At 37.7% G+C, this 127,623-nt stretch overlaps 18 protein-coding genes, 1 long non-coding RNA gene and 1 pseudogene across 25 annotated transcripts; 8 read left to right on the top strand and 12 right to left on the bottom strand.

The window, feature by feature from the left end:
• Window positions 1–10,761: 10,761 nt before the first annotated feature.
• Window positions 10,762–14,263, top strand: LOC117616278 (G-protein coupled receptor 1). 3 transcript variants are annotated; one of them, XM_034345538.1, is made up of 9 exons: window positions 10,764–11,139; window positions 11,560–11,591; window positions 11,695–11,864; window positions 12,116–12,210; window positions 12,770–12,871; window positions 12,970–13,026; window positions 13,286–13,429; window positions 13,535–13,596; window positions 13,747–14,263. In XM_034345538.1, exons 1-9 carry the CDS (start codon window positions 10,957–10,959, stop codon window positions 13,850–13,852), a joined length of 951 nt encoding a protein of 316 aa, XP_034201429.1. In that variant the 5' UTR covers window positions 10,764–10,956; the 3' UTR covers window positions 13,853–14,263. The 3 variants fall into 3 exon arrangements, with proteins under 3 accessions (XP_034201430.1, XP_034201429.1, XP_034201428.1); XM_034345537.1 differs by having other exon boundaries at window positions 10,766–11,139; window positions 13,535–13,605; XM_034345539.1 differs by lacking the exons at window positions 12,770–12,871; window positions 12,970–13,026 and having other exon boundaries at window positions 10,762–11,139; window positions 13,535–13,605.
• A 1,947-nt stretch (window positions 14,264–16,210) lies between these two features.
• LOC117619896 (copper transporter 5.1) lies at window positions 16,211–16,994 on the bottom strand. Its single transcript, XM_034349993.1, has one exon. It carries the CDS (start codon window positions 16,806–16,808, stop codon window positions 16,359–16,361), a length of 450 nt encoding a protein of 149 aa, XP_034205884.1. The 5' UTR covers window positions 16,809–16,994; the 3' UTR covers window positions 16,211–16,358.
• Window positions 16,995–19,517: 2,523 nt separating this feature from the next.
• On the bottom strand, window positions 19,518–19,934 carry LOC117618246. The gene has a single exon (XM_034347848.1). The coding sequence runs from the start codon at window positions 19,932–19,934 to the stop codon at window positions 19,518–19,520; it is 417 nt and encodes a 138-aa protein (XP_034203739.1).
• A 5,895-nt stretch (window positions 19,935–25,829) lies between these two features.
• Window positions 25,830–34,084, top strand: LOC117618239 (pentatricopeptide repeat-containing protein At4g33170-like). Its single transcript, XM_034347841.1, is given in 8 exon segments — window positions 25,830–26,166; window positions 27,022–27,869; window positions 27,965–28,412; window positions 28,512–28,582; window positions 29,054–29,178; window positions 29,772–30,070; window positions 30,430–30,500; window positions 30,869–34,084. Coding segments are annotated over 7 exon segments (4,986 nt in total). The 5' UTR covers window positions 25,830–26,166; window positions 27,022–27,098; the 3' UTR covers window positions 34,070–34,084.
• Window positions 34,085–34,695: 611 nt separating this feature from the next.
• On the top strand, window positions 34,696–45,683 carry LOC117613699 (endoribonuclease Dicer homolog 3a). Of its 3 annotated transcripts, XM_034342281.1 has the most exons (26): window positions 34,723–35,039; window positions 35,158–35,344; window positions 35,634–35,747; window positions 36,557–36,691; window positions 36,783–36,852; window positions 36,957–37,021; window positions 37,101–37,232; window positions 37,355–37,507; window positions 37,967–38,093; window positions 38,633–38,738; window positions 38,818–39,010; window positions 39,106–39,266; window positions 39,418–39,636; window positions 39,736–40,001; window positions 40,469–40,740; window positions 40,819–41,107; window positions 41,198–41,354; window positions 41,432–41,526; window positions 41,987–42,189; window positions 42,269–42,478; window positions 42,577–43,053; window positions 43,322–43,591; window positions 44,095–44,421; window positions 44,785–45,010; window positions 45,118–45,229; window positions 45,302–45,683. In XM_034342281.1, exons 1-26 carry the CDS (start codon window positions 34,960–34,962, stop codon window positions 45,498–45,500), a joined length of 4,845 nt encoding a protein of 1,614 aa, XP_034198172.1. In that variant the 5' UTR covers window positions 34,723–34,959; the 3' UTR covers window positions 45,501–45,683. The 3 variants fall into 3 exon arrangements, with proteins under 3 accessions (XP_034198177.1, XP_034198172.1, XP_034198167.1); XM_034342276.1 differs by having other exon boundaries at window positions 40,819–41,354; XM_034342286.1 differs by lacking the exons at window positions 45,118–45,229; window positions 45,302–45,683 and having other exon boundaries at window positions 34,696–35,039; window positions 40,819–41,354; window positions 44,095–44,440; window positions 44,785–44,894.
• Window positions 45,684–45,804: 121 nt separating this feature from the next.
• On the bottom strand, window positions 45,805–50,243 carry LOC117616475. Of its 2 annotated transcripts, XM_034345804.1 has the most exons (10): window positions 49,341–50,233; window positions 49,137–49,228; window positions 48,816–48,918; window positions 48,448–48,710; window positions 48,119–48,250; window positions 47,733–47,855; window positions 47,249–47,377; window positions 46,671–46,888; window positions 46,401–46,554; window positions 45,805–46,298 (listed from the first exon to the last, which is right to left on the bottom strand). In XM_034345804.1, the coding sequence occupies exons 1-10, from the start codon at window positions 49,549–49,551 to the stop codon at window positions 46,080–46,082; spliced, it is 1,644 nt and encodes a 547-aa protein (XP_034201695.1). In that variant the 5' UTR covers window positions 49,552–50,233; the 3' UTR covers window positions 45,805–46,079. The 2 variants fall into 2 exon arrangements, with proteins under 2 accessions (XP_034201695.1, XP_034201696.1); XM_034345805.1 differs by lacking the exon at window positions 48,119–48,250 and having other exon boundaries at window positions 49,341–50,243.
• Window positions 50,244–51,402: 1,159 nt separating this feature from the next.
• LOC117614519 (3beta-hydroxysteroid-dehydrogenase/decarboxylase) lies at window positions 51,403–55,879 on the bottom strand. Its single transcript, XM_034343358.1, has 12 exons — window positions 55,429–55,879; window positions 55,244–55,333; window positions 55,007–55,140; window positions 54,743–54,913; window positions 54,503–54,628; window positions 54,075–54,154; window positions 53,644–53,842; window positions 52,831–52,936; window positions 52,487–52,661; window positions 52,207–52,363; window positions 51,892–51,958; window positions 51,403–51,778 (listed from the first exon to the last, which is right to left on the bottom strand). Exons 1-12 carry the CDS (start codon window positions 55,658–55,660, stop codon window positions 51,633–51,635), a joined length of 1,683 nt encoding a protein of 560 aa, XP_034199249.1. The 5' UTR covers window positions 55,661–55,879; the 3' UTR covers window positions 51,403–51,632.
• A 73-nt stretch (window positions 55,880–55,952) lies between these two features.
• LOC117614518 (DNA cross-link repair 1A protein) lies at window positions 55,953–60,287 on the top strand. Its single transcript, XM_034343357.1, has 10 exons — window positions 55,953–56,845; window positions 56,935–57,081; window positions 57,213–57,599; window positions 57,777–57,840; window positions 58,003–58,220; window positions 58,323–58,436; window positions 58,696–58,801; window positions 58,960–59,171; window positions 59,481–59,584; window positions 59,880–60,287. The coding sequence occupies exons 1-10, from the start codon at window positions 56,159–56,161 to the stop codon at window positions 60,034–60,036; spliced, it is 2,196 nt and encodes a 731-aa protein (XP_034199248.1). The 5' UTR covers window positions 55,953–56,158; the 3' UTR covers window positions 60,037–60,287.
• A 618-nt stretch (window positions 60,288–60,905) lies between these two features.
• Window positions 60,906–64,430, top strand: LOC117614520 (3-ketoacyl-CoA synthase 10). The gene is made up of 3 exons (XM_034343359.1): window positions 60,906–61,595; window positions 61,703–62,331; window positions 63,583–64,430. The coding sequence occupies exons 1-3, from the start codon at window positions 61,164–61,166 to the stop codon at window positions 64,148–64,150; spliced, it is 1,629 nt and encodes a 542-aa protein (XP_034199250.1). The 5' UTR covers window positions 60,906–61,163; the 3' UTR covers window positions 64,151–64,430.
• A 2,864-nt stretch (window positions 64,431–67,294) lies between these two features.
• On the top strand, window positions 67,295–69,971 carry LOC117618231 (probable flavin-containing monooxygenase 1). The gene is made up of 5 exons (XM_034347834.1): window positions 67,295–67,771; window positions 68,151–68,391; window positions 68,876–69,054; window positions 69,149–69,498; window positions 69,620–69,971. Exons 1-5 carry the CDS (start codon window positions 67,295–67,297, stop codon window positions 69,969–69,971), a joined length of 1,599 nt encoding a protein of 532 aa, XP_034203725.1.
• A 374-nt stretch (window positions 69,972–70,345) lies between these two features.
• Window positions 70,346–76,371, bottom strand: LOC117613834 (transcription factor btd). The gene is made up of 2 exons (XM_034342424.1): window positions 71,700–76,371; window positions 70,346–70,911 (listed from the first exon to the last, which is right to left on the bottom strand). The coding sequence occupies exons 1-2, from the start codon at window positions 72,914–72,916 to the stop codon at window positions 70,863–70,865; spliced, it is 1,266 nt and encodes a 421-aa protein (XP_034198315.1). The 5' UTR covers window positions 72,917–76,371; the 3' UTR covers window positions 70,346–70,862.
• Window positions 76,372–80,695: 4,324 nt separating this feature from the next.
• On the bottom strand, window positions 80,696–83,934 carry LOC117631092. The gene is made up of 9 exons (XM_034364043.1): window positions 83,212–83,934; window positions 82,925–83,128; window positions 82,774–82,831; window positions 82,595–82,657; window positions 82,436–82,511; window positions 81,808–81,920; window positions 81,612–81,701; window positions 81,393–81,524; window positions 80,696–81,265 (listed from the first exon to the last, which is right to left on the bottom strand). Exons 1-9 carry the CDS (start codon window positions 83,580–83,582, stop codon window positions 81,131–81,133), a joined length of 1,242 nt encoding a protein of 413 aa, XP_034219934.1. The 5' UTR covers window positions 83,583–83,934; the 3' UTR covers window positions 80,696–81,130.
• A 192-nt stretch (window positions 83,935–84,126) lies between these two features.
• LOC117631101 (E3 ubiquitin-protein ligase AIP2) lies at window positions 84,127–85,555 on the bottom strand. Its single transcript, XM_034364054.1, has 3 exons — window positions 85,102–85,555; window positions 84,592–85,022; window positions 84,127–84,484 (listed from the first exon to the last, which is right to left on the bottom strand). Exons 1-3 carry the CDS (start codon window positions 85,472–85,474, stop codon window positions 84,335–84,337), a joined length of 954 nt encoding a protein of 317 aa, XP_034219945.1. The 5' UTR covers window positions 85,475–85,555; the 3' UTR covers window positions 84,127–84,334.
• Window positions 85,556–85,953: 398 nt separating this feature from the next.
• LOC117631081 (F-box only protein 13) lies at window positions 85,954–88,701 on the bottom strand. The gene is made up of 2 exons (XM_034364033.1): window positions 88,185–88,701; window positions 85,954–87,437 (listed from the first exon to the last, which is right to left on the bottom strand). The coding sequence occupies exon 2, from the start codon at window positions 87,407–87,409 to the stop codon at window positions 86,159–86,161; it is 1,251 nt and encodes a 416-aa protein (XP_034219924.1). The 5' UTR covers window positions 87,410–87,437; window positions 88,185–88,701; the 3' UTR covers window positions 85,954–86,158.
• A 789-nt stretch (window positions 88,702–89,490) lies between these two features.
• On the bottom strand, window positions 89,491–94,924 carry LOC117613173 (ubiquitin carboxyl-terminal hydrolase 18-like). Of its 2 annotated transcripts, none has more exons than XM_034341814.1 (11): window positions 94,148–94,924; window positions 93,562–93,730; window positions 93,373–93,461; window positions 93,116–93,201; window positions 92,859–93,021; window positions 92,594–92,717; window positions 92,217–92,374; window positions 92,003–92,087; window positions 91,162–91,374; window positions 90,664–90,725; window positions 89,491–90,516 (listed from the first exon to the last, which is right to left on the bottom strand). In XM_034341814.1, exons 1-11 carry the CDS (start codon window positions 94,402–94,404, stop codon window positions 89,775–89,777), a joined length of 2,148 nt encoding a protein of 715 aa, XP_034197705.1. In that variant the 5' UTR covers window positions 94,405–94,924; the 3' UTR covers window positions 89,491–89,774. The 2 variants fall into 2 exon arrangements, with proteins under 2 accessions (XP_034197705.1, XP_034197711.1); XM_034341820.1 differs by having other exon boundaries at window positions 89,491–90,474; window positions 94,148–94,915.
• A 7,452-nt stretch (window positions 94,925–102,376) lies between these two features.
• Window positions 102,377–106,348, top strand: LOC117616342 (histidine kinase 5). The gene is made up of 12 exons (XM_034345623.1): window positions 102,377–103,096; window positions 103,195–103,251; window positions 103,403–103,630; window positions 103,721–104,152; window positions 104,260–104,309; window positions 104,414–104,490; window positions 104,644–104,733; window positions 104,814–104,917; window positions 105,043–105,475; window positions 105,512–105,843; window positions 105,938–106,117; window positions 106,196–106,348. The coding sequence occupies exons 1-12, from the start codon at window positions 102,377–102,379 to the stop codon at window positions 106,319–106,321; spliced, it is 2,829 nt and encodes a 942-aa protein (XP_034201514.1). The 3' UTR covers window positions 106,322–106,348.
• Window positions 106,349–106,425: 77 nt separating this feature from the next.
• Window positions 106,426–107,208, bottom strand: LOC117616343 (splicing factor 3B subunit 6-like protein). Its single transcript, XM_034345624.1, has one exon. The coding sequence runs from the start codon at window positions 107,066–107,068 to the stop codon at window positions 106,694–106,696; it is 375 nt and encodes a 124-aa protein (XP_034201515.1). The 5' UTR covers window positions 107,069–107,208; the 3' UTR covers window positions 106,426–106,693.
• Window positions 107,209–107,492: 284 nt separating this feature from the next.
• Window positions 107,493–111,326, bottom strand: LOC117618222 (annotated as a pseudogene).
• Window positions 111,327–115,317: 3,991 nt separating this feature from the next.
• LOC117615139 lies at window positions 115,318–116,749 on the top strand. Its single transcript, XR_004583960.1, has 2 exons — window positions 115,318–115,555; window positions 115,858–116,749. It is a non-coding gene; the product is annotated as an uncharacterized LOC117615139 (long non-coding RNA).
• LOC117615138 (glutamate receptor 2.7-like) lies at window positions 115,705–119,562 on the bottom strand. The gene is made up of 5 exons (XM_034344150.1): window positions 119,183–119,562; window positions 117,525–118,867; window positions 117,115–117,427; window positions 116,561–116,967; window positions 115,705–116,458 (listed from the first exon to the last, which is right to left on the bottom strand). Exons 1-5 carry the CDS (start codon window positions 119,448–119,450, stop codon window positions 115,883–115,885), a joined length of 2,907 nt encoding a protein of 968 aa, XP_034200041.1. The 5' UTR covers window positions 119,451–119,562; the 3' UTR covers window positions 115,705–115,882.
• Between the last annotated feature and the right edge of the window lie 8,061 nt (window positions 119,563–127,623).

The following is a 127,623-nucleotide window of genomic DNA, read 5'->3' as shown; positions in this document are numbered from 1 at the left end:
ATGTCCATTTGAAAATGGCAAATAAATTATGAGTTTGGGTTTAACCCAGACCAAAAGTTCTGGGCTCACATGCATGGAAATATGAGAGATTTGATGTGGTTATTTGAACCTATAAGGCACAAGGTTCCAGACCGTCATTTTGAAAAGACGTAAAAACCACAGGTGCAAGTTTAAGAACGTGCGCAATTATTATAACAGGAAATGAGCATACAACAGATAGATTTTTACACCTGCAATGAAGGTGCAGGCCCTGTAAAATCTATAAAATTACATTATGTTCTGGAAGCCTCTGAAGGAAGAGGACGGCGCCTCTTAAGCTTAGCCATGAGCCTCTCATGGTCTCCCAAAATTCTTTCATTGGAGACCTGCAGCATGTCTAGCCTTCTCAGTGTATCAACAGAGTACGAACTCACCAGTTTCAACAAGGAATTATTCTCTCCTTTAAGTTTCTCAACCTCTTTTTGAGACTCATGAAGCATTCTTTGAAGAGACAAATTTTCAGTTGTTAGCTTCTGAACCTCGTTTGCTCTAGCACGCAAACGATCAGCCATGTTAGAAACAGAAGCAGCACTCTGAATGCTAAAAGCCATTGAGTCCTCAATAGCCTCTTCTTCAGACCTCCCTGTCAACAACATTTCATCCATTGGAATAATGAAATTCCTAGCTACTGTGACAGCAGTAGCATCATCCATCATCACAGAATCATTAACTGTGAGATGACGATTTTGGGATACAAAGGATGGACGCCAAACTTTGGCGTCACTAGTTGTTGCGGGAGCATCATTTAAATTGAAATTATTTGGGCAGGAAGAAGAGGAAGCCATTTTAAGAAGGTTTCAAAGAAAGTCTTACAAAACTAAAGTTTCAGAAAATGAAGGAAGTTGAGTTGAAACAAAGTTGAGTTGAAACGCAGTTGCTCAATCAAGTTTTGCAAAGGCAATATCTATAGACGAAAATGTGGCAACTTTTCAGGATTCCAATATCTTCTCGAATCCCCACATTATCTTTTTCTTTCGCAAGAGTCCAAAACTTCACGTGGCCTTTAATAATGCCTGTCGGCACTTTCGGCATTTTCAAGTATTATTTTCTTCAAAGCCGATCTTGCTTTACGGATTTCACGGAGCTACTTTTTCAAAAGTATCCCGAGAATCTAGCAATTTTCCTATGGTTAATTTGAAATTCACCGGTTCTACCTATTCATTGTATTTGTGTATAAATGTGTTACTAACGAAATTTTCTTTGCAGAAGACATCCAGTTTTCCCATACCAAATGATGCTATATCTACTTGTTTTTCTTATCATTAAGCACTTAATATGCCTGAGAAGCAAGACTATCTCTGATCATCCATTCAGGAAGCAAGACTATCCCTGATCATGTTTCTGCAAGATCAGGGAATTGTGAAGGCGGCCTTGTGCTCTAATCTCCTGAGGTCCTTCTAGACTAGGAGAATTGAGAGCTTGTTTTCTGCTCCCACCGGCTTCCTTCCTTGATTGATGAGCTGCTTGTCTGCTCCCACCAGCTTCCTTCCCTGATTGCTTACCTTATCTTGCAATCAATATCACAATTTTTTTTTGCATTTTTTCTCTTTTTGTAACTCTCTGTTCATAAGAGATTTTATTTCTTTAGAATGAACATCTGAAGAAAGAATCCATGAAGTGATCCTAACTCTGAGAGTTATTGACAGAGAAAAGAATTGTGATTTTGCTTTTGCAGGATATAACTAGATCATCAAGCACTACATTTACTGGGCCGATACAAGCTTGAATGATACTTGAGAAAAGTTTCTCCCACCTAAGGATGTAAGCAATACTTGTGTTATTTTATGCTTATATACTTATTTGATATTTTATCTTGAAAGGTAACCAAATGGGGAGATAAGTCGTTCCAAAAGAATGGCTTGTATGTATCCATGAATTATTAATGCAAATTTTACAAATTGCAAGTTGGATACATTGATAATACACTGCACAAATTAAAGTCCCATAAGAACAAAATATGGGTATAGCAGTGATCAATATGATGCACGTCTGTTGCGTAGCAAATGATGTGGATTGAAGTCCCGAAAGGACAATCCCTTGACATGTCAATATTGATATTGTGCACGCCTAATGCGTTGCAAATTGTATGGGTTAAAGTCCCAGAAATCAATTGACATGTATATATTAATCTGTGGCATGCCTGCAGCATGACAGATATATGGTTCTAAATGTTCCAACTCCCTAAATGGAGATTATCCACGCCCTACTATAACATAACGCTCCATTGGAGGTTATAATCCACATTCTCACATAATAAAAGCCCCCTGCAGTGGCTTGGGTACCCAAAAAGCAAAGAAATGCTTATAATTGATGCATGCGCATGCACATGAGAATGGTGGGATCATGAATTGATGAATGACAAATTTTGATTTTGGAGTAGCTACTCAAATCATCAATGGGCTGTGTTGATTGGAACCACGTTCAATTATTAAAATGTCGACAATATCATTGGCCAAAATGGACTGAGGCAATTCCATTATAGATGAGAATGAACGTGAAAGAACAAACCCACAGTACGAACCCCAAAAGATGTTAATATTGAAAGTTATACTTGGGTGTTCGGAATAAAAGGGAATATACCTACTTTGTATGACACAATGTTTCTGGCAGAAACAAGGAATGTTGGGTTTTCTCCATATCTACAAATTCAATTGTGCCCCCCCCTTATTGCACATTTACGGAGACCAACATGTTATCTTTAAGGGTTATTAAATGCACAGAGCATATCACCTGAAGTGATTCCCTAAAGATGTATAAATAGCTGGGTTAAAGCTATATAATGTGTCATAAAGTTTAATCCCTTTAAACAAAATCCTTGAAAGGATTGAAATTGCATGAAGCAAGTCCCTGAATGACATGTGCCTGAAGCACAAAATCCGTACTCAATACTAATATGCATAAATTGCCTCAGTGAGTACATTAATATGTTTGCAAACACATTAAAGCTTCTCAAGAGTTCCAGAAATATTTGTCTCGACTGAAAGATCGAGCATTATGCCAACGAGATTATTGCTTATACTAAGAAAGTATTGAAGCATTTTTATGCGGATTATTCGTTGGACACTTGAAGGATTTTCCGGAAGTATATTGGACCGGACATCGTATTTTCCAGATAGAGCTCAACTCCATCATTTTGGATGATGTGAGGCATATTTGATGCTATCTAAGCATAACACCATATACGGGCATATTTTTGAGTGAAATTATAAATAGCCCAAGTGTTATTAGATATGCGGACTCTGGAAATCTCTATGGTCGCTTACTGGAAACAGCTAGTCATGAAGTTTTCAGGGGGAGATATTCATCAGGGGGAGCATGGTATTCATAAAGACTTTCATACACTGTACTCTTTTTCCTTCATCAGGTTTTTATCCCACTGGGTTTTTCCTGGTAAGGTTTTAACGAGGCAGTGTCGCTCAAGATTGACTCACAGAAGCAGTGTCAACTATGATATTCAGACAGATGATCAACAGTATGGCTTCAAGATATTCTATCAAGCATCAGGGGGAGCGTGCCATCCATAAAGACCTTTCCACACTGTACTCTTTTTCCTTCGTCCAGGTTTTTATCCCACTGGGTTTTTCCTGGCAAGGTTTTAACGAGGCAGTGTCGCACGCATGTCAATATACACAGAATTTTATGTTACGCATGGTTATGTACTCTTTTTTCCTTCGACCAGTTTTTGTCCCACTGGGTTTTTACTGGCTAGGTTTTTAACGAGACATATTCCATATCATTTGTGGTCTCCAAGGGGGAGTGTTGTAAATTATTAGGTGTGGAGCCCACATGTTGGAAAGAGGCCCACATCATTGTAATATATATACATATGCAATCTGAAGAACAAAATAGATCAATTTGATTGCAGAGAGAAAAACCATTCTGCTTCTCTCTATTTCAATTCTCTCCAATTTCTCTTTCAATTTATAACAAAAAGAAGAATGTCCGAACATTTTAAACATATTTTTAAGTCTCACCAAGGTAAAAAAGGGTGATACGTATCCAAGTCCAAGGCAAGTCAATAATCTAGCTAGGGTTTCGTCAAATCTCAGACGGAGCCGCTGTCGAGGACACCACCAGGTAAGCACACTTGGTATGACATAATAGTTGATAAGAACATATTTGTTGTAAATTAAGGTATGAATGAATGGCTTAAGGAATTGAATGATTCTTTGTTATGGAAAGTAAAAGACATGGAAAGGTCATCGAGGAGGAACCAATATATATGATTTCTATATGTGCCTCAGATTGCAGACAAGGACGATGGATATAATTAATTACGACTTGCTACTTCAGATGATGATGTCGTTGCTCTCTCTCAGTGTTGTCTCCGTTCCAAGGATTTGTATGCAGGATAAGGATACAATAAGGAAGGAATTGGCTGAAGTTGCTGCAAGAATTTTGTTTGTTATATTTACATACAGTAGCCCGTGGTCCAAAGTCCCATAAGATATCATGCAATTGATTGTACAACGACTGCGCGTATCAGATATAGTTCAATGTGGTGCAGTGTGCCGTTCTTGGCAAGCAATGATTAAGAGCTTAGAATATTGTCATCCTGCTCCTGAACTTCCATGGCTTATGCTATGTTCTCATCCCTCCTCCAGCATAGATGATTGCTTTTTAAGTCTAAGTGATGGAAAAGTTCATAAATTGCTATTACCATCAAATCCAAATTCATTTTCTTATATAAGGGAGAGGGAGAGGGAGAGGGAGAGGGTGAGGGTGAGGGTGCAATGTTTTGGTTCAATTGAGGGATTGTTAATCATGGTTGACAATCAAAATGACTATTTCTTCTGGAATCCAATATCAGGTGACCGATTGATGCTTCCCTCGTTGAAATGCCAGTGCGGCACTGGAAACTGCTCAACTTTGAAATTCGCTGCCTCTTCAAAACCTACAAGAAGAGTAAGAAGAAGCCAACAACAACAACCACCCTGTTTTGTGGTCAGTCTTTGCTCATTGGGTCGTTTGGCTTTTTGCATGCCAACCGATAGATCATGGAACTCAATTGACGAGGAGGGAAAGCCCCATTTTGACGATATAGTTATAGTGCATGGGAAATTATATGCTGCGACAAGGTGGTGGCCAAGGTCATCCTCCGCTTTAACGGTGTTTGACATAATATTCCAAGAAGATGTCAATATTTGTACCAGCGATTTCATCCCTGGCCAGCCTAGGTACAGGGTTGAAAAGCAGGTTTTGCTTCATTCCTGGTGGCCACGTATTCCACTTGTTTTGCCGTGGAGAAATAATAATGACAGATACATTTCCCTAGCACAAGATTATGCATCAATGGAGTTGTTCATGATTCATCATCAGGTAACTTATGACTCTGATTCGGATTGGCAAATGTTGAGGCGTCACATCTATTCCGGTAATTGCATAAAACCACCTAAGACAAAAGGATTTCGAGTGTTGAAACTAAATAGTACGAATGAAGGAGGTCCTCCATGGGAAGAGGTTGCTGATCTTGGCGACCGAATATTGTTTGTGAGCAACGTTGGCAACAAATTCATCTCTACCAACAGTGCTAATAGTGCCCTTAACCATGGTGAGAGGCTTGAAAGAAACTGCATATATTTTGTTTTGATCATTCTTGTTTACAATCAACATCAAGTCAACATGATTTCGGGGTCTTCTCCTTGAAAAATAGGACCATTAGACTTTTGGATTTCCCCGTGAGTTTTTCTGGTGCCCGATTTCCTACTCGGCCTGTTTGGTTCACACCAAATCCTTGGTGGTAAGGTAGCTAGCTTATTTGATTGTTGAATCTATATGCTTTTGTTTTATTTGGTTTTTTAGGGATTTGATGCATTGAAAATGAATGCTAATTATAAGTCCTCTACTTTTTTCCTTGTTTGCTTACGTATTCATGTCAAACATGATGAGTTTTTAATTATTCAAGAAATTATAACGGGTTCAATTTCAATTATATATATTTATTGTTCTTAGAAATGTCTTCGACTCCCTTAATCCCTTGTACTTCTGATTTTATTATATATATGCAATGCAAGTTTCTTAAAACGCCTTGGACTCTAAGGCTGACATGAATTGTTTAAACGTGCTATATAACTTCTAGCCTAAGTTTTACTTAGACCAAAATTAAGGGTGACAGGAAAATTGATTTGCAGTGCTACTTCATATCAATTAAATTAAAACAAAGTTAGTAGTTGTACCGATTGCTTTCTCGGCCAAGCTAATGAGTTCATGATGGATGCAATCACTCTTGCTTGACCATTGATACATATTTTTACTTACATATGCATGTATATGGTTATTTTTATTTTTGTGTTCCTTGCTAGCATATCCAAAAGTGAAAAGATAATCCAAATACTCCCCAAAATTCATATATCGTTATATATCGTGGAAGATATCATGATTTACAAGTTATTTTATGACATAAAATATCACTCCTCTATGTTGATCGTCGATATTTACCTTCGACAAATGGTAAGCAAACTATTTTTGGCGGTTAATTTTATTGCTTGTAGTGTTTTAGGGGAAGGAAAATAAATGTCAAAGTAAGACAGAAGGAGAAACACTTCAATTAGTAGGCAACCTTACGAAATATGACGATTTTACATATTTTGCAATGGTTTGTGACAGTTTGTAGACCTATTGTGACGAAATTTTGGTCCCTAATCAGGTTAGTTGTATTAGCGACATTTTTTCCAAACCAACTAAGTACGATGGGATTGGATGTGAGTCATATGATATGAGTCGTTTCGAGGTGGACGGCTACTTGAGGACGCCATTGTCGCAAGTCAAGCTATTTGGGAACGATGAGAATTGAGTTTTGAGCCTCTCTCTGCATGTGTCAAACTCTTTTTTGTTATTTTCTTGTTTTGTTTTTGAGACTTGGTTGGAAGTTGAAAATAACAGTTGAGAGGATGTCGTTCAATTCTCTCTCAGTTGAAAATAACAGTTGGCAAAATTCTTAAATGACTTAGTCGACTCTACATGAGTAAACTTGAGACGAATAGCTAAGAAATTAGAGATCTGAATGTAAAATAAATAATGCCAAATTATTGCCAAAAGTCTGTAGGTTTACATGCACTTACCCTAATAAAATGGTGTATGCATGTTTCGCAAGTCAAAACTTGGTTTGAAATTGAACTTGTTGCCATTTTCGTACTCATAACCGACATGTGGAATATCGGCTACGGAACGAAATTTTCCATTGATTTCCTTGTACTTTTCAATTTTTGGTTGGTAGTTCTCATTTCCTGTCAAATTCCAAAGTTGAAATCTCAATTTATCTCATCCAGAATGCGTTATTGACCCAAAGAGAATGATGGAATGATACATCTGCGAGCCGAAGGTGTAGCCCAAAAAAGTTGTTGGGCTCATTGAATACAATTCCATTGATTCAAAACAAGCGTCGGCTAGGTATTGCCTCCACATCCACCAAATTTTCCCATTATAACAACAAGAATTTTGAGCAACCAAGATATTTCTGCAACTCTTGCCACCGGAGCTGGACCGTCGGCGGCAGAGTCCGTGACGTTCCAGCCCGTTGTGGCTATGTTAAGAAAAAGGCACGGAGTTCTGCCTCTCCCTATCCTTCTCCTTCTCCCCTCCCTCTCCCTTTCCCTTTCCCTTTCCCTCCCCCTCTCCCACTTTGAGCTCCTCTTCATCCTTGAGCTGTTCTTCATCCCAAGAATTTCCTCTTCCACAAACTCTTTTGGCAGATTTTGGCGACTTACCCTTTCCCCCAGCACCTGAGGCTCCATTTCTTAGAGCTCACCCAATCAGGAGCTTCATGAAAAATACACAGGGAAATAGTACTGGGCTTACCATACAATTAAAAGTGCAGGACTGTCACCCAAGAGCTTGTAACCCAACTTCTCCCAATCCTCAAGGTACGTAAGAAGAATCAAAATGAAAGATTTCCTTTGGGTAACTGTAAAATTGTGTGTGTTTGGATGCGGTAAAATAAGTCGGGATTTTAATACACAGCCAGCAATACCAATATCAAAGTCACTTCTTCAAAACACATTCAGTTATAATCATACCTCCACAGCCAATGGGGGCAATTGCCCCTAAAATGAATCCTCCATTAATGTAACTGTTACTGGGTAATCTTCTCAGGTTAATTTCATGATTCTAATAAACTTTTGAATCTATTTCACAAAAAGCATACCCAAATTACAGATGACAACAGAAAGGAAACGAACCCACAACGCAATTGTATATTAGGGAAAGACAAAAAAAAAAAATTGCAAACTTTGAATTTTTACAAAGTTCAATATGTGGAAAAAAGAAAAAGAGAGGAGCTGCAAATTTTCAACCAATTAGATATCTATTGTAAAAGCCAGTGCTTACCTCTTCTTTACTAACTCGACAGAGCTGTCATGGCGGCTACGGTAGTGCGAGCGATGACGTCTTCGGGGAATTTGGTTTAGGGATTGTTCTTTTGTGTCGAATAGAGTTGGGGATTTTGTCAGAGTAACCCGCACAGACGATAGCACTGTGTGATCAAAATTCAAGTTTGGGCGACAATCGCATGCCTATAATCGTCATTTTACTTTTGTTCAAGTTTTGTTGTGGTCCAAATATGTGGGTGTATTCCGTAATGAACCCATCTCTTTTTGGGCTTTCGAACTTTTGACTATTGGTTTATTTCCAAATAGACCAGAATGTTTTTTCTTTTGTTTTCCATTTTATTTTGTTGTTGTTATCTTTCAATGGTTTTTATTTAGGGAGATTCACTATTATACGCAATATATGGACCCAAATTATAAAAAGTTACTATATGAAATAGATTTTAGAAATACATCCAAAACTCATTTACAACATAACAAAAAGGCTTTTAATTTCTTATAAATTATAAAACTGTCATTGGTTTCATAAAACAAGCTCAATCTTAAAACCTCATTAAAAAAACCCCCAAAACACTCAATTGAGTATCAAAGTAATTTAACAATCAAAATTAAATTCAATAGGGACAGCTGTAATATTTTGAGTTTTTTTATAAAAATTAAATGATATATAATTTATCTATATTATTAGTGCTAAGAATGAATATATAACTAAATATCTCTTTCATTAATTATTATCTTTCAAAATTCTTTTATTGTGTTATACATGTACTCTTAAAATTTGGCTACGTAACCAAAACAACAACAACAAAAAGTCACTTGGTGTTTGTGTGAGCAGTGCCAAAAAGTTAGTATGCAAAATATTAACTGAATATATTGATGTTGTCATCAGCTTTCGCTGTTACTAAAATGCTTATGGTGTTTTTAGCCCCGAGGATTCCACATTTATCTAAATGATGCCAAATTTGGATATGTTGCGGTAGACTTACTAATAAACAATTTTAATGAAGACAATTCATTAGAGCATTAAGAGGCTTGCAACTGGTGAATCAAAAAAGAAAAATGATGGGAAGATGGGGGAAAAATGAGTACTCACTTATCTTCGGGAAAAAAAAAAAAAAAAAAAAGGCACGGGCCTAAACAAATTGCAACTGGTGAATCAAAAAAGAAAAGGGAATCACGAAGGATAAAAAAGGCGTACTCACTCAACTTCACCCAAAAAAAACAAAAAAACAAAAGATCAGGCCTATACAAGTAGTACAAATGGTGAATTGAAAAAGAAAAAGAAAGGAAAATGGGGAAAAACGGCGTATTCTCCCGTCTTCGTAAAAATAAAAAGAGGCCAGAGCCTCTAGGCCGTTCGACCATGGTGGAGGTGGAGGAAAAGCAACTTGGCTGTTAGAAAGAGGTTGTGGCAGGGACAGAAGAAAAAGAGGTGACGGATCTAAGCTTAAAGGAGGTGAAGGCAACAGACCCAGGCTCAAAGGAGGTAGAGGTGAAGGACCGAGGCTTAGATGAGGTGGAGGTGATAGAAAAAGGGCGGCTCCTCCTTCAGGGGAGGTTGTTCCTGCAGCCGCTAAAGTCGTTGCCCGTCTTTAGAAAAAAGGGAAAAGGGCGTACTGACCCGTCTTCGTGGAAAAAAAAAAAGGCTTGGGCCTATACAAAGTTCAATCGATGAATCATAAAAGAAAAAGGAAGGAAAAAAGGGCGTATTGACCCGTCTTCACGATAAATAAAAAAGGCTCGAGCCTAAACAAACTAGAACTAGTGATACAAACACCAAAATACACATGCACGGAAGTCCAATCTTTCCTATTTAGCCCAAAAAAGAAATAGTAAACAAATGACTTCTTGATACCTAAAGATTGTATATATTCTGCAAAGGATTTACCAGTGTAGTGGTTTTGAGTATTTACTCCCTCAGGCAAGGTTCTGGGTTCGAGTCCTAGCATCCGTGTTGTGTGTGTGAGTTTAATATGCTATCGCCCCTTTCAATAGGAAATGTCCTCAAAAAAAAAAAAAGATTGTATATATCCTCAACAACAAAGTAAATATTGTAATAACTTATTGATACGTAAATTGTATGACATGATTGTAAATGTGAGTTAGGCAAATTTATTAAGGTAGTAAGCTAGTTTCTTTATAACCGAATTTGAACTCTCTCTCTCTGTGTATATTAAAATAATTTAGTATATTGCCGTTGTAAATTATATGACATGATTTTAATAGTTTTCAGCCCTAAATAAATGATCATATTTATGGTAGCAAAATAAATAAATAAATTGAAAATTAAAAACGATGTATTTGCCCAAATGAATCATGTTTTGGAAAGAGAAAAAAAAATAAAATTGGTAAAAAATTGTTGTTAATCCTGCAACTCCTTCGCCTCTAAGATTCGAACCCACGCGGAAACACTTGAAAGTTAAAGCAGCAGAGAATTGCATTAATCACTCGACCAAAGTGACCACTGCCGTCACAACATAAATAAGAACGTTTTGAAATTCTAAATCCGCAGACTCGGGCCGAGTATCTGACTGTATTGGCGCGATCGAATCATAACAACTACAAGCAGAGAAAGAGAGACACAGAGAAGAAAATGGCGGCGACGGGGCAAGTTGCCGGAGGACTGACGGAGTACGATCGCCAAGTGTTGACCGCAGTCAACGCCGGAGCGGCGAGCCTCTCATTCGTCGGGTCGGGCTTCATAGTCCTCTGCTACGTTCTCTTCAAAGAGCTCCGCAAGTTCTCCTTCAAGCTCGTCTTCTACCTCGCCCTCTCTGTATGTCTTCTCTCTCATTCTGTGAATTTTGCTTAAAATGATAAAATTGCGCCTGTTAGATCTAATTGCTCGATTGCCGGTGACGTGGTGTTTTCTATTTCTGGAAACTTGAGCTTCGCTAAATACTCGGAAATTGAACTTAATCTGTAGCAAATTGCATTTGATTACTTTAAAATTGTTAGAAAATTGTGCAATTTCTTAGCTTTATGTAGTGGTTTTTACTTCGGTGACTTGAGCTTGAAAGATTCAACATAACTTTTCTAAACATTTAGGATTTAGGGCTTTGTTGTTCTTTAAGACTCGCTTCGTTCTAGTGATTAGCTTGAAGTTTGATTAAATTGGGAGCAGAAGAAAGCCATTTTATTGTTATTGTTACCGTCCACATGGTTAAGAATATTTATTGCTTATTTTGTTATGCAGGATATGCTTTGTAGCTTCTTCAGCATGGTTGGGTAAGCTCGCTTCCCAGACACAAGTGCAGTCAGATAATATAACAAATTTATCTGATTCTGGCTTTTAAGTGATATAAGGGGAGTAATTTGCTCTTTTGTGCAGGGATCCATCCAGAGGATTTTTCTGTTACTCGCATGGCTATAGCACTCATTTCTTCTGTGTAGCATCTTTCCTATGGACTACCACGATTGCTTTTACCCTCCACCGCACGGTTGTTAGACACAAAACGGATGTTGAAGATATGGAGGCAATGTTTCATTTGTATGTTTGGGGTATGACCTTTTTATGTTTTGCCAAAGATCTTTCATTTTGCTTCCAGTGTTTATAGAAAATTTAGCTTCTTTGTATGTTCCTGCTGAGAGAGAATAGAAAATTTAGCTTCTTCTTATGTTCCTGCTCTGAGAGAGAGAGAGAGAGAGAGAGAGAGAGAGAGAGAGAGAGAGAGTAATGCCATTAGTTGTTAGATTTAAACTGTGAAGCTCATTACAGTTCATTTGCTTCTATTTTCTTTTTGCTTTCACAGGGACTTCACTAGTTATGACGGTGGTGCGCTCTATTGGTAATAACCATAGCCACCTTGGTACATGGTGTTGGTCACAATCAGGGCGTACTGGAAAGGTAAGTGCACAGTACCTATTGGCTGCAAGAATGTTGTCTGAAGACTCTATGTTTTTGCTTTCCATTCCAGACTATGGGAATTTCTAGAGTTCTTCTGCAATTAGTTGGTTTTACAAATTACAACACCTTGAACCTCGTTGGTCGGGAGGAATTCTTGATGATGTGTGGGAGAATATTTTTAATGTTGAAGCTGCTGTCATTGATACCACAAATGTAAATCTTTTTGGTCAGATACCACAAGTGTAGATTAAACATGTAAAAATCAATGATAATGGAGTAAAATCAATGATATCTACAATTGAACTATGTTAATCCTGAATATGTGTCAGAGTTCTCTGCTTCCTAATAGTTGAATTTCATTAATTCTTAACATGTACTACTAGTAGATACAAAAATAAGCTTTAGCTTTACAAACCTGTCATGTGAAACCAACAGTTCATTTATAGAATACCTTGCAAATTTAAGCATCCTTAAGTCATTGTTGCACAGTTGGCCCAATTGGAGTTCTATAGCTGCCTGATGTAACTGAATTTTCATCGCTGTACTCCCATTCTTACAGGCAATTCACTTTATAACATTTTATATGCCACTCTGGGGTGCAATTCTTTACAACGGTTTTACGTACTTTCAAGTGATAAGCATGCTGAAGAATGCAAGACGTGTATGTATTCCCATTATCATTTATTTTTTCAGCCAAATAATTTGAACTCGCTTTAGTTTACACTTATTGAGATCATAGTTCGGCTTTGAAAATTATAGATGGCAGTCGGCATGTCAGACCGGGCTTATCAATCTGATGCCAGAGCAGAAATGAAGGTATAATGTCTTGCAACTGGTATCCTAGGTGACTCAGACCCAGTTCCGAAATATATAGGCATAGAAATGAGGGAATGAATATGCGAAATGGATATTTATTGATGTTTCTTTAGTTTTTGTTATTAGCGGTCCCATGATTCATGTATGTGTTATTTGTATGCTATATCATTTAAATGTACCTTTAATGGTTTCTCCAAACAAAAATTATTGTATCTGCAATGCTTCCTCTGAATTATTTCTTATTGTTTCCATTCAACAGGCTTTAAACCGGTGGGGATACTATCCCCTCATCCTGATAGGAGCATGGGCTTTTGGCACAATCAACCGCATTCATGACTTTATTGAACCAGGTCATAAAATATTTTGGCTCTCACTTCTTGATGTTGGGACATCTGCACTTATGGTAATTTTTTGGTTTGTATAATGGGCAATTTATTATTCCAAGAGCATTGTTTGTAACTTAATGCTGTCTAATTTACTAATTTATGGCTTATCCTGATGAACATAGGGCCTGTTCAACTCAATAGCCTATGGCTTGAACTCCTCAGTGCGACGGGCAATATATGAAAGGTTGGATCTGTAAGTCTCAATTGCTTCTTTTTTTTCCTTTCCATTATCTATGTCTCAAGGGCAGTAGGCAATATTTGACTTTATTGTCATCACTCTTGTTCACAATGATGAATTATTCTTAAATGAATGGTTATGTTTGGAAATTATTAGGTTTTGGCCAGACAGACTTCAAAGATGGTTCCCAAACAGTTCAAGGTTTAGAAACCAACAGCAAGAGAGTGAACTAGTGGCACTGAAAATTGAAGATCAGCACTAGCAAGTTGGACATATTTTATCTGCACCTGCCAAATTTTTCAACATTTCCTCATTAAAATTGACTTGGGACGGAATTAAGAAATGAAAGAGGAACACATCGACGTACATCAATGCAAAGTCAACTGCACTCATTTCTCTCTGGCGATTCGAACACGACTAACATCTTCAAACTCTACTTGTTCCATAATGAGACTGATTGAAATTGTTTTGTGATTCGAACACGACTAACATCTTCAAACTCTACTTGTTCCATAATGAGACTGATTGAAATTGTTTTGCTATAGATGTGTCCATAGAGGGTTGTTTCAAGTAGAAGAATCTTGTGTAGAAGCTGAGATTGTGCAAATATTGACCCATTAAGCTGTACTATTTTACCTATAGAGAAAAGGCTAGAATGGTCTTTGTCTAGGCATTTTATTTCGTTCCAATTTTTTCATACTTGATTTAGGTACTTGAATTTTTTTCCTAATTTTAGAATAAGAAATGCCTTAGGGCACTTCCAGCGGAAGGCCTTTTGCCCTAATAGGACAGGGCCTAGCCCACAAAGTCAGTTCCAGTGCCAAAGGCATGCCTGGGCAAGTTTGGGGCCAACCAAGGCCTTAGGCAGAATCAGCCCGTGCTCTTGCCTGGACAAGTGATGTAAGAGCAACTCCAGCGAGGAGCCCAAGACCGAGGCAGGGGGGAGTCCAAGCCAAAAAGCCAGTTCTAGCAGGCCACTTTTGCCCGGGCTGGAGGTGGGACCCACGAAGACGGGCTGGCCCGAAGGCAGATCTCGCCCGAGGGGGGAGATGACGTCAGCGTGCGCTGACGCCAGCCCTGTGCTCCACCAACAGCTAGAAGACAAGTGTCGTCGTCTGGGCGCTCCCATCGGCTGCTCTCCTCCAATCCAACGGCTGGGCTTTTTTTTGTTTGTTATAAAATTATGAAAAAAAATTCGAATTTTTTTTTAAAAAATACCAAAAAATTCTGGAATTTGTTTTCTATAAATACCTACCAACAGTGGAATCAAATTACCTTATTTCAATTTTCAACATTTACTTTAGTTTACAATGTAAATAAGGAAGTACCCCCCATTTGGATTCAAATAAAAATACTAAAAAATTAAATTCCCACCAAATCAAAATATGAAAATTCGATTTTAGTGCAAAATACGATTTATGCTAAAAATGATGGCTCATTAAGTCAATATATACTTCATAATAGAATCCCATAAAATCAAATTTTCTTATTTGATGTGTAAGGAATAAAAGCCGCCAAAAATTATCTTGAGAAAATGATTATTCCGAAAAATCATTTTTCATATTTAGTCAATATTGCACCTCCGCTAAAAAATTTCTGGATCCGCCAGTGCCTATCAATACTCTTCACTTTCAACACTAAATCCTCATACATTTTCTTCTATTTCTACTATTATTCACTTTTTACTCAATATTTTATTCACTTTTAAATTGTATTTTTATTTATCATCTTATCCTAAAATTTTATCCGATTGAGATATAAATTTTATAATAAATATTGATACGTACGAACTCAAAAATCTTATATGAAATTATTATCCAAATTAATTGTTTAGGTAAACAAATTTGTGAAAACAAAAACCAAAAAATGAATAGTATATTTCCTTTGCTATGGCAACGGGTGGAAACACACATTGCTTTTTGCAAGGGCAGCCACTATTCACATGAATAGTAGCTGTCCTAGCCCCACCTTGCCATGGCAAAGGGCAAATGGGTGGAGTTGCTCTAATGCTGACATCATAAGTCAATTTAAATAATAATAAAAATTTTAAATAATAAATAATAATAAACCAAAAAAATCAGAACTTTTTTTTATAAATACCTAGTTATATTCTTTACTTCTCACACTAAAACTCTATACAAATTCATCTCCTCATATTTCATGTGAATTGATAATGGGTGAAAACACAAATAGCCTTTTGCAAGGGCTGCCACTATTCTCGTGAATAGTAACACACCTTGCTTACCCTTGCCTTTTGCCATGGCACATGAGTGAAAGTGCTCTTATAAGGCCGGGCCCAGACTTCTTTCGGCCATAGTTTCTGTCTGAGCTTCTTCCCTAGTGTTATCCAAAACGACAATGCAACCTTCGTCGTATCTAAGAAATCCTCATTTCATTTCCGCCCTAAACACCAAGCAGAAATCCAACCCGTCAGCGCCAAAACGACAGCCACAAGCTCGCCTCTTCCACTAAACGCCACCGTCACTGGCACCAGCAAGTACCCAATGGCAGGGTTCCCCCCGAATACTTTCCTCTTGCGCCGGCCCTCAGGCTTCACAATTTACTGTCCTGACTTTGATTGGTATTTACCTTTTTTAACACAATAATTTTGACCAAAGTGTTCCTTCTGCTTGGAAATTAAGCACAAATCACAACCATTCAGATTTTATATAGTAAGAAAATTACATTACAGATTCATAGAGAAAACGGCAAATCGGCGAAGCAAATTGCAAGCTTTTGATCGTATCTAAAATATAAACAATCTAAATCTAAGCACAAGCGCAGGGATTATCAACCACAGTTGCCGCGACGTCATCGTCCCCGCTCCTAAACGCCAAGTAGCCAATCGCGAGCCCCACAACGATAGCCACAAACACGCCTCCGTTAAACGACATGACCGCCAGCATCAACAGGTACCCGATCGCCGCGTTGACCCCGAAAAGCACGGCTCCACCAAGCCGAGCCGCCGAGAACCTCCCTCCGGCGCCGTCGAGCTTCGCGCCGAGCAGCGGAGTTTGGATCGGCGCCGGCGAAGAGGCTTTCGCGGCGGACGACGACGCGGTCTTGAGCCGCACGCGGAGGTCCTCGAGGTACTGGTAGAAGGCCGAGACGATGAGGCAGGCGATTAGCGTGAGGGAGTAACTCGTCCATGAAGTGGTCCGCCAAGAGTCGATCAGGATTGTCACGTCCTTGCTCCAGTAGAAGGTCATGTGCATCATCTTCGCTTCGATTTTGGGGACGATGGAGTTTGGAGAAGAAGACTTGCGAAGACGGGTAAGAAAGAAAATTGATTATTTTTTTCCTATTTTTCCCTAATTTTTTTCGATTTTTCTATCGCTTGTTTATGAATTTTTGATCCCTTGGTGTGTGTAGTACAACTACTTTGTTGGGTACGATGGTGAAGTGTGGGTTTAGGAAATGCCCTCGGAAGTTTCTGTTATTACGGTTTTGTCTCGTTGGAATCTTGTGGGGCTTTTTATCTGTTGTCTGTTTATTGGTCTTGGTTCATTTGGAATAACAGTGTTTGGAAGGGTTAGTTTGGAATTTAGAAGATATGGGCCAGCTAACCGTTGTTTGAATCGAAACTTAACAGTTGGTCGATGCAATGGAAAACCAATGATGAAAGCTGATTTTGACTGGTTGTTGGTAAATATTTGAACTAACTATATTTTTTAGTTACTATACTTTGCAAATTACATAAATTTTTATTTGTTTCATGTATTAATTTAATTTATTCATAGAAAATAAACAGAAATTTTATTTGTTTCCTGTATGATAATATATTTTAATGATATATGGGATAGAAAAATAAACTAAAATAAGAGAGATTTACTATTATATCCAATATAAAGGTCCAAATTATATATAATAAAAAACAACATAAAATAGACTTTAGAAACACACCAAAGCCCATTTACATCATAACAAAGAGACTTCGAACTTTTTATAAATTACAAAACTGCTATCAATTTCTTAAAATAAGCTCAACCCCAAAACCTCATTAAAAAATAAAACTTAAACACTTAATAGGGCATTAAAGTAATTTAATAATCAAAATTAAATTCAAATGGGCCACTTGTCATTTTTTGGGTTTCTTTTTATAGGTTTGTTTATATATTTTTACTCACCACTTTAATTCAATATGTAAACTCGTCACTCTTTTTACTACTTGACACGTGTTGAGAATGATAATGAGGCTACACATTGAGTTAAAATGATGAGCAAAAATACTTCCGAAATTAAATGGTATAGAATTTATTTATATTACTAATATTAAGAATAAATATATAACTAAATATTTCATAAAATAAAGTCGGAAATGTAGTACAATTGAAATGAATCAAAGATAGTAAAGATGTACTGCAGACAGTACACATAGCCGGCCCATTACTTGGTTCCGTACCCTAATTCGCCTTGGGCGAAGTACTTGGCGCACGGTTTTTCTTTCGCAACATTGACAGTGTCTTCCACCAAGAGCTTCAGTTGGGCTTAGGACAACCAAACTCCCTATATCAAAATATTGAAGGAAAAACAAAAGCATTGATGATTCAAAATAAATTTTCATGAATAGTCTGTGGTGATTTCATAACCTTGAGAGTGAATAAGACTGCCTGAACCGAGAAACGACTGAGGAAGGCCACAACTGCTAGCTGCTGGAGATATATTAAGGCTGCAAATAGAACACGTGGTACAACAGTAAATAGAAAGAGCATAAATAATCAAAGAAATTGTATTAGTAACCAAAAATTAGAGCAGTGGAGAGAGAGAGAGAGAGAGAGAGAGAGAGAGAGAGAGAGAGAGGCGGATTCGTACCATTTATGATGCTCTGCACAAAGAAGATTAGAAAGTACGGGAATGGGACTGAAAAGTGGAGAAGAAGAGAAGAGGTTAATGAACAGGAAAAAAAAACCGGAAGGAACTGCACGACGGTGCAGAGTTTTTAAGTTGCTTTTTAATTCTGTTTATTTGTTTTATTGCTTTTTTACAATAATACCCATGTAAACTATTGATAGAGAAGAGGGGTAACCTGCAGAAGCTGTGACAACAACATCTAGGAAGGGGATTTTCTTTTGTGCAGAACGAGCCTAGAGTTGTAGTAAGAATGAGAGGCATAGAAGTCAGAGAGGGACATGCTGATGCAGCTCAGCCCCATCTTCCCGAACCCGGTATTGAAGTCAAGAACCACACCAACATTAACTGGGGTGGTCTTGGTGTTTTGTGCCTTGGCCAAGAAAGTAGACCAAAACAGTAAGAACAAGAAGCAGAGACAAGAAACAGGGTTGCAGCTAGCATTCTTGACCGTGTTTGAAATTCTTAAAGGTTCTGCTTTGCAACTGATGGAATCGAGTAACGAGGAATCTTGTTTACACACACACACACTTGAATAATGTCAAATTGTCAGTGTTTGAGTTTGGTTCGTTAATTTGTTCCATCTAAATTGATTTTCTAACATCAATGGGACTGGGACGCGTATGAAGCCAGAAACATTCAAAGATATGCATAAAAGAAACATTCATATTTCTTAGCTTGCTCATCAAGGCACACACTCTTAGTCTTGTGTTTACCAAAACAAGAACATCTTCAAGTTTAATAGCCAAAACCCGATTAAGAGAAAAATATGCCAAGAAACACAACACAAGCATGTATTGTAAACAAAACTTCAAATCAAAATAACTATTATAAGAAGAAAGAACTTGTACATTTAGATTGATGTCAATGAACAAAACGTAGTCTTCAACCAACCATCCCCTCAATCACAATGTCAAATAAGAGAATTAGCCCCCACTGCATTGATCAAAAATTAGCTAATCAAAACTAATTAAAAAAAGTTTTAAAAAACCTAATTGAATTAGTTAAACCCAATTTCCACTAAACTTACCACCACTATCTTCTAGCTACTACTACCGATCATTATTAATTTTTCTGAATCAACTACTTCCTTTCACCACCGGTGCAAAGGAGCTCTTCGACCTCGAAAGAGCGGGTTGGCAACCCAACCCCTCTTTTTTTGGGGAGTTCAAAGTCCGTCGCAAAAGCTTCTTCATCGCCGATATCAATTCCTCAGCAGACTTCTCCGGAGGGCTCGACAACCGAAACTCCTCACGAAAACTGGCGTGCCGTTTCATCGCCTCCTCCTCGCTGAGGCCCCTATGCGACCTCGAGTTCTCTTCCTTGATCGCCTCCGCACAAAGTCCGCAAATCCAACGGCCCTGTTGCCTCTCCTTCACTGTAGCTATGTACTCCGGCGTGCATTCCTCTGTCAACCCGCAGCAGTAGCACTTCACCAACTCCTCTTCCACCGCTGATTGAGCTGCGCTTGGACTCCCTGGCTGCGACGCCTCCATAGCAAAAAATTCGAGAGAGAGGAAAAAAAAAACTTTGAGGGAAACAAAGAGTCTCTGTATCAATGGCACGATTATCTCTGAACTTGATTTCTTTCTCTTTGGTTTTTTTTTTTTTGGTAATGAAATAAGTTTTTTGGCTGCTCTTATATAGAGCTATTTTGAAGTCCAAACATGGAATTTTCGTGTTCTTATGAAATTTGGATTTCCCAAATCCCTAATCATTGCCTTGTTTGGGACCGCTGTGATTTTGTTTCCCTTTTTTCTTTTAGCTAAGTTTTTATTTCTTTTAGCTAAGTTTCAATTTTCAAACAAGTTTCTCTGCACTTTTTCTGGGAAACTACAGTTTTATTGAACTTAAAAAAATACAAAATACAAAATCTGTTAGGATACGTACGCATCTTGTTGGTAAAATTCCAAATGGTAAAGATTCAATTTGAACTGTTGCCACTTTCTCCCATCTTGTTGGTGCACTCATCTTCGTCAATTTAAATCGCTGTTTTTAACTTTCAATATGTTTAATTAGTTAGAAGTTGATGTCATTGGAGGCAGTCCCTGACCAACCCAATAATTTCTTGGAAATTACGCTGCGTCGAGTTACAAATTTTAAACTTTTCCTTTAAAGAATCTCGAATCTATTAATTAATTGGAAGTCGGATCTCTTCTGGAAACTCAATCTATTAATTAGGCTTTGCGTATTCTTCTTCCTTCTTTTTGTTCAATTTTCTTTTTTTACTTGATATAGCCTTAATTTTGGTTATACTCGTATTCATATGTACTAGTCTTTCTTAATCTAAGCGAAGACTTCATTTGTTTATCACTTGTAATCTTCCTATAATAATATATGTTACATATTTGGCCCTTAGCAGCAAGATAGGGCATATCTACTTCTTCAATTATGTCTAGTTGTTAAATTTACATCAATGATGTCTACATTTGCATTTTGTTGTTATGTTCCTTGTAGGCATCAAGATTTTTAGTGAATAGCTTATAGCTTAGCAGCTTAGGTAGCTAGTACTACTCATTTGGAGGTGGCAGCTGATGAAAGAAAGGCACCACGAGTTACCAAACAGATTTTTGTGGCTTTCGACTTAAAATTTGTTTTTGAGTTTATAAAATTGAATTTAAATAATATACCAAACGGCCCTTAATAATCGCACTGGAACTTAAATGAGTTGATTATTTATGTTGTAAAATTCATGTTGAGAGAAGACCAAAAACACCTCCTGTACTTTCTAGTCCTTAGCAACAATAACAATACAGAATTTAGAAGAATACATGAGTGTGAAAAATAAGTATACATTGACTATGGAACAACTAAGTAATGTAAATATTAGCAGTTGCATGAAGAAGCCATGTATCTAGCTACTGAGCAATTTGCATTTCAACTTTCCAGATGTGCTTATTACAAAAGTAATAAATCCAGCCACCCCCTAAAAAGCTCCTTATTCTAACACAACTCCTCTATAAGCTACATTTTCACAAGAGCTAGAATCCAAGGTGGAAATACAGTACCAAGTTCATATTTTGAACCCTAGGATGGAAAATTAAGATTAAATTACCTTTAGGCTTTCCATGCCTTTTAACGCAATTGGAGGAGCTTCCAGCTGAAGCTCGCATGCCACAAACCCTACAACTGAGGGACCTCGTCCCAAACACCCTTTTCCATCTACCGCTCTATTACCACGATTGCAGGTCGACATTTTCCCTTTCTTCAAGTTCTGGGCAGGAATTGATCAGAAACAAACAAAGGAGGGGAGAGCAAAATAAGGAGAAAGAGAATTTGGGCTTTAGGTAACGTAACGACCCGATTGCATCATTGTTTTTTTCTTTCTTTCTAGGTTTTCGTAATGGCCTATTTGTTTGGCTCCTACTGGAAGAAGAGGGATACTTTACTGAATTGTTCTTCACTGGTGATCGAATCTTGAATGATGAAAAATCACACTGGAAACATGAGTTTGTACGCTTCCCTCGATTGTTTGAGAACTGAAACAAAAATAAAATAAAAACACATTAAATGTAATTACAAATTTTTGGCCAAATTTTCTTAAGCCAGTATGCAAGTACGCAAACCTTGTACCCAAAAACTCTTGTATATTAACATCATGATCTAACATCTTGAATGTTTTCTTCAGTGCCTAAATTCTCAACGGGAAAACAAAAAATTATGTCCCTATGACCTCGATAGATTAGATTAGACTGGACTACACTAGACTAGATTAAGCCCATCATATATATATATATAGTCATTATTTTGTTCTTTATTGTCAATTTATTCATTTTACTTTTATTTTTGTCGACCAATTCCTCTTAGCATTCATTTCATATAACATTCAAATTCTAATTGTATTCAAGTTCAAATGGCACAAGTGAGTGGCTGTTTGTAACTTGTCCCCAAATGTTTTCACATACTAATCATTATATTTAAATGTATTATAAAGATAACATATTAAACATTATTAATAAATAAATTAATATAATACATATTAAAATACCTGAAATATTTATAGAATATTAAATAGAACTTATTTATAATTTTGCGGATTTGGGTGGGCTTAGCGAGCTAGGTTGGATCATAATGGGCCTAAATAGATCGGATCTTGGACTAGGCATGGATTTTAAACCCTTAACTTAGACCATACCCATCAAACAAACGAGTTGGCCGGCCTGTCCATAGATTTGGATAACTATGGACTGGGCCGGGCTTTGATTCATTTTTGCCCTGTGGCAATACCATCTATCAATTATTTACGACAATTATTACAAAAATGGCATACAATGGCATTTGCTTGTACAAGAGGAAATTTCAGTTCCCATTCCCGACACTCACCACCAATAGCCATGTATAATAGCTTTCGAGGTCGAACCATTACGAAGAGTCTATTTATGTAGTCAAACGTGCAATGAAATACCTCATGTAAGGTTGATGGAGAAGGTTGCATCAGTTAAAATAACACGGTTAAGACATATAGCTCTAACAGAAAATACATAAAGAATTTTATAGACGAGCAAAATTAAAAAAAACTCATGTTCTAAAATTTTGACTTCAAAAGATTCTAAGAAAATTTTCAGTCCACTAAAATGGGGAAGGGTTTACACATGGGGCATTGTAGTCAAACAATCAAAGTATACAATTCACTCCCTTCCCGCTCTTCCTCTTCCACCAACTCCATGGACGGACCTCCATGGTGTTTAGAAGTTTCCTCTATCTGCCATGCAGTTTCCTCATTTTCATCCTACTCTTCATCCACATGTGGCGCATCCTCAAGCTCCAGCTCCTTATGACAACCAGGGTGCTCTGGCTCCACCATTACCATAGTCGGACGACTTAGTGAATTTGAAGCCTGGTTGATAGATTGATAGACTATGAGCTTCCGCCACCACTAACATGAAGTTATTTTTTCATAGGTAAATAAAAGTTATAAATTTTCTTTTTGGGGTTATGGTATGGGTATATATTGTGAAAGAAATCAATGTTGCTTACGTTTGGTTCATGGACGCATCTACAAGTGTATGTAACTCAACAAGAAATTTCCTTACCTGTCCGATTTCTAATGAATCAAGATAACCGTTCGTTCCGGTATAAATATTCAGTATCTATTCTTCCACCGAAAGGGAAGATGATTTTTTGGGTTATGGTATGGGTATATTGTGAAAGAAACCAATGTTGCTTCTGCTTTTTTGGGACGCATCGTCTTTCTCCTTTCTTTCCAATTTTTCCTTTTTCATACCCACTGGACTGAAATTTTCCACGAGAACCCAAATGATAAAGATAGTGTTTTTGAGTCACGCACCACCGCCACAAACCAACCCTATTCCAATGTCCTCGTTGCCTCCCAACTCCAAAACCTCATAAAAATTTCAAAAAGCTCAATAAGACATCAAAGTAATTTAATAATCAAAATTAGAGTTAATAGGGCAAGCTGTCATTTTTTAGGTTTGTTTATAGAATTTAAATGGTGTAGGGTTGATTTATATTATTAGTGATAAGAATGAGTATATGACTAAATATCTATTTAATTAATGCAATATTATGAACAGAAAAAAAAATGAAAAATGTGAAGAAAGTCTATGTATTTATTATTTGAAAAGAAAAATTGTAGGTTTTTATAATTTTCAATGTAGGTTTTGTTGTTCCAAAGCAAAATGAAATGTTTTGAATAGCAAAGGTCAACTTGTTAGTCCTTAAAAGAGAGAAAGGGGTTGCAACTTTAATGACTTAGTTTGACAAGTTTGGAGGAAGTTTTGGTGATGTGGCTCCCCTATTTTAACATTTCAAAGTTGTTGAAGGGGCTGTTGGAGATGCTCTAATCCCAAAATAACGGGACATTTTAAGTTTCAAGTATGTGATTGTTTCACGTGTTAAAGTAATTATGAAAGAGGAACGTACATGTTGTGAACCGTTGCACTTTCTATTCATATACATAAATACATAAATAATTTTTTTTTTCATGTCTAGTCAAAATAGACATGAACCTACCTATAAGCCGTGTGCATCAAACGTTCATTTCATTAAACTTGAAATATTCTTTTTTGGACAAGATTTGACAACATATTTAGTATGATCCATTGTTGATCGGCCCATCCAAAGTTTTCACAGGCAAATGAAGCATTTTTTTTCTATCCATGTTCCAAGAGCGAGAGAATAAATGCTAGTTAGATTGAGTGGACTGTGGGACGCTTGTGACATAATAATATTTGGCAGTGGGGAAATTGAGAGCTCCGTCTCTGAAACCATTTTGACTATCATTTAATTTTGTTTGCTCCAAATGGTCCAGGTCCAACAACATGACACGTAAGGGTAAGGCCCAAGATAATTTATCGTGGAATTAGAATTAGATGTGTTGGAATATTCCAAAGCTTTCCAATATTCTTATGTAAATCCCATAAATAGATAATTTTATTTCTAAAAAAGAAAAAGAAGCTAATTAAAAGATCCGCACCAACAATTAAATAAAGCATTTGGGTAAAGCAAATGAGTTATTCATTGCTTTATTTATGGATGTATTTGGGTTTGTTTGCACTTGTCCCTTCTTATTATTTGCATGTACTTTCGGTAATTAAAAGTGACACAAGTTCCCCCACTATTAATTTCATGTGGATAGTAATTAATTTTATACCTGACCCAGAAAAGAAAAAAGAAAAAATGTATACAGCTTATATATATATATATTGCGTATTTACTCTGCTAAATCCTATGTAATATCCAAAAGTTAAACTTTGAGGGATAATTTGTAAGATATAAAAATAGTCAAATATTATTATTAAAATTTCAAGAGATTTTGTAAAAACACCAAAAATTTATGAAAATATTAGTGTAAATAACTCAGTATTATTTGATGTGGACAATAAAGATATACACAAGTTTCACTAGTAAATTAAATATGTCTAAAATAGGACATCAAAGGAAGGGAGACATTGATTTGTGGTTATCCTTTTGGTTAAAAATGTGTGTTAGTTCTCATTTATTTATTCAGCAATGGTTTAATTAATCAAGTAACCCATATCGAAAATTCCCTTCATAATGTTTTTTCATTTGTTTTTCTCTATTTATTGGACTAAAAAAATATAGAAAACATAAAATTGACAAGCAGATAACAAGGGGTTGGTGGAAAATTTGGTATTTTGATTATTGCATGTATTTATTGGACTTTATAAATTTATAAGATCGGTTTTGATGTTGTAATAAAATAGAAAAATACTTGGATCCCAACCCATTTTCCCAAACATGACGGTAATCATAAATAAATCGATATTAAAATATTCAGCTAAAAAAGTTGTGCTCATCCTCCCCGAATCCCTATTACGTCAAATAAATCTTTATATTAAAAATATATTAATTAATTAAATAAAATGCGTAGAATTTGGACAGAGATAGATAGAGAGGAGAGGGGAGAGAGGAGAGAGAAGAGAGGAGAGAGGAGAGAGAGGAGAGAGAGGGGTCAAATCGAGTGGCGAAGGGGTTGGGTTGTCTTTTACATTTTTGTTTTTGTGGTGCTCGTATTAGGCTGAGGGTTTCGAACAAAAACACACACAACACACACAGACCAGAGAGAGAAGAAAGAGAGACGAGATATAGAGAGCCCTGAAAGCTCAAGATAATACTGGAGATACAACTCTCTGAGCTTAATACAAAAGCCCCAATCGTCGATTATCTTCTTCTTCCTTTACCTTGTCCTTTCTTTTAAGCTCTGCTAATTTCAGCCGATGGATCCCTTCGATTTGATACGAAAAGGTACACCCTTGCTACTTCATTCAATCGGATCTTTCACTTCCTCTGTTAAATTTTGCAGCTTTATTCTTTGCTTTGTTGTCTTCATTTCTGGGTTGTTTTGAATTTTTTAAACTTTGTGATTATTGACGTTGAATTTATTGAGATCTATTGAATTCGATTGCTTAGCTAATTGGGGATTTGGTTTTGGTGTGTACTTCGAGTTGGTTTTTCTTTATTGTTTGTTTTTTAATCCTCGATTTTATCAAGATTTTGTTGTGGAAATGGGTGGTTGGTGTTCAAATCAGGTCTTAATTTAATGAGCTTTGAATATAATTTAAGTGGGAGATTTTATTTTGTGTTATCTTGTTTACTTTTGTTTGAAAATGAATCTTTATCTTTTTGTTATTTTAATCAGTATGTGAAATTGAATTTTGGGGTTTAAGCTTTTTCGTTTGAAGCTTTATCCTACTGACAGAATTGAGTCTTTGTTTGTCAACAGCTTTGTCGTTTGTCTATTTTTTATGCATAATTTGCACCTACAAATGCAATAAGCTTATCATCTTTTATTTCACGCACCATTTTTGACTTATACAGAATCCACTAAAATTATTACGTTTTAGCTAATTTCAATAGTGAACGAATTATTTTAGTTTGTGTCTATAAAAGTGATGAATATATGTATGATTTTAATACTTTTTTTTTAATTATAAAAAATGTATATTTTGTTTTCCGTTTTTTCTATTATTTTCCGTTGGTTTATAGCTAGAAATCATTTTGCACTGATTGGATGGACACACTGAATTGTGAGTGGGTTAGTCGTGAATGGAGGTTTTTGGTCAATGGACTAATTATAGCACTCCATGAACTGTTTTGCAGGGTTTGGTTGAAGCTTAATGAAAAACAAGTTCTTCTTTCATTCAAAGCTGGTCTAGTTATTTCCATCTTAGTAAATAATGAGCTTGTCCAAGAAAGGAACCTTTACTAATGACACAAAACTAAGCACTGCAAACAAGGCAACTGCCTTGAATCCAAATGCAGCAGAGTTCGTTCCTTTTTCCCTCAGATCTCCGTCATCTGGAAGCACCAGTACAGGTCAGGCTGCAACAAAGTTTTCTTCCACTGGAACATTTGGAAAAGCAGTACTAGATCGAACAGAGTCTTCTGCATCAAATAATTCCGATGAAGAGGCCCACCAATATTGGCGTCACCAGCTCCCTGATGATATTACTCCTGACTTTAAGGTCATGGGAGAAGTTGAGTCACAAGGCCTTGGGAATCTCTCTTTGGCAGGTTTGTCCTTACATGATGATGGTGAAGCAACACAGTTTCCTGCCTCTACAGGCAGTGGATACTTATTAAACGAGTCACATATTAATGGTAATAACTTTTCTGAAAAGTTAAGAGCTTCTGCACCCCCCTTTGGGGATGATCTGTCCTCCTCCAGTTTCTTGCATATGTCACCTAAGCCTTGGGATAAGCAAATTGTGAACAGTAATCAGCTTATTAGCAATGGTCAGGAGGGGTCTCCATATGATGGATTTTCTAGACAGGGGTTCATGAATGATATGTTCAGTGAGCATGCAGTTGTCGACGATACTGATATTAACCCAGCTGAGTTTTTGGCTTCACAGTTCCCTGGATTTTCTGCTCAGAGCCTTGCCGAAGTTTACTTTGCCAATGGTTGTGACTTAAACCTGACTATTGAGATGTTGACTCAGTTGGAGGTATGCTTAATTTATTTATTTATAAAAATAAATAAATATCAGTTTCATTACTGTGAATTGAGGTGTGTGATGGTACATATTTGTTTTGGTTGTAGCTTCAAGTTGATGGTGGTTTTAATGAGAATCTGAACTCAAAGACTGTGTCTTCTCCCGATCTTAGTTCAATGGACTTCCCTGCACTTACACCAACAGATGGTCAGCATAGTCATCCAAAATATGGAGATGATGATCTCCAGCAAAGTGGCAATCCTTATCGATCTTCTGACAAGGACAACATGCTTTTTTTCAAGTCTAGCTCATCCATTCCATCTAGAGGTGCAATAGATTTTGCTTCAGCTGTCAGGAAATTGGCGGCGCAGGATTCTGGTGGATGGAAGTTTGAGAGAAATGGTTCTCCCGAAGCCGCTATTGGCTCAAGCAGACGTTCCCAATTGCCTAGCACTTACAATACTGGGCATGGAAGAGGCATCTACAGTGACAGGTCGCAGAATCGTGGTTCAGCTCGGACTGCTCCCGTTTGGCTTGAAACTGGAGATGCTGTTGGTAATGTTCCTTAGTCAACCAAATTATTTCTGTTTATGTCCAATCAATTTGGGCATGCCTTCTCGATTTATTTATTCTTTAATATTGTTGAGATGACAGCAAATATGTATTCTGATGTGCGGGATGAAGCTCGTGACCATGCACGCCTACGTAATGCATATTTTGAGCAGGTTAGTCCTCAAGTTTGTGAAGTGGTCTTTCTGTTAAACGTCAGCCCTTTTTTCAATATATTTCTTACTTTATGTCAACAGTAAATCCTAAAAATTGACTAAAAGTTGAGTTGGTGAAGCATGTGGACATCTCGGTAGATTTAATTTTCAAGCATGATTGACTCTATCGAGTTGACCAGCAATGCTGTGTGGCCTAGTTTTGATGTTAACAATGAAAAGGAATATAAATCGTCAAGGAAACGAACTGCAGTGGCACATGGCGGGTGTGCACATTCCATTGGTTTGAAACGTGCGTGATTTTAACCAATAGGTATTTGTAGGAGTGTTTTTCCAACATAATATTGCTATAACGGCGTGCTGAATGCTGAGCCACATAACGACTTGTGGGTTCGCTCCAATCCTCACCACTAATTTTCCATCTAAGGTGGCTGTAAAATCAAATTTACCCTATTTGTTTCTCTTTAAAAACAGGCACGGCAAGCATACCTTATTGGAAACAAGGCTCTGGCGAAGGAGCTGAGCGTTAAAGGACAGCTGCACAACATGCATATGAAGGAAGCTCATGGAAAAGCTCAAGAATCTATATATCGTCAGAGGTTTGTTGTCCCCAAGTATTTTTGGAATCTTGTTTTACCATTTTTGAGTCATACTTCTCTTCATCTTCCAAGGGGATGGCTTCATGTTGTCTTTTGGAAAGGCATTTGTGTGTTATGTCTTTTGGAAAGGCATTTGTCTGTTCCACTAAGAAATTTTGATTTTCCCCCGTGTTGCTTGAAATTCTCTCTCTCTCTGACAAACGCACAGAGACTCATGATAAGTTGATTTTATTATGCAATGATAAGATTGGATTTTCTTTTCCTCCTCTGCCTACCAGAAATCCATTTTATCTTGAAGGGAATAAATGAAGCTAATTTGACTGATTAGCATCTTTTGAACTTAGAGAGATTTGATCTGAGAATGCTTCTAGATAACCATTGCTGCTGCCTCCTGTTCTGGGCATTTCTGAGACAACGTATGTTGAACAGAGTGCTACTTACTCATACAGAGCATGAGTTTGATAACAGAGTCAACACTGCTGACTAATTTTGGCATTTGCCCCCGATAACCTTAGTTTTCATGTTTTTGTTTTCTTTCTTTGATAACTTATTTGTTGCCTTTCTTCTTGTCTCTACTCTTTCTAAAAACACAGGAATCCAGTTGCTCAAGAGATGCAGGGCAATGGGAGAGCACAAGAGAGGATGATAGACCTGCACGGGCTGCACGTAAGTGAAGCCCTTCATGTCCTGAAGCATGAGCTGAGCGTGTTGAGGAGCACTGCCAGAGCAGGAGACCCGGGTCTTCTGGTTTATATTTGTGTTGGAACCGGCCACCACACCAGGGGTTCTCGCACACCGGCAAGGCTCCCCGTTGCTGTACAGCGATACCTTCTTGAAGAAGAAGGCCTTGACTACACTGAGCCACAGCCAGGGCTGCTTCGAATTCTGTTATACTGAGCCAGGAAGATGACAGTGTGAGGTATATGAGGTTTTTAACACAGCACAGTCCGTGAAGGCTTAGTCATCATAGCCATTCTTGTACCTGTATATGGGAAGAAATCAAGTTTAGTCCAAGTCTGAAAAAAGGAAAAAAAAAGAAGAGAAGTATTGGGAAGTTAGAGGAAAAAACACCCAAAAGAGAAAAGGGAACAAGTGTATCGTTAAGTTCGACCAGTTGACCGAGGGATTACATTTCAGTAGCCAAAAATGATCCTTCATTAGAAGTTGTCTTGCAACTTTTTTTCTTTTCTTTTTTTGTTAATTTTGTACCTTAAATTTTATTTCTTTTTAAATTCCTTTTTTGATTCTCAGATGTAACTGATAGAATTGAATTACATGATAGAACAATTCACCTTGCCAATTACACCCTGAGCCAATCAGATGTAACTTCATGTTTTAGAGATCTCTTAGCTATGATCTTGATCAGGCAGACTATACTATAACACAGTTAACTGGACACCCTCTTGTCCAATTCTTACTTTTTTTGGCTTATTGTTCAACTCAACCAACTTTATGAATCATGTTACAATTAACAATCAAGAAGCAATGGTCTAAAGTAGTCTAATCTGTGAGGAGAGGGAGCTTGAAGTCGAATGCAACGAGGAGTGTGACTCCTCCCGGCCAACTGGCCAAATCTTTCCAACATTTTCAAGGTTGAATCTGATCCCGGGCAATTTGTACAGCTTGAAAAATTTAACCAAGCACAACATGCCTCCTAAAATGAAATAAATACTTGAGATTTTAAACTCAGGCTGAAACCGGTCATTATGTGTTCCGAACCCGAAGTACAAGTACCAGAATCTTGAGTTTTGGAGGGAAAAACAGACAATGCACCCAAGAAATAATAATGCAGTTGCAAGCCAACCTCCGACCCAAATCCATTTTCCTCTCTACCAACAACACTTCATACTCACGAACTCTTTTCCCTCTCTTCAACTTCTCATCTCTCTCCTATCCCATCTCTAAGTCTACTCATATCTCACCATCTTCGTCCTCATCTTCTTCCTCTTCTCAATGGTTCTCCGTCATCCGCACCGCAATTACCACCATGGATTTGCAGCTCGGCAAGCGTGTGCATGCGCTTATCATAACCTCCGGCAACGACCCCGATCATTTTTTGACCAACAACCTCATTACCATGTACTCCAAATGCAGGTCGCTTCCGTGCGCACGCCGCCTGTTCGATAAAACGCCCGGCCGGGACCTTGTCACCTGGAACTCCATTCTAGCAGCCTATGCGCAAGCAGCGGGCTCTGATGTTGACAATGTTCAAGAGGGTCTTACCCTTTTCCGCAGTCTTCGCGAGTCTGTCGTTTTTACCAGTAGACTCACTTTGGCGCCGGTTTTAAAGCTGTGCTTGCTCTCAGGGAATGTATGGGCTTCGGAGGCTGTTCATGGTTATGCTGTTAAAATCGGATTGGAATGGGATGTGTTTGTTTCTGGTGCACTTATGAATATATATTCCAAACTTGGACGGATTAAAGAGGCTCGTGCATTGTTTGATGGGATGGAGGAAAGGGATGTGGTGTTGTGGAATACAATGCTCAAGGCCTATATGGAGATTGGTCTTGAGAAAGAAGGACTTTCTCTCTTCTCTGCGTTTCACCTGAGTGGATTACGTCCTGATGATGTCAGTGTGCGTTCTGTTCTTAGTGGGATTGCCAAATTTGATTTTTATGAAGGCAAGAGGAACATGGAGCAGGTTCAAGCATATGCAGTGAAATTGTTTCGTTACGATGATATTAAATTGTTCAGTTACGAAGTTACTAAGTCAGACATATATTTGTGGAACAAGAAATTGTCCGATTATGTTCAAGCTGGTGAAAATTGGGCTGCTATAGACTGTTTTAGAAATACGGTTAGATCGAAAGTAGAGTTTGACAGTGTGACATTAGTTGTTATTCTATCTGCAGTTGCAGGTGTAAGTGGTTTGGAGTTGGGGAAACAGATTCACAGTGCTGCTTTGAGATCAGGGTTTGATTCTGTTGTTTCTGTTGCAAATAGCCTTATCAACGTGTATTCAAAGGCTCGTTCTGTTTATTATGCGAGAAAAGTGTTCAATAACATGAAAGAAGTGGACTTAATTAGTTGGAACTCAATGATATCATGTTGTGTGCAAAGTGGATTAGGAGAGGAGTCGGTGATTTTATTTATAGGCATATTACGTGATGGTCTAAGACCTGATCAATTTACTACCGCAAGTGTTTTAAGGGCTTGCTCCTCACTTGAAGGAGGGTTGTATGTCAGTAAACAGATTCATGTTCATGCTATAAAATCTGGTATTGTCGCTGACCGTTTTGTTTCAACGGCTCTTATTGATGTTTATTCTAGAACTGGAAAGATGGAGGAGGCGGAGATCCTTTTTGAAAACAAACTTAAATTCAACCTGGCATCTTGGAATGCAATGATGTTTGGGTACATAATGAGTAATGACAGTCACAAAGCATTGAAACTTATGAGGATAATGCATGAAAGTGGACAGAGGGCAGATGAAATTACTTTGGCGACTGTGGCTAAGGCAACCAGTAGCCTGGTAGCTTTGAATCCAGGGAAGCAAATTCATGCTCATGCCATAAAAACAGGGTTTTCTTCAGATCTCTTTGTTAATAGCGGTATTCTAGATATGTATATTAAATGTGGAGACATGCGAAGTGCACACGGAATTTTCAATGGCATCCCTGCACCTGATGATGTTGCATGGACAACTATGATCTCAGGCTGCGTAGAAAATGGAGATGAAGGGCGCTCTCTTTATATATACCATCAGATGAGGCAGTCGGGAGTTCAGCCTGATGAGTATACCTTAGCTACCCTTGTCAAAGCCAGCTCTTGTCTGACAGCATTGGAACAAGGGAAACAGATACATGCAGATGTCATAAAGTTGGATTGTTCCTTGGACCCTTTTGTTGCGACATCACTTGTTGACATGTATGCTAAGTGTGGTAACATAGAAGATGCGTATTGTTTATTCAGAAGGATGGATGTTAGGAACATTGCCCTGTGGAATGCCATGTTGGTGGGTTTAGCTCAGCATGGAAATGCTGAAGAAGCACTAAATCTTTTCAGAGTCATGAAATCTAAGAACGTTGAGCCTGATAGAGTTACTTTCATTGGAGTCCTTTCGGCATGTAGCCATTCTGGTTTAGTTTCTGAAGCTTATGAGCATTTTTCTTCAATGCAAAAGGATTACGGCGTTGAACCTGAGATTGAGCATTACTCTTGCCTAGTGGATGCCCTTGGCCGTGCAGGGCGTGTTCAAGAGGCAGAAAAGCTGATAGCATCAATGCCCTTTGAAGCTTCTGCTTCAATGTACGGAGCCCTGCTTGGTGCTTGCAGGATTAAAGGGGACACAGAAACCGGAAAACGAGTAGCAGCACAGCTCTTGGCCATGGAGCCATCTGACTCAACCGCCTACGTTCTTTTATCCAACATCTATGCTGCTGCCAACCAGTGGGATGTTGTGAGTGATGCTAGAACAATGATGAAGAGGCAGAAGGTAAAGAAAGAACCAGGTTTCAGCTGGATAAATGTAAAGAACAAGGTACATTTGTTCGTGGTAGACGATAAATCCCATCCACAAGCTGATCAGATATATGACAAGGTGGAGGACTTGATGAAACAGATCGGCGAAGAAGGGTACGTCCCGGATACAGGGTTTCCACTGGTTGATATTGAAGAAGAGTAGAAAGAGCGTGCTCTCTAGTACCACAGTGCGAAGCTAGCCATAGCTTATGGACTGATAAGCACTCCTTCATCTGCCACCATTCGGGTGATTAAAAACCTTAGAGTTCGTGGAGATTGCCATAATGCAGTCAAATACATATCAAAGGTTTTTCAACGAGAAATTGTCTTGAGAGATGCAAATCGCTTCCATCGTTTCAGGGATGGAAGCTGCTCTTGTGGTGATTATTGGGGACATTTTTCAATTCCTTGCAATAGCATTGGGTTATAAATATCATTTACAAATTTCAACCAATATAAAAACAAATTACTTTTGTATTTATTCCTAGTGAATTTTGTTTTCAGTTTATATTGGTTAATTTAGAATATCGTTTTGTACAGTCCTGATCTCTTGGACTACATGAGTCCAAGAAATTGTGGTCATCCACCGTTGGATATTAATCTAATAGTTCAAAAAAGTTTCTTAAAAAGAGTGCAAGATTGAGTGAACCGTTGAATTTACATCCAACGGTGAGTGACCACAAATCTCTTGAACTCCTGTGGTCCAAAGGATCAGAATAATATTGGGGAAATCAAACTTAGAATTCCAATTATAAAAATATATACTCTTAATTACTTAAGTTACATGCCCTTATTACAATATACAATATTACTTTGTTGCCCTAGTATTATTTTTTAAAGACGTTTTATTTATTTACTTGTTAGGCTTATTGTTTCCACGATTTTAATTCCCCTTCGGAAAGCGGTTTTTGTTGGTAAACAGAAAGCCGTATTGTCAACTAAAGCGCGGGTGTGACTCCGCTAACTTGAGGAACGACGTCTTCTAGGCAAAGCCCGCACAACGTGATTGGGAGGTGGTCTCACGCTACGTTACCGCTGGCGGGCTTTAGAAACCCACACAATAAATAACTGCGCTACTACTTACTAAGCTCTGTCAGGCTCTCAGCGTCACCGTCTCCTCTGAGGCTTTTTCTGAGAAAAAAGAAAGACCGTTGCTTCCACTCTCTCTCTTTCAACTGGCGAAGATCCAGCGATAGGGTTCACGCTTCTTGTGCTCTTCACATTCGTCTTCTCCTCTTCATTCGCTTCTCGCTTTCACAATCTGCAACGCGTATTCGCCAGAGGAAAGGCCAGAATCCTCTGAAACGGAGCTTCGGCGACATGGTCTCTGAACCGCTTGATCATGTCGCTGATCAGGATCAACAATCATCCCCGATTTCCAATGACTTCAACCCCAGCGGGTCTCTCTCTATCTATATATCTTTAATGATTTTTTTTTTTTTGGGGGTATATTTGAAGATTTTTTTTTGACAATGTGGATTTATTGGGTGTGAATAATTTAAGTGTCTGTGTTTTTAGGTATGAGGCAAATGTTTATGAGGTTGCGAAGAGGAGGAACACCATAGCAGTGGTGGAGACAGGTTCTGGGAAGGATATGGTAGCTGCGATGCTCATCAGTGACATTGGTCAAGCTATCAAGTCAAGCTCAAGTGGTGCCAAAAAATTGATTGTATTTTTGGCTCCAACTGTTCATTTAGTTCATCAGGTATTCTTTTTCTAATTTAGTAAATTTGTTCCTTATATATATATATATATATATATATTTCCTTTTTTGTTATTTTGCTTCCTCAAAATTTTACCATTCATGACTCATCATCATTCTACCTTATTTATAATAAAAATTCCTAAGAATATTTGTGTGGGCATTCCTCAGTTTTTCTTTAAATCCTTTTTATTTTTATTTTTAATTTATAGTTCTCCTAGGAGCAATTATGCAATGTGGCTAATTGATAGTCTCACAAATTGTTGAAATTAAATGGTTTTTGTGTGTGCAGCAATTTGAGGTCGTTAAAGTAAACACAAACTTTAAAGTGGAAGAGTATTACGGAGCTAAGGGGGTTGATTCATGGACTATGGAGTGCTGGGAAAAGGAAACAAATGAGCATGATGTAAGTTTCCTTCTTTTAAAGTTGAGCAATAACTGTGATGATTTGTTTAATGAGGGTATCAGTTCATGCTTCTGTTTGAGGCTATAAGCGGTATTATCACCACTCCTTTTGGAAACAAACTTGAGTTTTCCTTCAGAAGTCAGGTAGATCCAGCTTGCCACAATTCCTTTTTTCTGGTCCTTTCGTTTGTTAGAATTCTATGGTTGTTTGTAAATTTTAGAGAAAATGAGCAATGTTTTAGAAAGGAAGAGAAGGATGAGAAGAATGAAAAATGACTTCTGTATTCTTTCACACTCTATTTGCTTACATAGTGTACTCGGTAGTGAGTAGGGAGAAGAGATTCTTCTCTAACAGAATTGCAGCTGTCACCCTATGAGGTGTTTACACTTGTCATCCCAAAACTAAGCTAGAGAATCCACCTGGACTATGATCCAATGGTTCTAATTACATCTCAAATGAAATAAACATAAATGATAGTAATAGAGCTTGGTGACTTCAGCTTCAAGGAAAGCAGCTGCAGGATTACATTCCAACATCGTTGGTAGCCTTTCTAAATGATTATTGAGTTTTCACTTGTTTTACCCACTGTTGATGCTTCATTTATTTGATTTCTAGCAGAGCGAGAACCTTATTAGAATATGAAGAAAACAATTAGCAGGGTTCCTTGTTAAAAATAGCATTATCAAAGACTTACATTTTTGCATCGCATGCAAACAGTCATGTTAGAATCCTTGTAAAAAAAATAGTATTCTCAATGTTTTGTAGATGCTATTAAGTTAATGCATATCCTTTTTTATTTTATCTTGTAGGTGCTAGTAATGACACCCCAGATTCTTTTGGATGCCTTGAAAAAGGCATTCTTGAGCTTGGAAGCGGTATGCTTGATGATTATTGATGAGTGCCATCTAGCTACTGGAAAGCATCCATATGCAAAGATAATGAAGGTTAATTTCATTTTTGTATGTTATGTATTGTCTCCGTTATTTCTCTTATAGTCAAGGGTCATCTTGATAACTATTGTCTGTTGTGGTGAAGGAATTTTATTACAAGTCTACCGACAAGCCAAAGATTTTTGGGATGACGGCATCACCTGTTATCAGAAAAGGTGATATGTAGTGGATCGTTTTCTTACTGTCCATTGTTGAGTCCAAACCTACTGCTATTATAAATCTTACTATGTGCATATTTAAATACAACATGGACCGTTAGGTGTCTCATCTTCATCAGATTGTGTGGGCCAGATATCAGAACTTGAAAGCACTTTAGATTCCCAGGTATAGAGAAATATTTCAGTAAGATTACTGTACATGGATCGGCTCCTTATGTTTAATATCTTGAAATTTGTTTACACAGCTTTATACTATGGAGGACAGAAAAGAGAAGGAACTGTATGTCCCATCTGCAAAAGAAACTTGTATATTTTATGACCAAGCATGGTTTCCGAGTTCGGATTTAAAAGCAAAGATGGAAGCCTCGTGGGCCAAGGTATTCCTGATTTATATGCATATATAAGTATGTGTATGTTGAAAAATTTATCATTCATTATTAGCCTGCTTACGTGTGGTAAACTTGTGTGGATACTAATAAAGCTTTCAATGCATGGACAGATTGATGCTTCATTGTCAAAGTTGCAAGAATCAGTAGAAAGTAATTTCAAAGACATGGATGATACAATGAAGACACTGCGGAAACGATTGTCTGATGACTACGCAAATATCTTGTATTGCCTTGACAACCTTGGTCTCATATGTACTTATGAGGTATGATTATAAGTGTAACCCACTGAGTGAAAGTTGTTTGTTCTAGGGAAGTCAGAGAAATGTTCCGTTGTCACCCTTGGACTTGTTTTTTTGTTTTTTTTGTTTTTTTGTTTTTTGTTTTTGTTTTGTTTTTTGTTTTCACTTTATACAAATTCAAGCAGGTCTGATTTGCACACATGGTGAGACTTACTGAGGACTTTTTTTTTTTGTTGCTTTGGATCACACTGAATTGTTACTTCTGATACACATGCTTTGACCCATTATTCAGGCCTGATACTTTTCATTTATGACTCTGGTTTAAGTACACTTGTAATTTCTCCTATATAGCAATATACTGAGATATAACTTCAGATGGGAATACAGGAGAAAGGCCATTTTGGTCTCATCCGATTCTAATTTCTTTATGGTCTTTCCTTCTGGTTCTGATAATGAGTATACATAACCTTAATTCTCTTGTAGGCTGTCAAGGTCTGTCTAGATAATGCTCCTTGCAAAGAGGAGTATGAACTTTATAGAGAAAGCTCTTCTCAGTGCAGATATTTTCTTGAGGAAGTGCTTGGTATAATAAGGGAATCGTTTCTGCATGGTATGCCATTCTTTAGCTTTCTTTCTTCATTCTTTAGCCACTGTTAGAGCACATAGATCTTATCTTATATATTCAAAATTATATGCTCATCAAGAGTATGCTATAATGTACTGAAAGTCTGTAACTCTCTCTCTCTCTCTCTCTCTCTCTCTCTCTCTCTCTCTCTCATATTCTCTATCTTCCGTCTATCTCTCATGTCTGTCTCTTGGTTTCTATCTTAATCACCTGGCTGGCTTTTGCTGTAATTTTCTGACTTTTGGTTGGCATAAGATCATGATATGTAAACTATTGACAAAAGAAAATGCCTATTCATCACCAATCTTGTTCTTAACATAATTTTTGTGTTTGTTTGTGTTATCTGTTCAATTAATAACATTATGCTCGTTTCTGATAGTGTTTAATGGTTGAGATTCTTGAGAATAGATGAACAATGCCATTATTTTCCTGACACAGTTTCTGTAGCCATATTGACTTGATGATGCCAACAACTTCAATTCTGTTTTAGATAATATTTTGGCCATATTATTTTATCTTTTCAGGTGGTGAAATTTTTTTGGATTTTGGGTTTGATTATTTGAAGGCGGTAAATTTGGGCTACATATCTCCGAAATTAAATGAACTTGTTCAACTTTTTCATTCATTTGGGTAAGATAATAACTTCATTGGTAAAATCTTATTCTTATCATTGCAAAGTTGATTTATCATCCATAATTTTTGGTTGCAGAGGATCTAGGGAAGAACTGTGCCTTATACTTGTTGATAGGATTATCACAGCTAAAGTGATTGGCAGATTCATGAAAAAAGTTACCTCTTTATGTCATTTCACGGTTTCCTATTTTACTGGAACTAATACCTCAGTTGATGGTCTGGCCCCGAAAATACAAAAGGAGACATTGGAATTATTCTGCTCTGGGGAGGTATATGATCTTTCATATTGTAGGAGAGGAATTGACTGATGAGAAATTTTGACTTGTGAAAACTTGATACTCAATTGATAACCCCTACTGAATAGGTCAATTTATTATTCACTACCGATGTAGTTGAGGAGGGAATTCATTTTCCGAACTGCTCCTGTGTGGTACGTTATGACCTGCCAAAGACAGTCCGTAGTTATGTCCAGTCCAGGGGACAGGCTCGGCAAAATAACTCTCAATTCGTTACAATGCTGGAGAGGTGAGGTCATCTCTTTATTGTTTCACTTTATCAGCATATTATGAACAGATGTATATAGTGAATCTCCAGTGAACTGAAGCTTTCTTCTGTAGGTATTCTTATTGTGTGTTTTCTTGAGTGTATTGATTTTCTAACTATACATAAAGTACAGGGGAAACCAGAAACAAAGGGATCAACTATATGAGATTGTCAGGAGAGAATATTTGATGACAGATTCAGCTACAAATAGAGATCCTGAAACATGCGTTTTGAAAGTATGTACTACGGAGGAAAGAAATGCATATACTGTGGATGCCACCGGAGCATCAGTCACAGCAGATTCTAGTGTCAGTCTTGTACAAAAATATTGTGAAATGCTACCTGGGGATAAGTATGCATCTGTAAACTCTTCAGCAGTCCTTCTTGAAGTTACTGCTTAAAAAAAATTTCATTACTAACTGCACCCTTATTTGATTACTGTGTAACTTAGGAACTTCATTCCGAGGCCAACTTTTCACTACTCATATCTTGGAGACTCTTATGAGTGTAGAATTGCATTACCTCCACATGCGGCTTTCCAAACAATAGTTGGTCCTGTATGCAAGAAGTCTTCTTTATCAAAGCAGCTTGTATGCTTGGAAGCATGTAAGCTGTTACATCAAATGGGTGCCCTGAATGATCATCTTCTTCCGGCCATTGACAAGCCTCCAGAAAATGATCTCGATGTGAAAAGCAAAGATCCAGCTTCTGGCGCAGGTATGTTTTTTCTGTATGGTGATGCTATGTGAATTTCAGTTGCTTTTTATGAACCAGTCATTCACGTAATGTATGTTTATGAATGACCACTTGCTATTTGTTCTCCATTTACAAAAATCTTGTTCATACTGTAAAGTTATGGGAAGTGTGTTGCAATATCCTTAATGAGAGGATGATGTATCATTAGTTGTGGCGCAAAGGTAGAAAATAAGTTGTTTTTTGGCTAATGTTTGTTATCATTTTCTCGTCAATTGAACTGCTGGATGATATAAACAGGGTTGGTAAAAGTGTTTTCGTTATCACATCTATATTCACATTTTAAACCAGATTTATCTATTTGTCTTACTGTATCTTGAGTTTTGTTTTGGCACCTTTGTGTGTGGGCTATGTACTTAGGCAGTTTATGTTTCTACTTTTCTTTTCTTCTTTTCCTCTTTTTAATTCAAAAACTATATTTGGTCTTTAAGGAACAACTAAAAGGAAGGAATTACATGGTACAACTTGCATTCATACACTATCTGGAACTTGGGGAGGAAAACTTGATGGTGCCGTTTTTCAGGCTTATAAATTTGACTTCTCCTGTGAAATTGTTAGCGAATTTTATTCTGGATTTACTCTTCTGATTGAATCAAAGCTTGCTGATGATGTGGGGAATATTGAATTGGAACTTTACCTGATTTCGAAGACAGTTAAGTCTTCTGTTTCTTCCTGTGGGCAAGTTCATTTGGACGGGGAACAGGTACAACTAAAGTTTTCTAACCGAAAGTTTCTTCCTTTTTCTGGGTCAGTACTTACTGTAACTATTATTTCTTAACAGATGGCAAAAGCAATGTGCTTTCAAGAATTTTTCTGTAATGGATTGTTTGGGAGATTGTTTCATGGAACCAAATCAGCTGGAAATCGGAGAGAATTTTTACTTGAGAAAGAAACAAGAAATCTGTGGAGCCCATTATACATGTATTTGCTTCTTCCACTTGAGTCATTGAATGATTCAAGTAATGGAACTTGGAGAATAAATTGGACAGGGATAAATTCTTGTGTTTCTGCAGTAGAATTCTTGAAGAAAAACTCATCTTTGGGAAGTCATCATTGTTATGGTGACACACGTAATTTCTTGCCGAGTAGAACTGTCTCATCTGAGATTAAATGCAACATTGCAGAGATAATCCACTTTGCTAATTGTTCTGTTAATGTAGCAAATCTCAAAGACATGGTGGTGGTGGCTATCCACACTGGAAGAATTTACTCCGTTGCTGAGGTTCTGAGTAACACATCTGCTGAGAGTCCTTTTGATGGAAAAAAAGACAATGTCCCCTCAAAATATAGTACATTTTCTGAGTACTTCAACAATAAGTAAGTGATTTCATACCCTGTATGATGCTTTGTAAGTAGTACTCTACAGTTTTCATAATGATGCTAATTCTGTTCAGGTATGGGATTGTGCTCCAGTATCCGGGGCAGCCTCTGTTGCGATTGAAGCAAAGTCACAATCCACACAACCTTCTTGTGAACTTTAGTGGTGAAGGTTTGTTGATTTAAATGCTTGAGCTTATAGAAAATTGGCCTAACAGTGCTATATTACTTGAATACAATCCTATCTTATTCCTGCATCTTCAACTCCCATTAGTTATTAACACTTCAAATTGACAGCTGTTTCCATGGTTTCTTGCCACTAATGGTACTCAGTAATTAGTATTATTATGAAGTGAATAGTTGGGAAATTGTGGCCTTGTGGGTGGTGGGATTGGGTGGTTGACTTGTTGAAGAGGTAGTAGTTGCAATGATATGAATAAATCTATTTCATACATTCTGCTGAACAGTAAATAGAGGTGCAAAAAAGGTGTGGTATGGGTGGTTGACTTATTGCAGAGTTAGTCAATGCAAATCATATCAATCAATCTATATGATACATGCTGTTAAAGCTATTTAGCAATACCGTCTCACGTTCTATGTTTTGTTGCTGATATTTTCTCTCAACTGGGCAGGTGGTGGTGGTATTGAAAGGCAACGCATGTATGCTCAAATGCCACCTGAGCTTCTAGTCAGTATTGGTGTCCAAAGATTCGTTTTAAAGTCCTTTTATTTAATGCCGTCATTGATTCACCGTTTGGAATCCTTGATGCTAGCGAGCCAACTTAGAGAAGATATCGATTGTCATTCTAGCAGCTTTCAGATATCAAGCTCATTGGTGTGCCATACTTGTGATTTGTCTTTTTTGCTTTCCAATAAAGTTATATGATTATTTTGACCAATGTTTTCATTATTAGATTCTAGAAGCACTTACAACACTCAGATGCAATGAAGATTTTTCTATGGAGCGCTTGGAATTGCTTGGGGATTCAGTTTTAAAGTATGCTGTGAGCTGTCACCTCTTTCTCAAATATCCCAAAAAACATGAAGGAAAATTATCTAATTTGCGCCAGTGGGCTATTTGTAACTCAAACCTACATAAATTGGGAATAAATCGCAAATTACAGGTATTTGCGAGTATATGCTATCTATGGTTTACATTTATTTACTCGGTTACTGATGTTCAAGCTCATGTCAGAATGACTTTGCATTTCTTCTTTGATAGGGATATATACGTGATGGTGCGTTTGATCCACGTCGTTGGGTTGCTCCGGGACAGATTTCTCTGCGACCCGCTCCTTGTAATTGTGGAGTAGATACTTTAGAAGTCCCAGTAGATAGCAAATTCCAAACTGAAGATCCCAAAGTTGTGGTTGGAAAGTCCTGTGATAAGGGTCATAGATGGATGTGTTCAAAAACAATCTCTGATTGTGTTGAAGCCCTTATAGGAGCATACTATGTTAGTGGTGGATTGCCTGCTGCACTTCATCTGATGAAGTGGTTCCATATTGATGCAGAACATGAGCCCTCTCTGGTTGCTGAAGCAATTACTACTGCATCTCTTCGTTCTTACAACCCAAAATCTAATGAGATTGCAATTTTGGAGTCAAAGCTTCATTATGAATTTTCTACCAAGGGTCTCTTACACGAGGCCATAACACATGCATCTGAGCAGGAATCAGGAGTTGGCTGCTGTTATGAGGTAATGATGACAGTCATATGTGGAGCCCTTGATTTACTATTTAAATTTTCACTTTTTTATTTTCTTTCCCATTTTAACAAAAGAGGATGGTTGTAGAGTAATAACGGGGAAAATCTATTGTGAAATTGGAGACAAAAAAATTTTTGCTACGAAAAATGAATCTGTGAAAGATTACTTTTTTCACTTACAAGTAATAAATTGCCAAATATAGAATAAACTGTGAAAGTTCCATATACTTCCTTTTCTTAACATCTTTACTTTTCAACAGAGACTAGAATTTCTAGGGGATTCTGTGTTGGACCTGCTTATCACAAGGCATCTCTATGATAGCCACACAAATATTGATCCAGGCGAGTTAACTGACTTACGTTCAGCTTCTGTTAATAATGAAAATTTTGCCCAAGTTGCTGTTAGACAAAACCTTCAGCAGCATCTACAACATTCCTCTGGGTTACTTCTAAGCCAAATAACAGAATATGTGAAGTCTCTTTCTGAACCTGACAATGGTACCACACTTCGAGGCACAAAAGGTCCTAAGGTAAGTTCTTGCTGATTGTTAAATGCTCTTTCTTTTCAATGCTTTGACAGGGTTTGCTTTGATGTTTTGTTTTCAAGTTTTTGTAAAAGATTGAAGTCTGCTTGCTTTAGGCAGTTATGCTTTTATCTTTATTTGGTTCGTTCTGCTTTCTATTTGAAGCTCTTTGGGGGTTCTAATGTGTACTTCTCATGTATTTTAGGCATTTCTCATTTAAGTAAATCATTTGTTTGTTGCTATTAAAAGATATCTTTTCACACAATAGCAGTTCTGTAGGTTCTTTGACTGTTGAACTTCCCCTTAGCTCTGTACTCCCACCATCCCTATTATTACTATTGGCAGGCCACCTCTTCTATAAGGAGAAGCTTTCCAGAATAAAATCCACCCTTTCCCAAGTATCATACCTGATAATATTTTTGTTGTAATTATCATCATTATTTTATCATTGTGAATATTGTTGTTACTATTATATTACTGTTTTGTTATCATGAATAGTTTCTCTGCAGGCTCTTGGAGACATGGTGGAAAGTATTGCAGGGGCAATACTAATTGATACCGAACTTAATCTTGATGAAGTGTGGAGAATATTTAAACCATTATTATCTCCAATTGTGACCCCTGACAAGCTTGAGCTGCCTCCACTGCGTGAACTGATTGAATTATGTGACTCACTCGGGTACTTTATAAAAGAAACGTGTACAAAGAAAGGTGAAACAGTTCATGCGAAGCTTACTGTACAGCTGAAAGATGTTCTATTGATTGGAGAGGGGTGCGATCGGACTAAAAAAGCTGCAAAAGGGGAAGCAGCTCGACGTTTACTGAAGGAACTTGAGGTCTGTTGGTTCTCTAAATGTCCGTATCCTACTCTTTTAGTTAGTATTTGGTTGCAGGAATGAGAATGGAATGGAATCAATAAAGAGTGAACTTGACTCTATTGTTTGATTGCAAATTGGATCAAGCTTAGAATCAGATTTGAGCTCGTTGTTCTGGTCTGGGTCCAAGTTTCTTGGGTTCTAGGGTCCAAGAGGTCTGGGGTCCAGATTTTTTGTCTTGGGTTCTGTCCTGGTCCAAGGTTCAAGGTCCTGAATTGATCGTTAATGAGTACAGTTTGCCAGATGTTTTTTTTTTTGCATCTCTGAGTCACCAATTTTTTTATTTTGTTATTTCTAATGCTGTACTATTTTGTTATGCAACAGAAAAGAGATATTTCATACTCCTGGTGTTCCAAGAAGAGAAAATTGGGCTCTGAAGGAGTAGGTGATTCTTCTCTCCTAGACATCAACTATAACGTTTGCAGCCAAGTAAATGTTGAAGATTCTTCAGAGCGAGTAATCTATAAAAAGAAAAGGACAACTGAGAGAATTGGAGTTTTTCGGTCAGTCAATGAATCGAAAACCTCTAGTCCCAACGATACTGCACCAGGTTTGCACCATCTATTTGTTCTGATTATTTATTAGGGTGGGAGCTGGCTTACCCTGTGTTATTATCAAGCATTATTTTTTAATTATGTCGCGGGTGCTTGCATGCAGTTATTAAATCAATCAACATGAAGAAAGGAGGACCTCGAACATCTTTTTATGAGCTGTGCAAGAAACAACAGTGGAAAAGGCCCGACTTTGAATCATCAGAAACTAAATCAAGGTACTAAAAAAACTGGTGTATTTGTTTTGTGTTTTTTTCTCTCCGGCCTCACAATTGTCTTTCTTCCCGTAGGACTCCAATTGACTTTGGTGAAGGCTCAAGTGCGCATTTTAGCAGTTTTGTCTCAAAGATAACGTTGCACATACCCAACTTCGGCGACATTGAATGCACAGGAGATGCTAGACCTGATAAAAAAAGTTCAGAAGATTCTGCAGCACTTGCCATGCTTTATGAGCTTGAGCGGCAAGGCAAACTTATCATTGGTGGATGATCATGTATCTATCTTGCCTGCTAGTTTTATGAATAATTCGAGAAATCGGAGGGTGGTACCTTTTAAATCCACCAATCTTAATATGAAGCAGTTAGGATGTTGCTTGTCAGGAAATCTCACAGCAATGTGAAACTATTTGATGGCAGCACCATAAAGAAAAATGTAGATTATGTGCCGTCTCCATCAATGTTTTCAATGGTACAAGGTATCAAAAAATAAAAAAATAATAAAAAAAAAAAATAATAAAAAAATATATATATATATATATATATGTTCTCTGCGATATTTATTATTATAAAAAAAATAAAAAAGGGAAAATGTTGGGATTTTTCCACTCATCCAAAACTCGTTATGCACACAAATTTATATATTGAATAGGTATACACCCCTATACTCCTATAAAAACAAGTGGAAAATTTGAAACTCTACCTGAATAAAGACAAGAAGTAGAAAATTTGAAATTCTTGAAGCTTTGATATCATGGCCTTCAAGTTCCAAGTTCTTAGTTTGAGCTTCTTCAAAGGTTCAACCATAGCAAAAACATGCTCCTAATTTGGAACACGTGAGGTGAAGATGATCTTATGCTCTAATTAGCAGCTCATATACATTGCTGTTGTTGTCCCCATTGACACGCTTCAACATCTCGAAACTTTTACGACTACCTAGAAATTCAATCCGTTTGAAACTCACATAACCATGTTCTGCTGTTTCTTTACTGGAGTACACTGATCGGAGCCGATCGGCATGCCTTGAGTCTGTGTTAATAGCAGCCTCTATTTCATGGACTGACATGCTCTCCTGCAATATAAATACACATGCGAGTATACGACCCTCCATTAAGCCAATGGCTGAGAATTTTGCAGCAAAGTACCAAAAAGTAGGGAATGTCTTATTTTGTACCTGATAAAATGCATAGATATGATCTAACACCTGCAAGCATTCAAACCCATTATTGCTGAAAAATGTTCTGGAAGATGGCCCCATCTCAGCAAATCGGTCAAGAGGGAACAGAATGGTAAGAAAATGGTTTTTAAATACCAATTCAGATTTCTCACTGCAGACAAACAAATAAAAGAGAACTACTGTGAGATGATATAACATTTGGGCAAATATTTTCTTTTACATTTTGGGAGGGGGTTGGGGGTGGGAAGGAAGAGAGAGATCAACAACCTTTCCTTGAGCAGCCTCGTTAAGTTTGCAAATGAAGCTTCTGAATCCTTGCCATCAGCTTTTGCATCAAAGAATACAGATGTATGGTGCCCAGTAGCATCTTCAACACTGACATTCTCGGTGTAGATTGACGCGGTTGAAGTTGGTTCAGATATGGACCAGCAGATTGAATCCAGAAGGCTGATAGGGGTTATTGGACGCATTGGGGTTTGGCAAGTCTGTGAGAACAGAGCACATAATTAAAATGGTGTACTAAGATCACCTATTTTCTCTTATAAAACTACCATTAGCAACAAAAGTAATCAGTTAATTGAAGCTGTTAACATTATGCAAGCACTGAAAAATCCTCATGGGCCCCTAACAGACATGAACAAGTAGAAACGTAGCCAAATACAAAACTGATTGTTAACTTGTACTACAATGTTCTCATTTGTGTGATACATTCCAAATTAAGCTGATATAAAGTAATTGTTTAAATTTGAGCAAAACCATGGTGCATAAGTGATTATCATATCAAACTAAACAAGAAGCATAGATTGATGAAATACCACAGAGAACCAAACCCAATCGAGCATTACCTGCATACAAAGACCACGTCGATTTCTGACCCCAGCTTTAGCAGAATTCACAATTCGTTGTCTCTTTTCATGGTTTGCTTTATTTTTATAAGCTTGAACATCTTCAGGGACTTTTCGCACATTCGTTTCCTAGTAAATCAATAAAAGAATATTGTCAAATATCAACTTGGACACACCAAAATCATAATACTACATATATAAAAATGGTATCATTTGAAGAATGCTTAAAGGCATTCACCAGCCACCAATCACGAGTTTATTAAGATTTGAGATAATTGTGAAACCTTTTCAATTATCGTAGGTATATTATTTTAAGTTAAACCGTAGCAGCAAAAGATACACCTTGTTAACAGTTTGTTTGTTTTTTTCTTTTTTGGTTAAAAATTATAAAAATATGTAGACCTGAAACCATGGGTTTGGGGCGGAAAAGAGTTAAAAATCACTGCAAAAAAAATCATTTTCACAAAAATGTGTAGAAAGAAACCTCATCTGCACTGCCATTCTGTGACTCTTCAAGCATCATACCAACTTGCCTGGCCAAATCTGCAGACATGTGCACAAGCCTTTGCACATACTTCTCTTTGGCTGTTTTCAAGACCCACAGTGGCTGAGACAAATCAAACACCAAATTAAGTACATTGCAACAAAAGAAATATACAGAGCACTCCATCATCTCTAAATTTGCAAGTGATTTAATCAATTCTACGAACAATATGAAGACAGCAAAAAGTTATTATAGAAGGACATCCGAAATAGTCAAGTGTGTGAAAACACTTCACGCCGAAATAGTAATTATGTAAATTTATCAATAAAACTAGAGTGTAAATAGAGCAGATTCAAATAAACCAAAGGATTCTTTGTAGGACTCACTGTAACGATATTGCTAGAGTGGCCAAGATATTTACGGCTAGCAGAGCCTTCACACACTACATGACTTGCTCTGCAACCAACAAACCATTGATCAATTAACGTAACACCCTCTCTACGAGCAGCCTCAATAACCTGCCAAATAGGACAAATGATGTTGAGAGAAGCTCAGGGAAACTGTACAAACTGAGAGGGCTTCACCTCACCATTATCTAGTTTGACATTGGAAAAAACCCAGCAAAAATTTCTTATACAGCTAAAACAAGAAGAAAGAAAAAATATATTTTGTTTTAAAAGTAACTAAGCAATTTTTTTCCTAGAAATAACTTTACCTTGTTCCTCAGTTCAGATGAAATGTCTAAGTCGACATGCATGGAGTGACCAGACAGAACAGAGTCAGTACTTCTGTTAGACTCTCTTCCAGAAAAGGGGAGATGTGGTTCTTCAATCGTGTCCAGTGGCTTGGCTCCACGAGCATCAACAGGAATACACGAATTTTCTGTACTGATAAACCCAACAAGCCTGTTGAACTCATCCAACCGTATACCATTCTGTCCAAAACTCTTGATACTGTAAAGTGATTCACTCAACCTCACTGCAGCACACAAAATAAACTGGATTTAGACTAATCAAGTAACATATACCATTTGAGTGGGTTTTCACCTAACCAATGCAGAAAATATACACTGGCCTCTCTTACCATTCTTCCTAACACTATCCACAAACCAGCCAATCGTAACAATCGACAGACCATTTTTTAATCCATGCTTCAAAGCATGCTCAAACTTGCGTCCACCAAAGCTGTTACACTTGTTAAGGATTGCACACGACTCACGAGCCTTACAATTTACACAAACAATAACACCACATGCATTAAATATTTTCTTCTTGGTGCCGGTATAACACATATATTAATGCTGTCAACCCTCCCAAAGAAAATTGAGATTTTTCTCCCCAATATATATTTAATATACCAAGAAAATGAAGCTAGAAGTAACATAATTTTGAAAAGAAAGGATATTTGGACCACCAAATGGGTACACTGAGGATGTAAGTGAGGGCTGTACTGGCCACCTAATCTCTCAGTTGCTTCCTTGACCTGTTTCCTTGCTTCTGCCAAAACAAGAATGACAAAGATGAACAGCTGCATATTTTAACAATAACACTTATTTAATAAGTCACATAGAAAACCAAGCAGCTACAAGTTGAAGGCTTATCTTTTTACCTTTGGATAGACCAGTAACGCAAATAACAAGGCCGGCAAAGGGTGCGCCTGATCGAACCACAGGCTCTGACCCAATAGAGGATGAGGCCGGAGACGCAGGCGCAAATGGTTGCAGAGCTTTAAAAGAAGGCAATGGAGATGATAGCCCAACAGACAGCCTAGAGCAACCATTGCTCTTTACCACTTCCACTCTACCACCACCACCACCCATTACAAATTAACCATTAACCACCAGGTCTCTGTTCAAGTTTTTGATAAAAACTTACAAAACAAATGTTACAGACAGAGATTGTTGTCTGTGTTCTTGAAATTGAGAAACTCGACCAAATCTTAAAAGGGTAACCAAGGAAAAGGACAAGGAACAGGAATTGATTGGTGCGCGGGAATAAAAAGGAAAATATATTTCGAATAAACTAACAATTGAGTAAACCCAATTAAGTTGAAGAAATGAAAGAAATGAAATGACCCAGAAATAAAAATTGAAGGAAAAAACAAGTGAAAGTGTTTTCAAAGATGGAGGAATAAGAATCTTATTGGAAAGGGAAGATAAACAAACAAAAGTGGCAGTGAGGAAAGAGGCAGAGAAAAAGAGTGAGATTCAGAGGCTGTGCAGACGAAGAGTGAATTTTGAAGACTGCATAGTAAATTCGCTTTCTTTGGGTTTCCGAACAAACGAAATGACTGAATGAATCTAAAGGTTGAGTCTTTAGAGGGCGAAAAAATCGATTTTTTGAATGACGTGCTCTGTGTTTATGAGTTTTGAGTTACTTTATTTGCCTTTTTCGCAAAATGGGTTCGAGATAAAAAGTGAGAGAAACGGGAATTGCATTGCAATGCAAGCAAATTCAAAGTACCAGAGACAGACAGAGAGGCAGCACACTCGGTCAAAAGCTTTTGTTTCCTCAATTGGGCCCCTAATTTCGCTCGAACTACAATTGTACCACTCTCTCTCTCTTTTATTATGGGTTTGGGTCTCACAACAACCAATCGGGCCCCACCACTGACAACAATACCACCCTTAATTAATTCGATTTAAATTTCTTGACCAAAAAAAATTGATTTCAATTGTTCTGCTTAGCTTAATATGCATATGGATATGGGTTTTGTTAACGTCAATTCCCCAAGCGCACTTGTACGATTTCTGATTGATTAAATGCGTGTCTCATAGTCATTTATGTCAAAATTTATTCACGTGTATGCGCGTGTGTGATAAAAAATAGCGTGTCGTATTTCTTATTTGTATGAAACTATGAAATGGATGGACTTGTATATCAACATGATATTAAAAAACTATAAAATGGATGGACTTGTATATCAACATGATATCGACTGAAAAATGACTATAATGTGTTAATACATGCATGCAAGACACAATCAATCACAATGACAAAACCAAGTAATTCAATGCTAAGGTGACCATCTTGATCTTGATTAGATTCATGACATGTATTGACAACGAAATCAAACCCACTAATCAAGTCTTGTGTCTCTCCCAAAATTAATCAACTATTTATAAGTGATGGTTGGAAATGGTTCACATAATATAAAGGGTGAGGTGAGGTGAGGTGAGGAGAGAGAGGTGCTGTCATTTCCGTGGAGGATGGTCTATAAAAAGGTTCATGCACACAATGGACAACGCATTGGCTGGTACCACATTTGACAGAAACATGGTGGCCATTTTTGTGGTCAGTCACAGAAAAAAGTTAGTGTTATTTACTTGGTTCAGTGGGGTGGAGTTCTTGGAAATTCAATTGCTGTCGTTTCAGATTACAGTCCTTTTCCATGATCTCCTCCAATTTGACGCCTCTGGGTCACCTAAAAGTTGACCCAAATTCTTAATAAGTAAAACTGTCATATGAAGTAACTGTTGAGATGTAACGTGCAACCCATAAATGAATAATGCCATCAGCAGCTCAGCTTTGTCAAAAACAAATAAATAGTCTTGTGGTTGACTGACTTGATGGCAACCATTTAGATAAGCAATTAGTCATCTGGTGTGTACCTATTCAATAGTCATGGATAATCGAAATGAACGGCGGAAAGAGAGCTGATGCCAGCAAAATTTAATAATAATAATATTTGCTATTAGTCTTGTTGGAGAAAAATTTTATAGCTAGGAAAGTTATATTATATAGTCAGAAAATACTTTGGTGGAATATGAACAGAAAAGATGGCAACCTGGTTAGAAAAAAAGAGAGATGAAAATATGGGACACAACAATCACATCCAACAGTGCTTTTTTCTCTATGAATTATGAGGCAAGCAGTGGCAGGCAGCACTATTGTAACACAGTCACTCAATCTTCTTGGATGTGCAGACTTTTCTGACAATATCAGATTTCAATTTGCATCCACGAGAGAGAGCTTCTAGGACCAGGGCATCAATTTTTTGCTCTTCCTTCTCATACACGTAGAAAACTACAAAGGCAGCAGGAACCCCTGGAACAGTATGACAATAAGGAAACTAAGAACTTTTTTAAGGCCTCAACTACCAAAGAATAAGTATTGCAGTCCAAAGAAATATGTAACTTGAGAGATCGAGAGAGAGAGACCTATGACAAATAAGTTCCGAAGTGAAATGGTCCCAAGGAAGCTGAGAACCAATAGGGAGAGAGCAACCTACAACATCACCATTAAATATTGAGTAACCGTCAGAAACTAGGAGAGGTGCAACACTATAAATTACTTCGAGAAAGTTCTGGGAAAATGTTGTCTCCCTAGTATATGCATTCTGGACCTCTTTAGGCACACTCTATCCTAGTGTTAGAACTTAAAAGTAATGCATCAATGCAGTACATGAACTTATACGCAATCAAAAGAATAGATAGCTGGAAGCACAAACGAAGATGGGAGCAGCAGAGCAATACCTTAATGAACAATAACCCATCGTTTCCCTTGCTAAGAGATTTTAAAGCTCTAACAGATGCATTCCATGATGAGGCTACCGATCTGGTGATTTGTTTCGACATCTCTTCTGATAAGTAGAAATGTGACGAATCAAGCTTCTCAATTTTATACCCTAATCTGGAACAGTGAAATTTTATTTGTAGTTAGTAGTTAGCTTAACTTCAAATTGAGAGCTGAGCAAAATAGACGTTTTCAAACCAAGCAGCATATGAATATATACAAGAAGGTCATAGGCCATACATCTTTTCTGGTAAACTGGCATGGATGAACACGAATATTGAAGCTGCCAGGAGAAGCTTTGAAAGCATAGTAATTATTGTAGATCCAGTTACAATGAAGTTGTAGTAGATTGCAATCAAAACTAATAACGCCTTGAAGGTTTGCTTTTTATCCTTCCAGAGTAACGTGTCAGCAACTGTCAAAGGCAACAGCAGTAAATGCATTAATTCATTTAGTGCAATATTTGAGTGCATGCATACTGTTATTCTCTCATGCCGACTCAATCATAAGGATGTTATTATGCCTGTTTTTGGTGAACCTTTAGAAAACATCAAATAAGATGAATAGAAACTGATGAGTCATACCCATCCCGCTTCCAAGATATATAGAAGCTTTAGACGGCCCTTCTCTTTTATGTGGTTGTTCAGCCCTCAAATGTGGGTATGACTCGATTGTCCTTTTCAGACCCTCCTGCAGAAAGTATGCATCGCACTGTCACAAGAGAAGCACCTAAACCAGAATTTGGGCAAAAATGTACAGTGACAGGCTGACTGCTTAGACCTTTGTAAAGCCTCATTAATAAGTGCAAATCAATAAGAGAGATGTTTGAAGCAATACTCTCTACTTTAATTACAGCACAAACAACATCCTAATCAAAGATTCACAATTTCACGGCATATACTGGCAACTTTCATTCAGACAGACGCTTGAAGTGTATTTATAGCTGGCTCAAAGTATCAAAAGTCTAACTTATGATGGTTAACTTTTTGCTAGCTCACTATATGAATTCATCAAATACCAAATAACCAAACAGGTCAGCAGACATGCAACATGAAAAGGCGGTATAGGTATGAAAAAAAAGAAGACAAAATGTAAATATTGTATTCCCGGTGTCAAGTGACATGTTCATTAAGAAATGACGACCAATGAAGTAGAAGAAATGAAGTATTAATAGAGTCCGAGTCTGAACCCCAAAATAGCATGCATGGTCTTGTCTAAGGACTTTCTCATAATGTTTCCAAATTTTTTTAGTTGAATTCGATAATCTGCTGATTAAAAGTGGAGAGGTATACAATCAAGGTGGATATATGTGGTTGGATGTTCCAGTGACTCTGCTAAGTGCAATTCAATTCATTAACAAAAGGACTTATGACTCTATGCATGAAACATTATAGAACCTGAAGTGATACGATGGGTGTGTAGCCGATTCGATCCTGTGCTTTTGAACATTTAAAAGATCTGCTGCAAGAGAGGAGTCTAACTCTTGAAGGGGTCAACTGTGGAACTTTCATTCCATATGGGCCTAACAGCTTATATGTCCACTCCACCACATGTGCAATTGGCATCACAACAAAGGCAGGGATTTTTATTCTTGGCCTGCAAACAATACCCATTCAGGGAAAATGGAAACAAAGAAACAAAAATTGCAGGTTATTCAATTATATAAAAAATAGGAATTAAAGCCTTACAGGTAGTATGAAGAAGGGCCATGAAACATAGGCTCTGAGGTGTAAGTTAGGATATACATCATTCTTTTAGTAGTGATGGAGGACTACAGTGATTACATCCCAGGTATGCTTAAAATGAAAGGATTAAGAAAAAGAAGTACCTTTCATAGCCAAGACCTTCTAGAATAAGTGAGACAAACTCCCAAAACTTGATAGGTTCCATATTGGTTATAAAATATGCCTGCAAAAGCAGTCTCTTTTAGCCAGAATGCCAAAATAGTCTCTGTATACTTTAGCTTGACATCAAGCGGACATGCGAAGTAACTTTTAAAAGACTGCCAATCTTTTAAACCAAACATAAGGATGCAAGACTCTGCCATCTTTTAAATTCAAGCCTCACGGAAAAACAATTGCACTTAAAGTTGGAATTGTTTGATTCCCTCCCTATAAGAAAGTTGGACTTGGAAGAAGATAAAAATTAAGCAAGGAAAAAGAAAACTGAAATATCTCTCTCTCTCTATATATTTTTTTTTGGTCGAAGTCTCTCTCTAATCTTTATTTCAGTGGAATACATATAGTGTTGGAATACCTGTCCCGCAGCTTTTTCTGCAACCGTCCCTTCTGATGCTAGAGCTCGCTCTGCACATATATGGGCATGTGCCACATTTTCAACATATGTGAAATCATAAATGTTATTGCCATCACCAATAATGAACTGTTCATTCGAAAAAGGAAGAGAAAAAAGTGAGCATTAGATATTGTTGAAGGTGGACTTTATTAACACTGTTGCAAGGAAGACGAATGTGTAAATTATCACCAACTTACTTACCTTGGATTTCCCTGCTCTGGCGGCAACCACTAAAGATGGAACCAGCAACCTATCACCAGGTCCAAAAATGCTGCTAGGGCGTATACAACATGTTAGAAGCCCCTTAACACCATTTGCCTTGATTACCAATTCTTCTCCTTGGGCTTTAGTTGCCGAATAGAAATCATTGTGCTGAAACCAGTCATACAACACAACCCATAATTATATACGTACTGAAATACAATCTTGCATTGCTGAGATTCATTCAATTAGCAATACTAGTACCTTAGGTGGATATGGCAAAGACTCCTCCCCATCAAAAATCCCATGAATCCCATCAAAGACAACACTAGGAGAGCTAGTATAGATAAGTCTCTTTACTTTTAGCTCAGTACAAGCATCAATTACATTCTTAGTTCCTGCAAAGCATTAAGCATAGAACATTGCATAAACCCCAACAGTCCAAAATCCAAAGCAAACCAATAAAAACAAAAAACAAAAAGCAACATTTTGATTGTTTACCTTCCACATTGACCGAGTGATGGAGCTGGTAGTTGTTGATGGAAGAATTGGGAGCCGCCATGTGGAACACGACCTCAGCTCCTTGAAATGCTACAGATTGAATGCAGACGAGCACGTAAGATTGAATTACGCAATACAAAATAGCCGCCATTAATACAATTTCAAGCTTGAAGGAGAAAACTGACCTTGAAGAACTTGGCTCTTGCTTCGGAGGTCAATGGCCACGTACTGGGCGCGGCCGGAGCTCAAAGCTTCGGAGAGAATGCCATTTTCCTCATAAGGTTCTAGATCAACGGTGGAGCCGAGGTCGGCGATTCGGACCCGAAACACGTCGTATCGGATCAGCATCTGAACCAAATGGCGAGCTGCGAAGCCTCGGCCGCCGGTCACCACACACCATTTCCCGTCCCCAGACATAGCAAGAAGAAGAAAGTGGTGATTGGGAAAAGTGAAGCTAATAAGGATCTGAGAGTGGGACTGTGAGTCTGACTAAGCAAAGAGACGAAGAAGATGACGGAAATTCCGGGAGAATGAGATGGAAAATCAGAGGAATCTAGTTGACGACGGATTATAGATGAAGAATCGTTGATGACCCACGCCAATCGGCCCAAAATCAACCCGATTTATTTGGGATTGTGGCCCAAAATAATAAACTGGGCCTTGGAACGTTGGCATAATAACAGCTTTTTGACCAAAAAACACTCAGACTCAACTTTTTGGTTAATTTTCCCTCCCTTTCCTCTGCTCCAAACAAATTTTCGAATAGCTTCTGTAAAAACCATTCCTTTACGGCTTTTCTCCTTCTTGTATATTACAGACAGTTCACAGTTTTCAGTTTTACAAAGAACCAGACAATTTCTGCGGAGTGAGAGTAGTGATAACAAGAGAAGACTCAAGGGAGAAGAGAAACCAAACATGGCCTCCAAGTCCAAGCCTTTCTCTTCTACCAGATTCAACTCCATAGTCGAAGACGATGATGATTTTCAGATCCCTCTTACCCAAACAGCCACAGCTCCCAAGCCGTCCAAGAAACTGAAGCACTCCAAACCTTTCATCTCCGGCAAGGAAAACATTCCCCCCAATTTTTTCAGCAACCAAGACTCTATTTTGGTGCAAACCCAGGGTTTCAAATCCACGCCTATTGAAGATTTCAGCTTGGATTCCATACCTGCAAGCTTCGACTATGGGAGCCTCGATGGTGATAATGTCGCTTGCTCTTCTGCGTGCGTTGATGAGGTAAAAGAAAAGGAAAAGGAAAAGGAAAAGGGATCGTTAAAATCAAAAGGGGGTTATCTTTGCAATTCGATAGAGTCTAAGTTAATCAAGCCTCGAGCTGATTGCAGTTTGGATTCTGGTAACGGCAACTCGCCGAATGAGGATTTTGAGGAGCTTGATGTGCTGCTCAAGCTCTGCGATCAAGCAGAAGAGGGAGAGAGTGTTGGTGTCAGTGGAATGGAGGAAGGGTATGGAATTGTGGAGGACGAAAATGGGGGTTTGGTACAGTGCCCTCTATGCGGGGTTGACATCTCGGATTTGAGCGACGAAGAGCGTCAGGTCCACAGCAATGAATGTCTTGACAAAGTGGAAATTGAAGCTCAAGATGTAAGTGTAAAGTTTCAATCTTTAGGAAGATTTTCCCTTTTGATTGTAATTGCTAATTGAAGTAGTGTTGGGTATTTCATCTCAAGCAGGCTTCGATTCCTGAAGAGGACCAAAGGGAACCTCAAGTTTCTGGGCAAGTTCTTCAGTGGCTACGCAGCCTGGGCTTAGAAAAGTACGAGGATGCTTTTGTTCGAGAAGAAATTGATTGGGACACTTTACAATGGCTCACAGAAGAGGTATATAACATTGCATACACTTAGTCACTTAACAAATGCGTAGTTGAGAACTTGAGAAACTACACTCACCCTTTGGTTGCTTGGTTAATGGATTGAATTTGTCTTTTTAATTGGTTTCTTGTACTGCGAAGGATTTGTTCAGCATAGGCATTGCTGCACTTGGTCCACGAAAGAAGATTGTACATGCCCTTACTCAACTTAGAGAAGGGACTACTAGTCCTGGAATTGAAGCACAACCAAGAAAAAGGAGCGCTAGTGGAGTTGAGACAGTCAATGATGCTTCGGAAGAACCAGTTGATAATAGTAAAACAGCTGCAAACAAGTTGATTACAGATTATTTTCCAGGTTTTACTACTGCTAGGAAGCAAGTTTGCACCACCTCTGGAGAACAGCAAAGGGTAGAAAAACGTGGGTCAGGTTCTGGTCATAAAGGTGGTGCGGCCAAAAATCATGTGACTACTCGGAAACTCAGGGATATTCCCTCGTGGTGTTGCATACCAGGAACACCATTTCGAGTGGTAAGAGGCCTTGCAAAGGATTGTAAATGTTTCTGTTGTATTAGATTAAGGACGAAGACATTTCTCTAGTATGTAATTGTTCTTCAGCTTTAGGATAAGTTATGGTGCTTTCACCTTCTTCATTTATAATCATGAGGCAGGTCTTGTTGCTAAGTTCGTTTTTCCCAACATTTGCAGGATGCTTTCAAATATCTTAGGCGGGATTGTTCGCATTGGTTTCTCACTCACTTTCATATGGATCGTAAGAATGCTTTTCTTTTCTGGGTTAAATTTGATCTTGCTTGTTTGTCTGGAAATGTACCCCAGTTGGAGTGATGGCAACTACTACCTTTGGCTAAAAATGTGTGCAGTCATTTGTGGGTCAAGGTTGTCTGGTTTGATGTGATTGCATTTGTTACTGCAGATTATCAAGGTCTAACGAAGTCCTTCTGTCATGGAAAGATTTATTGTTCTTCCATCACAGCTAAGCTTGTAAATATGAAGATTGGCATTCCGTGGAACAATATAAAAGTTCTACCTCTCAACCAAAAAATCAATATTGCTGGTATTGATGTGACCTGTTTGGATGCAAACCACTGTCCTGGTTCTGTAATTATACTTTTTGAGCCACCCAACAGTAAGGTGTGGTCCAAACTTACTTCCTGACCCACTCGGTAGTACTCTGGTATATTTTCTTTTCCTATCTTCTTTTGGGGTAATGATCCTGGTTCCTTTTGTGTCTAGGCTGTTCTACATACAGGAGACTTTCGGTTTAGTGAGAATGCAGCAAGCATGTCTTTTTTGCAAACATGTTCTATCCATACTCTCATCCTTGATACCACTTATTGTAACCCACAGGTGAGTCTGACCCATGAATTGTGGCATTATGTCAAAAGTAATTAACTCCTAATTTCCATAATGTCAATATACTAGCTAGTATATGTTTCGCCATTACACTATGCACTAGTCTGTCTGGGACAAGTTGATACTTAATTTTCGATCTTTCCTTTCTACCCTCAGCAAATAGTTAGTTCGTTTTTTTATCATTGGAAAGTATATTACATCATACGAATCTAGAACGAATTGAATTTTACTCCCATTTCATGATTTTTTGCAGTATGACTTTCCAAAGCAGGAGGCTGTAATACAGTTCGTCATTGATGCCATTCAAGCCGAAACTTTCAACCCTAAAACTCTATTTCTGATTGGCAGCTATACTATTGGTAGAGTTCACTGCTCCAACGTATCCGTACCAGTTTATTGCTCTATATCATTAGATTACTTTACGAAGTGGTCATTATATTTTCTTACAATTATTGCTTTAACCCCATTTCACTCATCTCTCTCCCCATTCATGTGTTTTATTTTCATTTTGCAAAAGGAAAGGAACGACTTTATTTGGAGGTTGCTCGTGTGCTCCGGAAAAAAATTTACATCAACCCAGGAAAGCTGCATATTTTAAAATGTCTGGATTTTCCTGAGGAGGATATGCGATGGTTTACATTAAATGAACAGGAAAGCCAAATCCATGTGGTCCCTATGTGGACACTTGCAAGCTTCAAGCGACTGAAGCATATGTCCAATCAATATGCGGTGAGGGGTTACCCTTTTTATTAATATGTTATGACCTTGGTACGTAGATATACCCAGACATTTTTTTATAGCTCAGTATAAGTTATGTATTAGATGTATACTGCAAATTCTAATAAAGTCTGGTCTTGGGATAAGATATTTGATTCTCTGAGGTTTGTGAAGTTGTATTGTGTTATGAATTTCCTGCCTAGATTAAGTTACCCTTTCCGTGAACTCAAATTCTACTGATTTAGATGGGCTTAAAAGAATGTGGACTGAAGTTTAGAAGTGACTACTATTTTGACTAATTCCTTTCTGCTGAACTTTCAGAGTCGATTTAGCCTTATTGTTGCTTTCTCTCCAACTGGTTGGACTTTTGGTAAAGGAAAGAAGAAGTCTCCAGGAAGAAGGTCGCAGCAGGGCACCATTATAAGGTGACATTTTCTCCATTTCCATAGATGGAAGCTCTTGACAGTTAAACGTCATGCAATATAGTAATAAACGCTCCCCAGTAAAAAAGATGGTGCGGATTTTGTAAACCCTACTGTTGATGTAAGCCATGTCACTGGCAGTCGATTGTCAAACATAATTTAGGCTTCTAGCTTTTGCATGTGAGCATAGCTTTTAAAGTGAAACATGAATTGATGCCTACTTTCAAATGTGTGAAAAGTTACTTACAGATATAGTATAACATGTGACTAATTAAAGATGATGGTCCTTGCAATGCAGGTATGAGGTCCCATACAGCGAGCATTCCAGCTTTACAGAACTCAAAGAGTTTGTGAAACTTATATCTCCAGCTGACATAATACCGAGTGTGAACAATCATGGACCAGACTCTGCCAAGGCTATGATTTCTCTTTTATCATCTGAATCACAGGCTTAAATTTGTAATCTCCTAATAAATGTTTACATGCTGAATTGACACGTGTAAATGGTGGGCTTAGGTTCTTGTTCGACAGGAGGCCAACTTGCAAGAGTAGTGTTAGTTCTATTCTTCTAGAGGTGGTCATTTTGAGGATGAAACTTCATGCTTGCATAGCTAAATTTGTAATCTCCTGACTAGCTGACTTTGCTCATTTGACGACTAATCTTCCTATTCTTATATAGACGAGCCTGGTCATATTCAGGAATAAAGATTCGGATTGTCCAGTGCAATATAAAGAAAAATGCTACTGGCAATCACACATTTCTTATAAAGAAATGTTATTGATAGTCCCACACGCGTGTATGGATGGTTGTTAGCTATTGGTGAAAGTGTGTTCCCATAACCCATCGACGGCTAACCACCATGCGTACGCTGACGACTGTCCCTACTACAACTCCAGTAAAATAGGTGAGGTATACAGTTTTCTTGTATTTCACGTTTGAATTATATTAGAGATGGAGACGCAGTACCAAAAGAATTGATCAGTATTATTGCCCCAATTGACAGGACATGTAATGTGGTTATCCAATCCAATAAGCATCTTGATCAAAACGTATTCCACATTCCTTCTGTTTTTTCTGAGAGTCTGGTAATTTTGGTCTGCTGTGATTTCATTTCCTTAAGGATAAAATGAAACGAGAACCTGGGTAAATATAGTTGAACGGTGATGATGATGGTAGCTGAACCAAACCAAGCCTGGTAAAGACAGCTAATGGCTTGAAGGCAATCCCTTCAACCACCTCCTTTAATTTCCTTTTTTCGACTCTATTTAATACTCACGAGTCACAAGAAACCCAACAAAGTGTGACATCTTCACTCACATCCATAACCAGAACTAATAAATTCTCCTCAAGATAAGAGAAAAACCAGGAGGAGGAAGAAGAAGACTTACATTTGGACTTGGAATTCACACACCCCAAATTTCATTCCATTAATGAAAAGAATTTAAGGCACTTAAAAGCCCCCAACTAATCCCTCATCTAGTTGGTTCTAGTTGGTGTTTGCATTAACTCTTTTCCACCCACCACCTTTGATGATCATATAAATATTAACCTCCTCATCACATCCCCTCTTCACAAGAATATATGCCAATCCCATCATCCGCCATGGCTAGCGAACGAGATCTCTTGTCCACAGAGATTGTGAACCGTGGGATTGAGTCTTCAGGCCCCAATGCTGGCTCTCTCACGTTCTCAGTCAGAGTCCGAAGGCGGCTGCCGGACTTTCTGCAGTCAGTAAACCTAAAGTATGTGAAGTTGGGCTACCACCACCTCATAAACCATGCCATATACTTGGCCACAATTCCTGTGCTCGTGCTGGTTTTCAGTGCTGAGGTTGGGAGTTTGAGTAAGGAGGAGCTGTGGAAGAAGCTTTGGGACGATGCACGTTATGACCTTGCAACTGTGCTTGGTTTCTTTGGTGTTTTTGTCTTTACTTTGTCTGTCTACTTCATGTCAAGCCCTCGCTCCATCTACCTTGTTGATTTTGCTTGCTATCGCCCTCATGACGACCTTAAGGTTGGTTTGAACTTAATCATATTATTATAGTCACTAATTAAAGCATGTTTATGATGTGGGACAAAAGAATTGATGGGTACACGTTGCTTTGTGATGTTCTTCATTAGGTGTCCAAGGATCAGTTCATAGAGGTAGCACGAAAATCGGGCAAGTTCAATGAGGAAAGCCTAGAATTCCAGAAGAGAATTCTGAACTCATCAGGCCTAGGGGACGAGACATACATCCCAAAATCAGTTATCACGTCGACCGAAAACACGGCAACCATGAAAGAAGGCCGAGCAGAGGCCTCAGCAGTAATGTTTGGGGCACTCGATGAGCTCTTCGAAAAGACCAGGGTCCGTCCGAAGGACATAGGTGTCCTAGTAGTAAACTGCAGCATCTTCAACCCTACGCCATCCTTATCAGCCATGATCATAAACCACTACAAAATGAGAGGCAACATTTTGAGCTACAATCTTGGCGGTATGGGCTGCAGTGCCGGGATCATAGCAGTTGATTTGGCTAGGGACATGCTTCAGGCCCATCCTAATAACTATGCTGTGGTGGTGAGTACTGAGATGGTGGGATATAACTGGTACCCTGGTAGTGACAGGTCCATGCTCATTCCTAATTGCTTTTTCCGCATGGGGTGCTCTGCCGTGCTGCTTTCAAATCGCCGCCGTGATTACCACCGTGCCAAGTACCGGCTAGAACACATCGTTCGTACACATAAAGGCGCCGATGACCGGAGTTTCAGGTTTGCGATTTTCATCTTGCTTGCTTGCAAGTTATTTTTTGCATTTACCGTTGCGAATTTACTTACATAACAAGTCATAATACATTATGCTTCAACATTTACTAAGGGCAACGTTAATAACTACTAGAGAGTTCCCCTTTTGCTGTTTGAAAAGAGAGCTATTAAATTTGGGACCCAAGTTCAATCAAGTAATTGACCTTCATCCCAGAAGATAACAGGGTGAGAGGTTTGGCTCTGGATGTTAGGGTGGTCCATGGACTAGCATTAATTGATTGGCCCATGACAGAATATTTTAGGTTCAACCCGTTAATTTTTTTTGGTACAAGGATAAACGAGAAAGGTACCATGTATCAATTTACAGTATCTAGTTATTGTAAATTAAGTCAACAGATCTAGCCCAGTGAAAAAGAACTTGACTTGCAAACAAGAGTTCTTATGTTCGAACACCATGATATCATTTGTGCGTGTGTAAGAAATCTCCTTCCATATAATTTAAACTATCATTTGTACTCAGTGGCGGATCTATTCATAGGGCAGGAAGGGTGCCCGCCCATCCCAGAGTTTTTTTTAATTTTAAAAACCTACATATGTTATAAGGGCAGCCTCAAATTTAAAAAATTAAAAACTAACCTAATACATATATTGCCCATCCAAGAGAAAGTGGTCCCATATATTTTCTCTCTTCTCTTTTGGCTACATCACATAAGCTTGTTTATCTCTTCTACTCTATAGCAATCCGACGGCAGCAACATCATCTTCTTTCCCCCCTATTTGTTGCATCTTCCTATTATCTTGTCTAGGCAGTGGACAACTTGACTGTATATTTTCCTCTACTTTCTACAAACAAAAGTATTTTCTAATTTTTCTATATCTTTAATTATAGTTTTAATTTAAAATTGAGTATTCTAGGACTTACGTAGGGATTGAATTAAAATTTTGTGATTTTGTGATTTTGTTGAAATTACTTGTGGTTTTTGTTTTTGTTGTTAAGCTTTTATTTATGTATAGATGCATTTAAGGGTAAGACTCATTATGTCTCCATGACTAGATGTATCTTTTTATGCTTATTAATGAAATCCGCTCGTACTGTCGATTTAATATGTAAGTTCTACCCAGTTGACTTTCCAATCCTGGATCGGCCACTGTACTAAAAAAAATTATTGTAAATTAGTGCTTGGTGCAAATTAATCACGACCCTTAATCTATGAACTAACCTAGTAATTAACTCAACTACAACATGTGATGCCACAGGTGTGTGTACCAAGAGGAAGATGAAAATAGATTGAAGGGGCTGAAGATCAGCAAAGAACTAGTGGAAATTGGTGGCGATGCTTTGAAAACCAACATCACAACTTTGGGACCTCTAGTCTTGCCCTTCTCAGAGCAGCTCCTCTTCTTTGCTACATTGGTTTCAAGGCACTTGTTTTCTGGTGGAGGCACTTCACAGCCATCTTTATCGTCGGGGAAGAGGCCATACATCCCCGATTTCAAGCTTGCATTCGAGCGCTTTTGCGTCCATGCAGCGAGCAAGACAGTGCTAGATGAGCTGCAGAAAAACCTTGAGCTTAGTGAGGAGAACATGGAGGCTTCTAGGATGACACTACACCGTTTTGGCAACACGTCAAGCAGCAGCATATGGTATGAGCTGGCTTATTTGGAAGCAAAAGAGAAGGTGAAGAGAGGAGACAGGGTTTGGCAATTGGCATTTGGTTCTGGATTCAAATGCAACAGTCTTGTTTGGCGGTCCATGCGCCGCGTTAGGAAGCCTTCTAGAAATCCATGGCTTGAGTGCATTGAAAGATACCCAGTGAATCTCTAAGCTAAGCTGGAGATAAATGTGTTCTTCTGAGAATTACAAAGGTAGAGAGGCCTAATTTTTCTTGGATGACAGTGATGAGAAGAAGAAGTGACTGTTACAAACTTTCCTTTACAATATTGCATTTGCTTTTTCTTTTTTTTTCTTCTCAATTATCCTTTTGGCTTTTGGTCAGAATTTTAATTAGGATATCGGCAAGTCAGGCATAGTAATGTGCTGCTTCTTTCTTTGTAAAGTAATTAATATGAAGGTATTTGAATTTTGGTACTTCTGAATCTGTTTATAGATGGATCAGTGTTATTTGCACTGCTGCAAAGAAAGTGCATAGTGTCTTGTGGAATGGAACCTTGAATTACTGCAATAAAATTTCCCTTTTGTGTCTGCTTTTGCATACGTTTTAATTATTTAGCTATAGCAAAGCTGTCACGTACGTACCTTTCAAGATATGAGCTTATAAACATCTACTTTTTGTACAAGGAGGGTTGATGGTTGATGGTTGATGCTTTCAAACTTTCCATACTGGTGACAGTTGGCAGTTGAGTGCCATGTGTAAGTCCTTCCGGTTCGAGATTGTGGGTATGTCATGACGTTGGTGGTGAGAGTAGCCAATCTCCCCTTAAATTTTTATTCACATAAAAAATAAATATAAATACATTTATAAATATAAAAAAATAAATAGAAAAGTTACAACTTTCCAAATCTAGCTAGTACTGCTTGGTAGCTAGGTAGTAAAAGCACGAGCTTTTCTATTTATTTTATACAAGCCGAAATGCTCTTAACCACGTGAGCCTCAACCACAAACATTAGAAGCCTATAGAAATCACTCTAACTTTGTGTTAGCATAAAATTAGCTCTTTATCAAAACAAAAAAAAAACACAGAAAATTTCTAAATTTGTGGCTAAACCGTACTTACATGCTTGTTGGACTTTTAATCTGTCCTAGTTGAATCTATTAACCGTTGGAACAAACTAACCAATTTGATTCAATGTTTAAAAGATATGACCTCACTTAATGACCATATATAAAGCCCTCGCTATAGAGTTCTTGTTAATGGGTCTACCCAAGCTTGGGCAGGCCTAATTTTTTATATATTCATTTTTGATCGATTATTTATTTATTTATTTATTTATTTCGAGATTAATCTCCAATAAACTTATGTTCGTAATAATAATCATCGCAGTGAAAGAAAGACAAGAGGAATAACGTAAGTTTTTTAATTTTTTATTTAATAACCATTCAAAATTGTATTTGACCCAAGACATCCTCTGGAGACTACTCGTTGTGTTTCATGCACATTGTTGTACCTTGAATCTGGAAAAATGTATAACAAAGACCAAAAGTTCCCTCGTTTTGAACAAAAACTGAGGGTTAAGGGTGGGAGAGGGATCTTGATTTAAATTTTATTTGGCAAGTGGTTTTTGGGTCAAAAATATAAATCAAACACGTTAATTTCGATCGATGACCCAATTGATGAACTGAGTCAAGTGACCCATAACGCCATCAACCCAAAGGTGTGCTGTGAGAAGTACCAAAATTCTCTACGTATTTTCAAGTCAAATACTTCTTTACTCGGTTTTATTTTTCTGCTTATAAAAAACAAAATAAGTACGTATTTTCAAGTTCTTGACCGAACAGTCGCACAGGACCTAGTACATAGATGGTTGTTGAGAATCCAGGTTAACTGAATTTCCATTACAAAATTCAATAAAAAAGGACATGTAAGAAAAACATGTAAATTTAATCGATTGTAATTGAAGATCCACAATTTTCTTAACCTTAATGTTAAAATTGAGAAACTAGGAGGAAGCGATCTCTTGCAACTCTACTATGATATATGGGGAATCAACATTGATATAGGAGCATACACACTATCTTCATTAACTGGCCTAATTCACATATATCAAATCACACGATCCACATTTCATAATAAGAAAAAGTTATCATGTGATGAGTACAAATTTTGCATTCGATTTAAATTTATATGTTGTCAGATTGATAATTCGAATTATAAAATTAGGTAATATCGTAATTTCATGATAATATTTTGAATATTGCATGATAATTATAGATTGATAGGTGTCCATAAAAAGGATTGGCTGCGTTGACATGCAAGATTAGTTTGACGAAGAATGAGTGGGGCCAAGGCAACGTGCTACACGTAATGGCACATATGACATTGTCATGTGGTCTTTGCCGCGGCAAATTATCCGTACTCGGTTCTACGAAGACGAGTTGGTTTAAATTAAACCCCTATTATTTGACATATAAGATCAATTAGACCGATGATTAGCGAACGCGCCTATCTATTTTCCAATTAAAAAAATATATCAATCATTAAAACAATATGAACACTTTGCTAATTGCTATTAGTGCATGTACTTGTGACATAATTCAGTGAGAGAGGAACAGTGGAACTACCATAATTTTAGATTAATTTAGTGGACTCAGATCTCAAGTTACACATGCATGGTCAACTTGTATATCCATGGGAACACAAGAAGTCAAGCTAGTCTTATGCTAACTAATCGCATATATAAATAGGCTTATGCCTCCCAATTTTCTATTAGTTCATTGATTTTATTTCTTTAAGATTTGCAATCGGAAAATAATGCAAACGTACTAGACGGAGCAAATGTTGCTTTACTCGTGCGCTCCTATATATATCATATAATTTTACTGGTAATCTAATGTACTCATCTTAAACATCAACCGTAACTCAAGTGAAATGAATTCTGAGTATTGCATTCAAATCTTTATTATTATTTTTCAATGACATTCAAAACGGGTGGTGGGAGGGTTGAGTTGTGTGTGTGTGTTTAACCATTGTGCACTACTAAACGCAAAATCATTAATTCATGATTGAAGACAAAGTGAGAAATGAGAGTTTACCAACCGGGTTTTGCAGATTGTACAGATATAAAATAACATAGATTGTTATGGACTTAGGTGTACTGAATCTACCAACAACATTTATAAATATAATTGTAGTTTACAACTAGGGTTAGAAGAAGAAAATGTCAACCTTCCCTCTCCATAAATAGGCCTCATTTCTCAAGTCCATACACATGCAAAAAAACCATTACAAACTCATATATTGTGTTTGCTTATACTCTCCAACTTATAGCTAGCTATATCCAAACATCAAAATGGCTGCTGCTGATAACCAAACCCGCCTTATTCATTCAGTGTCCCAAGTAGGCATCATAGGGGCTGGTATTAGCGGAATTGCTGCAGCCAAACAGCTTTCAGGTCACAGTCCTGTGGTGTTTGAGGCCACTGATTCGATTGGGGGTGTTTGGAAACACTGCTCTTACAATTGTACCAAACTCCAAACCCCTCGATGCGATTTCCAGTTTTCTGACTACCCTTGGGCTGAGAGGGACAATTCAAGCTTCCCTTCTCACGTTGAGGTCTTGGATTATTTGTATGGCTATGCCACACACTTTGACGTGTTGAAGTATGTCAAGTTTGAGTCCAGGGTGGTGGAAATACGTTATGTTGGTAATGATCAAGCTACCCAGCTGCCTGTGAGTTTGAAATCCGGGCAGTATGGGAGTCTTTTGACCGGCCATCCTGTTTGGGAGGTCGCCGTTCAGACGTCCGGAGATCCAAACACCATTCAGGTTGTTTTTTCCTGAAAATTGGGCTTTACACAACTTTTATTTTAGTCACCATCTTCTTTCATGCATGCTTATTGTCTTTATGATAAAGTTTGCATGACTTTAATTATGTTTTGATATATTTATTGGTAACATCTTTCGGTTAAAATTCATCTAGACATTCTTATATAAGATATATCATCAGCAATACGGTCAATAAATTAATGTTATATGTTTCGAATTGCATGTTATGGGTATGGGACATACTATAAAATCTATTTTTTTTTTTTTTTACGCATAGTTGTATTTGTGATGTGAAAATTAACGACAAATATGACATTAAGTCATAAATATGTAAACTTTTTAGTTGGTTTGTTAACTAATACTTGTTTGGATTTTGCAGTGGTATGCATTCGAGTTTATTGTGATTTGCATTGGGAAATATGGAGACATACCAAGAATGCCAAGTTTCCCGCGCAACAAAGGTCAAGAAGTATTTCAAGGCAAAGTCTTGCACTCCATGGATTACTCTAAGCTTGACAACGAAGCCGCTCGTGAGCTCCTCAAGGGCAAGAAGGTTGCAATTATTGGCTACAAGAAGTCAGGCATTGATTTGGCTATGGAGTGCGCCGAGGCAAACCAAGGTATATTTATTTTAAAAAAATCTCATCCTAAATCCTAATTAGTGATATTAATAATGCTAAAAACAAAAAATAAACCCACTTAAGGGGACAGAATGGTCAAACTGGTGGGAACTGTCAGTCTGAAAAGTGGCATTAGCAGCATAGATTATATATTAAACTCAGTTGACCACACGTTATCAGTATATTACCAATTATAGCTTGCTTTGTGCTTTAGCAACAACTTAATTAGCCAAAATTAGCATCAATTTGTAGCACATCATGATCACTTAGCCAAGCCAACGAGACCCAGCCCACTCAAAAAAGGCCTTGACTCACAGACTATAGTGGTTTCAAATTCAAATCCCTATGACACTTTAGTAGTGTGTATGTGAGAAACACTCTCTCCCTTATAATTTAAACTATCGTTTGTATTAAAAAAAAATATAGCAAATGATCAAGTGGAGATTTAAAACATAAATTGACATTTTTCTTTGGTCAATTCAAGGACCCGATGGGCAAGCATGCACAATGGTGATAAGGAATTTGCATTGGACTGTTCCATCTTACTGGATTTGGGGACTTCCATTTTTCCTGTTTTATTCAACAAGGTCTTCTCAGTTCCTACATGAAAGGCCAAACCAGAGCTTGTTCAGAGCCCTGCTTTGCCTTCTTTCATCCCCTATGGTAAATTCATATTTATCTCTTAAATTCTTATACTAATTATACATTGTTCAAAGGCAAAACTCAAACTTGGGTACTCTTTTTTCTTCATGAATAGAGGATGGCAATTTCCAAGTTCATAGAGTCATATTTGGTGTGGAAGCTTCCACTTGTGAAGTATGGACTGAAACCAGATCACCCATTTGTGGAGGACTATGCTTCTTGCCAGATGGCTATTTTGCCTGAGAGTTTTTTTGCTGAGGCAGACAAGGGTAAAATATTGTTCAAAAGGTCACCAAAGTGGTGGTTTTGGAACGGAGGAATTGAGTTTGAAGACAACACCAAATTGGAGGTTGATGTTGTGCTTCTTGCCACTGGCTATGAGGGAAAGAAGAAGCTCCAATCTGTGTTACCTGAGCCTTTCCGCAGTCTCGTGGTTGACTCTTCCGGGACAATGCCTCTATACAGGTATGATACGTTGTCAAACTGTCAATTTGAAACGAGCATAATAGTTTAATAATAAGCCAAAGTTGTATGTACCCTTAGAATTCTTAACTGATTATATGAATGATTGCACATGTTATTTCAGGGGTACGATCCATCCATTGATTCCCAACATGGCATTTGTGGGGTTCATAGAGAGTGTTTCTAACCTGCACACAGCAGAGTTGAGGAGCAAATGGCTAGCAAGACTAGTTGACAATGAATTCAAGCTTCCCACTGTCCAAGAAATGCTTGACCAGATCAGCAGAGAGATGGAGGTGATGAAGAAGACGACCCGGTTTTACAAGAGACACTGCATTTCCACTTTCAGCATCAACCACAGCGATGAGATATGCGAGGAGATGGGATGGAAGTATTGGAGGAAGGACAACTGGTTTTCAGAAGCCTTTAGCCCCTATAACAGCCGAGACTATTGCGAAGAAGAAAACGATAATTAAATTCAAGAAGTGTAATTTGCGTTGCGCTACGAGGAAGTTTATTTTGGAGTGCAAATATCGATTCCCTTGAATTTTATTATAGTAATTAACCTTACCTATTTGTATGTTTGGGGACTTACGCTATTATGCACCCCATTTGCTGATCTATGCATTTCTTTTCCATATTCATATCATTCATAATCTGTGTTAAGCTGTTTGATCAATAAAGTAATAAATTTGTGAAATTGAAATCTTATGCCCTGAAGATGGAGATTTTGCCCCTTTGTTAAGGTTGAACAGAAGTGAAGCTTCACATGTTTTTTTATATTTTTTTATTCTATAATAAAGACACAAAAAGCATATTCTACTTATAAGAATAAATTTAAGAAAAATAATTGTATGGAACACTGTGAGTTACATTATTTATAATTTGTCCTGCAAATGTGGTTCAAATTCAATCCACATGAACTCTGCTTAAAGAACAGAAATACAACTAGGAGAGCCAAATTGTGAGTCCTCATCACAATTTTTATTTGTAGAAGCAGACAAAATTCTCAAATTCTTATTTTTTTTTTCTCATCAATCATTGACTGAAAGCTGTATGATAGAAATCAAATATTCTCAAATATCATATGAAGCAAATCCCTGAAACTTAAAAATATTGAGGAAAGCTTTGTAAAAGTTTCTCAATCTATCAAGCTGAGAAAGGAGACAAGGCACACTCCCTTCTCTTCCTTCATTATTTTCCTCTATCGCCTGCCTGCTATATATTTTTTGCAAGCCTTTATTATGTCCTCAAAGATGAAAAGGAAACTAGAAGAAAAAGAAAAGAAAAAATATTTAAAGAATTAATAAAGAAAGAACAAGAGCCAAAGATTTGATTCACTAAAAAAACATCAATCCTTGTCATGCTCAAGCTAACCACTCCCCATCAATACCTTCAATTTCTCCAATGTCCATGCTGTATGTCACAAATTTACAAGGGAAAAACAAGGCAAAGAAATTAATATTAGTAATCTATCATTTTGTAAGTAAACAATAAACAATTCAAATAATTTTTTTATAAAATAAAATAAAATCCTCTGAGTTAGTCAAACTAAGGCAGTTTTTACAGAAAAGCCCATGAAAAGCTGACATGGGCATGTAGACCTACACGATGTGTTTTACAAAAAATTTAATTGGGCCGAGCCTCAAATTTGATAATTTTGTATCCTTGGGCTTTAATACTCAACGATCTTGAGGCAGAAAAGAAAGAAAGAAAAAAAAAACCGATGCATGCGTGTGAGAAATCTCATTCCTTTATAATTTAAATTATTTTTTATTTAGACTATCGCCTGTAACAAAAATATATATACCTATCAGCTAAAGCTTCTTACTGTCAAAAATGGAACTTACAGAGGTCTAAACACAGCTCTCAGCTGTAAAAAGAGAAGCTGAAGAGACAACCAAAGTAATGGCCACACTCTCATGGCGTCCCACGTATTATAATGGCTAGCTCTATTGGGTCCAGGTACCATTGCACTAATGACAATAAAGACTATGGCAACTGGTGAGGTTCAAAAAATCAATTACTAATTTTCAGTAAAAGACAAAAAGAAACAGATTCTAATGATGCAATCACACATAATATTTTCAATTCAGAAGAAAATAACAGATTGGTGATGAAAGAAAATAGCTGCTCCTTATGGTACCAGGAAAAAAAGGGCCATGGAACAAGAAACAATTTTCTGAGTTTGCTTGGGGTCTTACCAAGGCAAGGCAGGATCTTGAAAATAGTCCTCTGAGTAGTAATCATTCAAATGATGTTGAAAACAGCTCTCATTTGCACTCAACCAGGCTGGAAATTCCATGGCTTCATCAAATGGATGGTACCACACATTATCATCTTCAGGCTTGCCTTCTGGACCCCCAAGTTCCATGGTCTTCAAGAACTTAAACCACCATGCTGACGTTACCAAATTCATGGTGTCATTCCATTCCATCTGGTGTTGCTCTCCTATTGATCTGATCTCTGCCATCTCCTCATCATCCATTGCTGCATGCAAGCCTCCTCCACCACTGATTGTGATGCCAGAGTCAGTGACATCAGTCACTGCAGGAGCCTCCACTTCCATCTGTGAAATTGCAGCTGAGCCAGGAATTTCCTGATCAGTAGCAACAGAGAGACCTGGGGAAGAAGATGATGATGGAGATGAGGCTGAGGTTGAGTAAAATGGTGGGCTGTTGCTGCTGTGGTAAAGGGTAGTGTTTATATTGTTGAAATCTTGAAAATTGAGGTTCAGGCCAAGAGTCTGGTTTGGAAGTGTGAAATCAAAATTTTCAGGTGGAAGAGCAATTGTGGAAGCAGTCCAGGAATATGGATTTGGAACAGAGGGATATTGATGATGAGAAAAGTCAGATGGGAAGGGCAGAGTTTCAGGATAATTGGCTGTGCTTGATGGGTAAATTCTAGGATTTCTCCTAGATTTAGTTCTCCCTTCTTGTTCAAAACAAGGGTGGGGCTGAGGCTGCAATTGTTGTGATTGTGGCTGTTGCTCTTGGTCCTGATGTTGTTGTTGCTGTTGTTCACTGGCTTGTTTCATAGCTGCCCTATGAAACTTGAGGGCAGTAACAATCTCTCTCCTAGCCTCAGCCATATTTAGAAGCCTCTCTTGGTAAGGCCTGCTTGTGTGAAGCCTCCGCCTCACTTGTTTTTTGTGTTGTTGGGGCTGGTGGGGTTGCTGTGTATGTTGTTGGGTTTCAATAAAACCTTCACCAAATTTGGCCATGTTTTGGTTGGGCAAAGCATCACAGTCTAGGTCCTTATTGGGGTTCATGGGGTCTTTGGTTCTTGAAGAGGTGAGCTGTTTCACTAGGCTACGGATGTAAGCACCAGAGAGATGATGAGGCTCCTCTTTGAGCTTACTGAGTTTACCTAATTCCATTAAGTCTTTGGTCTCTTGCTTTGAGGATCGACCCTGCCTCATCTCTCTTTCTCTCTCTCAATTTTGGTGTAACTGGAATGTAGAAAGAGGTGGGTGGGTTGGGAGAATCATGGGGTTTTCCTGTATTCTGAAGAACAAAGTACACTGCAGATAAGCACAGGTTGATCTCCGGAGGGCCTCTTGGGTGTTATAAATAGCTGGGGACAGTCTAGGGTTTTTAAATTTTTTTGGATTTTTCTCTGATTTGGCAAACCTCATTTGTTACAGTTTTATTACAAGCTTTAAATGGGCAGTTAGGAAGGTTGACCTTAATAAAAGTTTTCCTTCTTTTATTCAACTGTAATTAGCACTAAAGAGACATGTTAGCCTCTTTTTGAAGAACAAAACTTCCTATTGCCTGCAGATCTTCAGAAAAAAAAAAAAAAACAAAGCTTTCTCTTCCCCCTGCCTGAACTAAAAATAGGAAAACACTCTGGTTCTAATCTTAATAAGGCTTGTCTACTTCAAAAAATGACTTTATATAATGAAAATTCTGCTCGTAAGTAGGCTAGAAGTCTTAAGTGACATAACGGTGACAAACTAAGTAGCTCATGAATTTTAGCTCAAGTGACATGAAATTAATAGAAGTACGATAAATATCTTATAGTTGAATCATCGTAAAGAAAAAAGAATGAAAAACAATCAAGTTCTATAAGGTTTGTTACTTCACCAATTGACTTTATATAAGGCGAATTCAATTGGTAAGTAGGGCATAAGTCTTGCCTTAAGTGACATAACACGGTGTTTAAATTAAGTAGTTCGTGAATTTTAACTCAAGTGACATGAAATTTATAGAATTAAAATTATATCCTACATTCAAATCACCACAAAGAAAAAAGAAAGAAAAATATTAAACATGCGTGCTCTCATTTAATTCAGTATTAAGCATGCGTGTTCTCATTTAATTCAGTACTAAAATAGAGTCAACCAACTCATGGTAAATGGATAAAGCCTAACAGAACAAAGTCTAGTGTGAAAACTAATGCCATACAACTTCAACCATATCTTTTGTGCAATGATATTTGCCGTGTACAACTAGGACATTATTCAACATAGCCTGCTCGCTGAAAATATTTACTTTTCTCAAATTGATTCTTAGATATTTTGGAAGATTGTCCATGTAAAACGATAACAGATGGAGTTGGCATGCATGCAACACCAGGACATAAATTCACCCAATATATGTGTAAGCCACAGCTCACAGTCACCCCTTAAACAATTGTTGTATAACGTGTGCCAATAAATATGCCTAGCAGGAAATAAGAAGTGTACTGCTTAGCTTATATCATACACCAGCAACAAGAAAATGAAAAAAAAACACACACATACATACACACAGAAATTCAATTGATAGCAGTAATTTTCCTTCAAATACTGGATGATCTTTGGGGTTTCAATTTTCTGATCGACTGGTAAGTAATTACTCAAGACAGAGAGGACATTTGAGGCATAAAAAAATTGAATATGGTGTTCTAGTATGTTGTCCGTAAGTAAAACGGGACCAGGCTCTAAAAACGTCAGCAAAAGCCTACAATGGACTGACAGAAGAATCCCCATTACTGCTGTGACCTTCTATTATAAATTCTAGTTTTAGTGAGAAAAGGAAACCATCCAAATGTTCTGTTTAAACAAGTTGTTCAAAAGGATTTGAGTCTGTTGATGAAACAAAGAACTTGGACCTTTTGGCTTTTTGCAAAGGCATTCCACAGCATGTTAAAGACAGAAATGCTCCATACCGTCCACCTTCTCTCTCCCTCAAGCCCTTTCCCTCAAATTATTAGTTTTTTTCTTTTCTTTTCTTGTTTCCCTTTCCTTTTGTTACTGCCTTTTCTAATCTACTTTTTCACTGCCATTCTTTAATCTAATTGGTGGTGACAGAGGCATGGCTCATAGCAGAGTTTACAGGAAGCAATGATAGTGAAAATGATGTCTAGAGAAGATAATAACTTGCTTGTGTATGCATAAACAAATCAAGAATGGATCTTAGGATAAATAAACTGACCTAAAACAGAAATTCATGCAGACAATGTCTGTTCTAATCTAAATACCGTGGTGCAGATTGGGGGCAAATTTTTTTAGCACTAGAAGTTATATAATGGTTGAATCAATCCCCAAAGAAAGGGAAAACACCATCATAGCTGTTCAAATAGTTCCATGCATTATTTGACTCTGTCAGAAATGTCTGCTTAGACTATATGCAGAGCAACATTGTAAACAGGTAGTGTGGCAGCAAGTTTCATCTAAATTTTCAAGACTGAAAACCAATAACTCTCTAATCTGTTAGCTAAATAAAAGTAGAAGTCTTTAATTATGCCAAAGACACAGTGTTACAACAACTGAACTTTTTTATTTTTTACAAGAGAATTTTGTTTTATTTCATGATTGGAACATAGCCAAGTCTGTTGCCATAAAAGAATTTAGAAAAGAAAAAAAATCCAAACAAACATAGGGCAGAATGGATGGGAGGAAAACATATAACCAGCTACGCAAGCACTCACGTCACAAAATAAAATAATCATTTCAATAGGAGGTATGAATGAGTTTACCATTTTCCCAAACAAAGTTGCAAATCTTTAACTCAGTGGCTAATGTTGAATAAGTAAAGCCTCTAACTTGAACAAATAGCCCACCAGAGAAAATCAATAGAAGCTACACATACAAAACCAACTCAATCTTGGAGCAATAAGCAGACAGATATACCAGCAAATTCTCAACCAAGCAGAAACATTTAGAAGGAAAAATTTACATGAAATTCTGTGTAACTTAGAAGGACAACAGCAGATGATTTACAAGTGTACAGGACATGAATTGGATTTAAAAATGAAGAATAAAATAATGGATAAATGCATAATATATATAAGTAGAACGTATGAAAGAGGGAGAGAGAGAGAGAGAGAGAAAACAGGCCTCTTTTTTCTGCGGTGTCTGTGGATAACATCAAAGTTGAATGGATGGATGGATGGATGCATGTGGGCTTTTGATTACTGATGAGTTTTTTTCTCTGATAAAACCAAAACCAAGCAGCCACATGCCACCAATCCCTTTGCTTAGCAGCAGCAGGTGCAGCTGTGTCTTGATCTTCAAGATAAAATAACCAACAGATGGCTTTTGACGAATCGCATTCACCCACCAATCCCATCCCAACCCAACCGCCTCAAATCTCATCCCTCTCTCTCTCTCTCTCTCTCTCTCTCTCTCTCTCTCTGTGGATTCCATTCACATTTCTCACCACTGAGAACAATAAAAATTAAAACTTTCTCTATAAGTAGAGCCTCAATAGTAACATGAGCTCCCAAGTTTTCAGTTTTTACACCAAAGAAACTTGCACTCGCACAATCCATTCATGTCACTGTTGTCCGTCTTCTTAGCCACTGCAGAAGAGGCCTTCGCTTGCGTGCCCTGCTCTGGTCGTGCCCTTTTCTCTCTGCTCTCATTATCCTGTATTAACACAAAAAATTCACGAGTATATAAATATGTTTATATATAAAAACAAACAATTGCTTCCAAATCTGAATTAGGCAGACACCACGCAGGACTTAGACTAATCAATGCACGTACTGCCTAGTGTCCAGTAGTAGTAAATAAGGACCCTACTGCAACTGCCTTCTAACCAGTAGTTGCAAATTTGTTTTCCATAATATTTTGCACAATTCACAACACTCTTTTTAGAAATGAACCCAGAAATTTTTTACGTGTACCATGTAAACTAGCTGGATATAATTAAGGCAGCAAAAAATGTTAGTTGCAACTTGCAATCATCTATTCAAATGCGCGTAGTGAGAAGCACAATTTGTTCTTATACAAGAACGTGACTTCAAAATATGGTTTAAAAGTTAAAAAAGGAAGGCCTGTTTTACTATATTTTATTTCTTTTCCACGAAGAAAGGATGGTGATACTGTTCATTTTGGAAAAAAATTCCCAGCTTAAAAGAGCGGTGGGACCGCCTGTGGAGACTGACGGACATGATGTGACGGGTCGTAATCAAACGGCTATTTTCCACTACGGGTGAGGATGCCACGTGGGCTGAGGTCCAAGGCTCCAATCAGAGCAAGGTTGCCACGTGGGAAGCCACGAAAGGAACCAGAAATAGGCAGCAACTGCTCCTGGCCCACCCGGCCCAAAAAGCCTGCGCCTTCCATAAATAACCCATTTTTACCATCATAGATTTTAAACCAAAAAAATGTAACGGAAATGCTTTTTTATTTTGTGGAATAAACGAAGAAGATTCTTTTTTACTCTTAATAAAATAAAAAGAAAATATGTGAACGAAATTCAGTTATTATTGTAAATCATAAATTAATGGGTAACGTTGCATTGTCAATTTGGAAATTTAACGAAACCAGGCAAGAAAGAATCCATTGAAACTTGAGGACGATTGTCGACGGCCAACACATTCTCCATTTATTCAACATTTTTATAATATATGTGGATCAAAAACCAATTTTAGTGATTGGTTGATATTGTTTATGCTTTTATCACAAACTAAAATAGAAGTCTAAAAGCGGATGTAAGTTAGGTCAATAATCAATTAGCTTTCGCACTGGAGTTGGATTATCTTTCTTGTAATTAGAATATCGTTTTGTCAAAATAAAAAAAGAAGGCTTAAAATAGTCCCAATTGCAATTGGTATTGAATGTGGTAATAAAATTGAAAGTTGTCATTTATTGGGCTTAGGCAGGCAGGGACCTCAGAGAGAGAAAGAGAGGCTGCAGCTAGTTGAGCTAGGGCTAGAGCTCTTCATTAGACACAGAGTTTGGTCACTTTCCGTTATAAGTGAGGGTGGCGGTGGACCATAACATTTTTAATCTGCCACCAACACCACTGAGTCACTGAGCCAAAAGAAACAAGGCCCCAAAACCCAAAGGGTAGAGAGAGAGAGAGAGAGAGAGAGAGAGAGAGAGAGACTGTTTCAATAAAGAAAATCAGGAAAAAAAAAGCATCTAAATTCAAAGAAGCAGCTAACTTTGGTAGGTCATGGTTTCAAATGACACAAGTTGTAACCAATAAAAACCAAGGAAAGGAGAGAGGGAGAGCCATATATGATTATGATTACGAGAGGTCCACAACAAAACAACAGATGAAGCATAACTTCCCATTCACATTCATATTTATCTACTTATCCATCACCATCGATCATTCATCGTTATCATCATCTAAATCTAAATCTAAATCTTGATGAAAAGTTACAAACAAAAATAACTTGCCGTTTTCTTTTAACAAGATTGAGATGAATTATTATGAGCTAGCTAGCTACATATTTTCCTTTTTTCTTTTTTGAGTCAATTAAATGCAGGCACATGAGAATAGTTGGTGGTGACATGCATGCAAATGTATCAGAAGGTGCATGCATAATTAAAACCAAACAATGGGGGGCTACCCTCAAGTTGGAAACTCGGAAATATGTCAAATTAATCTCGCTAGTGTTATAAAAATAATTCGAGTATTAAAACTATCATTTAATATTGGGAGTGAAATTGTATTTGCTTTTGTGGTTTTTGCATTGATAGAATTTTATCTCAAATTTCTCACTCTCTTTTCTTCTCTCAATTTAGTGTGTTATCACTTCTCGTTTCTTCTCTCTTCCTAGCAATGAAGAGATGAAGCCTTTAAATAGGCTGAAGCACCCGTGATGTGCGGTTGGTTACAAGGGAAGGTTGCAAACAAATTCATTCATTATTTTCTTCTTTTCTTTATGTGGGCTCCACCACGTTCTTTACAACACTCCCTCTTGGAGACCACACGTCCTTTGATTGGTTGCCTCATTTAAACCTTGCTTGGAAAAACCTAGTAGGAAAAAAAACCTAAGCGAAGAGGAAAGAGTACAACTTCATTTGGGATATAAAAACAAAGTTAAATGCGCTCATGTTGCCTCGTTAAAACATTGCTACGAAAAAACCCACTGAGAAAAATCATAATCGAAGAAAAGAGAGTACAACGCGCATGGACTCTTGAATGCTCCCTCTGATTTGACACGCTTCAATTCGATTGCTTGCAGAGTTGACGTAATCTAATATCATGCACTAACTGCTGGAATTGCTCTTTGTATAGATTGCTCCTTGGACCTAAGTCATATGAATGGGCACCACGATCTTTTTTATTCCCTTACCAGCTACCACGCTTGCCTCCTCGCCCACGTCTATGGGTACTACTACGAGATGAGGTGACATTCACTTCCTGAGATGCAACATTCACTTCAAGGGCGGGGTCTGGTTCGGTTCAGTTCTCACCTCAAATTAGAATCAGAACTGGTATTATTTAACCGGTTCAATTCGGTCTGGTTTAGGCAAAAAAAATTTCAAAAACCAACCGGTTCAATTCTGATCGATTTCGATCCGGTTCTGACCAATTCTGATTTTGAACCGAATTATTAATTTATTATTATTTTAAATTTTTTTCCAAAATTTTTTTAAAAATATATTGTTTTAAAAATATTATAATAAATAACTTATTTGTTTGGCTTGAAAATTAACAAATAATCCAATTCATACATTTAGAAATTTTTTGAAGTTGAACTTGGAAAAATAGTGATCATAAAATTTAAAATATGGCATTAGATTTTAAAATTTTGTAAAAATAAATATATATATATATATATATATATATATGACTGGTCCGGTGGGGTGTAAAATCGAAATCGAAACCGATTGGAATCGATTCGGTCCAGTTTGTTGACTTTTTTGGTAAACCGATTTTTTTCCCCTTTTTTTTCACAGGTTCGGTTCTGTGTTCCGGTTTTTCGGTCCCGATGCCCACCCCTAAATGGTACTGAGTCTATTGGACGAGATTGGTGATTTTTCAATAAAAACTCATTATTCTGCTCGGCCAATAAAAGGCAGGATACCAGTTCTGAGTACTTCGTAAAACCACTATGCCTATATTGCTGCTACAGGAGCACAGTTGAGGCATGAAAGGTATTGAGAGTTTTTTCAAGCATATCCTCCTCAGAGATATTTTCACCACATAACTTCATCAAGGAGGTGATTCATTGCCGAGTTGTACACAGACACTAACTTGAAATCTTGGAAACTGAAGTGTGTCCGCTCATATCTAGCTCTCAGGAGGATCACCGTCTTTTGGTGATTGTACCTTTCACATAAAGCTTTCCACAAAACCAGTGGGTCATCAACCACCATGTATTCGCTTTTCAGCGCTTCATGAATGTGATGGCAAAGAAAAATCTTAGCCTTTGCATTTTCTTCTGGGGATACATCACTTCCATCCACAATGGTTTTTCCAAGGCTATTGGAAAATACTTGTACATTCCAAAAGCTCGTGCATGGTATCAGATTACGTCAACTCTACAAGCAATTGAATTGAAGCGTGCAAAATCGGGGGGGAGCATTCAAGAGTCCTTTAACACAGGACATATGCGCATTGTACTCTCCTTCCTTCGACTCGGATTTTTCCCATTGGGTTTTTCCCAGCAAGATTTTAAATAGGCAACATGAGCACATTTAACATTGTTCTTATATCCCAAATGAAGTTGTACTATTTTCCCTTCGCTTAAGTTTTTTTTCCTACTGGGTTTCTTCAAGCAAGGTTTTAATGAGGCAACCAATCAAAGGACGTGTGGTCTCCAGAGAGGGGTGTTGTAAAGAACATGGTTGAGCCCACATAAAGAAAAGAAGAAAAGAATGAAGGAATTTGTCTGCCACCTTCCCTTGTAACCCACCGCACATCACAAGCGCTTTGGCCTATTTAAAGGCTTAATAAGAAACGAGAAGTGATAACACACTCAATTGAGAGAAGAAAAGAGAGTGAGAAATCTGAGAGTTAGAGAATTCTATCTAAGAGGAAATTCTATTTGTGTAAAAACCACAAGAGCAAATACAATTCCACTCCCAATATTCAGTGGTACTTTTCATACTATGATTATTTTTATAACATTTATAATAATATTAAGGCTTGTTTGGGAGTGATTATGAGAGGGCGAGAATCACTTATGAGGAGAAACAACGTGCTTCTCCATAGAAGTGATTATTGGCCTTTCCAGAATCACTCTCAAAGAGTATAAAATCTAAAATCAAACAGCAGTTGCCCAACACAACACAAACAATCAAGTTGGATTTCTCCTAACAGGGCAACACCAAATAAAGATGAGATGCTTCTTGGCTTGGCGGCCCAATTCAGGAATTTCCAAGTAACATGAACTTTACAAATAAGCAATTGGGCTAAGACATAAGTCCAACAAACCATTTGATTGAAACTATGGCACCTCAATCCTCAAAGCCTCTGAACCAGTCGCTTATAGTTCTTGAGAGGACTCTAACGTCATTTAGAGAAAGAGTCTTGAGACTCTGAGCAACAGCATCTGCTGGAGTGTACACGTTCCCTACTTGCCACTTTGGCTCCTGATCAGGCCAAATAAAAGCGAAGATGAGGCTATTGAGATAATAATTATAAAAGTTAAAGCTTCTAAATCAGACGAATGAGCACATAGGATATGCAGAACTCAAAATTGTTTGGAGTTCAGTTCACCTGTATGCATGGTGTGATATGGTTACCACTTATTTCGACCTTTTCTAGTGTCCCGCCAATAGATTCCACACGAGGCTTCAGTGTCTCTTCAAGAGTATATGTCTCATCAATTGCGTCGAAATTGAACTTCACCTGAAATGCAAACAATATTTAAGCCAGAGAATAAAATCATTGTCACCCATTGCATGATGATTCAAAATAACGGGACACCACGCATACCAGTAGTGTGTGTTTGACATTGTACGAGCTTTTAAAGAAAACACGATTTTCAGAGGGTGTTGGCTTAAATTCTGATATCCCTTGCGTTACCTGCCAGAAAGATTATGAATTTGTTTAGAATAACTCCACAGAATTACTCTGCAATATTAAGAACTGAAAGCATAAGGCAATGACTTCTTCCAAGCCAACAAGATACCTCATTTAGCACTGAAGGTAGCTGATCAACAAATTTAGTCAGCGAACTTAGAGTTTCCTGATTGTCTGGTAGCATTGCTCCGGCTGCATCAACCAGTGCCTTCCATGCATCTCCTACATACAGGAAGTGGTGAAAAACGGGAGTATCAGAAAGTGCGAGCACGCCACGCATGACATGGTATACCACTCAATTCAGAAACTCAGTTTAAGGGAGTTCAATCTTTAATGGATGTAACTATGGAGGAAGTTAGGTAAACATGATGACCTATGGCTTACCACAGGGTATACCATCGTAGAATAACTAGGATTCTGTACTTACTCTCATGAATCAATACCTTATAAACATAAAAGTAAAGAAGCAACACTATATTTGGCTCTGACATGCAAAGAAAGTGGATGAACAAGGTAGGTACCTAAAATTCTTTTCATTTGGCACATCTTCAATGCCACCAAATGGAATACAAGAATAACAAATGGCAGCAAGTTAAATTCTCTAAGAACATATCACACTTAAGAAAGCCACAGAGGGGAAGGGAAAGCAAGCCAATATGCAATCCTTACAGAAAAACCAGAGGGAAGAAAAAAGGAAATCTAATACTAAATAAGGTCCGAGCAAGTCAGGAAGCTACCTGAGGCAGTCCTAGCCATTGATGAAACTGGAGATGCTTCTACAATAGGCACCATCTGATTAACTAAAGGACCTAGCTGCAGAATAGTAATATAAACTTTAGAACACTATAACCCAAATTCTAATACATGATATGAAGCAGAGGATAAATATCAATTACCTGCTCAAAGTAAGGCACAGCCTCTGTCGCTGGTCTATTGTTGTACGCGATTATGGCATTGGCCTTTTATCAGAGGGAGACAATATTGCTTGTCAAACTAAGTGAATTTATCAGATTACTTAACATGAAACAACACTACACAATCTACTTATCAAAAGGGCTTGTAAAGCAGAACAAACCTTTGGGACTTTATCAGAGAAATAGCTCCCTGCAAGTACTTGAAGAAGCGCGCCATTACTACAAACAAATTATTAAAAACACACAGATATGTAAATCAGTGCATCCAATGCTGCCATGATAATGAACTTTGAAGCCACTCAACTCAATTACCTATGGCCAACAGAAAACACAGGCAGTTGAGCAAGTTGGGCAGGTGATAGATTGGCATTGGGCAATCCAGAAGCTAAGATGGTGTCCAAGCAGGCATTGAACCTCTCATACACTTGTGCAGCAGCTTGGACATGATCAAAGGTCACATTGTATGGCACTGATATAACAAGAAACCCATCTTTTGCCAATAGCTCAGTTAAGTAGCTGCAACAACCAATTCGCATGAATTTCAGGGACCCAATAATAAATAATAAATAATTATACAAATGCAAAACAAAAATTGGGACCTGTAAGTAAGTTCAGGAACAGCTCCAATGAAGGCACCACCCAAGAACTTGATGATGGCACGAGGCTTCTTGCCAGTGGGTGGAGGTACCACCAAACAAGAATCGCTCCAAGTGGAGATTAATCTGTCTGCGGAGCTGCCTGGACCCACATAGCCATTGACAGCAGTCTTCTTGGTAGAAGATGAGGCTGAGCCACCTGCGACCACTACAGATCTTAATCTGCTCCTCCGACGGCACCCCAAGAAGGAACCATAGCCGTTGATTTGGGTTTGGGCATGATGAGGGATATGATCACATCGGCTTCCCAATTTGGTGGCAAGGCCGGAGGAGGACGATGAGGAAGTGGAAGAGAAACAAGTGGCCATTTCCATGTCAAACGCAAATGGGGTTTTGCTTTGCTGCTACTAATACATAGTTTACATACATGATGAGTGGTGCAATCTGTATTTTCTGTTCAACGCTTGCGCCACGATTTCACAAAAAGATTTGGCCTTCACCTCCAATGGCATTTTTCCAAACGGCCACAATGTTTTACATTATTTGGGCTCGTTGTATTAGTTAGGCCCATTTTCCAACTTCAAACTTGAAGCCCAAAAGAGAGAGTCGATTAAAAAGTCCATTTTCGATGGATTTAACCTCCGAACCGCGGGAAATTTTAGAGTTTTGAATTTTATTCTTAGCCCATGAATGTAGAGCCCAATCTATTTTATCTACAGCTCCACAACATCTCTTCAATCTGTGATGCAGTTTATCTGCATTACATGATCGATCTGAATAACTCGAAATTTCTATGGCATTGAAAAGGTTCAGCTACCCATCTAAAACCAAAACAAACCCTGAACTTGAAGAAATGATAAAAGCTCAGCGAAGAACTTCAAACACTTTCCATCACAGATGATAGAAATGTGCCACATCATATAAAAGTTTCAATATTTCTAAAATCTGCTTCCCAATGAAAATGTGCCCTGATTATACAAGAAAAGCAACCACATTTGCTCTATTATTTGTCTGAAATTACAACCACCACCATGCTTAATGTGTGGGATGAATAAAAATTTCTAGCTTAGAGTGGAGCTGCAAATTGACAAATTGTTGAAGCAAATATCATCATCAACATCATCATCTAAACATACATGTATTCACCACCTCGAACGGCATTTGCAGCCCCCTTTCTGTCTTCTTCAGCCTCCCTCTCCCTCTCCTTCCAGCTTTCATACGCATGATCATCAGTCTGCAACTCATGCCGGCATATCGGACACGAATTGTGCTCGTCCTGCGCAACAAAAACAACCCAACAACCACGTCGGATGGTTACTTCAAATTTGGAATTCAATGCAAGCAAATGACACATGTTCAAAGAACAAAAATTTCGAAATTTACCAGCCATGGCTTTAGGCATGGAGGGTGAAATGTGTGCTTGCAAGGCAACTCCTGCATCTTGTCATTCACAACCAAGTTCTCTTTACAAATGGCGCACTCGGCCTCCTCTCCGAGCTTCTTCAACACCTCCTCTGTGATCGTAATCACCGGAAGATTCGCCACTACCCGTTTGCTCGCCGGCGGGACCCTCGGGGCTGCCCTCACATCATCCATTATCCCCGGCGGAAAAACGTTGTCGAGGTTGTCGATGAGGGACTGAAGCAAATTCACCGCGCTTTCCGAGTTGTTGCTGTCGTCGGTTCCGGATTCCGGCCTACCCGGCACGGAAGACGACCCCGCCGCTAGGGCGGCAGTCATGAGATTCGACTGCACCAGCCACTGCGGCTGTGGCGGCTCCCGATCCACCGTCAGATGCCCCTCAAACAAATACCCTAAATAACAAAATCAAAAATCAAAATCGAATCAAACAAAATAAAATGAAAAAGGGTTTCTGCAAAAGATCTCTAAGACCTTGATTTGGAGAAGACGAGGGTTGTGGAGGGTCGCTTTCCTGATGAACGACCTGCTGGGCCTCGGAGATGCAGGAGAGCAAGTGGGCCTTCTCGGCCGGGTCGGAAACGAGGGATTGGGCGAGCCGGAATAGGGCGAGTCCGGCGGCCCAGAAACCCGGCGAGGTGTACCGGGTCTTCAAGACAGTGGCGACTCGGCAAACGACGCCGTAATACAATTTCCGGAGGGAAGGGGAAGCGGAGGCGTAGTGGTCCCGAAGCAGCGAATTGAGGGAGACGACGGCGTCTTCGAACTTCTGCTTCTTCGACACGTCTTTGTGAAGCTCCTCCAATCGCTGCTCCAATCGCTTTTCGTCTTTAGATTTAAACTCCATTTTCGTCTTCGACTGAATTGAATCGGATCTCTCTTCTGTTCCTTCGTCCTCTTTTATTTCTCTGGTTTGGCTTGGCGAGGAGGTCACCGTTCAACGAAGGCGCGAGAAGAATCGTCTGCGCGCCGTCCCATGATTATCTCTACCTGTGTCCAATTATCTCTCTCCACGTCACTGTATTATATTCGCTCTGTGTTTTATTTGTTAACGACAGTATTTTTAGCGTCGTTTTGTAATACAAGCTGATCAGGGTTTGGGCCTGTTAACGTGTAATTAATTATATAGGATTTTACTAAGTTCAGTCACGTAAATGTTGGTGATTTCTTTCCATAGATTAAATGTGGGATTCGGATCTGATTTATGGTAAAAAATATCTTGCAGGTGACTAACCGTAACAATACCTCAATTGCACAAGAGAGTGTTTGTTTATGTCTATGAAGAAGAGAGAAAATTCACTAGAACATGAAGAGATACAAAGCCAATAAACGTAAGCCTTCCTTTCAAGTGTGCTACAAGTAGCCAACAATCTAAAACACTTTTCATTGTATAATAAAATCATGCCGATTTCCATTTAGCTAAATTGCCTACACAATGCATACAGAACAATGGAATGTAAGAGAAATGCTAAAAGAATAAGAAGAAAATAAAAAGAAAAGAAAAAATCCAAAGGCAGGCATGAACTCCAAATCATACAGAAGCCTCAATCCTTGGCTCAAATGAGAAGGCAGACATGAACTTTATGGCTTCACCATCCATAAAACATTTGGGCAATTCAACCCATTCATTGGCGGCCAAGTCACACAGAACACAGCTAGAAATCTCAGCAGAGCTTAAGCAGATCAGTATCTGGTCACCAGCCCCTACACAGTTTATATCCACATTCTTGCCATACCACTCATGGGACATTGCTGGAGGCATTGCTGCAATTTGGTGCCAAGATCGAACATCCTCATCGTAACACCACACCCTGAGGCTAGCACTTTCGAAGAATTCTGACAGCAGAACCACTAACATCCTGCCTCCACACTCCACTAAATCAATGGAGTACTCGAAGAAGACGGGCAAAAGCCTGGAGTACTCAGAGAAGCACTTGGTGGCCAGATTGCAAGCCACAACTGACCCTGATGAGCTTAGGAAATGGACTATCTCCTCGCCATCTTTACTAGTAGTGATCACTGATGAATATTGCTTAGATGGGCTTCTTTGCATGTTGGTTGCCACTACATTCCCAGCCTTGCTAAGGAAGTAAACAGCAGCATTGTCCTCACTTGATTCAGATTCTGCAGAATCATCATCAAACTTCTTACACAAGGCGGTCTCTTCTTCCCAGGAACCGGTGTCTGAGTTATACACTCTGAATGACAGCTTTGGAAGTTCACCAAAGACAACAACAAGCTTGTAAGAGGACTGCTCATACTTGGGACATGAATGCATCACAATGGCATGGAAGGTGAGATTTTGTAGGGATGGATCCAGCGGAGGGTGTTCGTTGCAAGACCCTGTCACGGGGTTGCACACAATGAAGTTGCCATATGAATTTCGGAAACATATCAAGCCACCAGAGGCTGAAACAGGCATGGAATTGCAGTTGGAGTTTTTCTGGAGGAGAGGTGGATGATTAAGTTTTTTCCAGCTTCTTTCAGTGGAGTCAAAGACTATTGATCGATTGAGAAGGGGATCGACCATGAAAAACCATGGATCCCGTGAAGGAATCTGAGAGCAGGCAAGCTTGAAACTAGGAGAAGATGCAACTGATTTCCATCTTTTGCACACCGAAGTAAGGCGGAAGAATGCAGAGGTTGGTAGCCTTGAGAGGACCCTTTCCAGGAGGTCTTCATTAAGCTCATCCATATAAAAGGTGCTTGAAATGCAATTATCTTCTTCTTGGGATTTTCTCTTCCGAGTCATCACAGAAGCCCGGCAATTTTGGTCCTCCATCGTCTAGAAATTAGGGAGAAGAACACAACTGCAAAAGATAAGGGATGATTGTGTTACTTGGGAAATTTATATCTGTGCTCATCATATAGAACCAGAGAAACAAAAGTAATGGGCTCATATCGAGTGCATACAGAATGTAATATGAAATGGGAATCTAGCACCCCTTATCCTTGCGTTCCTATTTCCTATCTGCTATTTAGATTATTGATAAAACCATTTGTAGGGCAAAGGAGGACGCTGAAAAGCAACGTACTCTAGTAAATAAAGATTCCAACTTTAAAGAAAAATCAATCTGCGGAGAGGGTAGTCATCATAGTGTAGTAAAAAACAGTGAGAAGCAAGCAATAAGAAATGGGGATGAATTGAAATTGCTGAAGCAAACAGGGATTGAAAACACCCATGAGAAAATGCATATCTGGGTAGTCAAAAATGCCAGAATTGAGGAATGTAAAACTTGTTAAGACAGAAATCAGACCAATGAGGATGACCTAAAGTTAAAGGAACAGCTAATGAAGTTAAAATTTTAAGAGCCAGAAGATGAAATTGGAGAGAGAGAGAGAGAGAGAGAGAGAGAGAGAGAGAGAGAGAGAGAGAGAGGGTGTAAGTCCACAAGTAAGTAACAGATCTCGACACAGAACGAGGGTTAGAGTAAACGGAAACAAAATTGTTCCACAGACTAAAACACAATTATTCAAGAAAATTGAGTGAAAAAAACAAACACCAAATGAACAAGAATAAGACAAAAGGAGAAGATGAACAGAGAAAGATAATGTACCTGCTTCTCCTCCAGTGCTTGTGCTCCGTGAGTCTGAATGGAAGACAGTGAGAGTGATGAATAGCTGAGCCAGTGAGTGAGGTTGGTGGGTCTTTGGCCTTCTCTTTAAATTGGGTTTTGAGAAAAAAAGACAGAAGAAAAAAAAAAGTGAGAAAGCGAGCCAAGGAGGAAGGAAGGTGTGAAGCTTCCTGGGAAGCTTTTTTTGTAAGGGGGTTGACACTTTGTTAGATACCAAACACACACACAAAAACACTCAAACACACGAGGGGTTGGTTTTTCTTTTCATCCCATATTTATAAAACAAAGAGTATATTGCTTTTCTATACAGGCATTGCTACAAAATACACGGTGTGAAAGTAAGTAGGGTGAGTGGTTGACTCTGCTCTCTCTCAGCTCTGGCCTTGGATACCAAAGCCCCAAACAAAACCTGTTGCACTTGAACACATTTAGTTTGGTATCTCCACTTTAAATAAGTCGTCTTTCTTTTTCAATTTTCTAACACGAGAGAGAGAGAGAGAGAGAGAGAGAGAGAGAGAGAGAGAGAGAGAGAGCATCCAAGCACGGCTGGTTGGCTGCAAAGAAAGACAATATGGCATGGATTTTGGATTAGAAAAATACAAAAATGTGACATTGTTAAAGGCTCCAAAGGGTTAAAGGGTTTGTCTTTGTCATGTTTCAGATGCGTGGTTTTGGGTTGCTTGCTGCAGCTGAACTTTGCAGAGTTTTGCAAAGCAAAAAAAAAAAAGAAAAAAGCAAAACTTGTGCCTCGTTAAGGAATCTGTGGCTGGTCTGCTGCTCCCACTCGTGAAGATATATACTTTGTCTACTTCAAAGTCAATGCCCAGACCAGATTCTTCGAGTCCCAGAACCAAGCAATTTTCAAACAAGAATACAAGGAATAAAAGACAAAGCGAGAAAGCCGCTGATTACGTTCTATTTTATACTTTCTTTTGTTTATATATTTGCTTTTTCTCCTGTTCTCTCTCTCTCTCTCCCCCTCTCAAATTCCTCAATGTCCAAGGCCTTCAAGGCCGGCCCTCAACGCAGAGATCTCGATGTCAACACTTCACCAAGCTCGGGTCTCCAAGTAGGCTTTTTTTTCCCGATCTGCCAAAGTAGATTATAAAATTGAAGTTTGATGAAGTTGTTTAATTAATTAATTAATATTCTAAAGAAAAGAAACCAAATTTACTTCTTTGTTTCCTTCCACTGATCAACCCAAATTTAATCAACGAAATTTGACTTAAAAAGCAATGTGCTAATTCAAATTTACAAGAAGACAGCATATGAAAAGCTTCATGTTCTGTTGGGCAAGGAAGAAAAAGAAACACTTCATATTTCCAATGAAGATAACATTAATTCAAAGTACAGAGACAAAGAATTCCTCTTCCAACTCCTTATGACCAGATTACATTCAATCACCTTACCAGTGACTCTCCCAACTAAAGTGTTATGCAGAATCTGAGATTTCTGTAAATAATGAAAACCCCAGGCAAAAATTCCCAGCTCAATCTTTTCCTTCTGGTGATGAGGGGATCATTAAAAATTATGGACAAAATAATTATGTGTTAAGAAGTCCACCTTGATTATTTAACCTTTGTCTACTTTTTCTACTCTACAGACTCCATTCCCATTCAGGAAACCAGAATGTGCAACTGGAGAAGTGATTCCATCTGCATATGTCGGCCCATTGTTCTTGCAAATTCCAATGTCCTCTGCAACCGATGAACCTGACTGACAATTATCGATATCCATGTCTTCAGAATTGCCATTTACATATTCACCACCTGAAGAAGAGAGATACTTCTCACAGCGTGCTGATACGTCGTCCAAAACAGGCCGACATGACTCACCATTAGGTATAGCTATAACAACTGGATCTCCTCTTACTGTATCTAAATCCAACTTACCAGCAGGGACCTTCTCGCAACTAGAAATCTCCCTCTCCCTTGAAACAGATGGACTCGACATGGAACTAAGCGTATTATTTTCAACTATGCAAACCTCTTTTGGAACAGATGATGGTGATTTAAGGCTAAGATCTGCATTATCAGAACGTTCTCTTACTGCTTCAGGAATGATTACAGCACTTGAGTCTTCTACACAGCTGGAAATCTGCGGAGGCAGACTAGTGTCAGATGGTACAAACCCAGAATGGCATGTAGAATCTGCAGGCTCAACAGTGGAACATTCAACTTGTTCTTTACGGCATGGCTGTACTTCAACATCGATCATTTCCTCTGTTTTCCTTGGAGGTTCAAGGGTTAGACAAGATGCTCGTGGCTGAACCCTGCACAACAACAGGCAACCAGAATCATTTAGAGCATCCAACCTAGTGTTTTTCACACAAAAAAAAGATGTACGTCAGTTTGAAACTACAGTCCACAGTCACACACATTGCATTCGTTAAAGATACTACAAAGGATTTTAATTTAGAAACTCGAGAATAACATGTAAAAGTACACACTAATATACACACCTGCTATATAATAGCATATATGCACCCTGGGAAAGCACCTCTTCCAAATTTACAGTCGCAACCTGTGAGAAGTAGCAAGACAAGTCAGAAGAAAGTGGCTGCTTGGGTAACTTATTCATAGTAAATAAAAGTCGCATGCCCATGTGTATTTTCTGCAATAGGGAAGGCCATAAGTATGTCCTCAAAACCAGCATATCATCAGGCCAGTAGATTAAAAAAAAGACCAAATCAACAACTCCTGCTCCAGGAAGCCTTTGTAATTACCACCATCAGACTAATTTTTCATCAAGACTAATTTCCAGATTGCAGTATCCATGGAAACTATTAACAGGGGTCAACAGGTATCCACAGATTACAAGTTTCTTTGCTACTGATATCCAATTAGGAACATTTGCGTATTTTGCGTATCCAGTAGAACAATTAAAAAAGAGAGTGGGTCAGGAAATATCTACGCGAGAGAGAGAGAGAGAGAGAGAGAGAGAGAGAGATATATCTCACCTTACAGTCATCGATTCTATACCAGTTTCCACCGAAGTCCTTGGTGTAACAGATGTAGTGTCCGAAAAATGAAGCATTTAGCATATCCACATGTACAACAACGGCATAAAGCTTGTAGATGTTTGCACCATCTCCCGTTTCACTCATGTAGGGGTTCAAATCTAAAGTTTCAGGAAATGTTACTCTCTTGTTAATTTTCCCAAACCGCCCACTCTGAAATGTTTGTCAACATAACAATTTCAGGAATCAACAGAGTATCAATCAATCACTCAAGAATTCGATCAACAAATTTTATAAATCGTATAAATAAGCCTAAAAGCATCAACCAAGGTCATTGAAACACTTAGAGCACCAACTCAAGATGATGTGTTCACAGTTATGGAAGGTAAAATCTCCAGCATAAATACGAATCTTTAAACAACACAAGGAGTTTCTACACAGTTTGCGAAACAAACATTCCCATCTGACAGAAAAGGTTATTATAAACCTAAATTGACCATCTAACCAGCAACTACAAATCCCAAGTTCATCTATAAAGTATAGAATCAAACAAAAATGCTGTTGACTATTGATTTATTCTTTAAAGTACTACTAAGTAAGACTTGGTAGGGGCTACAAAAGAACTCATGGCTCTGGACCCAAATCCAATGGTATTAACACATTGTATTTCCAACTGAAATTTAAAAGCGTGTAAATAAAATGCTTTCATTATGGTGGATAGAATCATTCATGATACAGGTTTTTAATTTATTCCAAGTTATTTGAGAAAGATCTACTTTAATTGTAACATGAGTTCAATCAATTAACCAAGAAACATGTACAAGAAGAGTATAGCTGATACCTGAAATCTTTTCAAGGCAATTGTGAGAATATTTGGAGCGCGCTTAACAGTAAGACGCTTCCAAGCCTTGACATAGTCATTGCACCTGTTAACAGTAACAATATATCATATCTCATAGGAGACCACACAATAGACAAGAAAATGTACAACCTATGACTGGAAAAGGAAATAATAAATAACGAATGGAATTGACAGAGAAAAGGCAGAGACATACCCATCACATTTATACTTATTTTCTCCATCAAGCCACTCCTTGATGGTGAATTGGTCTAGACATTCCTCCAATGATGAAGCATCCCCATGAATTTCGACAGTTAAATCCATCATATTATCATACCGATTTGATATATTCTTGCATTTTGTACAAATCACCTGGAAAATATTCCAAAAGAAGAAATACATTAGAAGGGAACTGACAGATGACCGAAAAAATGGCACTAAACATTCTCTAATCAAACATACATACAAATTAACGGGCTCAATCATTCAATGAAATAAATAATAACTTAAACGAAAACCACTATTTAAAAGTCCCAAAAGTAATGCCAAATTCCAAAACACATCATTACACTTGACCATAAGATGCATAACCTGAGATTGCAGCAGGCCACCAAATATATGTTGAATAATGGTTGTCTCTTGAGTGCTAGGATGTACAGCTTTCTCTCCACCAAACTCACTAAGGCAGACTGACTGCATTGTATCAATGGCAAACCTACAAAACAATACAGTGAACTTCAATACAACTCAACAACCATTATATACCAGAAGAATTCCGGAAGACTTTTAACAATGTATTCAATATAACATCTATCAGAATAGATAAAGAAACTAGATAAAGTGCAAGTAAAGAAACCTCATGAGTTCATGAGCATCCTCCTGCCTCCCATGGACAAGATTACCACCAATATTTGGTAATCTAGAGATAATGTTGGTTGGTGAAAAGGCCTGGGAACTTTGGCTTGCTCTTTCAAGATGGGTTTGAAATTCACAAAGAAAGCACCAATCTTCACATATGCCTGAAAAGAAGAAAGGAATAATTGTTGAATGAGTGAGGAATTGTTTAAGCACCTACAACATAAAAAATAGCACTGAATGGTTTTAGGACTGCACATTCTCTCCGATGGCCCTTCTCTAACAAGTAGGCAACAAGCGGCCGAGTGGATGAAAGACACTGTAGAACCACGTTGGCAAAGCAACTGCAAATAAAAGGGAAATTAGCAACATAAACAAATTTGAAGGTAGAACAAGTATGATGCGATTGTCAGTGTGGGTGTGTGAGTGTGTGCCGGCAACAGGCATGTGAATATCTGTAGTTTAAAATGAATACATTGGTATTATAATGAATCGTGAATATGGTAAACAAAAACCTGTTTCCGCAATTTAAGAGTCCACAAGGAGGAAATCCGAGCTTGTCCCAATTGAAAAGTTGAACAAATTCATCATAAGGAAAAAGAATCTGCAAAGTATTAAGTGTTGGTCAAAGCATCTAAGGGTCAGATAAGAACTGCAAAAAATATGTGCACAACATTCTCATGTAAAAATAACTGAAAATTCACCTCTTTCGGCTTCTTGATATGCTTAGAAATTCCACGAATGGGAACAAGTGCGAGTCCGGAGAAAGTTTTACCCCCACCGCTGGAAGTTTTAAATCTAGAATTACTCAATGTGTTTTTGCATTCTGTCTTATGCCCTGATTTCCAATGTTTTTCTTGGCACTTTTGCGAGCTGCAAAATTAAAAGAGGGATCAATATTTGGAAGGGGAAAGTTACATGTACATACAATAGAGACAACAAACCATCGGCTTGAAGCACCCCTAAGAAACTTAAGAACTTCAGTTAAACAATAACTCTGCCCTCTCTATTTGCTGCAACAGGGCATGATCAACAGAAAATAACCAACTGTATCAAATACAGTTAGCAACGTAAATTTTCATTAAAAAACTAATCTTTACAATCATCCATCACAACAGTAATAATTACGCAACTAAAATTACCATAATAACACAAAAAAATAAATAAGCAAACCCAACAAAGCCACACTGTGAGCTAATCAACTAGCAAGACGCAATTTTTACATCCCATGTTTAGCAAGGAAAAAAACAGCACAGAAATTTAAAAAATAATATATCCAATTAAGAATACCAGTATCTAACGGCTTTGCAGCGAGAGCACTTCTTGGGACCCGAATTGCCACACACGGCACAAACCGGATCCTCCATTAGAGCGCCCGGCATTTGGGTCCGATCACTGTGGTCTCCTCCTTCGAAGTTGGCGTCGACCTCAAAGTACTTCGAGGCCGTGTTCTTCACAAAGTGTAGCAATCCAAACGCTATTATAAACGCAGTAAATATGAATTGAAGGAACCAATTCAGATCCAAGTTCACTCCCGCGACATGCATCTACGCCTCTCCAGCTTCGATCTTTAACTCCTCCCCAATCGCAATCCTTCTCATCGATAATTTACAGTAATCACACCACAATTAAGGGTTTTTCTAGCTCTTTCTCACTCGCCCACTAGGAAATTAGGGTTCTTTTTTCTGAAGCAACCCACAGAGAGAGAGAGAGAGAGAGAGAGAGAGAGAGAGAGCGAAAGAGCGAAATCAGGTTAAGGTTAGGGTTTCAATCAATAATTTGGTAAGTGTAACAAGACATAGGAAGCTTCTTTATTTTATACATGGCGACCTCTGCTTCTCTTCCCTTGTATGTTTCTTGTTCTAGCTTTTTGGTTACGTTAACAATAATTTTGAAAAGAAAAAGAAAAATTCAAAAGAAAACCCAAAAACAAAAATAAAAACTTTATGCATTTTCCGATCTCTTTCCCTCTTTTTCTCTCTTTCTTTCTCTCTCCTGTTGATTCTCAACGTCGGTTTCTTGGGTGTTCTCTCTAGAAGAGACGAAAGAGACAGTGAGGTTAGAGCTTTTTTTATTTTTTAAAAAATTTAAAAAAGGAAACTTGGGTTTTTCTTTTTTCTTACATGGAAAATAAATAAATAACTGGGATTTTAATGTGATCATGTTCCAGTGATCCTGTCACGTGCTGTGACAGAAATGGAAATCACAGCTAATCGAGGGACAACGCCTCCATTGCTTGATTACTTGTCGTGGTCGTCTTTGGCCTTGCACATTGGGTGTGGGGCGCACCTGGAAGTATATTATTTGCTTCTGAGTTTTGATTTGGGAATCTTTGGGGGAACTTGCCGTTTCAAGGCTTCTATGTCTTCATTGGTTTTCTTTGCAGCTTTTTACTAATTTGGGAAAAGCAAAAGTTGGTTTGAGGTTTGAAGCTGTGAAAATATGATGAGCTTGTAAATTTCATTTTCTTGTGTTGAAGTTTTGTAGTAGCTATAACCAATTATTATTATTATTATTATTTTTTAAGTCTTCAATTCCAAAATAATTTATAAGGTTTTATGTTGAAAAGAACAATGTCAAGTGGGTGGGAAAAAAGTTTTCTTAATTTATACACCAGAAAAAACAAATCTTATTAATTAGACACATAAAAATTGCGGCCAATATAATGGTGCACATGTTAAAACATTCACACTTGTCCAACATGAAACCTGCCCACCTCATCAACATTACAATGCAAATTCTATAGTGGAAGTTATGGAACAATCCGATTATTCTCTCTTTTTAAAAAAAAATACAAGTCATAAGTCATAGTCTGAATTAATAAGGGGGATTTTTCACACAAATGCTATCATGGTGCTACAGGATTTGAACTTGAAATCACTAATTTGTAAATTAATGCCTTTTTTCACTAGACTATATCTCGTCGGCAATCAAATTACTCTTAAATAGTAACAATTTTTGCACACATTTTATGAAAATTTTGGCATCTTAAAAAGGTCCAAATCCAAATGCATATGTGTTGGTTTGATATCTTCTCTCTCACATTTGTTGCCCTTTAGCTTTGGAGTTGTTTTATTGGGACTCTTTCCTCATTGCTTGAATTGAACCCATTTTAGCAGATGCAATGTAAGACTCTGTACAAGGATTTTGGGCCACCCTTATATTTTACTGCTTCATCAGCCATAAAATAAGAAAGCTGTAGGCCTTTTGGGTTTTGTGCCTGTTGGGCTTGGGCAAGTTCAACTAAAGGTACTGTCCTTAAAAATTGTACACCAAATATTAGCCCCAATGGCAGGTAGCCTTAAGATGAGAAATTGACCATGATTTAAAGGCCTCAAACTTAAATATACAAAATTTTAAGGGTAAATTACTCAAATGATCTTCAAATTTGTACCCGATTTACATTTTGGTCCTTAAACTAAATTATTCGTTCAAATGGTCCACCAACTCTTTATTAATCAGCGCTTTGGTTCTACCCTTATATTTTCTGTTAAATTTAGTCATGTGAGCAACACATGCTACATTTGTGGGGGCGAATAAGACTTTTGACCTATGTATCACCCTTTTATCACCACTGTATCACCTATGTATCACCACTTTATCATCTATATATCACCACTTTATCAACTATGCATCACCATTTTATCACCTATTTGGGGAACATAGGACGGTTATGGGCGATTTTACCCTTATATTTGACGGCAGCATTAACATAATGTAACGGTATGATCAACGGAGCGATTAATATAGATTTCATGGACCATTTGAACGAATAATTTAATTGAAGGACCAAAATGTAAATCGAGTATAAGTTTGAGGACCATTTGAATAATTCACCCAAATTTTTAAAAAGTCCTAAGAAAGTCGTAAGAAAAACAAACTAAAAAGAAAAGGAAAAGTGGATTATTTTTTTTTTTTATTTTGGAATAATAACATGAGTGATTAAATTGTTAAGAATTAAAGTTGTTTATTTAAAGCATTCTTTTGCTTATATATAGCATTGTCTGTTTCTTTTGCTTATTATATAATGACACTTTTTTTTGGAAGATTCACTATTATACCAAATAAAGGGACCCAAATTATAATAAAAAATCATACATGAAATGGACTTTAGAAACACACTCAATGCCCATTTACAACATAACAAAGAAGCTTTTAACTTCTTATAAATTAAAAAAACTGCCATTGATTTCTTAAAACAAGTCCAACTCCAAAACCTCATTAAAAAAAATATAAAACACTCAATAGGGCATCAAAGTAATTTAATAATCAAAATTAAATTCAATAGGTCCAGCTGTTCTTTTTTCAGTTTTTTTAAAAGGTTTGTTTATAGAAATTAAAAGTGGATTATTTTTTTATTTTTATTTTGGAATAATAACATGAGTGATTAAATTGTTAAGAATTAAAGTTGTTTATTTAAAGCATTCTTTTGCTTATATATAGCATTGTCTGTTTCTTTTGCTTATATATAATGACACTTTTTTTTGGGAGATTCACTATTATACCCAATAAAGGGACCCAAATTATAAAAAAAATCATACATGAAATGGACTTTAGAAACACACTCAATGCCCATTTACAACATAACAAAGAAGCTTTTAACTTCTTATAAATTAAAAAAACTGCCATTGATTTCTTAAAACAAGTTCAACTCCAAAACCTCATAATTAAAAAAAAACACTCAATAGGGCATCAAAGTAATTTAATAATCAAAATTAAATTCAATAGGTCCAGCTGTTCTTTTTTCAGTTTTTTTTTAAAGGTTTGTTTATAGAAATTAAATTGCGTAGGATTTATCTATATTATTAGTGCTAAAAATAGGTATATAATTAAATATCTCCCATTTTCATTGATAGTGCTCCATTATAAGAAACCAAGATCCCCAGACACTAATTTTGTTTGTGGCCATAATATATATTTATATATAAAATGTTCATTATTAGTACTTTATAATTTATTTTCGTAAAAGGCTATGAAAAAGAAAGAAACTTGTATGTGCGACATCATGTTTTCTTTTCCTTTTTTTTTTCCTAATACTTTTGTTTTGTTAAACTAGTAATAAAATGTGTGTACAATAACTAAACAGCTAAGTTCAACTCAATTGGCCCAAATAATTGCATATATATATATATATATATATATACTAGTAGTAAAAGTATGAAATTATGACAATGACATGCATTTTATCTTCTTCTATCTTTGCCTAATATATTTACCTTTTTCCAATCCTAAGAAAACCCGGAGTGGTGTTGCGCACTACCACAATAAACATCTCCAATTTTGATTTTGATTTTTTTTGGTTTAGTTGTGATGTGTTCGGGAAGTCCCCATCAACATCGAAAGGTCTACAAGTGCATGAACTTGATAGGAGTCCATTTTGTCAGGGAGTTGTCTGCGATGCTATGTGATGACAAATGCATGATAAATCCAAGGTTGTTATAATAGGAAGGGATAGCTCCGCAGTTTGTGGATTTGTGTTTGGTCTTGGTGTTTTCTAGGCTTCCTCCTCCTAAGGTCCCAAATCCGGGAATTGGAGATCAATTATTGATCGAGTTTGATAACGTTACTAAATAGTGATTGTTTTGTACGATTCATAGTCACTCTATCCTTTTTGTCATTTACATAAACTAAAAGAGAGTAATTTTATTTTCATATATTGATGATTAAATAGTTAGAAACGCTCAACGTTATGTACGACTTTTAATAGCGTCCGCGCACAACTAACAACAACATAATGTCCACGCACAACTGACAATAACATTCTCATTAAACCATAATATCGTGTATCTGTGAGATATTTTATATATAGAATATAGAAGGAGAGACTTGAGAAAACGGTTCTCTTTGTTTAGATTATATATAGCATATAGGCTTCTCTCATCTTCCATCTTCTTCTTTTGGTTGGAGGGCTTCTTACATCCTTTGGCACATGCAACTTCAAGCATATCCAACTCCACAATCGTTGACCTCCATTGAATTCGGACCCTAACTACTCTCTAAACCACAATATCAAATTACTGCGGTCCTTACTTTGGTGGGATATTTTAATATTGAAAGAACTGATAATAAAAAAATAATAGAGAGTTAAACAAAGAAAATAAATGTCAAGTTTTGCATCAGCAATGCAATAGTTTATAATAAATAATAAAAACATTAGTCTAGTAGCAATGATGATTGAGATATGAGAGAGAATGGATCAGCTAGCTGTCCTAAAAAAGTGCGCACTAAATGGAAAAGCATATGGGTCCCGCACCCAACGTGGCCAATTTGCTGGCTGCAGTTTGCAACACTCTGGAGCCCCGCCCGCCGCCCGATTGTTGATGCGTCTCATACAGAAAAATTTGTTTCTTTAATTGCATGGGTCCGATATTAAAAACATGCGTACACCAATCAGTGCACAATCACGAATGTTGCTAACGTGAGTCGTCGACACGTGGTGTGTAGGCAGTTTTTAACATTTTACATAATGAATTGTTAGAAATCGTCCATATACCGGTCATGAGGAAGGTGTATGGGAGGTAAAAACTTCGCTTGCAAAAGAGGAAAGATGAAAATGAAGCGAGGTAGTTAGGAGTCCATGCACGATGAGTATATGCAATAACTTAAGTTTCTTAGCAACCAAACAACATGCATGTGCAGGGGGGGAATTTGAGAGGGAGAGAGAGAGAGAGAGAGACGAACATGTAGAATAAGTTTTTCACCGACCAACCCTAAAGGAGGGACAGATGGCAGCAAAAGCTTTGGTTAAACCTGGCTTTGGCACCAAAATTTATGGTGGATTGCATGTTGGGCTTTGCGCTAAGTCCAGGGCAAACATATAGAAAAATAAATATCGGTGTATTTTAATTACAGCACATGTTGTGGTCTGTCTTTGTATACGTATGATATGATCCAATTGGATATAAAATATATATATATAAAACCTTAACAAATGTCAAAGCCAGTTCATTACCATAATCGTTCGTTAAATGGGTGGCCTAAATATTTCTTCGCAAAACCCTAAATCTGTGCTCTCAGAAGCCCAGTAGAAAGGGGGACTGTATCACATTGACATTTTATTTTATTTATTTTATCCACGTGTGACTTAGGGAAGCTGTCTTGAGCAATCACTTATTGACATTTTGCTATATTTTTTTACACGTAAAGGAGGGTTTTCTTTAAGGCGCGTAAGCTAGGAAAAACTCAGAATATGTATTAGCAGCCAGGTGGTCCCTTACTCAATGTTTTATTTATTCTAATTGAACTCTTAAGTATATGTTGGAGTGGGAAAACAAAACGTTTATTCATCGTGTTGATTATAAACAATATTCCGTTTTACATTACCGAAAGTCATACGTACGTCTAGTATTTTACTGAAACTTGTAGTTTCAGTGATAGAGCATTTTATCACACACCGTTCAACTTGTATTCATTAAAAATAATAGTGTGAATATATAAAATGTCGATTAATCAAGGAACAAAAACCCATTAAAAATGGGGTTTGACGTGAATCATGAGACCATGGCTAGTGTTCTATCATCCATGCCACTCCCACCCAGCAATCTCTGAAAAACATGGCACAACCGCGTTAGTCTCCTTCTCATGATTCATGAAGGAATATGCTATACGAATTCCAAGGAATCTTTTCTTCCCAGTTATTAATATCTAATTCAAATTATAATAAGAAAAACCACAAATAGTAGGTTTTGTTTCTTTTCATTCATAATTCTCATCACGTTCCTAATTTTCCAAAAATATATTTTAAAAAAGGGATTTTGGTGTGTTGTTGAGTAATTTAGATTATCTTGAAAACCAAAGCTTATAAATTTTGAAAAGAAAATCCAATTAAATTAGGTAAAGTTCAGTTTGCAAAGCAATGAAATTAAAAGTGCTTAACCACAATTGGGTTGAGACCAGTTATTAAATTAATCACAGAGCATAAAAGCTTAGCTTTATAATAAATAAGAAGATTCCTCACCCCCTTCCCCTCCTCCGCTTTCCTCTGCATTGTTCAGTGTATTAAAATTAGTTAATTATAATTAAGTCATAATCCACTGTGTAAAAATGTGTCAACTCTTAAACTCCCCCGGGTAGCGCGTGAGCGTGATGCGCACGTGCGAACCGAGACACGTCACCTAGGAAAGGGCGGGGAATAACAAAATCTCCCACCCCATTTAAAAACTCCAAGTCCCCAAAACCTCTCTCTCTCTCTCTCTCTCTCTCTCTCTCTCAAGTCTCCAACTGCCACCTTTCTAGAGAGAGAAAGAAGACCAAAGAATTATCTAGAGCTTAAAGCTTTGTGTTGCAAGTTGCAACAAACAGATGATAAAATGATTTGTTATGTGGTTGTTAGACTGAGGTTTTTAGCAGAAAAGGAGCTCTGAATGTAACCTCAAAAAACAAACACACAGGCAGACAGAGAGAAAGAGAAACAAGATTAATTAAAATACAAGTTTTGTTTTTTTTAATTTTCATTCCCACATTTAATTTAAAAATTGGCCATCTTAAAAGGAGCCAATAATTCTCTAATATTTTTGACCTCCAAATGCACATGGCTTCTTGGTTTTCTCTCTCTCTCTCCCACATATATTTTTTGTTTTCCTTTCCCTCACATGCTTTCCTCCCTCTCTCTCTCTTTCTCTAATTGATTCATTGGCAGTGAAAGGCTTTTGACTAAACAAACAGTTGATGAGATTCCCCAGAGTCAGATCTACAGTGTAAGGCTTTGCTGCTTTGGCCATTCTCAGGCTCTGTTCTTTCTTCAGGTTGCTTGGTTCTGCCATAAAAAAAGGTTAGTTCTTGCCAATGGGGGTCCTTAATTCTCTGTTTTGGTCTTAATTCTTCATTTGATTATGATCTAGTTGTATAATTATGCAGCTTGATCAACCCCATTGGATCATTTGACTTCTTTTTGCTGATGGATCTCGGCTTCATTGTGCCGAATTCGGGTTCTTTTCTTGCCTTTTTTTTCAAAATGAGAACATGATTTAAGACTCTGTTCTTTGTGTTGCTATTGGCAGAGTTTAATTTAACTTGGAGTAGGAACTCAAAGCATTAAATAAAAGAATTTGTGATTTTGACAGTTTTGTTCTCATCTTCACTTCCCTGTCCTCCAATGTAATCTTGACATTTGTCTCAGTTTTCCTCTGTTATTTCTACATCTAATAAACCCCTGTTCTCTGTTTACTCACGAGTTCAGAGAAAATCCTCAATTTGGTCTACTTTCTTATTTTTGGCATCAGGGTTTTACCAGAATTTTCATACTTTATCTGCCTTAATTTGATTTTACTTTTATCACTGAAGTAGTGCAGGGAAGAGTTGGTATGAATTTCTCAGTCATGCGATAGTTTTTTTTTTTGGTTTTAAATTTAATTCTAGTTTCTAATGCTTCAATATGATTCTATGTTGAAATTTATTTTTCTTCTTCAGGTTCTTACTGATTTGTGGCTTCTTACTGTTTCATTTTTCTTCTTGCAGAAATTTCAATTGTGATTTACTGAGATGGGTAGATTGAGACAGTGGTAATTTTAAGTGAATTTGATGGTTTGGGAGATGGAGACTGATAATATTGAAGACATGGACATGGAAGTCCTCCCTTCTATGTGGCCTGAAGATATTGGAGCTGATGCAGGGAAGCAATTCAACATAGACAAGCCAGGACAAGATCAAGACATGTTGGAGGAGGTCACATTTATAGAGGAACCAACTATAGTAGATTTCAAGCGTCTCTTGGAGCTAACCAACTATACCGACAAGGGCTCTTCTCAACTAGCATTCCTTGTAAAACACTGGGAGTATAAGCAGGCAAATGCCGTGAGGCTTCTCAGAGAAGAACTAGACATCCTAAGCAAGCAAAGACAGGAAGTTGAGCTCAAGAAGTTGGAGATATTGGAAGAGCACCGGTTCGAGGAAGAAAGTTATGGCGGAGACAAGCGCCCCATTTCAATTTTGGATGAGGTTTATGATATATGGCTGGATATTGCTCCGAAGAAACATGATGTTGTTGTTCAGAGCAAGAGAGTTGAGATTGAAGCTGAGTACGATACTGTTGTGTTCTGGAAGCAGAGAGCAATGCATTTGGAGAAGTTGTTGGGGGCAAGTGCAGAGAGAGAGCAGATGCTTGTGGATAAATTGCAGGAAAGCATTCAAAGTCTTGAAAGGCAGTCATCACCAGTGGAAGAATTGTCCCAGATTTTGAAAAGAGCAGATAATTTCTTGCATTTTGTACTTCAGAATGCACCTGTTGTTATTGGCCATCAGGTAACTGACTGATACATTGTAAATCCTATGTTTATGTTTCAAACGAACTCACTGATCACTTTTTTAATTAACTTTTTCTTGATAATTTTCTGTTTTAGGATAAGGAATTGCGGTATCGGTTTATCTATAATCACTTCCCAAGTTTGCAAGAGGAGGTAATTAATTGCCACTTAAGTTCTTATTCAAGGTTTGATAGGATTGCTGTATAACTTCAGTGTAATTTAAAAGGAGGTAATTACTGCCTTGCTTAAGTGACACTCTGACACTAATCCACCTTAAATATATTCTGTCCTTTCTTCTTGCCAGGACATTATAGGAAGAACAGATGTTGAGATTTTTACCGGGGCAGGCGTTAAGGAATCTCAAGACTTCAAGAAGGAAGTTCTGGAAAAGGGGTTACCTGCAAAAAGGGAGATTACATTTGAGACACCATTATTTGGGTCAAAAACATTTTTGATATATGTGGAGCCTGTCTTCAGCAAGGCAGGAGAGACAATTGGTATAAATTACATGGGGATGGATGTAACTGATCAGGTATTTGCATTTTGTATGTTTCAGTGTTCAATTCAAGACTTTTCTTCTGATCACTAAAGGGTATTTGTGTTTCTTCTGCACAAACAACAGGTGAGGAAAAGAGAAAAGATGGCAAAGCTTAGGGAGGAAATCGCTGTCCAAAAAGCCAAGGAAACAGAACTGAACAAAACAATTCACATCACAGAGGAGACAATGCGAGCAAAGCAAATGCTGGCAACAATGTCTCATGAGATAAGATCACCTCTTTCCGGGGTTGTGAGCATGGCTGAGATACTTACCACCACGAAACTTGATCGAGAGCAACGACAGCTTTTGGATGTCATGTTATCTTCAGGAGATTTGGTCCTTCAACTGATAAACGACATCCTTGACCTTTCCAAGGTGGAGTCAGGAGTAATGAAGTTGGAAGCTACCAAGTTCCGGCCAAGAGAAGTAGTGAAGCATGTACTACAGACTGCAGCCGCATCATTGCAGAAAATATTGACCTTGGAAGGACATGTAGTGGAGGATGTTCCTGTGGAGGTGAGGTTTTAGATTGTAACAAACATCTATATATCATTGTGTCGTTATCCCCTTTCATATGCAAATATGTATGTTTTTTATTTATTTATTCAGTGTGTTAATTTCAGGTCATTGGAGATGTTCTAAGGATTCGTCAAATCCTCACCAACTTGATCAGGTACGGATCTCTCGTTGGATTCTTGTAGTCTTGTTGTATGCTTCCATGCAAGGTGGATATACTTGGTTGTGGCTTTAGTTTTTGATAGTTTCTACGTTTGGCAGCAATGCAATCAAATTTACTCATGAAGGGAAAGTTGGGATAAGACTTTACGTGGTATCAGATCCATCTTTGGAAGAGGGTGAAAGATGCCCTCAAAAGTTGAATGCAGATCAATCAACTGTTTCAGAAAATGGACTGAAAGAGGATGCTGATCAAGAAGGTTTTCACGGTGACGGACCTTACCAGAATCATTCACGTAATGATGAACCTAGGGCCCCGGCTAAGAGTGAAGTCTCAATGGACGCAGATCAAGAGGAGGAACCTCAAACCACAACAGTTTGGTTGCGCTGTGATGTATATGATACAGGAATTGGAATACCAGGCAATGCTTTAAATGATTCTCTCTATATGAAATCTATTTCTCTGTTTCTCATTGTGTTCTTTTGCTTTTTCCTGTTTCAGAAAATGCTTTACCTTCTCTGTTTAAAAGATACATGCAAGTCAGTGCTGATCATGCTCGAAAATACGGAGGCACGGGATTAGGACTAGCAATATGCAAACAATTGGTAAACACTTGTTCCTATACAGTATAGTTTTTTGGGCTCAAAATCAGAGCAGTAGTTTACTGTAGAGAGTTGAAGCCAATCTTTCTGTATTACCTTCTTGAAACATTTGAATGTGTTTGGTGTAGGTTGAGCTAATGGGGGGTCAACTCACAGTGTCTAGCCAAGAACACTGCGGGTCTACATTTACATTTGTACTCCCGTACAAGGTTTCAACGTCGTCTGACCATTCAGATGATCCTGACGAAGTCGTGGATATGGCTAATCATGATGCTGCAACTGATGAAGTAGCCGAGAGCTTTTTCCAGTTCCAACCACGCACTTTGGGGTCTCTGTTTTCTTCTAATGGATCCAGCAGGACCCAAAAGTTGTTACCACACAAGATCGGTTTTAGTGGCTCACATAAACTCAATGGGTTCTCACAAAATTCATACTCATTTCCCCAAAATAACATCATACCAGAGGAGATGGCTTCAGTTGAAAATGGCTGTTCAGCAATTGATGTTGCTGAGACATTATCTGAACCAGAGAGTTCAGCGAGTCACATCCCCAATCATAACTGCGAAACTCCAGTTCATGCGGACAAACAGGGTCAAGATGACACAAATAATCAATTCCAAGATTCTAGAAATACAGACTCAAGTTATCACGCAGAGCCAAGCAGAGAAGTTTCTGTTGCGGCAAAGATAAGAGAACCCCAAGGAACATGTAAGAGGCAGGAGAAATCCAATGCAGACTCGGAGAGTACTTCATCAAAAATACCAAAATCAACATCGAAACCTAAGATTCTTCTTGTTGAGGACAACAAAATTAATGTTATGGTGACGCAAAACATGATGAAGCGGTTAGGCCATAGCATTGATGTTGTGAATAACGGAATTGAAGCTGTGCGAGCAGTTCAACACTGTAGTTACAATCTCATTCTGATGGTAAATAATTTCCACAAAACTCCCAAGGGTTTGTTGGTTTATATGAACACAAGAATATTAGTCTTGGTATTCATGCATTACCTAAATTTTGCAGGATGTTCACATGCCCGTTATGGATGGCCTACAAACTACAAGAATAATACGTTCCTTTGAAGAAACTGGCAACTGGGATGCTGCTGAGAAAGCAGGAATTGAGCTAACCGTGCCTTCCCAAGATGCATTACAAAATGGTCATGGTTATACGCCTTCGGGAAACCGAATTCCAATCATTGCGGTGAGCATATATTGACAGAAGATTTTCTCTTACCCTACTAAATACTAAATACTAATGCATCATCATATCATGATGCAGATGACAGCAAATGCATTTTCAGAGAGCGCAGACGAGTGTTTTGCAAGTGGGATGGACTCATTTGTGCCGAAGCCCATAACATTCCAAAAAATTAAAGAGCGTCTTGAACAATACCTACCCGATTGAGATAAAACATCTGTTGTTAAATTTATGTTTGTGTACAAAGAAAATGTCAAAAAACAGCGTGCTTGTGCTAGGAAAGTTTTGTAATCAATCAATGTATCATATTCTTCTTCTCAAAACATCAAAACATCATTAGCATCTGGTTATAAATTGTACATATACAACAACAATGCAACTCCAAGAGCACTTGTTCGAAATTAAAATCAACTGTTGTAACTATGCGAAGCTCAGGATAACATACACTCTCCTCTAAAACCCAAATAGCAAGCATATTGCATTACATAATCCAGGAATAAAGATAATCATATCCTCACCAAGAAATAGTATAGCCCAGTATCCAAACAGTACAACATGAACTAGAAGAACGACGAAAAATCACTTATCTTTGGTGGAGACGCCGTACTTCTCCTGCATTCTGGCGATCTCGTCCTCCTTCTTCTTGGCGTCAAACTTCTTGCTCATCTTGGCCTGCTGGTAGTAGAGAACGATCAGATACCGATTAGCAACGTTGAAGCCGGAGAGATGATCCACCGCCGTTTTGGCGTCGTAGATGTCTTCGTAGACGACGAAGGCGGTTCCTCTGGTGTCCTTGTTCGTGCCTATGCGAATCTGTCGTATGGCGCCGTACTTGCCGAATATGTCGTACATCTCCTCGCTGGAGATGTTGAAGGGGAGATTGCGGACGTAGAGCACGCGGTTGACTTCCGGGGGAAGACGGGTATTGACCTTGCGGAGACTGATTGTGCTCATATTGGTTGTGGGGTGTTCGGAGGATGGGAAATTGCGAGAAAGTGAGGGAAATTTTGGGTCTTGGGTTTATGCTGTGGTAATGGAGAGAGCTGTTTTTGTTACTCCGTGGGAATGTTAGGGTTTCGTAGAGTCAAAGAGGAGTTAAGAAGAAGGTGAGACGCAAACAAATAGAAGGTGAAGCTGAGTAAATATGGGCCTATGGTTATGAAATGGGCTGCTGGTGCTTTTGAAAATCCAAGAAACAAATATTATAATTTGGGCCTAAAGCTTGTTGTAACTTTTGTGGCCCATTCAAAAACACACTTTTTGAAACAAGCCATGTAGGAAGATGGGAGATTCGAACACAGTACCATCGGTGCAACTGTTCTTAACCAATTAAGCTACAAGTCTCTTAAAACTATTTCGGGAAATGATTCGACAGTTGTCATTGTCTCTTGCGCTTCATAAAACAAAGAACTATCTTGGGGGAAATGTTGCTCGGTGAGGCCTTAACTGCATCTTGCGATTGACTTGTTAATTTAAAAGTACGACGGGTGAGATCTTTTTCATTGAAAGTTTTTAACATGGTCAAAATGTTTCTCCATGTAAAGGCTTCTGAATCAGCTGGGTGCATCAAGATGTGCCTATGTCTGTAAATGAAGGAAGCGATAAATATGATGAGAGCCAGTATTGATGCCACCCCAGAAATGAGGAAGAGGACCCAAAAGCTTTCAAGGCCAAGACTGTTGCTAGAAACTTTGGGGCTATTCAAGTCTTGACAATTTCTTCCTTCCTTGAACCATTTTTTCTCGGTGTCCAATATCCTCTCTGTTCCGGTCACTTTTAGGATTGCATGTGAAACATTCGGTATAAGAAGGGAACGTTTTGGAAACACCTGCAAAGTCACTCAGCAAATTAATTAAACGTAAGAATATAATGTTTTTGATTTGGCTGGTTTTTTTTTTTTTGCAAGTATAATTTTTAGAAAGAGAAAAAAACTGATTCGACTACATTGGACTAGACCTCGTTGGCTTGTCTATTTCTTTTATTAAAAAGGGGAGAATAGATGTATTGTATAAAGAAGGGAGAGATCTTACAAAGCCAAAGCCATCAGTTTTAAAGATAGGTCCAATCATAGTATATTTAGAACAATATTTTGCAGCAAAAAGCTTCATGTTGGGGGTTTGATCAACAACAGCAGCAACACCACCCTTTCTACTTCCTTTTGAAAGAGCTTCATCAATTTCCCACATAGTTAACCCCTTAATCTTTGAATCATCAAAACCTACGTGTTTTAAGATATCATAAACAAAAGAATTGTTTAAGTAGCCAATGCTTTCCTCCTTCCTTACAAGATCCTTTATATCAGTAACACTTGGCTGGAGTTGCTGAAATGTATACAGTGACACTAGACTTGCTGTGTAGTTTATTGTCTGTATTAACACAACAAATATCCATACGCTCATCACGAATCCAGCCAAGTTGCTAACAACTCTCTCCCCTGTACGGTGAACAAGGAAATTGTCAATTATATATTTTAGCAGCAGGACAGGAGTTAAAAAACATTAAAATTTCTTGATCAAATTGAAACTAAAAAGAGGTCATGTGGGTACTTACAGAAAATACTTGAAAGTAGGCCAATCACAGTTTTGACGTGTGTGTAGACTGGCACAACCACAAAACCCAAAAAAGATGAAGAAACAAGAAGTTGTAGCCAAAGGTCCCATGTCCAAGTCCCAAGGAAAGCCCATGCATTTTTGCTCCTGTTGTCTATGACTGGCACAACCATTACTACTCCAGCTTCTGTGTATGGCATTGTAAAGTCTACATATATGAGGACCTATCTGCACTAATTGTTGTATCCCCCACCACAGCTCAAACTTCTGTAAACATGTATATATACTTGTTATCATCTCAGGAAAGTTTCTAGCCTTGGATGCAAATCCGCCTTGGATAAAAGAAATAGAAATGGTAAGGAATTTTACCCCAAGATATACTTGGTAGCACAGATCGTCGTAAGAGCCAGCGCTGGTGCCATCAGGTTTTGCAAAAGGAATGAAGTCGAAAGGAAGAGCGAATGGTAATAATTCCACTGCAGCCTGAAGACGTCAATGCTGAAGCCAGTGACATCCGTTGTGTTTGTTCTAGGATTTTTTGTTACCTTAACAAACTCAGTAAAACGAACCTTCACAGGAACTCCTATTCTCAACTTCTTACCGTCTGTCGGGACTTCCCATCCCTTGGGAACAGAGAGTGAATCTCCAGGCCATATGACCGGTCCAAGAACATTTGGAGCTGAAACTTGATGATGAATTCAAAATGTTCACCAGTCCATTTTGGGGCGTCCAAAATCCAATTGTTCTTGCTCCTTCACCATTAATATTAACTATCCGAAAAGTTGATGATTGGCGTTCCCTATCAACAAGGCTGAAATCTTCAGCAATGCCTTTAAATCTGGTGATAGATAAGGCATAGGAAAGTTCTGGACCATGTTGGGAGACCATGAAGGTACGAGGATCTATCAAGTCGAAGGAACAAGTAGCATTCCTCTTTTGTAGTTCAGACCTTGTATACCCAATTTTTTCAACTGCCATGGCTAAGCCAAAAACAGCACCATAAGCCCAAAGTCCAAAATAATCCAATTCAGCAGCAGTGATTTTTCGATAGTCCTTGTGGAATTGCTGTTTCCATCGTGGGATGAACCCTTCGAGCTCCACTGTCCATGCGACATGAATTTACACTCCTAAAACTTCTTGCATGGGATTGAAGACTGAAGAATGATGAGTATATACATAAAATATAATATTTTTACGATATAGCCGTGCGGCTATACTCTATAAATAGAATTTTTGATCAGAATATATTAAACGTGTAGCCGAGCGGCTATGCTCTATAAATAGCATATTTTAAATGTACAGCCGCGCGGCTATGCTCTATAAATAGCATATTTTAAATGTACAGCCGCGCGGCTATGCTCTATAAATAGAATATTTTAAAGGTATAGCCGTGCGGCTATACTTTATAAATAGAATATTTTGACGCAAGTCCACCATCATTCCAATCTCTTTTGCCTTGGCAAATAGCTTAGAGCATAGTTCGATTGTCATGTGGACAATGAAGACTCTAGTTTGCGTCGTCTGCAACTTGTAAAGCTCTGCAGTGATTTGATCAACCGTGGTAGTTGGGGAGATGACACTTTTGGTAGGGGACGCGGGCATCAACCTCTTGTAAGGCATCAGTGAAAAAGGGTCCTCGCCATAGGGAGTGTCTATATAGATGGTCACAACTTCTCTCCATCCAAAATACTTGACAAGAGCACCTATGGCTTCCACTTGGGATGAGTCATTTTGTGCAAATTGGACAAAGTAGGAGCTTCGAAGTGAAGAGAAGGGCTTGTTGCAGAAAATGATATAATGGGGACATAAGCTTGGTCTCCAAGATTAATAACAAAGGTCGTCTCCATCGATGTCACTGGCCCGATGATGGCTTGCACTTGTTCATTCTTTATCAAATCTAGAGCTGTGTCTCAAATGAAAAGAGAAAGAAATTACATTTATATGCACATATTCTAAGTAATTTAACTAGGAAATCGACAATATATTAAGGAAAATAGGTGTTAAAGAATATAGAAAAATCTAGAAGAAATTAGAAAACTCAAGAAAGTTCACTAACTTTGACAAAGTCAAGTTTTAAGAGAAGATTATGGTAAACTCTAGAAAAATCTTAGTAAAAATCTTGTAATAAAGTAATAATATTATAAAGTAGAGGCTAGGAGAAGAAGCCAAGTCCACCGACTTGGACAATGGCGGCAGCTTTAGTGTATAAATAGATGTTGTTGTCTCTTGTACAAAGCCAAGAGAGTGAGAACAGGCCAAATAGCCAGCAAAGAGAGTGGTAACAGGCCAAATAGCCAGCAAAAAGAGAGAGAATAGGCCAATAAGCCTAGCAAATACTTTCTTTCTAGTTGTTGAAGGCCAATAAGCCTACTCCTCTATGAAGCCTTGTACCTATCTTTTGTTGAATAAATAAAATCACTATTTTGTTCTCTAAAAACCCAACAATAGGAACCTGCAGCAGCTGCATGTACAACGTTCTTTTTGGCGTCCCTAGAGTGCAAGACCAGCCTAGTCTTATAGTGGACATGAGAAGCATAGAAGTCTTTGAGGGCCATTTTGATGCAACTCCACCATATCTTCCCACTTACTGAATGAAGGTCATCAAGAACAACCCCCACATTCACTGGGATGATGGTTGGGATAATGGTCTTGTTTTCTGTCATGGCCAAGGAAATAGTACATGAAGAAAGGAACAAGGAAAAGAGAGAAAGAAAAAGATTAAGGTTGCAAGGCTTTTTCTTGATCATATTTGAGTCTTTTGAAGCTTCTTAACCTGATCCTTCAAAGAAACCAAACTATAGATGGAGATGGCGATGCTAGAAGCATTTCAAATTCCTTCTATACGGTGGCCATCCGGTTGGCATATTTTCAATAAGAAAAGAACAAACACTACCTTAGTGGCAACGTTTTAAGTATCAATGTTAACAGAAGTATTGAGTCCATAGACGCATCAGTGGTCAAGTTAAGTGAGACAGGATTTCTGGTCAAGTTAAGTGAACAAACACTACCTTCTATACGGTGGCCATCCGGTTGGCATATCAGTTGATGACTTGTGTGTTCATGATTTATGTTGGAAAATTAAGTGAGACAGGATTTCTGGATGTCCCACATGTAAGTAGTCCTTATGATCGTGCTGAGAGAAGAATATAAGATAAATGAACTCAGGAAGGGAGAAGGGTGAGATGAGAGGGAAAGCAAGAGCAATTGGCACAATTCCGATGATTCTCTCTGTATTACCAGTCAATACAAATATAGGTACATGGGTTAGACTTGTGCAAGTCTATTTACAGAAACTTTAGAAATATAAGGTAAGTACAATCAATTGCATATATTACAGATTTAATTGATAACTAAATCTGGCTGACAGAGCGCTGTGCTTGTGATGAGGAGTCTTCTAAGGCTGATGGATTGGGGTCGGCTGATTGCATGGGACTGATGGAAGGAATGGAATCTGTTGGAGCAGATTGGACGGGATCTGCTGGGGTGATATTCTCTTTAAAGAACACAAACATCTCCTGTTATAGAATGCTGTCTAGTCCTTAGCAACAACACAAGATAGAAATCGGAAAATTACACGAAGGAATACGATAGAGTATAAAGTAAGCATACATAGAGTATGGAACTCACTAATCTAAATATTAGCAGAACCAGACAGCAGTCACATAAAAAAAACCATCAAGTTACTGTGCAATTTGCATTTCAACTTTCAAGATGTGCTTGCTTCTTACAAAGATATATAGATTGGCCATGCGGGCAGGAACAAAAGCCCCTTATTCTAGTACAATTCCTCTATACCCTCCGTTTGGATGAGGGAAAATAACTCGGAATTTAGCTAAAAGTCGAGAATTTAAGAGGAGAAATTGACAATTCCTTTGTTTGGCAACTTAAGCGCGGAATTTATTAAATGACGAGCATAAAATATCGTGGAAATTGGGGCATCAAATTCTTGAGTTTAATTTCCAACAAAATATGCGTCATTTCACAATTTCCATTGTGCCATTCACAAAATTCTGTCATTTACAAAATTCAACATACATAAATTCAAACACTGAAATCTTCAATTGCCGGAAATTGAAATGATGGAAATCTAAATTCCGTCATTTTAGAATTCGATGTAATTTTCAATTCCTTCATCCAAACGGAGGGTATAAGGATGCTCCAATAAGTATTTAAGTTAATGGTTACATACTTTTAATTTCGGCCGTTGGATTGCATATAAGAGATTACCAACACATTTGCAATCCAACGATTAAGATTAGAAGTATGTAACCAAACCTTAACATAAAATACTTATTGGAGAATCTCCCTTCCTGCATAAGCTAGTTTTTTTTCTTCACAAGAGCTAGAATCCAAGGTGGAAATACAGTAAAAGTTGATACTTTGAACCCTAGGATGGAAAATAAGATTAAATTATTCTACTACAATTCCTCTGTAAACTACAATTTTTCACAACCCCAAATTTTAATTCAAATTGAATTTCACTGAATTAAATTAACAACTAATTTAACATTAGGATTGAAATTTACATCAAACCTAATTAGCGACTGCAAAATTGGAGGCTGGAGCATAGAGAATCTCAGACCCACAATGTCTAAAATGAAGTTTTAAATAAAAGTTTTTACCTTTAGGCTTTCCATGCCATTAACGAAAGTGGAGGAGCTTTCATACGAGTTCACACCTGAAGCTTGCATGCCACAAATCCTATAGAGATATTTACCCCATTCTTAGTACTAATAATATAGATAAATTCTACATCATTTAATTTCTATAAACAATTCCAAAAAATGACAGCTTACATTGATGCTCTATTGAGTGTTTTGTGTATTTTTATGAGGTTTTAGGGTTGGGCTTGTTTTAAGAAATTGATGACAATTTTGTAATTTATAAGAAGTTAAAAGACTATTTGTTATGTTGTAAATGGACTTTGGGTGTGTTTCTAAAGTCTATTTTATATAGGATTTTTTTAATATATAATTTGTACCCTTGTATTGGGTATAATAGTGAATCTTCTAATCCTATAATTGAGGGACCTCGTCCCCAACACCCTTTTTCATCTAGCGCTCTATTCGACGATACGCCGTCGTTACGAAATAGTTTGGCCACGATACACGATCCCTTGTTTGGACTTTGGGCCCAATATAGGTTCTTTTTGCCAAAGAAGCCCATATTTTTTGTTTATGAGATTATTATTATTATTATTATTATTATTATGTTTTGATACAAGCAACAATCTAACTACAATGAGGAAGATTTCTCAAGATGCAATGGAGATTCGAACATGAGATAATTGTTCTGCAAATCGAAACCTTTTTTTTTTTTTTTTTTTTTCTTTAGAAGCAAGAGTTGGGCATAATTTTTAATCCTTTTTTATTCTTTTACACCAAAATAAAAATCATTTTAACAAGATTGTTTTGATAAAATAATTAGGGAGATTACATTGATGCAACAAATGTGGTCTCTCTAACTTGATCTTAAACACATCAATAATAATTATCACACCATGTGACATTTTCCACTACTGCATAAAAAGTGAGGGAAAGTTGGGGTCTTGGGGCTTATGCGGTGGAGATGGAGAGAGAACTGTTGTTTTCAATCTTTTAGGTCCTGTTTGATGGGATGGATTGGACTGAATATATATGATTAAAATGGACGTTGATCCAATTTGTTTGTTTTTAGTACAAGTGATAATCTAAACTATAGAGGGACTGAGTTTCTCACACTTACGCACACAATTAAGATGCCATAGGGATTCGAACATAAGACCTCTAGTATGCAAGTCAATGCCCTTTTCCATTGACAATTATCGTTGTGTTTTAATTGAGAGGTATTCGAATAATTTATTTTAGATTCCCCTGTAAAAGACATTCATGCAAAATATCAGTAAAGTTGAGAAATTATTTGATCACTTAATTATCATTATTTTAATATTTAAGAGATCTAGATAACTGAACATAAAAAATAAAAAATAAAAAATAAAAAATAAAAAATCCATGCAAAATACTTGTGCAAAAAATTATCCAAATCGAAAATTATTCAGTTGTCTAACAATAATGAAGGTTGCTTCTTAATTGAAAACCGTGGGATCTGCCTAATTTTGTCATAGATATTGAAGCCACAGTTGAAAATGGATCTGGACCACTATTGCCAGACAATTTCTATAAATGTTCACAATCAAACCAACACAATCAATTAAGATTGAAGGAAATGGAATTATAAAAATTTGTGGATACAAATAGCCATATGCTCAATAACTTTTTATTAGCTAGGCTAGGCTGGGGTGCCCAATAATCACTTGATTGCGTGCTAAAAGCTAGATAATTTGGCACTTTAATCACAATCTTCAATGCCAAACGGTATTTTGGTATGCCCAGTTGCCAACTCAAAAAAGAACGTTGTTAAAATACCAGCCCATAAGTGAAACACTTCGTTTTACTAACCCTATTTTCACTTTTTTTTGAACGAACACTATCCTCACTTTATCTCTCATCTCTCCGCCTCCATACCACCCATCTCTCTCTACCTCTAGCAGCGGCTACAAAGAAAAGAGGAAAAATTCGAAGATACTTCTGACGATGTAGAGAAGAACCCGTCGCTGCCACTGCTTGGGTTGAGAAGACTAGAGAAGCAGCCACCCGACCCGCCCATGCGCCAAACCCTGTTAGCGACTACGCAATTGGATGCTGGAGCACAGAGAAATCCACAATGCAGTTTTAATTTAAGAAATTTTGTCCTCTACTCCATGCCATTAACGAAATTGGAGGAGCTTTCGTATGAGTTCACAGCTGAAGATCTCGCATACCACAAGCTCTATAACTGAGGGTCCTCGTCCTCAACACCATTTTCCATTTTCCATCTACCGCTCCATTCGAAGATACGCCGTTGTTACGAACAGGTTTGGCCACAATCACAGGTCGACATTTTCCCATTCTGAAAGTTCTAGGCAGGAATCGATAAACAACACCATTAGACAAATAACTAGTTCGTTTAATCTGCTCTTCACGCTTGAACAAGTGTAAAGACATTTGACCAAAAAGAAAGAGATAAACTAATTAGGCTGTCATCTATTGTTGAGATATGCAACAGTTTTTGCTTACACTGAGCTCTGAGCTCATCATGTTATTTCTAAACCAATTTACAATAATTTCCCCCCATACTACATATAATTTACGGTGCTACTTGTATAAATTAATACAGAGTTACGTGTCACAAAGAAGCTGCATCAGTTGCTTCCTGGGTCAATCTCATGAGTTCTTGGTCTCTCAGTAATCTCAATGGCTGATTCCATCTCTGATCTGCTGGTTGATGCTCCAGGACTGAAACCAGCATGCTCAAGATCAGCAGAAGAAGGTGTTCCCATCTGCTCCTCAAACACATTGCGAGCTTCAGTATGGTCTGAATAGACTGATGGGCTTGGGGGGAAGTTGGTGTTGACTTCAAGTTCTCTCTTCTTAAAAGTAAACGACTTGAGGTCCTTGTTGTCGTAAATTCTTAACATGATAAGAAATCTTTTCCACAATGAGGCCTCTGGATCGAGTTGCTTGAAGATGTCCTTGTGTTCATACAAGAACATGGCAGCAAAGATGAGCAGAGCTAGTGTTGAAGCAACACCAGCAATGAGAAAGAGGCCCCAGAAGCTCTCAAGGCTGAGACTATTGGAAGAGACCAAGCTGTTGGGGTCTACACAATTTTGTTTCTTGAACCACCTATCCTCAATGACTTTCGTTTGGTTTCCCTCGTTCACATTTAAGATTCCCCTCGAAACGTCGCGAGCAAGAGGGGAGCCTTTTGGGAAGACCTGCAAGTTGTAGAATCAAAGGAAACAAAACAATCCCTGATGAGAAAACATGGTGGATCAACATCAAAGAGAGACATAAGGAGAAAAAGCAGGTGAACTTACAAAAGCAAAACCATCGGCTTTAAATGTCGGATCAACCATGGTGTATTTGGAGCAATATGTTGCAAGAAACAGTTTCATGTAAGGTGTTTCATCAAATGCTGCAGAAATGCCATTTTTTCTACTCCCATTTTGAAAAAGTTGATTCAACTCTTCTGGTGTATTAAAGGTCTTAAGATTTTCATCCTGAAATCCTAGTTCTTTCAAAATCCCATGAACAAAAGAACCTGGTTGATAGGCAACATTGTCCTTATATTTGAGGAGCAAGTTTACATCAGTAACAGTTGGTTGGAGCTGTTGAACTGTTAAAAGAGAGGTCAAACTTGCAGTGTAACTTTGAGTCAGTATCAGGACAACAAAGCACCATATGATCACCACAAACCTAGCCAAGTTGCTCACAACTCGCTCCCCTGTAATTCAAAATAAGAAAGGAATGAACAATGAGTCATGGAAATCGTTTTGCCATTTGGGATTTACTTTTTTGAAGGATAATTTACAATGGAAAGTATTTGATTTGGTTGTTGGGTTGCAGAGTAAACTAAGATGAAAGAACTTACTGTGTGCAAAAACCATGGTTGAGAAGGAGAACCAAAAACTTGTCCCGATTTGGTGATGTGGAGGTCCACGAAAGTCTTCGTTTATTCGATGTTCAAGAACCCAGACTACAAAACCAATGAATATGAAAAAACAACCGCTTGTTACCCAAAGATCCCATGTCAAAGGCTTCAAGAACACCCATGCATTCTTGCTTTTGTTGTCTTTGATAGGCACAATCATGGACACCCCAGATTCTGTATATGGCAATGTAAAGTCAACATATAAGGATCTGTTTGCTCTGATGGTTATATCTCCCACTGCAGCATCATAGTTCTTTGAAGAAAAAAAATGTCACAGTGTCAGTAAATAATTTGGATAGTTTTGTTTTGTTTGATTAGGGAAAACAAAGAAGCTTAGATATGAATCTTACCCCAAGAAACACTTCATTGACCAAGTCATTGTAACTGCCAGCGATCTCACCATTAGGCTTTGTATAAGGATATAAATCGTATGGAACATCATACGGTAACGATCTTATTACAGCTTCGAAGACGCTTATGCAGTATCCATCGACGATCGTTGTCTTAGTCTCGGGATTGTGTGTCACTTTCACAAATTCTGAAAATCCTTGCTTTAAAGGGACTAGAATTTTCAGCCTTTTACCACTTGTAGGAATCTGCCAACCCTTTGGAGCAGAGGTGGTATCTCCAGGCCAAATGATTGATCGAAGACTATCATTAGAAGTAGAATATGTGCTTGTGTTTTTCAAATTTAATTTTCTTTCAAGCCCCTTTTCGGGTGTCCAATATCCAACCAATTTTTCCCCACTGCCAATCACATTAACTATCTGAAATGTTGATGATTGTAGTTGGCCATTAAGAAGACTGAAATCTCCTGAAAGGCCTTTGAAAATGGTACCTGATAGGGCTTGGACAAGTTGAGGACCATTTTGAGAGACCCCAAATCTTTCTAGGTCAGTACTGAAATTACCAGATGTACTATTCATCTTTTGAAAGTTGAAGTTTTTAGCCCCAACTTTCTCAACTGCCATGGCCAGTGCCCAAGCAGCATCATAAGCCCAGTATCCAGAAACATCCAACTTAACATCATGGGCAGTTGGATTGTCCTGTTGGAATTTACTTTTCCATCTAACTCCAAAACTTTCAAGCTCTTTTGTATTTGGGACAAAAGTTTTTATACCCAAAACCCCTTCCATATTTTCTATGTCAGAGGAATTTATGTAACTAAATGAGTTGGCCATTCCATCAGTCATTATCCAAGCATACCCTTCATCCATCATTCCAATCTGTTTCGCCTTGTTGAACAGCCGAGAACCAAGATCAGCAAACATGTGCACAATTAAGACCTGAGTTTCCATTTCCTTCAACTTGTAAAGCTCAGCAACAATTTGGTCATCAGTGGCCTTTGGAGAAATGACACTCCGGTAGGCGATTCGAGCATCAACTTCTTGCAGAGCATCAGAGAGAGAAGGTATGACTCCCTCCCCAAACTCATTGTCAACATAGATGGCAACTACTTCTCTCCAGCCAAAGGCTTGGATGATGGCACTCACGGCTTTCACTTGAGATGAGTCATTTTGTGCAGCTCTGAAAAAGTATGAACTCCTGATTGAAGTGAGAGTTGGGCTTGTTGCTGAATATGAGATTATGGGAACTTGGGCTTTGTTTCCAAGGCTGATTACAAAGTTGGCCTGCATTGATGTTTCTGGACCTATGATGGCTTGCACCTCAACATTCTTTATTAGGTCTAGAGCTGTTCCAGAGGTGAAAATGGAGAGTTAAATTGAATTCTGAATATAGTTTCCAACTTTAATTGAGTCAGTGGACACAAAAGAAATGTAGCAGATTCTAAGAAAGCCAAAATTCAATGCAAAAGGATGTTAACTTTCTAATAATTCGAGACAACATAGCACCAAAATCAACTGGTGTTGAAACTCTCATGTAAAGAAATTAAGCTCCAAAATTGAAACTCCAAAATGATTGATTAAAATAAAAGGGTGGATAGAATTTAATTCGATGGAACAAAAACAAAACATGGAAAAAGATAAGAGAGAGAGATGGAAAGAACCTGCAGAAGCTGCAACAACAACATCTGAAGTAGGGTTTCTTTTGTAAAGAACCAGCCTCGTCTTGTAGTTAGAATGAGAGGCATAGAAGTCAGAGAGAGCCATGCTGATGCAGCTCATCCCCATCTTCCCGTACCATGTATCAGAGTCAATAACCACACCCACATTAACTGGGATCGTTGTGTTTTCTGCCATGGCGGAAAATTTCCCAAGCACTAAGAACAAGAAAAACAGAGAAAAAACAGAGCTGAAGGGAGCATTCTTAGCCATTGTTGAAATTCTTCAAGGTTTGCAATTCATGACTTCCAAGTCAGATGGAGTTTTTATTTATATAGACAAAGCCACTGTACATTGAAAATGCTCAACTGGTTTATTAATCATATAGAATAATACAAGTGAAAGAAGAATCTACACTCCATTGGCTGTGCCTGTGATAGATGTAGGTGTAGCTATGTCCCAAAAATGTATTTAAGTCTGCTGTCCTTATTCAACGAGTCAATGTCGAATTGTCAATGCTCGACTGATTTATTTTGGTCCATTTAAACGGGGGCATAGATATTATTGTGCACCCTTTTCTTCCCGAGATAAATAAAAGTTGATTTTCCACATTTGTCTTATATTCTGTTGTTCAAAGTCTAGCTTTGACTAAGTCAAAGATTCATGCATATTGCTTTCAGTGTGCACCCAAAGAAAGAGATATAGTACACACATTGCTAATCGGTATGCGGTGGTTGTGGGGGTGGTAAATACGATTTCTTCATCTTTCTTGTCAAAAAACATAATTGCAGTTACATGTTTTGAGTAAAGTTCTATTTCAATTGATTAAGAGTATATATTTATGTATTCGAGAGCTATTGTCTTCGATTCAATCTTGCTTGATCTCGATTGAATAACAAAAAAATTACATGTTCCAAACACATGTCACTCTTTTCTTCTTCCTTTTTGGTTTTGAATTGTTACATATTGTATGGTCTCATGCTTTGTGCATTAAATCAAAGAGGAGCAAGAAGCAAGAGGACGAGTCCCACAAGAACCATAAAAGGGAAAAGATCCCAACCACAAGGCACCAAAAGCCAGCACCCAGAAAAGTACTAATTAAGAGCTAGCCTAACAGAAGCATAATTATTAAACAAGACATCTAACTAACAAGAAGAGAAATTTCTAGCATACTTTATTTGAATGGAATGATGAGGGTGCCTAGAGAAACAAGCATGGTGATCAACTTGAAATTTAATTTTGTTTTTTTGTGCGTGACTAATAAACAACGGTTCACTTTCTATTTAGAAGTCGAACTGATTCTTGAAACATTGATGGAATTATATAACCAAGTAAGAAATTTCTTGTGATAAAAAAGGGGTTGCGTGGCTGGAAAAGCAAATCAAATTGTATTTACTATTCTGCCTTGTGGCCATGGTCTTGTCAAGGTCATCGTCAATTTTTCACTCTATCATTGTCTAAACCAATGCCTACGAAATTTCTAATCCTTGGAAGGTACAGAGAAATTTTCTGCGCAATTACAGTTCCACTATATTAATATTGCAACACTCTCATACATCGCAGCCTCTCATTTACTATTATAGGAAGATTACAGGTGATTAACAAATGAAGTCTTCGCTTATTTTCTGCGCAATTACAGTTCCACTATATTAATATTCCAACACTCTCATACATCGCAGTCTCTCATTTACAAAAAAAATATGCAAAGTCTAATAAGAAGAGTAGGAAATGATGACTTCATTTAGATTGAGATTCCGGAAGAGATCTGACTTCCAATTAATTAATAGATTCGAGATTCTCTAAAGGAAAAGGCTAAATTTGTAACTCAAGGCAGCGTAATTTCCAGGAAATTATTGTAGGAAGATTACATGTCAAGGCCTCCAATCACATCAACTTCTAACTAATTAAAATAGCGATTTAAATTGACAGAGATGAGTGCACCAACAAGATGGGAGAAAGTGGCAACAGTGCAATTTGAATCTTTATAATTTAGAATTTTAGAAATTTTTTTTTTTTTGTTTTTTTTGTTTTTGTTTTTTGTTTTTTGTTTTTTGTTTGTGAAGGAGAAATTCATTCATAAAACCACATACGTACAAAGAGCGACATGATACAATGACCTTATTAAAACCTTCATGGGACAACCTCATGAGACAAATCCCAAGGGAGGAAAAAGTACCACACATGTCATGGACTAATAGGAGAGTCCAATTCAGGTCACTTTGGACTATTACAATAAAAGAACAAGTCAAAAATAAAACCTAACACAAAGACCTCCGACTAGAACCTCAACTAGAGACCAACACAGTAGACCCACATGAGAGGACCTTAGAAACCCCAAATAGTAAACCCACAGGAGAGGACCGCAGAACATCCCAATTGTCAAAAGAAGCCTTCTATGAGCAAAATCATAGTCATTTGACACTCATACAAACTGTAAGTCATACCATAGCAGAACCCAGGAGAGAACACGGAGGACGAACACGGAAACAACAGTAAAAAGACCCATGACAAGCACTCCACTTCAACTCAGAACCTGACAAAGAAAACCTCCTATGACCAAGTATAGTTCTTCGGTCGGCGTAGAGTAAAGAAGAACACCACATCCCAACAACTACCATAAGCGTCGCTGCTGCCGCCGCCGCCGTTAAAACAGAGACAGAATATCAGCCACCAAGTATCACAACTCTCCCAAGGAGAGACACAATCCAGCGTCACTACTGTCGCCGTCGCCGCCGCTGAGACAAAGACAACACCAGTCACCTGAAACACTGCAAAAACAACCAAACAAAACAAACAGACCTAGATCCAAACAGATTTAGACTATCTGGGGAAGGGAATGGGAGGAGAAGAGGGGATAAGAGGAAAGGAAAATATGGGAGAAAAAGAAAGGGAGATGAGGAGAGGAAGGGGAAGATGGGCGGAGGGAGTGTATTTAATTGGAATTTTACAAGATTATTTTGGAATGGAAAATGCTAGGCTTACCATATTTTTCATATCAAATTGTGTACCACCTCTTTAATAAAGGTAGAGCCCACCAATACAATGGGGCTCACCTCTATTAGAGAGGTGGTACACAATATTATAGAAAAATATGATATGTCTAGCATTACCCTTTTGGAATTATTAATTCAATTCAAGCGAAGCATGTGTTTGAATTTGATAATATATATATTGCTATTAACCCAACAACTGGCAGAGAGCCAATGACCTTGCTGGCAAAGCTGGAGATGGAGTTTGGATTATCCATGTAATGTAAGCTTTAACAGAGAACAACACATTTGAGTTTCGCGCTTTGGACCTGTTGGGTCTTGTGGTGGTGTCGCCATAAATTTGGCCGAGATATAACATAGTCTATGACATGTGTTTGAATATATATTATATATTCTATGGCATGTACTGGCGGACTCACAGAGACTTAAAGAGGTGTAGCTATACTTTTCCTCATTGAAAAAAGCTTTGAAGTCGCTGAAGTTTGCCCCTCAGCTCCACTTTGGAGGTGCCCATGCCTCAGCAACAGCAACCCAGCAACCTATTCTTTTCTTTGTGGCGATGCTGAGCGCTTGTTTTGTTTTTTTAAGTACTGGCCAAACCACGTCATTTTGGCTAGGCAAAAAAAACAATTTCAATAGCAAACCCAAAGCCTTATTTCCATAGAACAGAAGAGCAAGGTCTTGGAGTCAAGTTGGAATTAAATGATTGCTGGGGGGCATGAGTTTGACTGCTGAGTTGAATCTCCAACTGGTTCAGTTCTAGTGTGGCTCTTTCAAGATTGCTGCGGCTGTTTCGCAGGGTATCTCATTTGGTTCTGTTACGGAGGTTTTGATTGATGATTGTGGTGAGCTCCTCTCACAATTCCAGTCAGCTTCTTTGGCCTATGGGCCTAAATTTTGTAATCGCATTGCCAACATGCTAGCTTTGTTTGCTTCAAAATTGTTTTTGGTTTGGTGAGGCCCTGAGCTTGTTCAGGATCTCCTCATTCAAGATTGCAGCCACACTTAATCTTCTATGCAATTGATCGACTTTTCTTAACCCAAAAAAAAAAAAAAAAAAAGTTGGAATTAAATGGATCAAGGAATGCCTTGCGTTGAAGTCTTGATTCTTCACGAAGCTTTGTGTGCTCTTGAGTCTTGCTGCAGATCCATCCTTCTCCTCCAAGTTTGAATGTATTTTTTTTTTATCTTCAGATTTTTTTTCCTTATGTGTTTTATTTATTTATATATTTTATAATGAGTAATGCCACGAGTTTTTTTTGAAAAGATATAATTTAATTCGATGGAACGTGTCTTTTTTTTCCTTATGTGTTCTTTTCAATTAATGAATGTTGCCATGTGTATTTTATTTATTATTTATTCTCTTTTCAATAATTCAAAAGTGACATGGCATAACACATCAATTGCCACATAAGGTGGTTAGCTAAGGTGGTCAATGTTGTTTGTCTAAATAACATAACCCTGTTATAATATGTATTTTAATATTGTTGTTATATATATATATATATATATAGAGATATTATTTTTGTTTTATGATTTGGTTATCTTTGTATAATCCTAAACCCTAAATTCCCCTTCGAATAATTCGGGTAGTTCAAATTCTCTTTCAAATAATTTGGGTATTTCTTTTGAGCTTTTAGCCTTTTAAATATTGCCCATTCCCAAGCAAATTCATGAATCCGTCACTGATGACATGTATTCTATATGATATATTGTGTTTGAATTAATACAGTCTATGGCATGTGTAAATAATTTGAACAAGGCATGTGCTTGAATTTGAGGAGTTCATCAAATAGCGGGAGAAAAGATATAGATGACAAAGCAGGGGAGGTAGAAGGCGTATACACAGATTAATGCAAATGATTAAGCCATTACACTGTGCAAAATAGGGAAGATGATGAATAGTTAAGTCCATGTGATCCTTTTAAATCTAATAAACCTTATGATATAAATTTTTCAAAATCCAAAAGTAAAAAATTTTGGTTAAAGAAATTCTTAAATAAAATTCTATAAGTCATTATATTCTCCTTAAAAAGCAATATATCTTTTATGTATTAAAGTTTATAAATAATTAGTATATGTACTAATTTTCCTCTGGCACATGCTCCACTTGTTTTCACTTTCATAATTTCATTTTGATTTTAATACATTGAGAGGGATTCTAATTTATTACCAATCTAAAATTAAATCTCTACAATGTAATTAATTATTATCAAAAGGTGTGGTAACTATTAGAAGGGGAGAGACCAAAAGTGGGGTAAAAGTGACCCAAAACAAATTTTCAGAGTTAGTATCAATGTTGGATCTCTTGGGGAGGTTATATTTGTTCAATGGAGTTAAATTTTGGATATGTTGGAGTCAACACCCATTGGAACACGTTTCATGAAGAGCTTCATCTCATCCGAGTACCGGAGCATGGTGACGCTTAAGAAGTTGACCTAGTAAAACTGGAATTTATATTCAATAATGCACTTTTGCTCACATTTATTCCAACCAAGGTAAAATCTATAAAAACACAAAAAAAGAAGAGAAAAGAAAACTATAAAATGTCCAGACGCGCTCTTGTCTTGCCAAAAGTGTGTTACAATCCTCAATTAAGCAACCAAGGTGGGACATATCAGCTTGGCCCTGTTGTACTGAGTGTAAAGCGCCTTGAGAATCCCCTTCTCTATGACACTCCAAATTGGACCACTTGGCAGCATAGGCTAAGTCCTCTCTTAATGCAATTAGCTTGGCATGCATGGGATTGGATACCCCATTTAGCACAACCAACTTGCATAACCAACTTGCATGCAAGAAAAGCACCTGTATAGTTTCAAACCACCAAACCAACCCCACCAAAACCGGATTCAACATGAAACACTCCATTCACATTTATTTTAGAGAGATTCATTATGATACTCAATATAGGAGCTCAAATTATAAAAAGAAACCCTATATGAAATGGACTTTAGAAACACACCCAAGTTCATTTACAACATAACAAAAAGGATTTTAACGTCTTTTAAATTACAAAATTGTCATTGATTTCTTAAAACAAACATAACCCAAAAACCTAATAAAAAAGCTCAAAACACTCAAAGAGGCATCAAAGTAATTTAATAATTAAAATTAAACTCAATAGGGCCAGCTGTTATTTTTTGAGTTTTTTTTGGGTATGTTTATAGAAATTAAATAGTATAAAGTTTATTTATAGTTTTAGTGCTAAGAATGAATATTTGACTAAATATCTCTTTATTTTAATAGCTCCAGACGGTGGCCGCAACCATTTAGCTTTGGCACGTGAAGTACATGTCTTGGGAGGGGGTTGTAATTCTTGAAACTCCTGCAGACTCTGCATTGCTCCACTAACAATTTCTGTTGAACTCCGAGAGCATTTCTGTTTTCTTGTCACAATCAGTTAAAATCCTTATTATTATTATAAACGGTAACCATATGATCAAGACGCATTTAAATATAATGATTATGAACAGTCAGGCAAAGTGAGCTCAGCAACTGAAAAGTTCCTTACTTTTTATAACTTAATTTTTTAGTTACAATTCAAAGCACGCCAAGCTCAGCAACTGAATCTTTAATGAGTTAATTAGCACATCTGAGTCAGTTGCTACTGTTATTATGACTTGACTTCAATTCCTCTTCAAACTTCAAACGCTTGAATGAATTGACTTCAATTCCTTTCCGCTGAACCTTTCCAAGTAATATTTCTCTTCAATTTTCTCATTTTCAACACTTAAAACTAGAATTAGAAAAGAAACAAAAGAAACAAAAGATTATAATTTAGAAGATTTTGGGTGTTGAAGTTGAGGCTTCACAATCACCGAAATAACTTAGAAGCCAAGAAACTTAGAAATTAGAATATTTTCTCTCATCATGAGACACTTTCATCTTTTGCCAACTAAAATTTGGAATTTTTTTAATCAAGTGAAAATTGCATTCATAATTCGGCTACAAATGGATTTTAACCTGATTTTGTATGTGGATATATTTATCATGTTGGTTTTCATCCATATCCCAATGATTTTTTTAAGGGCATCTTAGATGCAGGTCCTATTTTGTTTAGATATAATGGATACAAGACATCAATATTGGACTCCTCAATAGAAGTCCTCCAAGTCAATGTGTGTACAGTGTACATATAAACAAAGAGTTTGTCTTTCTTTTTAAACTTAATTACTTCCAATGCCATTAAATAGAAAAGGTAAATAGATCGACACATCCCAACTTTCATGGTTATTTCCTACAATCATGCTCATTCAGTCCAAAGCGCTCCAGATTTCGTCCTAGTCGTTGTAGATTTCTTGCTACAGTAATGGAGATTTTTTTGGGTATGAAAATTTTAGGAACTTGATTGTCAAATGTAAGAAATCAATTGTTGACAAAATAGGATTGGGTCTTCTGATATTGGGTTGTTGGAGTGCAGTTCCTCACATAGGGTTGAATAGATTCCCCTAGTGGTTGGATGCAGTCAGGGGTGCTTCTAACTTAATTGAGGAACAACCTTCCTTTCATATTTGAACCTTCTCCTTTGAAAATACCCATGAATTTGAATGTAGATCTTAAATTAAACGAAACAAAATATTTTTTAATCCCTAAATAATAAAAAATTATTTGGAATTGTTTTTTTTATATTTTTTTATGGAAATGATTCGTTTTCCTTAAACACCTACCTGTTGTGTAGGTGGCATTAGCAAACTATGCCTATATAACACAGGTTTTTTTCCTCAGAAAAGTACATAGATTCTACATCTGTTATTTAATTATACCTAGCGAATAGGTAGACGACAAAAAATACCTATAGTAAAAAATACCTAGGTAGAAACATATGAGATGAAGTTTTCTTCAACATGCGATATCTGTATTAAAGGTAACTAATTCATATTGTACAACGAATACTTGTGTAATAGGTAGCTTATATCACACATTTCATAGGCTTAATTATACCCATAAATGTTAACCAGAACCCATACTAAATGACAACACGTATTACTTGGGATATATTTGATATATTTTCCTTTTCTATTCAATGACAAATGTGGTAAATGGCTTCAAATTATCACATGAATTATTATTACTCAATTCAAGGCATAGGGGCAACATTGGAACAAAATATGATGGTGAAAAATAAAAATAAAAATATTATATCAGAAAATATTAAAAAAGGAATGTAATCCTATGTGACACAAAAGTCGAAGGACTTGTATCAAAGTCACTAAATCCGAGGATTAAACCCAACTTCTCAATCGGAATTTAGATCTATATCAACTTTTCTATTTTTTTTAATCAACTAAAAGATACTAGCTAAAAATAAAAAACACTGACCAATTGCTTAACCTTGACAAGTACTTGGGCCATTTAAATATCCCAATGCTTTCCAGAAGCTCAGGGAGACTAAGAAAACGAAAGAGATAATGTGCTGTTCATAAACCAATACTTTGACTTGGTATGAACAGCTCAGT

This window comes from Prunus dulcis, chromosome 1 (assembly GCF_902201215.1).
Source record: "Prunus dulcis chromosome 1, ALMONDv2, whole genome shotgun sequence".
In the NCBI taxonomy this organism is placed as follows: Eukaryota; Viridiplantae; Streptophyta; class Magnoliopsida; order Rosales; family Rosaceae; genus Prunus; species Prunus dulcis.
This window is presented reverse-complemented; position numbering and strand designations above follow the sequence as displayed.

What these genes read in the sequence shown, in the direction of transcription:
- LOC117618231 (XM_034347834.1), top strand. Translation starts at nt 67,295, where the DNA reads ATGGCTGCTGCTGATAACCAAACCCGCCTTATTCATTCAGTGTCCCAA. An exon ending in GTGCGCCGAGGCAAACCAAG is followed by an intron (nt 68,392 to 68,875) that starts GTATATTTATTT and finishes GGTCAATTCAAG; the next exon opens with GACCCGATGGGCAAGCATGC. An exon ending in GGGACAATGCCTCTATACAG is followed by an intron (nt 69,499 to 69,619) that starts GTATGATACGTT and finishes ATGTTATTTCAG; the next exon opens with GGGTACGATCCATCCATTGA.
- LOC117613834 (XM_034342424.1), bottom strand. Translation starts at nt 72,916, where the DNA reads ATGAGGCAGGGTCGATCCTCAAAGCAAGAGACCAAAGACTTAATGGAA. An exon ending in CAAGATCCTGCCTTGCCTTG is followed by an intron (nt 70,912 to 71,699) that starts GTAAGACCCCAA and finishes TGTGACATACAG; the next exon opens with CATGGACATTGGAGAAATTG.
- LOC117615138 (XM_034344150.1), bottom strand. Translation starts at nt 119,450, where the DNA reads ATGGCTAAGAATGCTCCCTTCAGCTCTGTTTTTTCTCTGTTTTTCTTG. An exon ending in TCAATGAAGTGTTTCTTGGG is followed by an intron (nt 117,428 to 117,524) that starts GTAAGATTCATA and finishes TTTTCTTCAAAG; the next exon opens with AACTATGATGCTGCAGTGGG. An exon ending in AACCATGGTTTTTGCACACA is followed by an intron (nt 116,968 to 117,114) that starts GTAAGTTCTTTC and finishes TTTGAATTACAG; the next exon opens with GGGAGCGAGTTGTGAGCAAC.
- LOC117616342 (XM_034345623.1), top strand. Translation starts at nt 102,377, where the DNA reads ATGGTTTGGGAGATGGAGACTGATAATATTGAAGACATGGACATGGAA. An exon ending in TACAGGAATTGGAATACCAG is followed by an intron (nt 104,734 to 104,813) that starts GCAATGCTTTAA and finishes TTCCTGTTTCAG; the next exon opens with AAAATGCTTTACCTTCTCTG. An exon ending in TAGCAATATGCAAACAATTG is followed by an intron (nt 104,918 to 105,042) that starts GTAAACACTTGT and finishes TGTTTGGTGTAG; the next exon opens with GTTGAGCTAATGGGGGGTCA.
- LOC117613699 (XM_034342276.1), top strand. Translation starts at nt 34,960, where the DNA reads ATGGTCTCTGAACCGCTTGATCATGTCGCTGATCAGGATCAACAATCA. An exon ending in AATTATTCTGCTCTGGGGAG is followed by an intron (nt 39,011 to 39,105) that starts GTATATGATCTT and finishes CCTACTGAATAG; the next exon opens with GTCAATTTATTATTCACTAC. An exon ending in GTTTACTGAAGGAACTTGAG is followed by an intron (nt 44,422 to 44,784) that starts GTCTGTTGGTTC and finishes GTTATGCAACAG; the next exon opens with AAAAGAGATATTTCATACTC.
- LOC117631101 (XM_034364054.1), bottom strand. Translation starts at nt 85,474, where the DNA reads ATGGAGTTTAAATCTAAAGACGAAAAGCGATTGGAGCAGCGATTGGAG. An exon ending in CTCGTCTTCTCCAAATCAAG is followed by an intron (nt 85,023 to 85,101) that starts GTCTTAGAGATC and finishes TTTGTTATTTAG; the next exon opens with GGTATTTGTTTGAGGGGCAT. An exon ending in CATGCCTAAAGCCATGGCTG is followed by an intron (nt 84,485 to 84,591) that starts GTAAATTTCGAA and finishes TTTGTTGCGCAG; the next exon opens with GACGAGCACAATTCGTGTCC.
- LOC117613173 (XM_034341814.1), bottom strand. Translation starts at nt 94,404, where the DNA reads ATGCATGTCGCGGGAGTGAACTTGGATCTGAATTGGTTCCTTCAATTC. An exon ending in ATATCAAGAAGCCGAAAGAG is followed by an intron (nt 93,462 to 93,561) that starts GTGAATTTTCAG and finishes AATACTTTGCAG; the next exon opens with ATTCTTTTTCCTTATGATGA. An exon ending in GTGGCCTGCTGCAATCTCAG is followed by an intron (nt 92,375 to 92,593) that starts GTTATGCATCTT and finishes AATATTTTCCAG; the next exon opens with GTGATTTGTACAAAATGCAA.
- LOC117619896 (XM_034349993.1), bottom strand. Translation starts at nt 16,808, where the DNA reads ATGATGCACATGACCTTCTACTGGAGCAAGGACGTGACAATCCTGATC.
- LOC117614519 (XM_034343358.1), bottom strand. Translation starts at nt 55,660, where the DNA reads ATGTCTGGGGACGGGAAATGGTGTGTGGTGACCGGCGGCCGAGGCTTC. An exon ending in TCACTCGGTCAATGTGGAAG is followed by an intron (nt 55,141 to 55,243) that starts GTAAACAATCAA and finishes AATGCTTTGCAG; the next exon opens with GAACTAAGAATGTAATTGAT. An exon ending in ATGGGTTATTGTTCATTAAG is followed by an intron (nt 51,959 to 52,206) that starts GTATTGCTCTGC and finishes GTGATGTTGTAG; the next exon opens with GTTGCTCTCTCCCTATTGGT.
- LOC117616475 (XM_034345804.1), bottom strand. Translation starts at nt 49,551, where the DNA reads ATGGGTGGTGGTGGTGGTAGAGTGGAAGTGGTAAAGAGCAATGGTTGC. An exon ending in GACGTGGTCTTTGTATGCAG is followed by an intron (nt 46,889 to 47,248) that starts GTAATGCTCGAT and finishes CTGTTCTCACAG; the next exon opens with ACTTGCCAAACCCCAATGCG. An exon ending in ATATCTATGCATTTTATCAG is followed by an intron (nt 46,299 to 46,400) that starts GTACAAAATAAG and finishes TTTATATTGCAG; the next exon opens with GAGAGCATGTCAGTCCATGA.
- LOC117631092 (XM_034364043.1), bottom strand. Translation starts at nt 83,582, where the DNA reads ATGGAAATGGCCACTTGTTTCTCTTCCACTTCCTCATCGTCCTCCTCC. An exon ending in GTTCCTGAACTTACTTACAG is followed by an intron (nt 83,129 to 83,211) that starts GTCCCAATTTTT and finishes TGGTTGTTGCAG; the next exon opens with CTACTTAACTGAGCTATTGG. An exon ending in GTGTTTTCTGTTGGCCATAG is followed by an intron (nt 82,832 to 82,924) that starts GTAATTGAGTTG and finishes ATTTGTTTGTAG; the next exon opens with TAATGGCGCGCTTCTTCAAG.
- LOC117614518 (XM_034343357.1), top strand. Translation starts at nt 56,159, where the DNA reads ATGGCCTCCAAGTCCAAGCCTTTCTCTTCTACCAGATTCAACTCCATA. An exon ending in TACAATGGCTCACAGAAGAG is followed by an intron (nt 57,082 to 57,212) that starts GTATATAACATT and finishes TGTACTGCGAAG; the next exon opens with GATTTGTTCAGCATAGGCAT. An exon ending in CAGCAGGGCACCATTATAAG is followed by an intron (nt 59,585 to 59,879) that starts GTGACATTTTCT and finishes CTTGCAATGCAG; the next exon opens with GTATGAGGTCCCATACAGCG.
- LOC117616343 (XM_034345624.1), bottom strand. Translation starts at nt 107,068, where the DNA reads ATGAGCACAATCAGTCTCCGCAAGGTCAATACCCGTCTTCCCCCGGAA.
- LOC117618246 (XM_034347848.1), bottom strand. Translation starts at nt 19,934, where the DNA reads ATGGAGGCGTCGCAGCCAGGGAGTCCAAGCGCAGCTCAATCAGCGGTG.
- LOC117631081 (XM_034364033.1), bottom strand. Translation starts at nt 87,409, where the DNA reads ATGGAGGACCAAAATTGCCGGGCTTCTGTGATGACTCGGAAGAGAAAA.
- LOC117616278 (XM_034345537.1), top strand. Translation starts at nt 10,957, where the DNA reads ATGGCGGCGACGGGGCAAGTTGCCGGAGGACTGACGGAGTACGATCGC. An exon ending in TCTTCTACCTCGCCCTCTCT is followed by an intron (nt 11,140 to 11,559) that starts GTATGTCTTCTC and finishes TTTGTTATGCAG; the next exon opens with GATATGCTTTGTAGCTTCTT. An exon ending in TTGGGACATCTGCACTTATG is followed by an intron (nt 13,430 to 13,534) that starts GTAATTTTTTGG and finishes TGATGAACATAG; the next exon opens with GGCCTGTTCAACTCAATAGC.
- LOC117614520 (XM_034343359.1), top strand. Translation starts at nt 61,164, where the DNA reads ATGCCAATCCCATCATCCGCCATGGCTAGCGAACGAGATCTCTTGTCC. An exon ending in GCCCTCATGACGACCTTAAG is followed by an intron (nt 61,596 to 61,702) that starts GTTGGTTTGAAC and finishes GTTCTTCATTAG; the next exon opens with GTGTCCAAGGATCAGTTCAT. An exon ending in GCCGATGACCGGAGTTTCAG is followed by an intron (nt 62,332 to 63,582) that starts GTTTGCGATTTT and finishes GTGATGCCACAG; the next exon opens with GTGTGTGTACCAAGAGGAAG.